This window comes from Pteropus vampyrus, unplaced genomic scaffold (genome assembly GCF_000151845.1).
Source record: "Pteropus vampyrus isolate Shadow unplaced genomic scaffold, Pvam_2.0 Scaffold502, whole genome shotgun sequence".
NCBI classification, from domain to species: domain Eukaryota; kingdom Metazoa; phylum Chordata; class Mammalia; order Chiroptera; family Pteropodidae; genus Pteropus; species Pteropus vampyrus.
The window spans coordinates 35,024-166,616 of NW_011889283.1; the positions used below are offsets into that span (position 1 = coordinate 35,024).

Here is a 131,593-nt window from a genome sequence, read left to right on the forward strand (position 1 = left end):
ACATAGTCTCAAAGTATCTCTCATGAGATACTTATTAATTACAGTGAGAAACATAATAATTTGCAGTGAAAAACCTGGAAGATATCTCTTTAACCAAGTGGTCAAAGTTAATGTCACCGGTAATGAAATATACAGATGCCTCCTGATATGATGTGCTGAGAAGGACACATTTCTTATGTGGTATCCTTACCAAAATGCATAACCTGATTTAATTATGAGGAATCTCAGACAAACTGAAATTGAGGGAAGGCCTATAACTTAACTGACCAGTGCTCTTCAAATGTATTAAGAATATGAAAGATGAAGAAAAAGCGAGACTCTGTCTCAGTTTTAAAAAGACTAAGGAGACATGACAAATAAATGCAATGTATAATTCTGCATTGAATCCTGAACCATAAACAGAGAATTATTGGGACAGTTAATGAAAATCAATCATACCTATAATTAGTAAATGGAATAATAGCAACCTTAATTCCTGGTTTTATCATTGTGTTGTGGTTATGTAATATGTTAACAGTTGGAGAAGTTAAATAAAGAGTGTGTAGGAATTTTTATACTGTTTTTATAATTTTTTTGTAAATCTTACATTAAATGAAAATTTTAAAAATTAAACAAGGATTATTGATCAACTACCACATATAAGGCAGTTTACCAGAATATAAATTCCCAAGACATGTAACTTCTAAATTAGAAGTCTTTCAACATAATATCAAATAATTAACAGAGCATTGTTCTACTAGCTAGAAACTCTATAACTGTTTCCTTGTATATTTCACATGTCTGTATCTTAAATTATTTATTTGCTCATTCATTCATTTTCTTTAAATTACGGTACTGTGGGTTAAGCCTCAAACTGGGAATACGATGAATGAAATTGACATAATTCTTACTTTCAATGAACTAAAAATCACATGGAGATATAATTAAACCGTCAATTACAATATAGTGTAATAAGTGCTGTGATGCATTAAGCTATTGCAGGCAGCATAATATAATAGCACAAACTCTAGAATTATATTATCTAAATTCAAATCCAGGCTCTACTACTAGTTGTGTGACTTTGGGAATGTTACTTAGCCTCTCTGTACCTCCACTGTCTCATTTATACCATGAAATGATAATAATAGTATCTACATCCTATGGTTGTTGTAAAGATTAAATGAGTTAAGTTTATAAAGCATTTAGAATAGTGTCTGGCATACAGAAAGCATTATAAAATAAAGGGGAACATGTGGATGAGGGAGCATCTAACACAAATGTCTGGAGAAGAAGGCTATTTAAGAAAAAATGTCTCAGAGCAAGTGACATGTAAGCTGCAACCCAGAATGATCAGCCTTTGCAAAGGCCCAGAAATGAGGTAGGGTAAAGCAATTAGTGAAACTGAAAGAAAATGTAAATATCTGTAGTGATGAGTAGTTGGTAGTGAGAAATGAAGTTAGGGAGATAGATAAGCAGAGACCAGATCATGTAGGGCCTTTTCATCTAGATTAAAAAATTTGAACTTTATCTATGAGACTATAGGAAGACATGGCAAGATTGAGGCAAGAGGTGATGTGACCAATTTGCCTTTTAGAAAGATCTCCAAGGCAACAGAATAGAGATTCACAGAGGACCACATTGGAGCCAGGATAATCCGTTAGGAAGCTTTTGTGGTGACCCAAGTAGGAGATAGTGTCAGGCTGAAGGGAAAAGCGAACAGATTTTAAAGACATTTAGAAAGTGGAATCGATTAGCTTTTCCTAAGATATGAGCACTATGAGAGGAGAATTTTTAAAACATCTTTGTTGAGATATAATTCACATACTTACAATTCGCCCATTTAAAGTGCACAATTCAATAACTTTTAGTATATTCACAGAGCTGTGAATCTATCACCACGATCAATTTTAATTAATTTTTTCTTTTAGCACTGGGTGGATTTTTATTTTAATATCAGCCCAGATGGGCTGAGGCAGTGATAGGATGCCCAGCCCAGACCCCCAGGGCCCCACACCAGCCAGGGGCAGCTATGCCAAAGCAGAAGAGTGAGTGAGAAGGGGATCTCCTCTTTTATACTTAGTATGATTATTTCAAGGTCCATCCATATTGTCGCAAATAGCAGTATTTCATCTCTTCTTATGGCTGAGTAATATTCCATTGCATACATGTACTGCACAGCTTCTTTAGCCAATCATCTATCGTAGGACACTTCAGTTGCTTCCATGTCCTGGCCACCATGAATAATGCTTCTATAAATATTAGAGTGCAAATATCTTTTTGGATATGAGTTTTCAAGTCTTTGGGGTAAATACCCAGAAGAGGGATTGCTGGATCATATGGTAGATCAATTCTTAGTTTTTTGAGGAATCTCCATACTGTTTTCCATAGTAGCTGTACCAATTTATATTAAATAACAGTGATGATAATGGAAAGTCTTGCCTTGTTCCTGATCTTAGAGGGAAGGTTTTTAGTTTTTCACCATTAAGTATAATGTTGGCTGAGGGCTTGTCATATATGGCCTTTGTTATAGTAAGTTATTTTCCTTCTATACTGATTTTGTTAAGTGTTTTGATCATAAGTAGATGCTATATCTTGTCAAAAGCTTTTTCTGCATCTATTGGTATGATCACATGATTCTTATTTTTTAATTTGTTTATGTGGTGTATCACATTAATTGATTTGCGTATGTTGAACCATCCCTGTGCCTCTGGAATGAAGCCCACTGATCGTGGTGTATAATCTTTTTAATATGTTGCTGTATTCGGTTTGCTAATATCTGATTTAGGATTTTTGCATCTGTGTTCATGAGAGATATTGGTCTGTAGTTTTCTTTTTTGTGTGTTATCTTTACCAAGTTTTGCTAGCAGAGTAATATTGCCCTCATAAAATGAGTTGGGAAGTATTGCCTCCTCTTCGATTTGTTGGAAGAGTTTGAGGAGAATAAGTTTTCAATCTTCTTTGAATGTTTGGTAGAATTCACTGGTGAAGCCATCTGGTCCTGGACTTTTACTTTTTGGTAGGTTTTTGATGATTGTTTCAATTTCCATACTGCTGATCAGTCTATTTAGATTTTCCAGTTCTTCTTGATTCAGTCTAGGAAGGTTGTATCTTTCTAAGTACTGGTCTATTTCTTCTAGGTTATTAAATTTGGCGTTATATACTTTTTCACAGTATTCTTGTATGATCCTTTATTTCTGTGGTACCTGTAGTAATTTCCTCTCTTTCATCCCTGATTTTGTTTATTTGTATCCTTTCTCTTTTTTCTCTAGCCAGGGGTTCATCAATTTTATTAACCTCAAAGAAACAGCTCTTTGTTGCATTTGTTTTTCCTATTATTTATTTGTTTGTTTGTTTGCTTTCGATTTCATTTATTTCTGCTCTAATTTTGATGATTTCTTTCCTTCCGCTGACTTTAGGCCTTATTTGTTCTTCCTTTTCTAGTTTTTTAAGATGAAACGTTAGGTTAATTATTTGGGCTCATTCTTGTTTTTGGAGGTAGGCTTGTAATGATATGAACTTTCCTCTTATTACGGCTTTTGCCGTGTCCCAAAAATTTTGATATGTTGTACTATCACCATCATTAGTTTCTATGTATCTCTTGATCTCTCTTTTTATTTCTTCTCTGATCCAGTTATTCTTCAGTAGCATGTTGTTTAATCTCCATGTATTTTAGTTCTTCTTGCTTTCTTTTTACAGTTGATCTCTAGTTTGAAAGAATTATGATCAGAGAATATGGTTGGTATAATTTCAACACTCATATTTATTGAGGCTGTCTCTGTGTCCCAGTATGTGGTCAATCCTTGAGAATGTTTCTTGCACACTAGAGAAGAATGTATAAGCAGCTGTTTTGGGATAAAAGGCCCTGTATATGTCAATTATGTGTCTAACATATCATTAAAGAATGTTATTTCCTTATTGATTTTCTGTTTGGATGATCTGTCCATATCTGACAGTGGGGTATTTAGGTCCCCTACTATGTTTTGGTCTGTTTCTCCCTTTAGTTCTGTTAGTAATTGCTTTATATATTTTGGAGCTCCCTGATTGGGAGTATAGATATTAATAAGTTATGTCTTCTTGGTGCATGATCCCCTTTCTCATTATAAAATGTTCCTCAGTATCTTTCTTTACTTTTTTTATTTTGAAGTCTATTTCATCCAATATTAGTACCACTACTCCTGCTTTTCTCTAAATGCCATTTGCTTGAAATATCATTTTCTACACTTTCCCTTTGAGTCTATATTTGTCTTTGGAACTGAAGTGTGTCTCCTAGAAGCAGCATATGGTTGGGTTTTGTTTTTTGATCCAATCTGTGCCTTTTTATTGGTGAGTTCAGTCCATTTACATTGGTGAGTTCAGTCCATTTACATTGAAGGTGATTATTGAAATATGAGGTCTTTTTATAGCCATTTTATCTTTTGCTTTCTGGTAGCTCAGTGTTTCCATTGCTTCCTTTTACTTGTGTTTCTGTTTTCTTTATTTTGGTTGGCTTTTGTGGGTTTTTTCTCTGCTCCTTCTTGTTTTATGTTATGTATTTTAGTTCTGAATCTTTGGTGTGTGGTTACCATTACAAATATCTAAAGGGTAGTTATATACATATAGTCATCCCTTTTCTTCTGCATGTGCCTTATCTCCATTCCCTTTGCAAATTTGCTTTGAATCCTCCCCTTTTCAGTCATTGTTGTCTCAATTTGTCCTTATGTATGCTGAACATTCATTACCATCTTGCTATAGCAATTCTCTTATTATTATTATTTAAGCTTATAATGCTCTGTTCTTAGTAAAGGTTTCATTCCTCTGCTTCTATTTGCCCGATAGTCACTTTACTCCTAATTATGTTTTATTTTTTGTCATTTTGTTTTAGATGAGCTGACCCCTTTCAGTATTTCCTGTAGTGCAGGTCTTGTAATGAAGAATTCCCTGAATTTTTGTATGTCTGGAAAGGTCTTGATTCATATCTAAAGGAGAGCTTCGCTGGATACATTATTCTTGGCTCATAGTTCCTTTCATTTAATAGTTTGAATATTTGATTCCACTCCTTTCTGGCTTGTAAGGTTTGTGATAAGAAGTCTGACAATAATCTAATGGGTTTTCCTTTATAGGTTACTGTCTTCTTTGTCGTTGTAAAAATGAGCTGTTGTTTTTCTGCCACCCCGCTTCTCTGCTTTCTGCTCTAATGACTGGGCCCTGCTGCCGACCTCTTGGAGCTCACAGAACTCCCAGGCAGGGCTGTTCAAGGAATTCACCAGAGCTCCCCCTCTTCCTACAGGGAGCTCTGGCTATGAGAGGCAGCTTCTTTGTTTCTTCCAGTCCACCGCCCGACACCCGGGGTTCTGACCTGTGGTAGCTCCTATGCGCAGATCCCAGACTCAGACGTGCTGGTGTGCAGTTTGGGTGTTTTTTGTTCAGTTTTAGATGTTCAGCTTATTGTTGTTTCAAGGGGAAAGATCTGGGGACATCTCTCACTCCACCATATTTCTGATGTCACTCCCACAATCAGTTTTAGAACATCTTTGTTACCCCAAAACAAAACCCCATAATCATTAGCAGTCACTACACATTTCTCCCCAAACCTCTTCCCAAACCCCCTCCCACCAACCCTAGTCAACCACCAGTCTACTTTCTGTCACTAAGGATTTGCCTGTTCTGGACATTTCATATAAATAGAATTATATAATATGTGGACTTTTGTGACTGGCTTTTATCACTTAGCACAATATGTTCAAAGTTCATCTATGTTTTAGTATATATCAATACTCCATTCCTTTTTATGGCTGTATAATATTTCCTGTATAAATATGCCACATTTTATTTATCTATTCATCAATTGATGGACATTTGGGTTGTTGACACTTTTTGGCTATTATAAATAATGCTGCTATGAACACATGTACTTTCTGTGTAGACATGTTTTTATTTCTCTCAGGTATATAAGTAGCAGTGGAATTCCTGAGTCATATTTTTAACCGAGTCTATGTTTAACCTTTTGAGGAACTGCCAGACTGTTTTCCAAAGAGGCTGCACCACTTTACATTCACGGCAGCAGTGTATGAGGGTCTCAATTTTTCAATATCCTAATTAGTTTGAAATGTTACCTTGTGGTTTGAAATTGCATTTTTCTGATAGCTAATGATCATCTTTGAGCATCTTTCCAGGCGCTTCTTGGCCATTTGCATATCTTCTTTGAGGAACGATCTATTCAAGTATTTTCCCATATTTAAATTGGATAATTTTCTTTTTGAGTTGTAAGAGTTCTTTATTCTTGACATAAATTCTATCATATATGTGACTTACGAAATTGGTTTCCATTCTTTTGGTTTTCTTTCACTTTCTTGATCATACCTTTGACATGCAAAAGTTTTTAATTTTGATGTCCTAGTTATCTATATTTTCTCTTGCTACTTTTGTTTTTGGTGTTATAGCTAAGAAACCATTGACCAAATTCAAGGTAACAAAGATTTATACCTGTGTTTTCTTCTAACAGTTTTATAGTTTTAGTAATTACATTTAGGTCTTTGGTCAATTTTGAGTTATTTTTTGTAGATGATGTGAGGTAGGAGTCTAAATTAATTATTTTGTATGTGGGTATCCAGTTGTCCACCTTGATGGGATTTTGATAAGAACTGTGTTGAAATCACTCCCTAGAAGAGTAGGAAATGAGATCTAGGAAAGAACTCAGAACGACACTATTAGTTAAGGAACAGCAGAGAAATGCTCTTCTGCCAAAGAGTTTGGGAAGTGGGAAGATAGAAAAGAGAGAATCTAGGAGAATGTGGTGTCAGAGTCTCCAAGAGAAGAAAAGTTGCGTAGAGGAGGGAGAGTTAAGAATGTCAAAATTCTCAAAGAATTCAAGCAATATAAGAACTGAGAGTATTCTTGAATTTAGTGACCAGGAGGTCATTGGTAATAGAGGTGTTAGTGGATAAGTGGGGGTTCACATCAGAGTCAAGAGAGAAGGCGATGAGGAAGCAAAAATGGCAAAAGTAGACAAGTCTCTAAAGCAGTTTGACTATGATGGGTATTATGAAAACCTGAAGTAGAGCAACTAATATTTATCATGCATCAACTATGTGCCAAGAGATTTCAAAAGTATTCTATCATTTATTCTCTTTAGCTACCCTATTATGTCAAGACTTCTTGTGTCTAGAGTGCTTCCCTGTTTTATAACAGAGTGGAAATTATACCTCATTGCTAGTGATCCACTATCTTTTTTCAAAGTCTTACAAAATATTTTTTTCATAATTTATTCTAGAACTTTACCATGATCAATTCCAAGATTGGTCTATACTTTCCAGAATTTACCTTTCCTTTTTCATATTTATCTGTTTTTTGTTTTTCGGCTCTGTATTTTGACATAGTTTTTAAACCAGAATGGATATTGTTTCTATGATTAAGTGGATTCAAGTGTATGGTTTCAGAAATACACAAGGCCTAGAATAAATACCCCCATGTCCTTCTTTCTTTGTTTCCCACCCTCTGTAAATTCTCACCCCTCATCCCACATCAGCTCAAAGAACACAAACACCATTTCACACAACTCTTGTAGAGGTTCCCCAACTTCTTCTTCCTGACATTCAGCACAGCTTGACATAAAACCCAAACCAAAAGAAACTGGGCAAATTTTGTTACTTCGTTTTATCCATTACCCACATTCCTATTTCCTTGAGGTCCACTGCCTGGTGTTTAAATGGGGCCAATTCTGATTATTTTTAGGCACATGGGGCCAGGGCTGATTTTCTGAACTTGTTTTCAGCACAATAGGCCATTCTCATTTCAAACAAAAAACCTCATCATGCTTTCTTCACCTGCTCAAAGATGCAGCCCCACCATCTCCATCTCCCTAAAAGCTTTCTGCAGCCCACTAAAAATATCTAATGTTGACAGATGCAAGCTATCAATACAGAAACTCAAGATCCCAGGGTGAGAAGTGGCTAGAGGCGAAGTCTTGATAAACAGCTCAAATTGGCTCTTACTCCACAGGTGACGCCTAGTTTATCTGGGTAATTGTAAAGGGCATTTTACAGCAAATCAATTAAATGAAAATCTTTTAAACCCTTTTTAAGTGGGGGATATGGGGGAGGGTGGAAAGGGCCAACCTTTGTAAGCTAACAGGTGATTTTAATTGGAACCAGCAGTGTTATACCATGTTTTTGACCCATTCGGTAAAGACAGAAAAAGAAATCAATAAATTTCCATCAGCATTTGCCCTCCTGGAGTCTTACAAGTAGAATGGAGACACGAATCCCACTTAATGGCTTCATCAAGCACCTCACTGATTCTCTAACAGAATTAAATAGGTTGCAGGTCTCTCACCATTTTCCTCAAAATGTCTCAGGGTGCTGCTGGGTGCTGCTAGGTGACACATCAGGTACCACCTCCTCTTTATAAGCACAGGCCCCTCTGCTCTCCCTCAGGTCCAATCATGACAGAACCTCCTGAAGCAGTCCTATGTTAGAGATGTGAATCCATATCCATATCTTTTATTAAAAATAAACACGAGAGCTCCAAGTTCACTCCTGGAAATAGACCCATAAAGACTTCACAGGGTTTAACAGTTAGGAACTTGACTTCAGTCACATATTAGCTGTGTGACCTTAGGTAAATTATTTAACCTCTCTAATCTGCAATTTTCTTATCTTTATAAGGGGGCATACATACCTCATAGGGTTGGTGTGAGATTAAAGATTGTTATATGTCAATATACTTAAAAGTTCTTGCAAATATTTGAACAGGCAGAAAAAATTTAAATGGCCACTCAACTCATGAGAAGATGTACTAACTCACTCATAGTAAGAGCAATGCAAAATAAAACTAGACTAAGATGCTACTTTTCACCCATCAGATTGGCGGAAATCCCAAAATTCATGAGAATATTCTATGGATGAAGTGGTGGAGAAATAGGCAGTCATCGTTGTTGGGGACTCAGAAAGGCAATGCCCTATTAGAAGAGGATTTGTAAATATATAGAAAAATATATGCATTTACCCTTTGATGAAGAAACCTCACTACTAAGAATCCATTCCAAAAATACAAAAGCAAGCATTCAGAATGACCTATACACAAAGTTAATCTTTGCAGCATTATTTGTAATTGCAAATGATTGGAAACAATTCAAATATCCATCAATAACTACTTGCATAAGTATGATACCTGCATGTAACGGAGTACTCTGAAATTGTAAAAGTAATGAGATAAAACTATATGTACTGATGTAGAGTGATCCTCAGGATATATATTAAGTGGAAAAGCAAGAAGTGGAACATATGTATATATAGAATGCCACCTTTTTGGTAAAAAAAAAAAAAGTGGAAACAAGTTCAAATATAGATAGGTATTTGCTTATATTTGCAAAAGCAAACACTGGAAAAAATAGATCAAAAGCTAATAAAAGTGGGGGAGGATTGGCAGGATCACAGTTGGAGCAGGATTTCTTTAAACACACTTTGTATAAATTTGACTTTGGAAACATGTTTTATATATTCAAAAATATTATATAAAAACATAATTCCTAAAAATTAAAAATGAGCCAAGTTAACTATAAATTAATTTGACAAATAAACACCTATAGAAAACAATTGTTACAAGTGACCTTATACCACAGTAACAGAATATTCTAAAGACAAATAAAGCTGCAGAGAACCTTTAAACTTCATATGGTAGTCTGATTATTAGTAATAACATTAGTTTGATTATTTAAAAACTATTTTAATTATTGTAGAATAATGTCAATAAGTAATTATACTAATGTTGTCAGGAACCAAGATTTTCAATGTACGAAAAAAAGGTGCAAAAATAAATTTTTAAAAACTAGTAAAGATTTTGACGAATAGAGATTATGCAATAAATCCTAATTTCTTCCTTTTTCTTTTTCTTTTTCTTTTTTGTGCCAGGTGCAGGTGAGAGATTCTCCACCGGGGGGACCAAATGGTCCACAATACAGAGTTTCTTCTCTTTGCTTGGGGTTTCTTGTACTGAATATTCATTACAAGCAACAGAAATAGACTCTGGCTGCCTTGAGAGGGGAAAATGACTTGTTAGGAGAATAATCACAAGACCAAAATAAATGCTGACCTTTCATAGTTTGGGGCTAGCCTTTTGAGCAGGGAGCAGCCCGGGGGAGCTGTTTTATTTATCTAGTGCAGCATAACAAACCACCACAAAACTTGGTGGCTTAAAACAACAAAGTGTTATTTTTCACAATTTTAAGGGTCAACTAGAAATTCTTCTGTTGGTTTCTCCTGGACTCACTAATGTGACAACTTTCAGGTGGTAAATAGACTGTGGGCTAGACTCAGAAAAAAGGCCACAGATTCTGTACCTCCCTCTCTACTGGTCTTTTATCCTCAAAGAGGCCAGACACAGCTTCTTCACATGGTGATGAGAAATGTTCCAGGAAGGTAAGAGTGGAACTACAAGGCCTGTCATGGCAGCTATACATCACTTCTGCTACATTCTGTTGTTCAAGGACATTACCAGGCTATCCCAGATGCCAGCATTGAGAAAACAGACTCTACCTCTTAATGGGAAAGGCCACAAATAATTTGTGTCTATTTTGTATTTGTCAGTCCATCCTTTGGCCATAATTATTTGCAGCTCTTTCCATCAAGAAATGGAGTCCATGTCTCTACCCCTTGACATTGGACTGGCCTGACAACATGTTCTGACTGGTAGAATGCCAGGAAAGACCTGGGCTGCAGAGTCCAAGCAAGGTCTTGCCCTTTCCCTCTTGGCACACTGTCTTTGCCATGTGAAGACGCCTGGCCTAGACTCCGTGAGAAGGCAAGATCACATGAAAAGAAAGCCATTGCAGGATCCCTGCAGAGCTCAGTTTCTGGTCAGTCTGCCTCCTGAATGCAGCTATATGAGTGGGCCCAGATGAAGAACTGTCCAACCAACTCACAGAACAATGAGAAATAATAAATTGTTGCATTCAGCCACTATATTTTGGGGTTGTTTGTCACACATCAATAGATAATTGCTACAGGGGCTCTCCACTGTAGGAGTTGTGCAAAGTCATTAACATGACTGCTCCAAAGTTTAGTGTCCAGGTCTCCTGGCTCCCAGTTTGAGACAGGAGTCTACCTCTGAATCAACCAGCTATAGCAGGGTGGTGAGGGCCCAAGTCTCCTAACACAGACAGGGGACCTAGGAGTCACCCAAGTTGATATCTCCAATTACCTCCATGTTGTGTCCCAAGGAGTTTGCTATTTCTGCTTTTAACCCAAGCCCAGGTAGGATAATTCTCCTTCCTTGCTTCCCTTTAACATGGCTGAGAAATGCTAAAACTTAAAAAAAAATTGCCAAAACCTTAAGAGGGAGGAACCAAAGAGACCAAAATAAAGAAAAACAGGAAGTATAATGTAAATAACAAGGTTTCTGATATGTGCTATCTAGACAATGGTTTCAGAAATATGAATTCTACCAGTCCTTAACTCTTATATATTGAGTATAAGTTTGTCCCTGTTGCAGATCTGACAGCATATAAATATCTTGATCACTCAATACATACATATATTCAACATGGAATGCTCTGGGAATTTTCCATTTACAAATTCCACTTGGGAGACTTTTATTTGGGTAGGCAGTACTGCACAGTGTTTAATATTATGAATTAAAGAGTCAGACAGACTAGTCTCTTGATTTGTAAAATGGGAATAAAGCATTGTAGGTAACTCCTAAGATTATGATACGTACTAGATGAAAAAAGCATGTATAATATTTAGCATAGTTGGCAAATAGTAAATGCTCAATAAATGTTTGTTATTGATAATAAACTGAAAACAGCTCTGAGCACAGGGACATGGCTCCTTTATATTTGTAACCTCAGAATCTGTCACACTGCTTAGGGGTTCAATAAATGTTCCCCGAATGAGTCACTACATCTGGGAGTCAGGGAGCATGACATCAGTGATAAAGTCATTTGCCCAAGGTCACCATGCCAAAATGCCACTTTTTAAGCAGAGCTTATAAATCTCTACAGTATGGGTTTCCCTTTACGTCTCTTTTCCTAAATGTTTAGCTTGTACCCGAGTGAGCATAAGCCTTGGGGAGAAAGATTCAATCGAAGTTCCAAGTCTGACTCTATTCCAGCCAGAGCTGAGTGAGTGTCTGTCTCTTCTTTTCCCTGAGCCTGCGACAATCTCAACAAATAGGCTTTTAAATTAAGTAGTGATTTGGAATGTAAGTGAGTGTATTTAAGATGATAAGAGACAGTGAGATCCTAATGGCTGAAATATTTGTCATATCACAAGTAAACGGAATGTTTCAGGGAGTCACTAATATAACTAATTTTTCCCAAATCCTCTTCTGCTCTGTGTGAGAAGATGAGGTCACCACAGGTTGAGCCAGCCTGCAATGAGCAGCTGTCGGGGGACTGAAGAGAATACTGATGGATGGCTGAGGCGCCCGGACTGTTTTCCTCGGGAAACCAGAGCCCAATTGTTCAAATTAAGCTGTTGCTGCCCAACAACCACGGCTGCTGGCTGAAAATGAAAAGGTGGAGAAACGAATGCGCAGCCAGACAGCTTCCTCTCAGGGAGCAGAGACCTGGATGGTTTGGGCACGGCCCTGTGCTGGTGTGTCTGAACAGAAATTGGAAATAATCTAATGTCACATCCTCCTCCGTACTCTCACCCCCACCCCCATTCTTAAATCTTTTTTGCAGCAAATCCAAATTGTGTTAGTCAGACCTCTTCTTGACTGTTCCCAAAGCCTGGGATCTCACTACCCTCAAGGTAGCCCATTTCAATCAGCATGCCCAGCAGAACCCACAGAAGCATTCTGCACTGCAGCCCTATTGACATTCTGCCTATGTTAGCAGTGAACTGAAAGGCAGAGAGCCCCTGACAGTTGGGCGTGGTGCTTGGAGCATTTAGGCTTAAAGTTAAAACCTAAGTTCAAGTCTTGACCCACCACCAAATTTGTTGTCATATCTTCAGCTAGAAACGATACTTGCTGAGAATTTTCTGGTTTGTAAAAATGAGGATGACGTCTGCCCCATGGCCTTTCACGATGGGAAACATTGGTAGAGAGGGAGAAATGGTAATTTCACCTGAACCTCACATTAATGAAGGACATCAAGTTTAGATTTTGACATTATCTCAAACTATACATCAAGCCACAGAGAAATACTAACAAGATTGAAAGGTATGTTCATCATCCAATTTGCAATATATGTGTCATTTTTGGACCAAACCTGCAGTACGCTCTAAGAAATTTTTTAAATAAATTTGTCTGGAACAAGAATATGGCACTGCATTTTTTAAAGTATTCAGTCATTCAATGTAAAATTTTAAATATGACACAATTTTTATAATCTCGATTTGCAATATCTTAGTATTTTGAGAGCCTAAAAAATTGGAAGTGGTCCAGGCCTCTTTCTGAGAGCCTCTGTCCTGATTGCTTATAAGATTATTGTTGTGATCAAATAAGATTAAGAATGTAAAATTAATTTGTTATTTTTTTTAAAATGTTCTATATATGAGGAATTTAGAGTAGTCAAACTCTTACAAACAGGAAGTAGAATGGCAGTTGCCAGCAGCAAGGAGTTAGAGGAGTGGGAAATAGGGAGTTGTTTCATGGATGTAGAGTTTCAGTTTGCAATATAAAAAAGTTCTGGAGATTAGTTGTACAACAATGTAAACATACTTAATACTAAATGGTTTGTTATAATACTTTACCACTATTAAAATGTTTTTAATTTTTAAAATATTTTTAAGTTTTAATATAAACTTCAGGTGTTGCTGCTACACTGCTAACAGTAATTACATACATAATCTTTCTTTAAACATGGATTGAATATCTACTCTACACAGTGCCAGACACTGTGTAGGTGCTAGAGAACTTTTCCTTTGGTGGTGAATAAATATACCATAGAATTTGTTGCGGCAGATAACAGGAAATTTATTAGAATGTAAAAGAAATTAGCACCTCAGCTCACCAATATCGAAATCTGGTCTCCAGTGGCAATCTGCCCTACCATTGGCGTGGCAGTAAAGGAATGCTAGTTGTCCTAGACTAGACACAGCTGCTAGTTAACCACAACACATAAAATGATTAAAAGTAGGAACTCAAGCTGGAAATCTTTGTCCAAATCTCAGTTCTCTGATTTACTACCTGTGTGACCTTGGGCAAGTTACTTAACCTCTCTGTATCTCGGTTTCCTATTCTAGAAAAGGGGAGAATAATAATAGTACCTATGTCAGAGTGTTGTTATGAAATTTAAATGAGCTAATATTTATAGCGTTCAGAACAATGTCTAGCATATAGGGAATGCTATATAGAAGTGTTAAATAAAATAGCATATTTTTCAGTGAGCCAGTTAATTTTCTGAGTTTCAGTAAAATAATGAGGTATAAATTTCTAAAGATACTTTCAGGTCTACAAATTCTGTGATTCCATACTTTCAGCAATGAAGATTTTGCAACCTCCTAAATCATACACTTAGTTTTTAACCAGTCTAGTTGGTTATACTATAAGCTTTCTTGTCAGTAGTTATGTCAGGGTCCAGTTAGGAAACCATAAACCACACTAGGGGGTCTCAATGGAGAGAATTTCCTATAAGAAACTGGTTGAATAGGTATTGATAACTGGCAAAGCTAAAAGCGGAGACTGAAACAATAACTTCAGGACAATACTCCCTCTAAAGCTGGGGCACCAAGAGAATGGAAGGGAGCCATTGGAGCCTAACAGCTTAGAGGAGGAGCCTATAAGACTGGAGCTGACCCTCTGAGAAGGGGCTGCTGCTTGGTTGCTGCTGGTACCTCAGGAGCTTGGAGGAGCCTAATGAATCTGGGATTCAGATGTCTGAGGAGGCAGTTCTATACAGTAGTGACAACCTCTGAATGGGGCACAATGATATCATTCTGGGTACGCTGGAAAAAACCTGGAAACTAGAACCAATTGCCACCATCATGGTGAAGGGCCATTGCTGGGTGATGCTATCAGTAACGGCAAACTAGATGGAAGTCCCTTATCCTTCCTCCTGCTTTCTAGTCTCCCTTTGATTTCCCCTAACAGGGGGACCTAACAGGGATCCAGTTGGCAAGGAGAAATGTGGTTTTCAGAATTCCAGGACCAACATCAAAAAGCAGAGTTTAAAAGAATGGATTTGGAGCTAGAGACGATCACTCAATAACTGGCATAATATCCTTAAAACTGCTTCCTGCCACTTCAACCCAGCCATAGATGCCAGTTCTGACCTCCAGAGTAGAATATATTAACATTCTTCAACTATTCAAAAATAGCCATCCCGCCCTCCTCAGGCCTTCCTTTCCCAGCTAACAGAGTTTCCTGCTGATTCTCCACCATGAGCTCCTTAGGACAGGAAGTTTATGAGACTCATTTTGCCCCTCTGGAGTCAGCATAACACCATAAACACTCCAGATGCTTTCTCAGTGTCGATGTGAATCGACAGATTGCTCTAAACTTTAGAAAATTGGGCTTTGGATGGAGCCTAAATCAGCCTGTGCTAAAGCAAGTGGCCTATCCAATTCAGCAAGCCACCTCACCCATTCCAGACTTGTTTCCTTGGCAAGATGATAGCTCAGGAAGCTCCTCACCCCAGGCCAGAAACTCTCAATCCTCCACTCAAGGGAGTGGGTTGACAGGAAATGCAGAAGGAATTGATGGGATGGTTCACCTACCCTTTGCCCCTTTCCCTCTCACTTGGCCTAGCTGCCCTTTCCTCTTCAAATCTTGTCAATATTCTAGAGAGTTAGTCAGTAGAGATCTTTATAAGAGCAGTGTGCTTTCAGAAGGGATTAAATCTTGGCAAGTTAGAAGAGTCTTGCCTGGTAGTGCTCTTAATAGAGTCATATGGTGTGATGGGTAATCAGGCTTGGAAATCAGACTGCCTGTGTTCATATCTCTACCATGTCACTTTCTATGTGACCTAGGGCAAGTAACTTGGGCCTCACTTACTCAACTGAAAATTAGAGTTAATAACAGCACTAAACTCAGAGGGTGGTTACTATTCACGGTAAATAATAAGTGCTCAGTACATGTTAGCTATTTATGAGTGTTAGGTACTTGACACTGTACTAAATGTCATTTCAACCTTTACACATCTTTGACTGTAAATATCATCCCCCTTTTGTAGGTAAAGAAACTGAAAGTCAAGAAGCCACATATCAAAAGCGGGCAGTGCCAGGGTTTTTGAACCCAGAGCTAACTCCAGAATCAGGGCTTAGGCTCAGAGGTGTTAGTGTCCCCATTTTTGATTGTTACCATAATTGGAGGCATGACTGGTCTTTAGTGAGTGGGAGGGAGGGATGCTTCATATGTTTTAATACACAGGTCAGTCCTGCACATCGAAGAAATTTCCATAGCCCAGTTATTTCTGAGTATCTTCCAGATATCCATGTAGCTAACTATGAATATCTTTCTTTAGTTATATTGTACAAAAATAACATGAAGTATTTTTTACATGGTTTTAAAATACACTGCATTTTCCTAGAATGAAAATACCATGTAAAATAAGAGATGAATGTACCTTGTTTCATTTGGGAGATTACAAAGATTTACTCATCAGTTCAGGAAAGCGTGTCGTGACAGCAGTGCCATTGATGTCTGAGCCACCAAAGCACTACATCAGTCTGTGTAACTTGCTTTCACAATGATTCTGAAGAAGGGGTGAGCATCTTGCAGGTTCTTTGTGTCTTCCAGTTTAACTAAACTTGAGCATTTGAAACACATATTGTTTTATGGCATATCATTTTTCTTTCATTCTCCTTCAGATTTATAATTAGAACATTATATGTAATAATTCGGTTATCTATGAATTTTATTCCAGGGTAGTAAATAGAATGTTATACACTATTTATTATAAAAAAGAGATTCAAACTCTAATAGGGTTGAGAACCCCACTGCACTATAGTGTACATTTTCCAAAGCCTGGTAGGGTTTAACTAATCATTTTCCCACCCAAATTCACACCCTGGTATTAGGGATCATGCAAGATTGTCTCTTTGTTCATCTTTAGGCCTCAGCTCTGTTCCAATACAAACCTATGTCCCTTTATTCAACAAATATGCATTGGATGCCTACCACCCCTCGCCAGAAAAAAGAAAAGAGCAAGTGGCAACTACCTCTAAGATAGGTATGATTATTCTTTTATTTATTTGTTTGTTTTTATAAATGAGAACACCGAGTCTCTAAGAAGTAAGTAACAACCTTGGTACAAGTTCTTAGAAGAGAACTATATTTTAAAGGAAAGCATTTTCAGAGGAAAAGCTTGTTGAGGTTTGCACAGCTGGAGCAATATGGTACCACCCCAGAGCTCTGACTCTGTTCCATGATTCCCAGGGAGGCAAGGCCTAGGGGAGGGGTGAGATATGAAAAAGAAGACACAGTCCCAACCTCAGAGGGTCGCGCTGTCAAGTGGGGGTGACCTCCAAGCACACAGACATCTCCAAAATGGTGACGTGCTATCCTAAAGGTGCAAAGTGTGTAGTGAGCACTGAATGGGGGAGTCACCAACTTTGCCTAGGAGAGTTCTGGAGAGAAAAGACTTCAGCTGGCTTTTGAAAAGTGAATAAGAGGAGAGGAAGAAGGAAGCCATTCTAAATCCACAAGCCCCATCCTGAGGATTTTATTCTCTTTTGGTTCTACCTATCTCCATTCTTCCCAGGCTATCTTGAATAGCCACATCTTGCAACACTTCTTACTACTTCAGTTTTGCTCATTTCCTTCAAATGATGAGGCCATGCTCCTATGTTTATTTGTACTAGTCCTCTTCCTCCATCTTGATCTCTCTCGGCAGTTTTGTCATGGATAGGTTGCCATGCTCAACAAAGTTATTCTTAATGTAAGCATGATACCAAAACCCAAACTATGAGCATTTACGAAAAATCCAAAGTTAATATCCTACTTAATGGTAAAATATTAAATGTTTTCTTAAGTTCAGAAACAAGGCAAGAATGTCCACTCTCATCATTCTAGCCAACATTTTAATAGGGGTCCTAGCCAAAACAATAAGGAAGGAAAAATAAGTAAAAGGTACATAGACTGGAAAAAAAGAAATAAATCATCTTTACTAGTAGATCACATTATTGTTTATGGAAAAAACCTTAAGGAACTCCACATTACTGGAATTAATAAGTAAATTTAGCAAAATCACATAATGCATGGTCAATATTTAAGTATAACTGTATTCCTACAAAGTAGAAGCAATCAATTGAAAAAAAATTTTAAAATAGTTCCATTTACAATAGCATAAAAATGTAATTAGGAACCAATTTAACAAAAGACATTTCTCTTTTTTAAACTACAAAACCTTGCTGACTGAAATTTTAAAAGACCTAAATAAATGGAGAGATATATAGCCTGTTCATGGACTGTGACTCAATATCAAGATGTCAACTTTACCCAACCTAACCTATAGAGTGATTAAAATCCCAATTATAATTCACACAGGCTTTTTTTAGAAATTGAGTTAATTTCTTAAATTTACATGGAAAAGCAAAATATCTAGAAGAGTCAAAACAAACTTTAAAAAGAAAAACAAAGTTGAAGGACTCATACTACCTGGTTTTAAGATTCATTTTAAAGCTAAATTAACCAAACTTAATGATAAGAACTTAACCAAATCTAACCGTTCTAGTTATTTACTATTGTGTAACAAATCACCCTAAAGCAGTAAATTTAAACAATAACAATCATTTATTTTGCTAATGAACCTGGGGTTTGACTGGACTCAGTTGCCCATTTCTCAGTTGACCATTTCTCTTCCTGAATGAAGATGCAGTCAGATGATGGCTGGAGTCATCTTCAAGGCTTCTTCACTCATATGGCTGGTGCCTAGTAGGACCACTCAAAGGCTGGGATTCCTCAAGCATATTTCTCTTTCTACATGGTCTTTCCACATACATGCCTCAGAGAAACCATACTTCCTACAAGGCAAATGAAGACTCGTACAGTGAATATCTAGAGAAACAGATGAAGCAGCATGGATTTAATAATCTAGATGTGGAAGTTATCTAGTGTTACTCTCTCCACACTCTATCCATTATAAGTCAGTCTCTGAAGATGGCTTATATTCAAGGGGAGAGGAATGAGACTCCATACCTTGATGGCAACTGTGTCAAAAAAAGAAAATTATGAACATGTTTTAAAACCACCAAACAAACCAAACAATAAAATAAAAAATCACTTTTGGCCTATAGGAAAGTATGGTACAAACAAGAAAGCATCTAATAAAATGATGAAAAATGTCACCTGGAACTCTTGAGTTTTCCTAAGTCTCTCAATGAGATTTATCACAATGGCAGGTGGGTAGAAGATAAGAAACTAGGGTTCAGAGGGACTTTTGCCCACCTCATACATAGCCTTACCCAACTAGATGAGGTCCCCAAAATCTCACGTGCCTTTGCTCTTTCACTTCCAGGCCTTTGAAACACACTGTTCCCATTGATTATTGTGCCCTTTCTCTTTCCTGTGACTATCTCCCCACTCATTCTTCAGGTTCAGTTAGTCATGTGCCCCTCCAGAAAACTCTCCTTGATCCCCAAGCCAGATCGGGGCCCTTCCACAGGTTGTCATAACTCCTGCTACTTTGTTCCATCTCAGCGCTCATTAGTGTCTTGTTGCTACCTATTCACTTATAGATCCCTCTACCACTTACTAGAGTTGAGGCTTCCAGAGGGAACAAGGCTGTATTTTATATTCCTTCATTTCTACAGCACTCTAATAAGATTGTTGAGTGACTTAAGTGAGGGTGTGGAATATTCCTAAGACACAACAGGACTCAAAGCCACACAAGAAAGTAGCTGCAAGATCTCTCTTTGTCCCAATGTATTGTGCATCACCTCCCTGCACAGGCAAACCAGAACTGGGCAGAGCAGATCTGACCAAGTGATTAGCTAGTCCCTTAGTGTGAATAGCCAACAGTACAATCTGCTCAACCGTGGCCTCCCCTACAGCCTCCCCAAATTAGCCAACTCCCCTTCACAGCTCCTCTCTGAGAGTAGATCGACCTGCTTCCCACTAAAACTACAGACGCGATAATGGGAGGGGAAAAAAGGGTCGAGGGTTGGACAATTGGTGGCAACGAGATGAACACAGGTTAACGACACAGACCTTGCCCTGGCCCCCCAGCCTGGGCTATGGAAGGTTCATAGTTGATACCCATTAAAGGGCTTAATGAAATAATTATAATTCACACCCCAGAGCATCAAAGAATCAATACTGGGAAACTCTAGGACACTCTGAGGGTGGCATCCCACTGGCTTCACAGTTCAGTGCAGCAGGCAGAGCTGGTGGAAGTAATGCAGTTGACACAGAAGTTGCATTAAAAGAGGGCAGTAATAGATTAAAAGCTACTGGGATCCTGGTGACTGGCCATCATCCTTTATTCCTTACCTCGCCCAATTCTGCCCCCTCCATGCACTATTAGCCCAAATCGATGGGCTGTCAATTGACATCACCAGCTCCAGCATTAATGCGAGCTCACAAAGGAAGCCTGGCCCTATATCATCACTTCTCTCGCTTCCAAATTACCACATAATGCAGGCCGCGGGCAGCTTGTGACAAGTTAACACTATACACGATTTGTTGGGATTGGACTAAACATTTCACGGCTAAAGATTTCATCAAAGACTTGATGACAGAAATAAACTGCTACCCATGGGGAAATCACTGGAAGTAATAGAATTAGACATTGCTTTGGGAATCTGGAGGGACGATGGGCTAGAAAAGGGACAGAGGGGAACACTGCCCACAGCTGGTGGCCTGAAGTGGGACCTGCTTCAGGGAAGGAGACTGTAATTAAAAGGCCTTTTTGTTGGCCCCACAAAAGAACAGGTATTCGGATTTTGTCTGGTGGTGACTGTTGACAATATTGTATTATATTCTTGAAAGTTGCTAAGACACTAAATTGTAAATGTTCTCACCACAGAAAGCAAACGGTAATTTTGTGAGGGGATGGAGGTGTTAACTAACCCTACTGGGGTAATCATTTCACAATACGTAAGTATATAAAATCAAAACTAAACGTATACAATGTTATACGTCAGTTATATGTCAATAAAGCTGGGAAGAATGACACAGACATGATTACTCAGGTCCTTGAGAGTAAGAATCTTATATCTCATCTCATATTTCTATTGTTCATCCTCATCCATCTTCCCAATTACCACAGCAGGACTCACACTCATGTTCCTTCTCTCTCTCTCTCTCTCTCTCTCTCTCTCTCTCTCTCTCTCTCTCTCTCTCTCTCTCTCTCTCTCTCACTTTTTTCTCTCCCTCCCCCCATCTTCGGGAAGCCAGCTTCACAGCCTCTTTTCTTTCTTAAAAAAATTATAAAACTGTTTTATTGAGATATAACTCACATACCACACAATTCATCTATTTAAAGTATACAACACAATATTTTCAGTGCATTCACAGAATTGTGCAACTATTACTAGAATCAACTTAGAACAATTTCATCATCCTCCCCCAAAAAACCTCAGATTCATTTGCAATAACTCTGCATTTCTCCCAATCCTCTTTTCCCCGGCCTTAGACAACCACCAATCTACTTTCTGTCTCAAAAGTTGTCTATTCTGCACTTTTCATATAATCATATAATTTGAAGTCCTTTGTGATTGCCGTTTTCAAGGATCATCCATGGTGCAGCATGTATCAGTACTTCATTCTTTTTTGTAGCTGAATATTCCACTATATGGAAATATCACATTTTACTTATCTCTTCATCAGTTGAAGGACGTCTGGGCTGTTGACACCTTTTGGCTACTGTGAATAATACTGCTATGAACATTTGTGTACAAGTGTTTGTATGTGGATGTATGTTTTCATTTCTCTTGGGTACATAACTAGGAGTGGAATGCCTAGGTCATATGTACTTCTATGTTTAACTATTTGAGGAACTGCCAAAGTGTTTTACAAAATGGCTCTACCATTTTATGTTTACACAACAGTGTATGAGGGTTCCAGTTTCTCCACATCCTCACCAACTTGTTCTTTTCTCTTTTTGATTATAGTCATCCTAGTGAGTGTGCAGTTCTATCTCATTTTGATTTGAGTTGCATTTCAGCAATGGCTAATGAAGTTGAGCCTCTTTTCATGTGCTTATTAGCTATTCGTATATCTTCGTTGGAGAAATATCTATTCAGATCTTTTGTCCATTTTAAGAATTGATTGGTCTTTTTATGCATCAAATTCTTTTTATGTATTCTGGATACGAATCTTTTATTAGATATATGACTTGCAAACACTTTCTCCAATTCTGTGGGTTGTTCTTCACTTTCTTGATGGTGTCCTTTGAAGCACAAAAGTTTTTAATTTTTATGAAATCCAATACATCTATTTTTCTTTGGTTGCTTGTACTTTTTGTATCATATCTAAGAAATTCTTGTTTAATCCAAGGTCAGAAAATTTTTCAACCTTTCTTTTAGGGCTCTGGGGCTGGCTGCATCTTTCTGAATGTTTTGAACTGTGGCCTAGCTTCTTAGGACAGGCCCCATTCCTCCAGGCAGGCACTGCCTGATGTCTTCTTATATTGCAAAGGCTAGCTGCATGGCTTCTGCTCACTCCACATGCTGCCCAAGTCTCAGGGGTAATCTAAAGACATTAGGTGGTCCTTCAGGCCAAAGATTTTGACGGTTCTGATATTCTCAACATTCATTTAGCTAATGCTGCTCCAGGCTTCACTTTCTCCTCACCTCAGGCAACTCTAATGTTGGCTTTTCAAGCCTGCAAAGAGTAACTCTAACAGATTTCTAGAGAGCCTGAATTCAGCCAGCCAACCATTCTTTCACCACTCCAAAAGGCATGATCATAACCCATTATAAAACCCAAAGGGAACACATTCTATCATTAACTTCTTGGGTGCCTGCTCCCAACGTAACAAATAAATGCACTTTTAATCATTCGACTAAAATCATATGCTTATAATGTGCCAAGCACTTGGAATATAGGAGTGACTATATTCTTGGGTTTGAGTTTGGTGGGGAATGCAAGCTTTTCACACAAGTGATGAGAGTCTCAGGAGTGGACGTTCAGGGGTAATGAGGGAAATAATATAAGGGCTTAAACTAGCTAAGGTAGATCAGGAAAGGCTATTTTGCTTTCCAATGAGCTTTATCTTTTTTCTCTCATTTCAAAGCTCTGTCTATATTCCCTCCACCCACCCACAATGGATATGGGCAGGGCACTCGCTCAACTTACTCAGCTGAGAATGCTTTGTGTGGAACGTGAATGTGAATATTTGAGGCTGACTTCTTTTCTCAATGTTTGCTATTCCTCCAGGTAGGCAACTTGTGAAACAAAAAGCACAAACCTTAGTGAAAACGGTCCGGCAACTTTCCCCAGAGGCCCTGGAGGTTGTTTTATAAATACATTCTGCCATCTAGTGGACAAAGATGTACTTATAGCCATATACAGACCAAATAAATGAAAATTTCCCAACCTTTCCTATTTCTGCCCCATCAACCCACTCTTTTCTACCTGAAAAAAAAAGACCCAAAAAGGTATTTTTTCTATGAAAGCACAGGTCCTGAAATGTTATAGGTACTTGATAAATATTGTCTGAGGAAAGGATTGCTTGAAAGCATTGTAATTTTCTTTAAATCACATTTTATGTACATAAACATTACAGTTATATTGTTGGGTGTAATTGTATTATGTGGCTTTAAAGACAAAGTTATTCCCTTAGTGGTTTAAAAGTGTAACAATTACTGTTGAGTAAAAAAAGCTATGCTACTAAATACACATTTTAAGTTCTGCTGAAACTAGTATGTAACTCTTAAAGCTGGACATGGAGATTGAAGGACAGTGAATTTCTTGCTCCGTCTTCCAAAACCAGTGCTTCCCTATGCAAATTTCAGAACCAGCCATCTAGGTGAAGACATTCCCTCTTACAACCACAACCCCCTTACAATAATTCACACCGAAGTAAAATTGTTCTTCCACCCTACATAGATTTATGCTTGCACAGCTAGACCATCCAGCCAATTTTCCCTTCTAAGGTTGTTAAGAGAACAAACAAAGGAATTCATTTGAAAGTCATTTGAATGGAAAGCAGTGGATATTAAGTGTTCCTACTGCCACCTTCTCTGCATCTTCCTCTAAGCTTTCTCTAATAAACAACTTGTAGTACTTTCCAGGGTTTTCCCACAATTATGCTATTTTATGTATTCTTGTGTCTCTTTATAATTGTCCTCAATTCGTCTTGTAGACATTTATTAGACTGCAACATATCTTTACCAGTTTTGTACCTACTCTCCCAACCAGGGCTTAACCCACAGCAGAAGCCTAATTAAAAACAAAACAAAAAGACAAAAATTGATTTGAACCACTGAGATCCTCGAATCGCGATTGCTTAGACTTCTACTTGCAAAAAGTAAATCTGCAAGTATGAATACCCAAATTACTGAAGAAAAAAATGAGACAGTGAATTCAAATAGGGAATTAGATGAATATTGAACAAAATTAAGTACATAAGATTACAAAATTACCTTGATTTAAACATTTCCGAAAGCAGGAATCCCGAACATAAAAATATAGGTTTTGGAGTAAAAGCTCTGTATTGAGATGAGCTGGTGCTTCATAATTCAACTGCACTGCCATGCAGGGGCAGAAATACAGGTTTTGGAGTAAAGTTTACCAGAATTTGAATGCCTAGATCACCTCCCCCACTATGTAACCGAGGTTACTCATTCTCTTGGAACCTGTCATCTGTAAACATTCTTCGGATTTGAGAAAATATAGGGAACTCCCACCCTCCTCTCAAGCCCTTTTTTTTTGAGAATTTCTATGTTTATTTGAACCAAACTGGTAATTGTGGTGAAGGAAGACCTCAAATGCTTTTCCAATTATTTTCTATTACACAAGACCAGCGATGTAGTTTCTCTCATATATATAAAGGAAACACTGCCATTTTCCTCTCCCATTTGTTTCATTGAGGAAATTTAAGACATGACTTAGATTTGCAGTAATAGCTACCTAGGTTCTGTGCTAATTGTTTTATATTCATCATCACATTTGATCTCCACAATATTCTTACCAAGATCCCATGATTTCAAGTAAAGAAAAATGTATTATCACACTCGTTTTGAATTAGTGGTGTCAACAAATGGTTTGTTCCAGTTCATAAAGAATGTTGTAACTAAAATGACTGGAGACCCAGGTCCTATCATTAGTCACCAAAAAATAAACGTGAAAACAAAAAAAAATAAAACATGCAAACTACACACTCAGGTCTTGGCCTTCCCCAAGAATTCTGCATTGCTCTTTCAAGTTTCATTTGTAACCCTTATAGAAAATACAGAAAGACAAAACCAAATATGAACCATGTATATACACCATGCAAATACTTGCAGACTCCAAACACTACAATATTGACATAGTTAACATAGTCAATGTAATTAAACTTTTAGAGGAAAGTCAACTGCAGCTATTTTACGAATGAGTCTCTTGGCTATGCTCACTAAAGTGAACTAAACTTAATACTGGTTACTGTTCTTAAGTCTAGTTACAGCCTATGTAAAGCTTCTTGGGTTACCAAAGCACCACTAAGATCGAGGATGGAGGGCTCAGTCAGAGATTGGTGTACTGTGCTGTGAGCCTAATTGTGGCCTAAGACATCTCACCATGCCTGAGTTCACTGATGTTCTAAATTGACCGCCAGGTGGCAGGCTTGCACACCATTGAAACTTGAGCCACCACCCGGCTTCTGGCTTGAGAAAACGGGAGGCCCAACAGGGAACCCAAGGGATGTCACAGGATTTAGAATCCAAGATGAAATACCTTTGGCATGTAACACAGCACCATTTCCTAAGACATTATTCTGAACTCATTCTTCTTATAACTCAGTGACCAAAAGACCTGTTACAGACAATACAGGCCTTTGCTCCTAAGCAGGCTAACAAAAATATCCAAAATTGGCTTTTAACTTATAGCCTGTTAATTTGAAGCTAAGATTGAGTTAAATCCATTCAAGTTGTATTAGATGCTCAAGGCCTTTCAGCGAGCAATACTCCTCATCCTGTCAACTTTAGACACCTCTGCATGCTACCACTTATCCAGGCCTTGGCTCAAACTGAAGAAACATTTTAAGAACCCACAAACATGGCTTTCGACGGGACAGCACCCCTTGCACTCCACAGATTAACATTGTACTCATCCATGTTCCAAGTGGGTATTCCTTTTTCTAACTAGCTGTCCTCTATATTTCTGAATTTTCCCAGAGTATTCAAACATTTCAAATTCCCCCTTCCAATTTTTCTAACACTTCCTTCCCATCAAGAGCTTACCAAACACTGAAAAGCATTAATTCCTGGTTATTCACAATTCAAACTTAGTTTCAGAGATAGTACTATGTAATCATGAGCCCAGCTTTATGACAATAAGCCCAAACTACAAATTGTTCCCTACTTTCAAAACCTTCAGCATCTGCTTGTTTAGTAATCTGTATTTGAATACCCAAAACTGTTGTGTAATTTGTAATACTTAGGGTGGAGAGAAATTTAACCCGAGAAACCAAATGCTGCCACTATAAATGTTGAGTCAGACAATTGTATGGTGCCAATTTTAAATAGTTTTATTTAAGACATTGCATTTTCCACTTTACAATAGTTCTTATAAAGTGCATTATTTTCATTCCCTGTGCACATATTCCATATTCAAGTATCAAGAATGCCCAGTTATTTACTATATAGCAGCTGAACTTTAAAACTGCCATGAAATTTGCTACAAATTTGGGTCCTTCCGTATTGTGTGGAACAATGCTAAATCTACGCTCAAGGTTGGCTTAATCAACCTCTTCGATGGTAGGGCCAGAAGAGGCGCCACCAGAAGGAGGTGCTCCACCACCAGGGAAGCCCCCAGGCATTCCTCCAGGCATGCCTCCTGCACTCTGGTACAGCTTGGTAATGATGGGGTTGCATACTTTTTCCAGCTCTTTCTGCTGATGTTCAAATTCTTCCTTCTCTGCAGTCTGAGGAAGAGAACAAAAAAACATTACCAAAAGTTCAAGGAAGCAATCTAGGACACTACACACAAACCTGCCACATTAACAAAGTCTACACATGAGAAATCCTGGGTCACTCAGACATCCAAGGAAGGAAAACTAGTTGCCAACACATCTGGAATTCTGGTGGAAACCGCGAATGTTTGGACCATTCATCACTGTGACCACATGAATTTATAAAACCCATCTAAGTTTTTGCTAAAAGCCTTATTATCTAATCTATCCCACCTTCAATTTATCAAAAATTACAAACCTGGTTCTTATCAAGCCAGTTGATGATTTCATTGCACTTGTCAAGAATCTTCTGTTTGTCCTCATCGTTGATCTTGCCTTGAAGTTTTTCATCTTCAACAGTTGCTTTCATGTTGAATGCATAAGATTCAAGTGAATTCTTCGAAGACACCTTATCCCGCTGCTTCTCATCTTCGGCCTTGTATTTCTCAGCTTCTTGGACCATGCGCTCAATGTCTTCCTTGCTGAGACGACCTGTGAAGTTAGTTCATTTTTTTAGGCGTGGCCTAAAGACTGGTTACCTGTTAATGTCTACAACCTATAATCCTAACTGCATTAGCGATTAAGAATAATCTCTTGGCTAAATGACCTAGGGGAGGAGGGACAATATAAATATTTGGAACATACAACCCGGACTCATGGCATGTCTCCTAAGACTAGATGGCAGTACCACACTCAAAACTGTACTCAAACTTACCCTTGTCATTAGTGATGGTAATTTTGTTCTCTTTTCCAGTGCTCTTATCCACAGCAGAGACATTAAGGATACCATTAGCATCGATATCAAAAGTGACTTCAATCTGAGGAACACCACGAGGGGCAGGGGGTATGCCTGTGAGCTCAAACTTGCCAAGTAGGTTGTTATCCTTGGTCATGGCCCGCTCACCTTCGTAAACCTTGGTAGAAAACAGAAATTACTAAGAAATTACTAGACAATTACAAAGGTTTCTATGCTAGTTCTAAGATTTGTATGATTTCAATGAAAGAAGACTGATCGCTCAGACATCCAAGGAAGGAACTGGCCAACACAGGACTTCTGGTGGAAACTACGAATGGTTTTAGAATCCATCATCATAGCGCACTAAGTCTTCCCTAGTTTAAGACCTCAGGTAAATCAGGTTAAGAGAGTACAGAAACATACCTGAATGAGTACACCAGGCTGGTTATCAGAGTAGGTAGTGAAGGTCTGTGTCTGCTTGGTAGGAATGGTAGTATTGCGCTTAATGAGGACAGTCATGACTCCGCCAGCAGTTTCAATACCAAGGGAAAGAGGAGTGACATCCAACAGCAGCAAATCTTGAACATTTTCAGATTTGTCTCCGGATAGGATGGCTGCCTGGACAGCTGAATTAAAAAATTGCTGTTTTTAATAAAAGTACAGTATAACTCACTTTTTAATTAGCAAATCTCAAATCGCTCAGACATCCAAGGAAGTTAGGCCATCATTAGCTAAGCTTTCGGTGGAAACTACGAATGCTTAAGAATCACTCATCACAGCGAGTCAGATAGCTTGGGCCTCCCAAGAGGCTGCCATAGTTAGAACTGCTCAACTAGAATAATTACCTGCACCATAAGCGACAGCCTCATCAGGGTTGATACTCTTATTCAACTCTTTTCCATTGAAGAAGTCCTGTAGAAGTTTCTGAATCTTAGGGATACGGGTAGAACCACCCACCAGAACAATATCGTGGATTTGGGACTTGTCGAGCTTCGCATCCCGAAGGGCTTTTTCTACAGGGTCCAGGGTGCCACGGAAAAGGTCAGCATTCAATTCTTCAAATCGGGCACGGGTGATAGAGGTATAGAAGTCGATTCCTTCATAGAGTGAATCAATCTCAATACTGGCCTGGGTACTGGAAGAAAGGGTACGCTTAGCACGTTCGCAAGCAGTGCGGAGACGACGGACAGCCCTTTTGTTCTCACTGATGTCCTTCTTATGCTTGCGCTTAAACTCTGCAATAAAATGGTTGACCATTCGGTTGTCAAAGTCTTCTCCACCTAAGTGGGTGTCTCCAGCTGTAGATTTCACTTCGAAAATTCCATCTTCAATTGTGAGAATCGACACATCAAAAGTGCCACCTCCCAAGTCAAAGATCAGCACATTTCTTTCAGCTCCAACCTGTCATTATAATACAGATTTATTATTCTTATAATCTAAATTTGTAACTCAACTCAACCTTAAACTAACTCAGATATACTTCAAATATGGTACATACCTTTTTGTCTAAACCATAAGCAATAGCAGCAGCAGTTGGCTCATTGATAATTCTAAGTACATTGAGACCAGCAATAGTTCCAGCATCTTTGGTAGCCTGCCGCTGAGAGTCATTGAAGTAAGCAGGTACTGTGACCACAGCATTTGTAACAGTCTACAAATACAAAACAAGAGTCAAACTATAGTAGTCAGCTCATTAAACACCCATAATCCCAGGAACATTCTAGTTTAAAAAGGGGGCCAGTTTCTAAGAACTACTTCCATATACTCTTAGTCAAAATCAAAATCCCCAAGTCATACACTCATCAGGGAACCAGACACTTAAACCTGATAGTGTTGCAATCTCTAGCTATGACCTTTCTTTAACAATGCACTACTCACCTTCCCAAGGTAGGCTTCTGCGATTTCCTTCATCTTTGTCAAAACCATAGATGACACTTCCTCTGGATAGAAACTTTTTGTCTCTCCCTTGTATTCTACTTGGACTTTGGGCCTGCCAGCATCGTTCACCACCATGAAGGGCCAATGCTTCATATCAGATTGGACAACAGCATCATCAAATCTTCGTCCAATCAGGCGTTTGGCATCTGTTAACAGTCATTAACGTAAACCAAATATTGAATTTCCCTTATAATACAACTTGCCAGAAACTCTAGCTCTCCATCAATAAAACACTTTTACCAACCTAAGATCACACAAAATGAATTCAACTTCTGTATGACCAGCAAAATTCCCCCATGTTTTCCTGATATCCTAAGCTACCTGAAATTTTTGGCCTAAACTGTTACCAAAACATTGTCACATATCTAGTTCACTCAACCTTATTAAATTACTTTCACAATTTTCTAGCTGCCTCAACACTTATGCTTGAAACAGTTTCTCAAATTACATGCTTCCTAGCCTAATATAATTCATGCCATAATTCTATTTCAAGTTAGCTTACCAAAAACCGTGTTGGTGGGGTTCATTGCAACTTGATTCTTTGCAGCATCACCGATCAATCGCTCCGTATCAGTAAAAGCCACATAACTTGGAGTAGTTCGGTTTCCCTGATCGTTGGCAATTATTTCCACTTTTCCGTGCTGGAAGACACCCACACAAGAGTAGGTGGTGCCAAGATCAATGCCAACTGCAGGTCCCTTAGACATGGTTGCTGAAAGAAAAAACAGCCCAGTTTTAAAACTCTAATAAGCAGTTAGAAACAATTTCTTTAGAAAAACGTTAAGTCAGGCTATCGGGTAGGACCACTCTTTACTGCAAAGAAAACTTAGCAAGCCCCTCCAACACTGCCCTCACAGGCGATAATTATGTGGGGAAGATCAGAGCAAACAACGCTGCTAATCGAGGTTGCTGTCAACTGCAGCAAACCTGTACCGGGTCTGAAGGAAGCACCTGTCTGGAAGGTCAGCGACCACGTGGTCTCAAGCTCCGCGAGGCAGCGAGAAACCTCACATGGCTCCCCCTTCCCACAAGACAGTCAGTGCTTAAAAAGCCAGCAAGGCCTGTGTTCCAAGTGAGCTCGGAAGCGCCCCTCCCCCACCTTGAGGACATGCCAACGATGGCTTCCTCTTTTAACGATCTAGGAGGAATAAAGAGCCACAGGACGGGCGGCTCTAAGGCGCTGGTCCCACTTCCTGCGTCCGGAAGGCGGATGCGGCCCCCTTCCCCAACGCGCCTGTCTCCCCGGCGGCACCCCGGCACGCACGCCACCGCCCCGCTTCTCGGCCCAACTGCAGCCCAGCGCGCTGCCTCAAGCCTGAAAACTCCCCAGCTAGGAAGAGGGCTCACCGCACTCAGCTTACTGGAGCCGCTCGGAACCTCCGGGCCGCCGCAAGCCCGCTCGGGCCGGGCGCAAACCGCACGTTTCTCCAACAAACTACCGACCGCCTGAAAGAATGGAGGCCTTACCTTCTGTGTAAGCCCGACTTGCCAATAACGTAGACAGCTGCCCCCGCGTTCAATGAGACCGGTTTCCAGCCGCCACCCTGTCTCTTATACCCTGCCTCAGAACCTTCCAGAAGGGGCCCGCCCTGCTGGCTGCCCATCACAGTTATCTCGCCCAATAGGCGCGCCGCTACCTCAACAAGCCCCAATGACTAACTCTACTCTGCCCCTCAGGCCTCGCCCCTCCCCGCCCCATCCCACCCCGCCTCGCGATGACGCACTCACCGCAGCGTTCTGGAACTTTCATTCTCGCCCCCGCCCTCCGAACGGCCCCGGGGAAAGGGCGGGTGGGGCTGAGAGAGCCCGCGCGCGGGAGTCCTCAGTCACCCCTGGCGGGGTAGAGCGGGGGGAAGAAGAGAGCCGGAGAGAGGGAGGAGGAGGGGGGCGGGGAGGTGCATCCAATTCTGCGCATGCGCCCTCGAGAGCGCAGGCAAGGGGAACGGAAGGAGAGGGAGGAAGGGGGGGAGGGCGAACTCGGAACCAACCAATGACGGCGGCCCCAGCCGAGATCTGGATCGAGGCGGAATACGGGAAGGGAGAGCGCAAGGCCTGAAGGGAGGGTGCAGGACTCGGCAGACTCGGAGAGAAGACGGAAGTAGAGCGAGGACAAAATGGCCGCGAAGGTTGTTGTGCTCCTCCCCCACCCAGGGTCTCATGCTGCGCCCCCCAGCCCTCATCTCCGCTTTGCAGACGGTCCTCCAGACCCTTCCGGGTTCCACGTGTCCACGTTTCGTAGCTGGCGTGCCGTTGGGCTAGGGCTGGCCCCCGGGGTCCAGGGCGAAGGTTCCGACCTCTGGGCGCTGTTAGGGTGTCCGTGGGCATCCATATCCAGTTAGAACTCCCGGCCGCTGCGGGGTCCTGCCTGCGCCTTTGCGCGCGGTGGGGCAGGTTAGCCAGGCAGACCCCCAGAGCCCTTATTTCACTATGGCAGCTGGACGCCGACAGCCCTTATCGCAGATTTCGAGGGACCCAACTTCTCAGACCTCGCAGGGCCGGATCCCATGTCCGGCCGGACTCAGCGAAATAAATAGCCAAAGCCCCTTTTCGGAGCCCGAACTCCTCCGCCACTCCCCACCTCCCGCGGAGATTCGCCAAAGCTCTGCACTTCTCAGTTTCTTGGAAAAGGAAGGGTAGCGAGCTTTTCCAGTGTAGATGAAGCTAGGTTCCTGTAGCCCCGTGTCCGTGGGGTTAGTCTTTGAGCTTCTTATTTTCTGTAACGTGAGGTAATTAATGTCTTTCATGCTTTGACTTATAAAAAACTATGCAAGAGACCGGGCAGAGACACCTTGAAAACATTACAAAACGAGTGCACAAAACAGTAGTACCTAGAATTTTAATTTGTGGTGTATAGTGGCAGGTGTTTTGGGGCCTTGTCATTCTAAGAACCTTTCTCAGTACCTTGAATGCTTTTCTATGTGTTCTTTCAAACAAGCAGGGCACTTTTCCTTGTCAAAGCAAGTAAAGCCTAGAGGCAGATTCAAACATAAGAATTTTCTTTCTATATTTGCCTTTTGGCTTGATTCCTAGGAGGCATATACTTAACTTCCTCTACCTCCCCAAATATTAAATTTATGAAATGCTTATAAAGTGCTTTCCTTTGTTACCTCATCAGAACAGTTCTCTGATTTATCTATTATTCATCCCTGTGTTGGGAAAACAATGAGGTTCAGGGACGTTATTTGTTCCTGGCTGAGCTACGGGCCAACCTAGCTAGCTCCCTTGATCCCAGATACTTTGGTCTTTTTTATTAGTTACACTATAATGTAATTTCTTTTTTAGAAACACATAACTCCAGCTCCAGAAAGAGGAAGATGTGTACTGTGGCAGGCTCCTTTCAACTTTCTTTGTTACCTACAATTTCCCTTTTCCCACTCAATTTATCTAGTACAATCTCTGAACTGCACCCTACACTTTGCAGCTCTTGTAACCTATTAAGTACCTACAACATTTTAACTATTGAACCAGTCGAAAATAGAACTGGGACCCAAATCAACTGGTTTGGGGTATCTCACATAATAGTGATTAAAGAAAGCAGAACAGATAACCTGTTTCTGGTCCCTCTCAAAATGCATTGTAGGACTTGGACTATGTTCTTATTAAATAGAATGATTCTGAATTTATGTTCAGGATATGATGAATGTCCTGTACCACCTCTTAAAATGCACAAGATTTCAAACACATTCAGTATCTAAAATTAAAGGTTGGACTGCAGTAGAGGAGTCTGAGGCCTTGGGTTTCTGACTGGGGGAAAGGGTCATGATTAACATTCTGAGTGCCTGTCACATGCTAAGCACTGTTATAAGTGCTGTGCACATGTTACCTCATTTAAGTCTGTGAAGTTTTTTTTTTTCCAGTTTTATTTGAATCTCTTAGTATTTACCTTTGAGAAATTTTTAATCTTCTAGTGTGTACTTTTCTGTTGGTACTCCACCTTGGCATAAAATACTTGCTTAGTAAATATTATTTTTTATTTTGATAAAATCCTTGGGAGCAGGTCCTCTGTCATGAACTCTATCATCATTTGGTAGCTCCAGTACTATTTAACATCTTGCCCTGTGGGAAAAAAGTACTTGGTATATTTGTTACTGAAATCAATAAATGATAGATCATATTCAGTCTTGAGTTCTTCTGTTCAACTGACAGAAAGCTAATAAATTTCCAGTGTAGGTTATATGACCTGCAGCCTCTCCTACGGTATCACCTTTACATTTATTTTTTAATTGCTGATACAGATGCATCTGTAATATTTGGTTTTTGTAATCAAACAGTCCCAATTACAAGGCAACTTAGAAGGTAAGATTGAAATATAACCAGCTTAACACCAGAAATGAAGCAAAATTATATATGTCTTTTTGCAATAGCAATTCTGAAGTTGTTTTTATACAGAGTAACAACAAAGGCATCAACTTCATTATTTTACCATTTTAAGTTTGGTTTATATATTTATTGAAATGGTTATTCTCTAAACATCCACATCATTCTATCAGTATCTCCCTACAACATGTTTTCTTCTACCATTTTATTTTATCCTTTGTTTCATGTTCAAGGTTCAAACTTTCTTAACTTGCAACACCAATGAATGTGGTTTGAAACCAATAGTGGCTCAAACTTTTATCTGAGCCTGTTATATCTGAACCCAAAAGCCTGACTAAAAGAGAAGTGCACTATCATTGCTAAGATTTCAGTACCTATCTCTCAGAATCTTCAATTCATAGAATTTTCCAGATTTTAGGTGGTCTGCTTTGTGACTCTTGTAGAATTACAATGCGAATAGATTTCCAAAATAATCTGGATATTCAACTGATATTTTAGTCTTTAATAACTACATGCTTAAATAACCTAAACCTCCTGTTCATGCAAAGAGAACTTGTTCCTGCTTTCAAAGTCATGAGCAGAAAATCTTAGGTTCAAAGGTAAAAAAAATTGTCAGAACAGAATTGCTAGTGATGGTACAGGTGCAGCGTCCATAGTTTCCTTGTTTGGCTCAAGTACTCTGGGAATGAATTCTCAGAATTACATAGCAGAAGTGATATGTTTCCTAGATACCACTACCAGAAGAATAAAAAAGTAGAGTAAGTAAAGGATTTTATATCTTACAATTACCAGTGTTAGTATAAGAAACATTCCAAAATGCTAACCCTTTTAAACCCACATCAGACATTCTTTACACTACTTCTTCAGTGTGTCTTATTTCCCAACTTTTTTTTTAGAGTAAGACAAAACTCAGATGAAAACTTTCACTCAAGGATAAACCCTTATTTCTGAAAGGACTTTAGAAGGAAATGCATTTACATAATGTGAGGACACTTGTGAGAATTAAATGTAGAAATGAAAAACCAAAGATATGGGGCGTAATCCCAGATCAGCCTTTTTCCTTTAAGAATCCGATTCCCATTTTAGAAACAGTGCTTTTATCACCATATTCAGCATTACTTTTTCTTTCCTATAGCCTGCTGCCCTTTTAATAAATCTTTTGCTCTACCAATGGTGATCTGTAGACATTTGTACTAGGGTCCTTGAAGGGCTATTTCAGGTTTAGAATTCTTGCCATAGGATGAATTTGATTAGCAGAATAGTAAGACTATTAAAAAGGCAAGATATTGAAGTCTGTTTTTTTCCCTCAGACATATTTTTCCATGAATCAGCTCTTCTGAAAGCTATCCTGGTGAATTGTTCTGCAAATTTTTTCCAAGATGCTGACAAAATGTTAACAGGCACTAACCTAGACTTCTCCTGCCACTCACTAGTTATTCTCACTATATCGTCCTTAAATGTTAATTCCATTTCCTTCCAGCCCTTAGCTAGACTTCATTAGAGACTAAGCTGGTGAAATACTGAACTCTCTCTCTCTCAACTTCTCAAACAGGAAGGATTTTGACATACTTGCAGTGCCATTAGGAAATATTGACAATCCTTGATCTTTCTGATAATTTAAGGCCTAGAACCATCAAAAGTCCCAGGTTCACATCCTTCTCCTAAAATGAAAGAAATGAAGAAAACTCCAAGTTTGGTGCAGTTCTAAACTTCCTTATACTGCTCTGTGACATATAAGAAAATTGATCTAATTTCCCTTTTCATTCTAATCAGTCTTGGAATTCTGGTTTTGTATGTTCTCAAAAAGACTATAATGGTACATCAGGTGATCTGTAAGCATCTTCAAAAAATTTCTATTTCACTATAAGGCGTCTAAGGACGTTGTTAAATGACTTGCAGTGAACGTTTTCTTGCTTCAGAGATATCCAGCAGGGAAGTCCTTAGAGATGTCTGATTTGAGAGGAAATCCACAATTGTTCCAGTACATATTTCTAATATTCGTCAGTGACCCTCTGAACATCATTAAGATGGAAAGTTTTTCATAGTCCCTTGTCACACATTTTGGACTCCTTTTTTAGTTCTCTTGTGGTTCAATACAAGTAGAGAGAAATCAGTGGTGGATAGAATGTGAGAAACTCAGTTATTCTCCATCTGCCACTGTTTCAACTCTTGAAATTAATATTCAAACCTTATGGTAAATGAAGTCAGAACAGAAGATGTGTTTCCTTTTTTAGAGTTTCTCAGAAGTGGTAAGCCCAGTACATGGTGCAAAAAGGTGTAATATAAGGCTGTGGGTTCTGCTTGACTGAATAATCACAATCCAATAGGTTTGCAGAAATTCATAGAAAATTTATAAACAACATCTCATTTCTTCTTGACAATGGCGACTCGAAGTATTGATACAAAACATCTCAGGCGAGAAGTTTTAACATATGTTCACTTTCCCTTTCCCAACCTTTCTCACCACAGGTCCTAGTCAATAAATACACAAATTTGGATCCCTGTTCTTTCCCACTCTTGTCTAAAGGCACAATGAGATGCCTTTTGGAGATGGTCAGCTTACATCTTTTTTCTTGTTTGGTGTCATATAAGGAGAGTGCTCATTAGAATCTGTTCCATGCAATGCCCATTGCTATGTAAGTGACCTCTCATCTGGTTCGAGGGGGTTGTGTGGCTGGTGACTGAGCTTCAATGACTAGAAAAGTCCTAAGATCTTGGCTCCTAGGAAAGCATGGGAATAAAGTCCATTTTAATTTAGACAGTTTGGAAAGGTCTGCTCTGGCTGGGGATCATGCTGGGTGTGGTTTCTGCTTTGGTCTGGGTCACATGGACTTTCTTTGGTTCAGAACCTCTCATCTCTGGCCCCACTAGGCTGTATGCATGGGTGGTCAGCCCTGGCTGGGGTGCTGCTTCAGTCGACAGTGTCCGCTGGCTGCGTGAGGCACTATTTGCTGTGGAGCGAGTGGAGGAAGAACCAGAGCGTGAGCTCTGAGAGCCTGAGGAGGAGGAACTGGGTTTCACAAGGCGGGCTTTCGGGGCTTCAGCATCTTCTCTGAAGAGAAAAAACAGCAAAGATAGAATTTAATACTGGCAAGACTATGATAATTTCCACTATGGTTGCTTTCTTCTGAGGTTTCCTAATAAAATTTTCAAGCTATAAACTTCAAGTAATACTATTGGAAGGCAGCCATTCAGGGAAATAGGGTTTTGCCCATTTTCAGAGACATCGGTTGGCCAAGGCAGATATATGCTTTGTTAGCCCAGAGGTCAACCCTTTACTCTGAGAGACTACACACTCACTTTTGAAGTGGTCTAAACTGCTCTCCCCTTGATTTGTAAACCCTCATGGCCCATAGGCTATGCCTGTTTTTTATTGTATGTCCTTTATAAGCGGAAGCAAATCAGAAGTTGACCTTTTACATCTCCGTTGAAGATAGTTTCGCAATAAAGTTAAGGTAAGCCAGACCTTCTGTCCCTAGTTTGGAACCCCTTACCTACCAGAATAATCCTTTTAACAGATTCCCGGTTAAGAGGAAATGGAACATTTATGTTGGCTGGTCACTATGGAGCTGGCCTTAGAAAGGAAGCCTAGTGGAAGAGGAGATTTTTGGAGGAAAGTTTACCGAATTTCATTAGGTCTCTCTTCTTCCTCGTATCTCTCTTTGTCTTTCCTTCGGATTAGCAGCCACACCAAGAGGAAAATCAGCAAGGCTCCAGCCACCATGCCTGTCACTGCCCCTGCAACCATGCCGATGCTTTGTACATCTATTTTCTCAGAAACAAAAGCAGAAATAAAACCAATGTAGGAAATATGTGAACTTTAAAAACTTAAGCCCTGGACAGGATGAATATTTCCAGATCCTTGTATTTATCTTCCTAAGTTCCCTCTCTTGGTGTATGACTATACCTCTTGATATTGAAGGGTAATAGAATATGCCACCCCAAAATATGCCTCTTTGACATTAAGATTATTTTAAGCTGGTTATTTTTGAGAAACTGCAGACATAGGAAAAGCACTAAAAACAAAGTAGAAGTTGCCTTTTTGCAAGAGAAATTTACATTTATAAAGGAAACCTCCATTTGGTCCCCTCCAGGATATAATAAATTTCTTTAGGGGGCTGGTAAATTCACACATATTTGTAAATATTGAGCTTGCTACAACTGTTGAATGGTCCTTGCAACTACTGAATTTATTTTAGTGATAGCCACATCCTTCTAGAAATAAAGATTTTTAATTTGACCTTATTTTTTCTTGTGATTAGAAATGTCTTACACTGAACCACAATGCAAAAAGAAAACAAACACACCCTTTGGATACTTACACTGCACAGTGACTCGTACCACACAGCTTTCCTTTCCAGCCTCATTGCCAGCTGTGCACTGGTAGAGTCCAGAGTAGGACATGGTAAGATTCTGCAGCAGAACACGTCCAGGGTTGTTGTAGTCTACACAAACAGAAAGAATGACTGTAATCCTCTTAGTGACAGGATCTATATTTATTGTTTATTGCATCATTGACCTAAGAGTCTCTGATACAGTTTGGTAAGGATGAAATGATAGACTAGATCCTATTTTGGATTGTGGAAAGAAAGGTGAGTATTCTTTTATAGTGCATCCTCAAAAGTTATAAAAGGTCATGAACATTTAAGGGACACTAACCAAGATAATGAGATATAATGGATTTATATAGTACATTTCTTCCTAATTTCTTCAACCACTTTTACATGCCATTTGAGGAAAGAAAAGACAGATTTTCTGTCGCAGTTTATGGATGAAAAATAGAAGTTCAGAGAGGTTAGGCAGTGTATTCAAGGTAATGTGGCGAATTGCTGTCAACAGGATAGAATACTGTCCTGTTCTCTCAGACTGGTAGAAAGATGACTTACCAATCCTGGATTTGGGAGGCAGATACTCATCCTCTCCCTCCTTCTCCCGGATTCGCTGCCAATAATAAACGATGGGCTTCGTGCCAGAGGATGACTCACACTGCAAAGTCAGGTCACTTCCTTCTGTCAATTCTCCTTCTAACTCACACTTGGGCTTTGATGGTCTCACTGGCAAGAAAAAAAAAGTATTGATTCATAGATCCCCAAATAGTAGATTCAGTGGAAGAACTATATCCTGTTGAGTTTCTCCAGCCATCCCTTAAGGTCAGCTTTTGAGTGAGGATTCAGTAGATTGTTACCTAGTTACCTAGCCTTGTGTTACCTCACCCCCAGAAATACACCACCATCTCTTGCACGCACATATACCCAGTTCCAGCTGCTTCCAGTGGTGCTGTTGTAATTTTCAGAGGTTGCCTCAGAAACTACATTATCACTTCTCAAAGAAGAGAAATATTTAACTGGAAATTTAAGGAAAGTTGAGTATGGTTTTACTGATGAAACAGAAGTTTATTAATTTGGAACACATTAAGTAGAACTTTGTAGCTCCTGCTGTCAAAAAAACAAAAACAAAAACAGTAGCTCCTGCTGAATCATAGCTGAGAGATTTAAGTTAAATATAAGGATATCACTAAAATAGTAGAATATAATATTTTTAATGGGCTACCATGGAAAATTGTAATTATTTTTCTTTCATTATGGCTAAAATAACATACACACTTCTTCCCAAGGAACTGGAGTAGGTGACCTCTGAATGTATAATCCAAAGTACAGGAAATTTTGTACCACCAAGATGCATTTGGCTATCCTTCACAGAGGTTTTATTAATTAGATGTAGTCACTTACCTTGGCACTCTTATCTTACCTAAGACTTTTAAGATGACATGGCTCCATACATAGCGCCCTGAATTCTTCACCTTGCAGGTGTACCGGCCCTCATCACTGGGCTTCAGAGGCTCAATCTGCAGGGAAGCATCTCCTGCCAGGAAATTGGAAGCAAAGGCCACTCGGCCCTTCTGTTCTTCAGTCAAGTTATTGTAGACATGACGGCTGGAGTAAGTGATTACCTGTGGGATAGACCAATGCAGGTTCAAGCAGTATGACTCTCAGCCTTTTTCTCCTGCTGATGTCAGTTTGAGGAATGGGAGGGAATACTCCCAATGGAATGAAGCAGTCAAGCCTGAGGCCTGATTCTAAAGATCCAAGAGACCTCTGTTCTCAATAAAGTTAAAAATGCAATGTTTAAATCGTGCTGCTTCTTCTAAGAATAAAATAACGCCTCATATTTGTGTAGCATTTTAATTATAAAGTAGTAATTATTAAGTCCTCAGAACCATTCCATTCTATAGGTAAAGACTTTTAAATTTGAGTTACATGTTCAAGGTCTCACAGCTAAGTCAAGCTAAGAAGGAAATACACAATAAATACACATAACGATATTAAAAGTTGACTCAGAATTGAGAGAATAGAGGACCAGGATAGGGAGGAAGACCTTTACCCTGTGTACCTTTTCTAACTTTTACATATTCTACCACTTGTATGTGATTTATTCAAATTACACTGTAGTCCCTGTGCTAGGTGCTTTTACATCTAGTTTATTTCTCACGCAATGTTTCCTGAGTGGTCTTTGTCCCCATTTCACAAACAGGTAGCAGAACCTGGATTTGAAAATACCCATTTAAGCCATTTAGTTCATACTTCTGGTATATTACAGTTACCTCTCTCTCCCTTTTCCTACCTGCATTCATTTTGCTACTCATTAACTGCTTATTCAGAAAGTTTGGAAATAAAGAAGAAAAAGGAAAACAAAAAATCTATTTGTTTTGTTCTTACAAAAGTTTAGAGCCCAGTTGAAGAGATTAGAGAAGTTAAGGAGTAGAAGTTAATGGTTAAAGTTCAGGTCTGATATACTGAGGACTTCATTGTTTGGCTTTCCTTTTTGACTTCCCTGTGGATTGGTAAAAGTCAGTTAGGTGGGAAAAAATTATGTCCTTTCTTTCCATAAAATACACAAGAGCTTCATGTCTTTGTTTTCCCAGGTAGAGAAACCAAAGTTTAGATTTCCCAACAGAAAATAGTAATCTTGATTTTTATTGCATTTTCAGCTGTCTGCATCATGACCTCTAGTTCTTGAACCTTTCCCTGGTTCTTTTGGTCCATCACCTCACTCCTGTTAGTCACAAAAAACAAGCTGATCTAAGACTTCAAGCTATATAACTTCAGTTTTGCCTTCTTTGCTGCTTAGCAATCATATTCTTAAATTCACTTGATTTAAACATCAGCAAACATTTATAGAATAAATGCTTCCCATCAGGTCAGGAGGAGGCTATTCAAATGAGTAAAACTCGCTTCTTGTCTTAAAGCAATTTATAATAGTAATATAGGAAGAAGGCAAGAGAATTAAAAATGTTAATCGAGCCACAATCAGAGACTGCGATATACTGATCAGCCCTGCAGCCAGGCCTGATCAGGACACCTTCAGAACAAAGGAAGATTTCTGCTATATTACTAACAACCCATTCTCCACACCTATGAAGGAGAAACAGGACCAAAGAGACATTCCCTATGGCTAAAACCATGGAGAACCTGTGGATTAAAGGCTAGGAACCGCCAGCAGGCCTTTCATTCTACATACTCTTCCCCTTCCTCACTGTATGTCCATATAAAAGGAAATGGGTTAACAAAGTCTTTTAAACAACAATTCACAGGAACTAAAGAAAGATATATAAGCTGAATTCCCTGAACACTCAGCCTCCTACTCACTGTCTTTCCAAATCTCTCTTGTTCCTTTCACTCTCTGCCTCCGAGAGAGGAGACTACACTCTGTGGAGTGTTATCCCTTTTCTAATAAACTTTCCTTTTGACTCCAACTTTGACATGTGTGTTGAATTCTTTCTACACTCTCTACCAAAGGACCCTCTTCTCTCCGTGCCAGGCTTTGTCTTCCCCCAACTCAGGGAAATTTGCCCTGTCCTGCATCAATAGGATCAACAAGGAGAGAAGTACGAACATTGAAAAAAGAAAACATTAACTTGAAATAGTATCAAAGGCAGTGTCCCAGAAAAGTTGGTGGCATTTAAGTTAGGCTTTGAAAGATGAATAGACTTAAGTAAGAGATAAGAGAGGCTGGAAGAAGAGAGCTGGAGGGAGGATTCCAGCTACATAGTACAGCACTAAAAAAAAGCATGCAAGCATGTGGGAGTCTGCCCAGCACATTTCTGGCTGCAGCTGTTCCAAATTGTTTCACTTCTACTTAACCCCATCCTCAATCACGTGATGCTCTGAAACCCATTAAATGCTTTCAGAAAAGATGTGGAAACCATCCAATAAAATGTCCATCAATTCTTTCTTCAGTATATAAAACTCTTCAGTATCATCTATTTTGCCCTTACAGCCTGTCTGAGAAAAGAGTTTTCTCCTTTCTCTGCAATGTTCTGTTTCTTCAGGAAACATGTATTGAGCTTGCAGTCCAGGTACTGTGCTGGGAGTTAGAAAACAAACAGAAATAAGACAGAGTTTCTGAGGACCCCACATTCTTGTGGGGGGAAAAAAATAGGGGAGAAGCAAGTAAAAGGAAATTAAGGTAAACACTGTAACTGCTCATATACTTAAAACATTTTCAATATACAATTTTGCCCCCTCATTTCAATCAACACCACTACTGTGATAACTCTCATATCCTTAATCTCTATTCCCAACATATTTTTGAGCTCCTGTTTCATATTTCCAGCTGCCTGGCTGTTGTATATTTCTGTCCTCTCTGCTCTACCCCACACAATAACATAAGTTAATGTCAAGTTAATATTAATGTAAAACTCACATTAGCTCTTTCCCAGCTCAAAAACATTTTATGGCCCCTACCACCTCTGAATGATGACCAGATCTGGTCTAGGGTCCTCAAAATTATCTCTTCTTATTTAGTCCACCTCACATACTGGGTGCAATCAAATTATAAACCTGAGGGTCCTTATGACTTTGGTTAAATTTAGCTTTAACTCCTCGCTCTACCTAGCTCTAGAAATCCTATTTCTCTCTCTATATATGTACCCTTCAGAGACCTAGCCTTTCTCCCAATAATCAGCAAACCCTGAGGCAGCAGAATATAATAGTTGGGACCTAATGGTCACAAGGTTCAGACCTCTGGCAGGCTAAAGATAACATCTTGCCCTAAGTTATGCTTCAGCTCCTGAACCCTAAGGTACAACTGACTGCCCTGGCTACTTTCCCATAAAACCAGGCAGAGAGTCACAGGGGACAGACCTCAAAACTGTCCTCAAGACCTGAAGGAACGGTTTATTACCCTTACCTCACCTCTGACCAATTAGTTCTCAGCAGCAACCCTGAACCCCCTAATCTACAGTGTCTTGTGATTTTGCTCTATATAGCCTCTAACCTACAGATCATTGAGTCATTGAGGAGTTAGGGTTTTGAGCATTAGCTTCCTCTCCTGGGTGGCGCCATTCATAATAGAATAGCCAATCTTTCTCCACTGCAATTCTCCATGTTTAGTGTTTGGCTCTGCTAGCACCAGGTGGATGAACTCTTCCTGTTCAATAATAATCACATTATCTTTCTTTAATATGACTTGTACTTTCTTGGTACTCACATGCCTTTGCTCACTGTGTTTTTTCACTTAGAAAATCTCTTTTCTCCATCTCTCTACATAAAGAAACCCTATCCATACTTTTAAATCCAAAATCAATGTTAACTCCTCATGAAATCTTCCCTGATATGACACTCAGACTATGAATGGTCTCTTTTCTTTGCTTTCATCCATAGCATTTCTTTATACCATTTTAATGTGAGGAGAAATTGCGAAAGACTTTGGACAAATAGGTTGCTGGATCCCCATTCTATAATGTTGGGTGTTGCCCAGGAGCTCCCGTAAGGCCTTCTGATTTTATGTCTGCTGCCTTCGATTGTCTTTGGCTAGGCTATTTTGCAACCCTGAAGTCCTTTCTTTAATAAACATTTACTGAAAACATACTCTGTGCTTGGCATTGTGCTAGAGATGATAACAATACAAAGAAATGAGTTTTATAACTGTTGTTAGAGACCAGGACATGCCACCCCCAAATATGTCACTTTGCATATACATAAGAATTAATTCCATCTAAAGGCATCTGGGCTCCTGAAATCCCTTATCTGCCTAAAAGCAGAGTCTCCCAAAAGAATTTAAGTGCCATAAATCCCTTCCCCCAGAGCAACTCTAATCATGTCTTCCAGGAGACCAGATATCATGCACCACAACCAGACAGACATCATCACAAACTAGTATATCTCCCATCTCTTCTCCTAAAGGCCCTTTTATCTTTCTACAAGTGCCCTTTCTGCCCCTCCCTTTCTCCTGCTAAGTTAGATATATTGAGCCTAAGTCCTAACCTCCTCTTTGAGTTACTCAGCTCTGGGTACTTTCATATGTTACATTCTTGATTCACAGGTTAATAAACTTCTCTTGTTTTCTGTCTTTTGTCAATCTAATTTACAGTGCCCTAGCCTGAGAACCTGAGAGTAGAAGGAAAAATGTTTTTTCCTCCTCTATGGTTTTAAAGGACAACTTTAAAAAAGAAAAGTTAAAATCATGACATAGAAAATAAACATGTATCAAAGACTATATTTAACTCATTATTAATGATGGAACTAGAGACATGTTATAATAGGTTGAAATAAGAATGAGACTAAAAGAGATTTCTATTCTTTGGACAAAATTCGTTTGCATCTCTATGGGCAAGAATGATTTGCTTCCCTATGGATAGGAAACATGGCAACACCATCAGCATTCTACAAGTGAATTTTAATTTCTGTGGAAATTCATACATGAGCAAAATTAGACCCTAATTTATGTCTAGAAAACCTGGACTCTAAGCATAAAGATAATGTTCAGGAAGCAGCTCCCTGTGGTGTATGTGGGGGTGGGGGCAAGTTCTCAGGTCCTTGTACGGAGGGCCTGAGAGTCGAGAGAGATCCCCTATTGATATAATAAGGAGGGGAATTAGATCTCTCGAAGGCTGCTTCTCCTGTCCCCACTCTTCTACTGCCTCCTCCCTGAGCATGTCGTCTCCAGGTTCAATTTACTGGGTCTCTATGTTAAATACCTGAAGCTCTACTGGGAAGAGTACTGTGCAAGTGGTTCCTTCTGACTGAGTTGAGGGCTGGAGGGGAAATGGAGGCTGGTGGTAGCTTCACTAGGACAGCATCATCAGGCTGCTCCCAGAGGCTAAAGTGAACTGGCTAAAGTGAACTCTTCAAAGGTGTCTTTCATCAGATTAGTAAGCACAGCCACTTGGAGAATATTTAGGAGAGGGAAGAAAGGATATTAGAAAGAGGAGTTGTCATCCAGAGGTAAGGCTGGAAATGCGAGCAAAGGCTGGACTTAAATGTTAAGCTGAAGAGATCTAAGATGATGGTAATTTATTGAACAAATTCTGAGCCTCTACAATGTGCTAGCACCTGGTATAGGTACTTTGGAGTTAGCAATGTGCACATCATGTAAAAATTCCAGCCGTCTAGCAGAAAATATTCTAATGGTAGGAAATAGACATAGAAAAACATATGGTACATTGGACAGCATAAAATGCTATGAAGATGACAGCAGGGAAAGGGGATTGAGGGACAGATTGCAATATAAATAAGGTAGTCAAGGTAGACCTCACCAGAGGATGACATTAGAGCAAACACTTGAAGGAGGTATGGAACTAGCCTGGGAGCTATCTAGGAGAAAGAGAGTTCGAGGCAAAGGAAAGAACCAATGCAAAGTCCCTAAGGTGGAAGGGTGCCTGGCATGTGTGAGGAAGAGCAGAGGCCAGGTAGCTGGAGTGAGCCAGGAGAATAGTAGACGAGGTCAGATAGTGGGGCCAGATCATGTAGGGGTTCGTGGTCCACTGTAAAGAAGATGGCTTTTACTTGGAGGTAAATGGTGGGGCTATTTTAGGATTTTGAGCAGAAGAATATCATGAGAATAAGCCAAAGGAGGCCAGTTTCCAAAGGAGTGGAAATAGGGAAACCAGTCAAGAATCTGTTGTAGTGAAGGCAAGAGGTTCACTGCCTCCAGGGTGACAGCAGTGGGAGTGATTAGATTCTGAATGCATTTTGAAGTTAGAGTCTATTTACTGGATTTTGCGATAGATTGACCACCTCATTTAAATGTACATTATGGTTATGAGAAAAAAAGTGGAATCAAGGACTTCTCCCAGGTTTTTGGCATGAACCAGAAAGGAGAGAATTGCCATTAATGAAGAGGTGGGAAACTGGGCAGAGCAGGTTTGGGATCAGAGTATTCAGGGTGAGGAGGAGGATCAGGAGTTTAGTTTTGGACTTAGCACATTTGAGACCCAAAGGAGGCATTGAGTAAGGAGTTGTGTAAACACACACACACACACACACACACACACACACACACACACACACACACATATATCTGCTATTCAGGTGTGAGGCCTACACTGGAAATATGCATTTGGAAATTATGAGCATGTGGATGGCATTTAAAGCCATGAGACTAAATAAGATGGCTGAGGGCATGAAAATAGAGGCCAAGAAGAGAGAAGGGAAAATAAGGCTATCCAAATAGAGGATACCTAAACATAAAGACAAAGACTGTGGATGAAAACAAAGGGGTTCTGTGGAAAGTAACCTCACAGGGTGATCTGATCATAAATTCCTAACTAGGTTGGCCATTTTGGGTAGTCACACCCCAGGAATACCACTTCTTAGTCAAAGGTTTACCTTTACCTTAGGCAAGCCCTGCCCATTGTTTCTGTGCATCTAGGTTAAGACACCTTTGATATAACCACCCCAAGAAAGTACATAATCTTGTTAATTATCCTGTAATCCAATCCCCACCTTGCTTTCTCCCACCTCCATACAATCTTCCTTGTGTTCCCTCCTTAATTTCAAAAAGGAACTGCAAACTTATTCTCTTAAGCATTTATCTCAGTCTGCTGAGATCTTACTGCCAGGTGTATCCTCTTTGGGCTGAAGCAGATTTTTATAAAAATTCTTATTAAATTTTTATAAAACTTTGACCTCAAAGGCAAGAGAAGTAAAAGCAAAAATAAATGAATGGGACTACATCAAACTAAAAAGCTTCTGCACAGCAAAAGTAACCGTCAACAAGGTAAAGAGACAACCATCCGAATGGGAAAATATATTTGTAAGCAATGCCTTCGATAAGGGCCTAATATCCAAAATATACAAAGAACTCATAAGACTCAATAACAACAAGAAAACAAACAATCCAATCAAAAAATGGGAAGAGAGTCTACGGCCATGCCACCCTGAACATACCTGATCCCATCTGATTAAACAGAGTCAGGCCTAGTTAGTACTTGGATGGGAGACCACCTAAGAATACTAGGTGCTACAGGCATTAAAAAAAAAATGGGAAGAGGACTTAAACAGACAATCCTCCCTAGAGGACATACAAATGGCCAACAAATATTTGAGAAGATGCTCAACATTGCTAGCTATTAAGGAAATACAAATCAAAACCACAATGAGATACCATCTCACACCTGCTAGGATAGCTATAATCAACAGGACAAGTAATAAAAATGTTGGAGAGGATGCAGAGAAAAAGGAACCCTCATACACTGCTGGCGGGACTGCAAATTGGTATAGCCACTATCGAAAACAATATGGAAGTTCCTCAAAAAACTAAGAATTGGCCTACCATATGATCCAGCAGTCCCTTTACTGGACTGCTGGATCATATGGTAAAACTCTATTTACCCTAAAGACTTGAAAACTCATATCCAAAAAGATATTTTTCACACCAATGTTCATAGCAGCATTATTCACAGTGGCCAGGACATGGAAGAAACCAAAGTGTCCTATGATAGGTGATTGGATAAAGAAGCTGTGGTACATATACAATGGAAGGAATATTACTCAGCCATAAGAAGAGATGAAATACTGCCATTTGCAACAACATGGATGGACCTCAAGATAATCATGCTAAGTGAAATAAGCCAGACAGAAAAAGTTGAAAATCACATGATATCACTTATATGTGGGATATAAACCTAAAAGCAACAAATGAACAGGACAAACAAACAGAGACTCATGGACATGGACAATAGACTAGTGGTAGAGGGTAGGGAGAGGGGGAATATAGACAGGGTAAAAGGGGTCAAATATGTGGTGACAGAAAGAAATCTAACTATGGGAGGTGAACACACAGTGTAAACATATATATGTGGGAGGTGAACACACAGTGTAAACATATATATGCCTTACTGTTAAAATGTACAGCTGAAACTTATCGCATTTCATTAACCAATGTCACCAAAAAAATTTTAATTAATTTAAAAAAATTCTCCACAGGTTTGGACATTGCTATGTTGAAAGAACTTAGAGTGAAATATCACCAACCTCAGAGTCAAATAAGTGACTATCATCTTGGATCTCTTTAGATTAACATTGAAATCTTAGCCTTTGTTCTCATTCCCAGCCTTACTTCTGAATGACAATTATTTTTTCATTTCTTTTCTTTTCTTTTTATTTTTTAATTAGTTTTGGATATAAAGCACAATGTTTAGGCATTTATATAATTGATGATGTGATCACTCTGATTACTCTAGTACCCATCTGGCACTATATATAGCCATTACAATATTATTGACACTATATTCCACATCCTTGTGACTGTTTTGTAACTAATTTATATCTCTTCATCTCTTCACCTTTTTCAACGTGCTCCCCAATGCCCCTCCCCTCTGGCAATCACCAGTTTGTTTTCTGTACCTGTGAGTCTGTTTTTGTTTTGTTTTGTTTTTTTCTTTCGTTCCTTAGATTCTGCATATAAGCAAAATTACATTGGTATTTGTCTTTCTTTGACTTATTTCACTCAGCATAATACCCTCTAGGTCCATCCATGTTGCAAATGATAAGATTTCATTTGTTTTTATGGCTGAGTAATATTCCATTGTATATATATACTATAATTTCTTTATCCAATCATCTATTGATGGGCACTTAGGTTCCTTCCATATCTTGGCTATTGTAGATAGAGCCGCAGTAAACATAGAGGTGCATAAATCTTTACGAATTAGTGTTTTGGTTTTCTTTGGATAAATACTCAGAGGTGCAATTGCTGGGTCAAAAGGTAAGTCTATTTTAAACTTTTTGAGGAACTTCTAAATTGTATTCCATAGCAGCTATACCAATTTGCAATCCCACCAACAGCGTGCAAGGGTTCCCTTTTCTCCACATCCTCTCCAACACTTGTTTTTTGATTTGATAATAGTCATTCTGACATGTATGAGATACATTTCATTGTGGTTTTAATTTGCATTTCTTTAGTGATTAGTGACCTTGAGCATTTTTTCATATGGGATGACAACTCCTCCCTCTTCCTCCTACTCTCTCCTAGAGCCTCAACGATTTGAAACATGGAACTACATGCTAAGAGAGGAGGCAGGAGAAGAGTGGGGACAGGGGAAGCAGCCTTCAAGAGATCTAATTCGCCTCCTTATTATATAATAGGGGATCTCTTCCTACCCAGGCCTGAAGACTCGCCCCCACTCCCACATACACAGGGAGCTACGTCCTGAACATTATCTTCATGCTGAGAAATATTCTGGAAAGAACAAGAAATGCATGATTTCAGTCAAATGTCCAGTGTTTACTTCCAGACAGACATTTTGTCTTGAATTTCTGCATTTTTTTTTTTTTTAATAGAAGCTACAAGTTATAAGGGAGGCGACAGAGGGAAGGAAGGGGATTTAGCTGTAAGAATCTTAGGTTCAGATCCAAAATCTATTTTGGGCAAGGGCCTTCACCTTTTAAAGCTTAAAATGTTTAATGTCTAAGTTTTCTGGAGATTAATTAAGGCCTAATTTTTCTCTTATATTAAAAGAAAATTAGGATAATAATTCTTATTCTACCGACTTCACAGGCTTATAGTAAGAATTTTAAGAGATGAAATCTATGAAAGGCCATTGTTCCTTCACTCAGTAACCATTTAGTGACCAAGCACAGTGCTTGGCTCTGGGCCCAGGAATGTGAATCAGACATAGAAATGAAAATCCATCAACACAAGTGATACATTTAGTCCAGAATTTTTATTTTTACTTTAAAAACATATACTTGGTATTTATTTTATGCTAAGCACTACCCTAAATACTTTACAAATATTAACTCCTTGCATCAAAAAAAGGCACAGGATACATTAAAAAGCTGAAGACAAGATTAAAGAGATTCAGGATGTGAGCGTCTCCAATAAATGGCTTAAAGGCCATTCCTTTGTTTATTTTTTTTTTTTAATTTTTTTTTTTTTCAGGCGAGACAACCTTTGGTTGACTTCACAGATTGCAAGGACCTTGTCAGCTTACAATCTCTTATTTTTTAAGCCTACAACACCTGGTCTTCCTAGGTGGTTTCCCATCCAAGTACTAACCAGGCCCAACTCTGCTTAGCTTCCGAGATCAGACGGGATCGGGCTTGTTCAGGCATGGCGGTAGACCCATTCCTTTGTTTAATAAGTATTGGTAGAATGTCTTTGATGAGGGCGGTACCTGTATGTCAGTCTGAAACTGGGGCCCTACAGTTGAATCCTGCTGGGACAGTTCTTTTGGGCCTTTCTGTATTCACTAATTAGTGGCTGCATTTCCCAGTGAGACTAGGCATCCCAGGGAGAAGTTCTGAGGGCCAGGGAGAGGTTCCTATCCTATTCTGATCCCTTAATGTGCAACCAACCTCATGTGCCAGGTCGTGGCCAGGACCATTTGAGCCTTTTCTTCGTCCTACCTCGCTGCTTTTTTGTTTTTCCCCCAATCAGATGAAAGGAACCAAAATTTTGCTACCCTGAAGCTGCTTTTTGGGATATTGATTTTCAGCTGTTTATTAAGAAACAAGATTGAGAAAGAGCCTTTGAGCCTCCCCGACTTCCCTGCCCAAGAGGTTCAGACAGAGAAACCTGTTTCAGGAAGGGAGCTTGGGCTTGATTGCCTTAAAAAATTTCACCCTGGAGTTAGACCCTAAGCTTGTTAGCTAGATACCTACTATGTCTCAATGTTTCTGAGTTCCCTAGCAATTTCCCTGCCATTTGTGTTCTACTCTTCCTCAACTACCTGTAAATCGCCAATTCTGATTTGATAATAGTCAAATCTAAAACCCTAGACCTGCTCTTTCTCCTTTTTCCAGTCTTATAAATCCAATGTTGCCTTAATATCTCGAATTTTTATGCTTATGTGAATTTCTCCATGTGCATATGTTAAAATTTTGATTTTCTCCTGTTAATCTGTCTGTTAATTTGATTATTAGCACAGTTAGAAGAACTTAGAAGGTGGGAGAAAACATATTGATTTTTTTTAGCCCCCACACAGATAAAACTTAAAAATTCTGACTCAGAAAACTGCACATATTATTTTGCAATTATTTCCATAGAGTTTCTAGTATTCAACTTAAAGACCTGTGTTTACACTCAGACCAGGAAGAACTACGATCACAACCCTTCTCCCAATATGATACTTGTTTGTTTAAAATGTTTGCAGGGCATCGTTGGCCCCAAGTCCTGGTACACTCAGTAGGACGGATAGGTTTCTTGCGGGGTGGAAGGAGGGGCCATAGAAATGACAAACCGGTGGGACAGTGGGTAGAGGATGAAATACATTAGCAATAGGAAAAAAAGTGTAAGCCTTAGAGTTCATCTCCTAAGACCAAAAGTGAAGGGCTGACATTTGAAGATAGAACAAGTAAGCCTGGAACACCTAGCTTACTTATTATCTTCTTTCTTTCTGACTTTTTCATATCTATGTACCTGTAGGTGGTTAATCACCTACAAGGAAGTCAGTTTGTGCCTCCAAGGAAGAATGAAACGATTCTAAACATAGAGATCAGTAAAAACATGGGTAATTTTTAGGAACTTTGGTGTTTCGTGGGCCTTGGAAGGTTGGTGACCCTTTTTGGTCTAGGTGATTTCTTTCCTGTTCATTTAATATTTGGTCTAACATCAAGAACTACCTTTGTCTTTAAAAGTACATTGGACTTTAGAGAGCCTTGGTAGGTGTGGATCAGAGTGGCCTTAGGCTGATTTAGACTGCTAGAAGTAAGTACACTATGGTAGGAGCTTTCACACTTTTTGAACAGACTCACATTTTTCTTTATGACCCAGCACACACATAGCATACACATATGTAACTGAAACATAAGCTTCATGAAGCAGTGTATATGTCATACCCTCTGATATTTTCTAGTCTATGTTAAAACAAAAAGTCTGGTTGCTTAGGATCCACTATGGGTCTTAATTTTGAAAAAAATACTGCACCAGTGCAAAGTAATTGAGAGAAATACTGGGAAGTCTAGTAGTCTACATTCAAATGGGAGCTCTTCCACTTACAACTATGTGCCTTGGGTTAGTTAATTAACTTTCCTAAACCCTAAGGTGCTCAACTAGAAGACAGGGATAAACTACTTCATAGGATATTTTGGTAATGAGATCGTAAGCACTCACGATCACTTCTATTACTCTGATCCTGCATTCAAGAAAGTCCCTAAGGGTTCCAAAAGTGTTCAGCTTAGTACCCCAGAAATATTAATCATTCCATATGTTTGTATATCAAAGCTCCCCTGGCTAAAAGCCTCCATCTATTTTCCGTTACCTATGCACATTGTGGACTAAAACTTGGCCCTCTGCAGGTGGCAGCTAAAGCCAGTGCAGCCTGAACCATACCTCATTTTTGGCCCCTGCCCTCACATCTTTGAATAGCCTAACCCACAAACACAATGTCCCTTGATTCTGAACAATGTCCTCTGATGTGTCTTTGTCTTGGATCATTAAGTCTTTTCTTTCTGAAATGTTTTCCCCTCCTTTATTTTTGCTTAAATAACACCTACACAGGCTTCATGATCAAGCTCAAGAATTGCCTGCTGTATATGGGCTTTCCTGGTGACTGATTATCTCCCCTTTCTCCAAAATCCTGTCCTTATATTTAATGAAAAAAATAGAGATAACTACACGTATTCTCCAACTTTGAAAAGCAGAGATCATACAACTCCAAAATAATCTTTATATAATTAAAGAACCCTTGTTCAATATGAGAATTTCTTTACACTTCTAACACAAATTGGGACTCAGTTACAGCTTTGCATTTTGGCTCAGTTTTTTTTTTTTTTTTTTAGACATACTGTGAATCTCAGATACTTGTGTATTTTTTTGTTTTATTTCGTTTTTAGTTCTAGGAAATGTAGTGCTGAGACTCAGCCATCAATCAGGGTGTGATGGGAGAAAATGAACATAAATTTGATTATTTTGCAAATAAACAAAAAATTAAATATATGAATTGCAGCTGTTGTGGGGCTGTTTGTCATGTGGCATGTCTGGTGGACCAGATGCATTGTTAGCCAGAAGAGGTATGACAATTTGTTAGGACTCGTATGGAACAGATGGATCATCTCAATTTTCTGGCAGTTGCTCTGCCATCCCATGCCCTGTGTAGCAATGGTGAAACTACCTTGAATGAGATGGATGTCGTCCCTTCTCTCTGATTTAGATCATGAATTTTCTTGTTCAAAGCCAGAGAGAAAGGTGAAAGGGTGAAAGTGTGGCCAAGAAGCTTGGCATGGGGATTGGAACACCTCTGTCCTAATTTATCCATCTGAAAAATAGAGGGGAAAGTTTTCTGTTGTGTGTTCCTGATCAACCTTGGGGTACGTGGTCACTCTTACTTTGGAAATTCTACTCTGTTTCCATCCCTATAATCAGAAGGAAAGCGCTAGAGTTCTAGTGGTCATACTATCTAGGCTGAAATTCAAATATTCCTGAGACTGCTTACCCACCCCCAAATGTTCCCTGCATATCTGAGCATCCTAGACAAAAGGAAGGAAAACAGATTGAAATGCAAAGCTAAACTTGAGATCTAGGTCACTGGTTAGCCTACTTTAAGCACCACATCCATTACAACCCTTTCTGTATTTTATTTTTCAGTCACTCTCATTCCCAACACCCTGGCAATTAAAAAACTTTGGCAAATTCACTTACTAAATTTTTACTAACCCTTTCCTGATATCCCAACCACCCATGACTGTAGTTTTAAGCCCTTATTGTATAGCCTGAAATTGTTTAACTGCTGTTGCTTCTACTCAAGTCCCCCTTAAATCAATGTGCCACACGGTACCAGAGTGATTGCTCTAAAATGCAAATATATCCCTCTTACTCTTAACATCCATCAAGAACTCCATGACACTGTGGAAAACAAATTCTAAGCTCCCTAGTATGGCATACGAGATCTTTTATGTCTTAGCCTCGCAACCTCTGCAGGCTCATATTTTGACTTCACCTATCCTAGATGCTTATGATTTCCCAGAATTTTTTAGTTTTTGTGTCTATGCTCTGTGATTTCCTCTGGGCAACATCTTCTGCCAACACTCAGATCAGCTGTGCCTTCTCACAAGAAGCACTCTTTGACTTCTCCCCTTCTCCACCTACTCTCAGCCAATGGCTTCTCCTTTGTATTCATCTAGGACACTTTGCTTAACTCTATCACAATAGATATTTATCTCTTCAACCAGCTCCTTCATGGTAGAGTATGTGTATAGGAACCCATATTTTAAAAATTTAACTAAATTTTTTAATTGATTTTTTTATTGAGGAAACATTGGTTCATACTAAATTTATTTTTAATCTTTTAGTACTTCTAATAGTGCCAAGCTTTTCCACCATCAGGGTCTTTGCATAATTAGTTATGTCTGAGATAAATTTCTCCTCATATTCTCCTTATTTTCTACATAGAACAAGTTATAATTTCAAATTATTTATGAAGGTAATATAGCTAGTATTTAACAGCCTAGGTACTGATGTCAGAGTGCCTAATTTCAAAATGCAGAATGGGTGACCTTAAGCAATTTTCTCACTTTGTGTATCTATATGCACATGACTCAGTTTCTTATTTGTAAAGTCGGTAATAATCCCGGTTATGAGGATTAAGTTGAATGAGATAATATGTGCTAAACAGACTTGTGCCTGGCATGTAGCTAATATTTATTGCTTTCTACTTTAAAAAAATGTTGTTTAAATTATTCAATGTCATTTCACTGTAAGCTCCAAGAAACTAAGGACTCTGATATTTTCTTTACTATTGTATCCCAGTGCCTAGCATGGCATACTAGAAAGCGCAAAATAAATTTGTGTAATTTGAATGACTGAATAAATAACAATCCTTACTTTAGAATATTAACTGAAGATAAGGAAGGAACTGTGGTGCTTATCAGAGTGATATCAGAAGCCATATCAGTGGCTTTCTTTAATCAACAATTAACTTCCTAACCCTTATATTCACTTGGCTCCATAACCAAGCAACTCTTTTTTCCTTTTGTTTAAATGGAAACATTTGGGTGAAAGTTAGATGCAGTCATTCTTGGGTTTTTATTAGAGGAAATTGTGCTCTTATTTACTTCATTCAGAACTGAGTATCATGTCTAAGATTAAGAAGTTGTTGGAATAAACATGCTCAGGTTAAGGTGACCTTGCTCTACAGAGAACAGAGAGAGTCTTAGGGTGATGCACGAAATGACAAGCATTATCAAAATAACAAGGCAATGTAGGCAGATTTTAAGCAGGTTAAACTCCAACAGTGATCCTTATGATCACTGCTTATAATTTCCCAGAATTTTTAAAATTTATTCTTAGTGAAAACCTTAGCTTCTGCCTATAAAAACCATCTTATGAAATTAGTGGTATAGACAGAGGAGAGGAAAGGACAACTTTTCACTTTTTAGTAGGGAAAGAAGTAAAGTTCTAAAGTCAGCTTCCCTAAATTACAAATTCTTTTAAAATCACAAATCCTTCAACACAGAGTTTTAGAAATAAGTCAGTGGGTAAAAGGAGTGAGAATAGTTATGCTAGAAAACCTAGATCGAGGAAAGAAAGGTACAGTGGCTAAATACAGCCAAGGCAGAAAGGATAACAGTAGGTTACTTAGTTCTCATTCTCTAATAAAAGCCCTCCAAGCAGACTATCAGGAGCAGAGCACTACAAGTTCTGTTCACACTGCCAAAAGCTTGTAAAAACCAATGGACCATCATGATGGGCCTATGTAACCTGAGCACAGAAGGACCAGGGCCAGGTCCTTTATTTTCCAACTCTAGAACCAGTATCAATTGTCTAGCTTGCCAATTAAATGTATTAAACATTTTCTTGTCCTGCATTTGTTCCTCTGTATCATATGTCATTTGTCATTGACATGATCTTAGCACTTAGAACTCATGACTTTGTGCAAAGCTCAAGCATAGGCAGGTGGTAATGGTTTCAGAGGAGGAAGAGAAGCAGGCTTCCCTGTACAGGTATAGTTCTGGCACACTAGACTAGAGAATCAAGTTGCTGCATCTTAGTCCCCTTCTTAGGAAAGACACTAGAAGTGCAGATTCCTTCCTTGGGCAAATGACAGATGGCTTTCTAGTAGTTCTTGCTTGTCCAAAGAACATAAATTCTCTATTCCTTACAACTCCAATATCCTTCTTGTTTATAGTTTTGTATCTAATGTCTTTCAACTATAAGCCTGATTAAAAAAGCAATTGTAGCCCTTCCTGACCCGATGAGAAAAGCTGGAGGACTAAGGAAAGGTAAAAGAAGGAGGCCGAGGGGAAAAGGAGGAGGGGCCTCTACTCCAGTAGATATATACTTACCACTTTTTGGTTCCCTTCATTGTCAGTGAGCAGCCATTCGATATCCAGGGTGTCTTTTTCTGGAAGTCCCAGTTGATGATGACAGGGCAAAGTGACTTTTTCCTCTGCCACTCTCTTGATCTCAGTGTGAGTCCCCAAGGTTCCAACATAGCAGGAAACTGGAAGAGGAAAACTTCTAATGAGTAATGCAGAAACTGGATAGCAATGTGTGGGAAGCAAATACTGCAATTAATCATTATTGGATGCTCTTGTGGGCAAGGAGCAAGTCAAGGTGTTGGAAGAATCCAAGACCAGAAGTGCTGAAGTCCCAGGGTCTCACACTGGCTCCTCCATTAACTAAATTCATCATATCTTCCTTAAGTCTGCCAAAATACACTTCTATTAATGCCTGTCTTTCCTACCTTATTGGGTTTTTATGAATGATGAAATCGCTCAGGTCAAGAACAACTGCGTTTTTTTATCTTTCTCTCCTCTATTAGCAAAGGCTTCTGATAGGACAGAAACCAAAAGAGAAGTTAGCATTGTCCCCAGAAAAGGCTGATACCAGTTTACTCCTTAGAGCCTTCTTAGAAACAGATTACCCTTACAGACCTCTGCGTAAGTGTAGAAATGCCTTAGGGAACAAGTGGGCTCTTGGGGGCAGTTCCTGCTTCCCTTAGGGACACACATTCTCTTATAACCCCAACTTCTATCTTCTATTCTCTAAAATTTCATATCATAGGGCTTCAAAATATGAAGCAACTCTTTCTATCCAAAGCGAAATTCTTAGTTACCACATTTGGATCCTGTCCCTCTATTGATCCGATACCCCTTTAGTCAACAGGAATCCAGTTCTATTTTTGGTTTTCTTTACCTTCAACTTTCATCTTTTTCCAGGAATGGTACCCTGTCAGCAACTTTGGACTCCAAGCTCATCTTCTCTCCTTCCTATTAATCTCTCTCTTAGTACCTGGTTAAGGCTCTGACATTGTTGACTATTAAATCTATAGGACTGATGACTGAAGAATTGATATGATGAAACCCCACCTGGATTCTAGGTATGATGCGCCTGGCATTCCAAATGTGCTTTAGCTCTGGATCTTCTTTTATCTCCTTACATAGTAATAAAGGAGATCCGTGTGAAAAATGATCTCTTTCAAGCCATTCACAATGGAACAGAATCATACAACCTCCAAGGTAAAACAGATTCAAGTGCTTGTGTAAAGTCCTCTCTTCTGGAGGGGACTCGTTGCCACCTCAGAAGCATTTTAAGCACTAAAGACCAAGGATCGTGACTAGCCGAAACATATAAGCTACCTCTCTTATTCCCGTTCATTTCCCAAAGTTGATTAACAGCAAATCTGTGGGAAGGAAAAGGGCCTCTATTCTTGCCTGCAGGGAAAAGTAACTAGAGAGAAAGGAGCAGGGGAAACTGGTTTGTTCTCTCTACTGGGGAGCTGATTGGCTGAAACTGCAGGGTTACAGCCCTCGGAGGCATCTACCTTAAGAGCAGCAGCACGTGGATTGTCAAGCTCCATAGAAATAGGCTGAGCATAAGAAGGAGCTCCAGAACCAACAGGATAGGCCCCTTGTATGATCTTACTGATATTCTCAACGAAGTTTCTGTTATTTCTGTTTAGGATTTGACACTGCAATGGGAGTAGCCATGATTTAGTGAGCAATTCCTATGGTTTGGCTCTAGACCGAGCACTCAAACCTATAAAGAAAGGATTACTATTCAAATTTCTTGAGGAAACATAAAGAGAAGATTAGCAACTTGCCCAATACCACACAGCAAGGAAGTGACAGAGCAGGGGCTCCACCCAGGTCTGCCTCACTGAAGAGCTCACTCTGACAGTCATGCTTTGTGCTCACGCCCTGTGTTTTATGTGGCTTCCTGGATTTCTGGTTCTCCTACTAGCCAGTAAGCACCTTAAAAGTTAGCGCCATTCACCACTGCATTTCCATAGCACCCAGCTCTGGGTCTTGCTCTATAAATATTTACTGGATTGATTTGAATCTAAGTCATGCATTCATTTTACCAACGAGTAAACTGAGGCCCAGGGATAAAGGAATCAGCCCAATATCCTATAGTTTATTTAGTGGCAGAAATAACCCATATAAAACCCATCCTCCTTCAGTCCCCATAAAGCAGCTATAGAGCAGGAAGGAAATTAGCCAGTTTGCACTGTACTAAGCTAAGTTTGCAAGAAGTTCTTGCTTCTATCCCTGATCACTTCACACTAGACAACGCTGCTCAAATGAAATCAGTGTCCCACACCCCTGGCAAAGCTAGAAAGCCCAGCACCAATTTGATGCATACACTAGGCACTTACTATACGTTGAATAAATAAGTGCAAAAATCAGCTATGAAAGTTGCCAACTTAAACCACTAGAGGGAATCAAAGGCTCAGGTTTAGTTGATGTCCCAAAAGCAAAGGAACATAGTGGTGGGTGGTGTGCTTTGCCAGAGTGCCAAGTTCTATTTATATCATACCCAGAATTAAATACAGCAGTGCAGGGAGGGGACCACTCAGTGAATACAAATGACTTTACCAAGGCAGGGAGCCTCAAGATCAGTGAATGCACCTCTACTCTTTCCTGAACCTCAGCTCCCCAGACTCAAAGAGACCACTGAGAACCCTGCAGATTTGTCAGGTCCTTCTACACTTTTTTTTTTTTTTAACCCACATCCCAGCTCTGTAGCCTAAGTGGATGGGGGCCTGAGCTCCCCAGGCTTGGCAATGGTTATATTGCCCCTTCCTGCTCACCCACCAGGTGGCTGACCCATGCTCAGCAAGGGTCAGCCACCTGGTGGGTGAGCAGGAAGGGGCAATCTAAACACCCAGGGGGCAGCCTTGGGTTTCCTGGGCATTGTAGTATTCATCTTTATTAGGAAAGACCTTAAAGATCATCAAGATTTCACTTATGAGGAAACTACAGCCTGGGGAATTGAAATATCAAGTCACAAAGTTAGTTAGTGGCAGATGCAAGGGAAGAACCAAGTGGCAGAGGCTGGGTGTTTGGGACACTTGCAGCCTTTGACAGTGGGGAGAGCTGCTGGAAGGTGGCAGTGGGGAGGACCGCCTCCATTTCTGTGTGCACATGCACAATGCAATCATGGAAGCTGTGGGCTCTCCCAAAGTGGAGGCTTCTGCATGCAACTCAGGCATTTAACAAAGGACTGTTGGGAGCTTGGAAGAATTACCCTCTCTGAGCCTCAGTGTTCTCATCTGCAAAGTGGGAATTAAATGAGCTGAGGTAAAGCACCTGGCAATGGCACATAGGCATCTCCCGCCAAAATGTTCTCAACTAGAAGGGCTTTTTCTCAGATGACTGCTGCCTACAGTCAGTTAAGATTAGTTTAAACTTTTATTTTCTAAAGAGCATTTACATTTATTAAAGTTTCTCTTGAACCTTCAAGACCTCCTTCAAAGATATAGGACAGAAGTAACATTTTTTTTCAATGTGAATACTTTGATATAACTGAGGGAAAAATAAACAACATATTTTGAAGATGAATCCATTGATAATAGTACATTTTTAAAAAGTGATTTCAACAATTCCATTCACATTAAAACACTCATACTGAAGTCTTTTAAAAAGTATGTACAAAGAACTAGCATTGTATCTGTGGTCAGATAAATGTCTTGGATGACTCAAGAAAATTCATTTCGTCCAACTTAACAAAGCCTATAGCCTTCCCATCCTGACAGAAACACTGTTTACATTACATATTGAGGCCGTGTTTCCAGATCAGATTCTATAGGTTTGTGGAGATGTGGCAGGGTAAGAATGCTGACTGAATTTTCTCAGATGGCTCCCCATAGAACCCCTGGTGACTCATCTTGCAAAAGAAACAAAGCAAAAGAAACTAAGATGCCGCATTTAAAATATCCATTTCTCTATTTCCCTAACAGAGAATTCTTCTACTTCTCAAATACTTGCTGAATTCCTACAGGGCACACAGTTAAGTGCTCAGGTCTCACAGTTAAGTCTGGATGCTTACTTTCGCCAAAGAATGGATCCTCCAGTGCTGCCCTCAACAACACAGGTATCCAGCATTCCTTAGGGCCCTATCTAAGAGAGGCCACAGTGCTTGTTGCACAGGTGGAGAATAGGTGGGTTGTTTTTTAGAACTGAGATGTTTACCAAATTGTATAGATATACAGTTTATAAGCAACAAAGTAGAGAGACATAGTAGTTTCTGATCGATATCAGGTGCAGGAGCTGTGTCATTCACATTATTTAATGTATAACAGGGCACCTGCTAATGGGCGATTGAGGTGTGATTTCAATCTCCTTCCACTTGGTGATTTCACTTTTCTCAATGGACTTGTTCATTTACCTGAATGAAAAGAGAATTTTTTTGTGTTTTGCTTTACCTAGAATATTTCAGAAAGCCGCAGGAAAATCAAAATTAATGAATGTCAGTCAGAAAAATACAGAAGACTTTAAATTTTAAAATTGACTTCTTTCATTTTATAGATCAAGAAATTGAGGCTTAGAGAGTAGTGACTCACCCAAAGGCCTTCTAATTTCTAGACTAGTATACATATAATTCTGTAGGGGTGTGTGTGCGTGTGTGTGTAGTAAGTAGCTTCCAGATTGGAACACTGTATGCTGTGCTATTCAAGATGCAGCATGATGCAATAGAAAGAGTATGAGCTTTGTAGTAAGATAGATGTGGATTTAATTAGTGGTGAAAAGACCATTGAGTTCTCTGTCTGACTACGCTGAGTTTTTATGCTCATTTTCCTTCTCTGTAAAATGAGCATAAAAACATCCACTGTGAAAGATTGTTGTAAGGATTATATATGATGGATGTAAAGTGTCTGGAGTTGGTACATGGTATATAGTACATACTCAAAAAATGGTAATTATGAGGAAGACTAGGCAAAATGGTACAGATGATACCATTCTGTTCATACCCTCTTATGACCACATCAAAGTTGTGATCAAAGTTGTGATGGAAACACGGAGCAAACAGCAAGCAGAGTCACCTGGGATCTAGATGAACAGAAGCCCTACAACTAGGGAGAGAAACAAAAAATCACCCTGCAGTGGTAGAAGGTACAAGGGGAGAGGACGTGAGGTTGCCCAGTCCTGATGGGCTGAGTGGGAAGGAGTCTGCAGCAGCGACAGACCGCAGCTGCAGACACTTCTTAAAGGGGCCGTGTCTATGAGCAGACTTTCGTGAGCACCAGTGCCAGGTCAACTGCTCAGGGGGCTCTGGGGACTTACAGGGAACACTGAGTTGTCAGAGCGAGGGCCGGAGGCAAGGCTTTCTCCTGGGCAGAAGTTCCGGCAGTATCCATTGTTCCTCTGTTGAGCCCTCCCGCTGCTCCCAATGTACAGACCCAGCGCTGTCATAGCTGAGACGGCATCGAACTAGATGACATTAGTCACTTCTCCCAGAGAATTCCCTGAAACTTCGAATCCCTCAACTTGTGGCCCTACCCAAGCCACATCCAGTTGTGTCCTCTGTGAGTCTTATGCCACTTGCCGAGCAGCGCCAAGGCTCACACTGGTGGCAGCTGACCTCGGTTTCTGGCGTGGCTTCTTGAGGCAACTATAAGCACAGCATCTGTGGATTGCTTGCTACATCTTAACAGGCTGGGGCTAAACTTGGGCTATAGCTGAACTCCTCTCAAGACTGTGCCACTGGACACCTACTACACAAAGCCATGCTAATAAGACTGGAAGACTTAGGAGCTTTGCTTAGTACATAGAAACAGACACAGAAATGCAGCCAAAATGGGAAGACAAAGAAGCAGAAACCATATGAAAGGACAGAACAGAGATCCAGAAAAAATGGAGTCAAGCAATCTAACAGATGTAGAGTTCAAAACACTGGTCCTAAAGATGCTCAATGAAATTAAGGAAGTATAGATGAACTCAATGAAAACTTTAACGAAGAGATTTAAAAAAACATAAAAATGGAAATGGAAATTATAAAAAGGAACCAGTCAGAAATGAAGAACACTTTATCTGAGATGAAGAGTATATTAGAGGGAATCAACAGAGTGGATGTAGAAGAGGATCAAACCACTGATACAGAGTATGGGAAGCCAAGGACACCCAATTAGAATAGTAAGAAAAAGTAACCAAGAATATAATAATAATTTAAGGAGCCTCTGGGAAAAAATTAAGGGTAACAACATCCGTGTCATAGGATAGGGATATCTGAAGACAGAGAACAAGAAGTTGAATATATATTTGAAGAAATAATGATGGAAAACATTCCTAACCTGGAAAGGAAATAGAAATAAAACCCCAGGAAGCTAAGAGAGTCTCCCAAAAAATGAACCCAAAGAGGTCCCCACCAAGACACATCATAATTAAAATGCCAAAGGTTAAATACAAGGAGAGAATCTTAAAAGCAGCAAGAGAAAAGCAGTTAGTTACCTGCAAGGGAGATCCCATAAGACTGGCAGCCGATTTCTCAAAAGAAACTTTGCAGTACAGAAGGGCTTGGCACAAAATATTCAAAGTGATGAAAATCCAGGATCTACAGCCAAAGATATTTTATCCAGCAAAGCTTCATTTAGAGGCAAAGATAAAGAGCTTCCCAGACAAAAATAAGCTAAAGAAATTCGTCAACACTAAGCCAATGTTACAGGAAATATTAGAGGGACTTCTTTAAGAAGAAAAGACATGAATAAAGAATGGTAACAACTACATTCCTATCAACAATTACCTAAAATGGAAAAGAATTAAGTGCTCCAACCAATAGGTAGGGAAGCTGAATGGATATGAAAGCAAGACCCCTACGTATGCTGCCTAAAAGAGACTCACTTCAGATTAAAAGACACACACAGACTAAAAGGAGTAAATGGAAAAAGATATTGCCTTGATGGACCTAGAGGATATTGCGCTGAATGAAATAAGTCAGATAAAGACAAATACCACATGATTTCAAATACCTGTGGAATCTTATGAACAAAATAAATAACAACAACAACAATGGAAATAAACTTATAGATGTAGAGAATATTTTGAGGGTTACTAGCTGGGAAGAGAGTTGAGGGGATGGTGAAAAGGGGCAAAGGGATTAAAAAGTACAAATGGATAGATACAAAATAGTCATGGAGATATAAAGTGCAGCATAAGGAAAATAGTTAAAAGTGTTGTAAAAAATATGTAAGGAGGAAGAGGGTTACTTGATTTAGTGGAGTGACCACTTTGTGAGTTACACAGATAACTAATCACTATACTGTACGACTGAAACTAATATATTATTGTATGCCAACTAAAATTGAAAAACAAAATTCATTGAATTGTGCAATGTAAATATGAGCAACCAATTGTCTATTAGACTTCGATAAAGCTGGGGGGAAAATAAAATACTCTGTCTTTATTAAAAACAAAAAAAGGAAATTATTATTACTAATAATTGTACATACTGTGGTTTGAAAGACAAGAAAAACCAGAAAAACATGCTGTGGAGGTAAAGCAGAATTGTGAGAAGTTTGGAAGTCATTTTACTTGATAAGAGTTAGGATTTGGCCATATTTGCTTAATCTCTCTCTCTATATATATTTGCTACACCAGGTGAATGTAAGTTTCAGATAGCATGATACTACCTCTAAATGTTTCAGCAACCATTCCTAAAAATAAGAGTGTTCTCCAGAGCCACAACATTATCATACAGAAGAAAATTAATATTGTATGGAAGATTATTTCTGACATGAGTGTTAAGGAAGACTCTGAGAGTAAGTGGGACTGAGCTAGTTCTAGAAAGATAGGCTTTTCCTGCACAAATGTGATGGAAGGAAAAAAGCATTCTTGGTGAAGGGAGCAGCTTGAGCAAATGGCAGCAACTGTCCTTGCCTGTCAGGCTTCCTCACTGCCAACTAGGGAAGTTTCTCTTCTAAATCTTTTGCCTTACCAAACCCATACCCAGCCCAATCTCAGAATCTCTCCAGCCAGCTCCCATTTAGAAAAAGAAAACCACATTCATTATGAGCTGCTAAATGACTGATATATTTTAATGTCTTCTCAAAATATAGGAACATATATTGGATAATTAGAGAAAGCCTAAAGCTAAAGAAATGAAGCTTGAAGGTTATCAGTAGAATTTCGGACATCTGGGAATCAGCATGGCACCTTGTTTTTTTTTCCCCCTAGGAGGTGAGTATTTGTTCCTGGAACCCCTAAAGTTAGTGGTGTAGGTGCTAGGACCAAAGGACCAAGGCTCAATATCTGAGCCTCCCCCGCTTCTGGGTCTGTGGTTTGATTTTAGAGGAGTGGGGAAGGGAGAAGACGAGGGAGAGGAAGGAAAGGGGGAAAGGAAGAGAAAAATAAAGTGGGGGAGGAAGTTGAGCAAAGGAGGAGAGTGGGAGCAAAGCTAGAGGTAGGAGGAGAGGAAAAGGGAAACGAGAGAGCCCTGTATTGATAGAAGAGAGTCGAAGTTTTCAGACTAACACAAGCTGATTAAAAATGATCAACTCCCCACCCTTCCCCTAGGTGAAACTGTCTCAGAATATAATTTGTGTGTATTTACCTATGTTAAAAAATTATATTGAATTTTTTAACTGTCGGGTATAGTGCTAGGAAAACAAAGATGATAACAGTCTCTCCTCCTCCCTCAAACCATTTGAAAGCTAATGATTAACAATACTTTACATTTATTTAGCTCAGCCGATTCAAATATATTATCCCATTGGGAGTCCCATGAGCTCACAGAAGGCTAATGCTATCACATCTGTTTTAGAGAAAACTGAGGACTACACAGCTAAGGCCACAAAGCTGAAGGGGACATGACCTCACCTCCAATTTTTATTCTAGTCTCTTTCCCACAACAAAAGTGATCACTTTTGCCTTGAAGTTACTGGTTGGAAAAATAGATTATGTCGATTAAATGTGGACAGCACAAAGCTAAGTATCAGAGCTGATCTGATTGGACACACTGAAGATATATAAGTATCTCACTAGCTGGAATCCTGACCCAAAAGCAAGATAAAATTTATAGAGACAAATGTTCAAAGTTATAGTTATACCTAAGCATAGAGTAGGCAATACCTGGAGGACTTGGGGGACTACAAGATTTACAGTGACTGATAGTGTGATATGACTGCTAAAGAAGCTGACAGAATCTGGGCTGCGTTACAAGAAGTTTGATGTCCCAAATATGGGCAGTAACAACTTTGTTGTACTCTATACTAGTCAAGCGAGCACATCTAGAACATCTGTATTCAGTTCCAGATGTTGCACACTGAGAGAGACATTGACATAAAGTTGGCATCCAGAGGGTTTTGACTAGGAGATAATGGGATTTAAAAAGACATGTTATATGAGGAGTAGTTGACATAATTATAGGTGAAAAGTTAGGAAGATTGAAAACTAAGGGGCAATATGGTAGTTACCTTCCAACATTTAAAAGGCTGTAAAAACAAGTAATAGGCTTATTGGGTATTGTGCCAGAGGGCTAAATTAAGTCCAGATGGCATAACGGCTTCAACCATAAAATGATAGACTGGGAGATCTCCAATAGCTTTTTCCAGTTCTGAAATGATACGATTTTCTTACAAAAGACTCTATTTGGGCTTAATATATTGATAGACTTTCTAACAGTCCTGTCTGATAGGAGAATGAGCTATGTCATTTAGTAAATTTTTCATTATTGGAGTCATCCAAGTGGGAGTATGTCAAGGGCTGTAAAGGAGATTCTTATATGTGGATGCTGAACTTAGTATTTAATGACCCTTTCTAATTATAATATTTTATGAAATGTTTATTGAGTACTTAGGATATTCAAGGCACTGTCCTAGTTGAGTGGGATGCAAAGTATAAGACACAAATATATACTGCTATCTGTCAATGTATTTGTCACCATCAAGCAGCTTTTAAAAATCTACACAAATAGTCTAGCTTTGTTCTATTGTCAACATTACTTGTAAACACTGTTGAAGGCCTCTTTGAAAGAATTAAAAGGAACTGGCCCATGTTAACTACAGCATTTCTTTCCTATCTGTGGATGTTTTAATCCACAAGGGGGCAGAATTTACTTAGAAAGGATTAGGCATGCTTGACCTTTACATTATTAGTAAAAAGGATTGTAGTTGACAAAGAATAATAGATTACCTTGGATGTAAGCTTGAGAAGCACTTTTTTTTTTTTTTTTTTTTTTTGCCATTTGTGGTTACATGCTAAATTTCAAACCCTCTGCATTTAATTTTCAGGAACCATGGAGAAAATGGAAATCTTAGGAAATATGGTCAGGCATTTGAAAAGAACTTTATCAAAGAAATAGAAACATATTATTTTAATAAGTTCATGTCACTGTTTTAACTTTTTCCAATTGAATTAGATGTTTACTTTGTATAATACCAAAAAAAATCCCTTATTTTAATTGCAGAATGTATTATGAGACAAATCAATTACTCAGGTGCTATGAAACATTGTCTGTAGAGAGTCAGTTAGAAAAGACAAACAAGGAAGGAACAAAAATCTGTCCCAGAAGGCTTAGAAGGACTAAGAAATCAGCAAAAGAACTCTCGAGGTCCTTTCAATCTTGAAATTCAGTCTTTGTTCTAAGCCAGTAACTTTCTGAATTACAAAATCCCAAATGCTCTGGTTACATGTAGTCTAGAACCTCAAGCTTGGGAAGGTCTGCAGAAAGTCAATGTCTTGCCTTCAGGGCAGTTTCATAATTAAAACTAGTCTGCTGAAATGTATGAAAATTTCATATTCTCTTATTATCACTGAGAATCTGAAATCATGGCAAAACTGTTCTAATATCTTGACAGGTCTGTTAGTATAATTTTTTTATTATTGTATACCATATATCCTATCTTATATATCTTCATATATATATCTTCAGGGACACTGATTTCTGTAGCATTTCCTTAAACAAACATTTTACCTCAATGCTTCAGGTTCTAGGTGCTACAAACAGGAACAGTGACAAAATATTTGGGACCCAGAGGAAAGTAACTAGGTGTGCATTTTTGTTCAATGAATATAAGTGGCACTCCTCTTACCATGTTAGGTGCTGCTAGGGATACAAATATGAATGACATTGTCTTTTATCTATGAAGAGACCATAGTAATAGAGAAACAAAACAACACCCAACAAGCCAGTTAAAGGCAGTGTGTAATCAATATCAATGTGAGGTCAGAAAGTGCTACAGGAATTGGGAGGAGGAAGATCACCATGGTGACCAGGGATGGCTTCATAGAAAAAAGAATATTCAACCTGGGCCTTGAAGATTAGGTTGGAATTTTTGTAGCTATAAATGAGATGACGGCATTCCAAAGATTGGGAATGGCAGCCTGACTGCTTAGGAAACCAGTCGCTGAGCTGACCTCAGCACTTGGCAGGTTAGAACATCACCATGGACCTGCAGTCCTGACAAGTTCTCATGGACTGGTCAGTAATATGACATAATCAACATGTCAGCTGGGTCACTGTCCTACAGACTTGGGGATGACTATTTGGGAGTACTATTTTATCCTGGTATCATCACTAACAATTGTCAGTGGAAAGATACTGACACTGGGATCACTCTGTCACTCGGAAATACACCACTTATCTCTCAGAATTCTGTCCTCAGTAATATACTAGTACATGTTCCATGCATGTATCCATGTTCACACACTCAGGAAAACACACGCAGCTGTCCAGAGACCCTTATGTTCATGACCATGTCAGTGCACAGATGAGACAAGAATGTGTACCTTTGATTCTGAGACTCTCTGAGAACTAGATCCCTCACTAACCTATTTCATTGACATGTCTATTTATAGTCTCTATTCATTCCAAATGCTAAGTCCTTTCTAAATCTAAATCTTTTATTAGCTTCTGCAGAGAGATTTGAACGGGGTGGGGGGGATTAAAAATAGACACAGACTTACTACAGAGAGGACAGTAGTCCATTTTTAAGAATTCATGACAATGGAGAGTTGAGATTATGCTGATAATTAAAATCCACTGATAAAATAAAGCCTCATTTTAGCCTATAACTTTATACTTCCCCCTCCATCTTCCTATCAAAACTAATAACAAAGAGTTTGAATTTCATCTCTTTCTCCCCTCAGTCACCCTCTCTAGGGACAGACAGAAGTGCCATGAAACAAACAAAATGATAGATAGTACAAATTTATGATTCAATATATTTTAAAACCCCCATACAGAAGCATTTATTGATAATAGCTAACAATTTTTACTATGTGCAAAACATTGCACTACTTGACTTATATTCACTTATATTTTTAATCTCAACAATCATGTGAGGTAAGCATTGTTATTATCCTTATTCTACAACAAAGACACTGAGATGGAGAGATTAATTTACCCAAGATCACAGTTAGTAAGGAGTAGAGCCATGATTCTAATCTAGCCATTTTAACTTTTACCACCCATACTCTTAATAGTATATTATATTGCCTCCTGTATATATTTTTAACAAAGATTTTATTGATCTAGAGTTACGCTAGTGTTCTTGTAAGTTCCCTCAGAGCTTTTCATCATCTTCTTTTTTACTCTTGGTCATGAACAGAAATGCTGTTAAAAGTCCAGATAGTGGTTACGCTTAGAGGAAGGGGTAGTGAGTAGAAGCAACATGGGAGGTTTTTAAGGGGCTGCCTATGTTCTATTTCTAGATTAGCATGCTTATTGCTTGAGTATGTTAATTCATGAAATTCATGAAGCTATATACTTATGATTATGCATTTTCTATGTGTATACTGTACTTTTTATTAATTATCTATTGCTGCATAACAAATTGTCCTAAACCTTAGCATCTCAAAACAACAAACATGTCGTATATCATAGTTTCTGTGGGTCAGGAATTGGTCACAGCTTCACTGGGTAGCTCTGGCTGAGGGTCTGTCATGAGGTTCAATAAAACTATTGGCTGGAGTTGTCTTCTCTGAAGACTTGACTGAGGTGGGGAGAGTCCATTTCTAAGTTTACACACATGTGATTGTTGGCAGGTCCCTCATCACATGGGCTTCTCCATGGGGCTGCCTCACCACATGGCAGCTCGTTTTCTCCAGGTAAGTCATCCAAGAGGGAGCACAAGAAAGTGTCCAAGATTGAAACTCAGAGAAAACATCCCATCGTTGTTGCCACATTCTATTCGTGATAAGCAATTAAACAATTCCAGCCCACACTCAAGGAGAGGGGAATACTAGGAGGCAGGAATCATTGGAGACGATCTTAGGAGGCTCCTTACCACACACTTTAATAAAGGTTTTGAAAGTTATACATTAACTTCTCTGCCTCACCGCTCAAAATGATAATCACTGTCTTATAGAATTAAAAATGCTTTAACCAATTCTCTAATTTTTTGTAACTACAACATCCTTTAAGAGTAGATTATGTCATGAATTCTTTCTGTTGTCTAGAAATGTAATAAAAAGCTTAATACTACTACTTTTATGTTTGTACAGCACTTTTCAGATTTCACAATTCTTTCCCATATGTATTTTGAGTTTTGTTATGCAGAATAAGTGGAAATTGTAGTTTAGTGTTAGTTTATCTGAACATTACAAAAATGCTTTATAATATTGATAACATTGAACATTTGAGTGATTACTATATACCAATTACTGTATGTTAAAGGATATATATTATATGTATATATATATATATATACATAAAAATTTACATAATAATGTAACCCTGTGATGCCTCATTTTATAGAGCAAAACCTAAGACTCAGAGAGGCTAAGAAATTTGCTAAGGTCTCAGGGCTAACAATTAGCAGAGCCAAAATTTCAAGTCAAACAGTCTGACTTAAGACCTCCTATGCTGTAAAATGATGTAAACTATAATCTTCATATCACTCTGGTAACACATTTTCCTGGAATATGTCACGGGGAAACTTTTATAGAAGCTGTGCCATCCTGATATCAAGGATGGGGGAAAGGTATTATCTGCAAAGATTATGCATGTACATATCGGGTAGAATGTAAAAGAGTAATTCCTTGCATGGCATTTGTATCTAATATTAAAGAATAAGACAGTCTTTCTTCAAAAGGTTGATAATATTGACCTATTATCATTTGGGTAAAGTGCTAATAGGTTCGTGAAAATATGACCATATTCATTATGCCATGCATTTAATAAGACTCTTTTAAAGGGGCTTTAAATAACTAGTATATTAGAGAAGTTCTTAAGGACTGCAATAGTGTTAACATGCTTCTTACACCAAGTGTGTGAGCAGAACTATAATCAGGCTTAGCTCATGCTTCATAAGAAACATCTCAGAGCTTCTCTTCTCCCAGAAACAGATAAAGGCAATTAAAAATCTGGACCTTGATCTGTATGCTCCTTAATGATGGTATGCAGATAACTAGCTCAACCAGTAAGGTGGGAAGGATTGCAATTTTTCTTCCTACACCCAGAGTATATCCTTGCAGAAAATGTCAGGTCACAGCAAGGGAGGCTGTGTAATGCCAAGTAATTTCCCCTAACCTTACTTTCTTCCAGTCATTCACCCACGCCCAAATGACTCAAGTGGCTGCTCCACACTCCTTTATTCATCTTTTACTCATGTAATTATTCAAATTACCTAACGATGAGTCTTTGGCTTCCCAGAGAACTCTCTTCCCTATTATCTTTGCATTTTCACCCATGCAGCAAACAGATTCTGGCCAATTTCCCTTTCTCTCAGCATATAGACCCCGAGTACTTCATGCTTGTGGGAGAGGAGTAGTGAAGAAAAAGAAATCACCCAAATGCTTTATTATTTAAGATGGGTAATTCTCAATTCTAGTTAATTATTAGCATCACTTCAAAAGCTTTAAAAAACATTTTTGAATAATATAATATAATCATATGGTAAACATTCAAACAGAACAAAATGGTATACAGTGAAAAGTCAGTCTCTCCCCCATGTCTGGCTTCAGTTTCCCTCCTGCAGGTAATTCTGTCACTAGTTCGTGTGCATTTTATGTCTCACATTTGATTCACGGTTTGATGGCGTATAGAATGTTAGGTTAGATATAATTTTCACTAAAATTTCAGAAGGCATTGTTCCATTGACTTCTAGTTTCCAAAGTTACTATTGAGAATTCTGATGCCACTTTTAATTTCAGTCTTTTGTAAGTGACCTCTTGTTGCTCTTTGAACGTTTTTAGGGTCTTACCTTCATTCCTAGAGTTGTAAAGATTTACTCTCGTGGGTTTTTAGTGTAGGTCTTTTTTTCTCCGTCCATTTATTCTTAGGTCATTTACTCTGAGAACTCATTTCATTTAAATGTTAGAAAGTGTTATTATGCTATTTAAAAATAATTCCATATTATTTTCCTCCTTTTCGTTCATATATGTGTCAGATGTTATACCTCCTGGACTGATCCTCTAATTTTCTTATCCCTTTTGCATGTCATTTGATTGAGTTGTTTCAAAGTTTTTTCAAAGGATCTCTTGAGAGGCGCTATAGATTAGTCGTTAAAATCCAAGATTCAAATACATGTAATGTAGTACACACACTTTTTTCTAGTTATGCGACACTTAGCAGTTCCTTATCCTCTCTGTGCCTCAGTTCTCTCATCTGTGAAATGGGGAAAATGCTATGCCTAACTCATGGGCATTAAGTGAGAATTAAAACATGTTATGAAGATGAAGTTAGTTTTGATACATGGCTGGTACAGAGTAAATGTTCAGTAAATACTGCAGTTATCATTATCGTTATTCTCTTCCTTTTGCATAAATTCTACAATTTTGTCCCTTATATCTCTGAGGATATTAATCATATGGTTTCTTACATAGTCTCTATTGCTATTTGTCTTTCTCTTACTTTTCTCAATGTCTCATGTTGGATAGAGAGATACTAAAAAGCTGTGTGGAAGCTTTGTGAGAGAATAAGGTTTCTGTACAGGGGAATTCTCTGCAGGCTTTTTCACAATGATGTTCTCAAATGTCAGTGTCTTTGAAGCTGTTCTGTGTCTGCAGAGAAGAATTTTTAAATCACCTGTCTGTCAGTGGGAGGTGTGTAGACTACTAATGATCTCTGAACTGGGTAGGTAAGGAGTCAGGGGTGTCTTATTCAGGGCTTGGTGGGTAAGGGGTCAGGGGCGTCCTATTCAGGAGGCAAATCAAACAGCTTCAGAGAAAAAGCCTGTAGACTCTGACTTTTGGGAATCTTTATGTTTACAGTTTGGCTCCCTGCTCTTTGCAGTGCCTGAGTCTCTTGAGTCTGGTTCTCTCAAATCCCTCCTCCTCTGGAATGGGGGTGGAGTTAGGGCGTCTCTGTGGAGAATGCACAAGGAGTAACTTAGATATCTGTTACTTTTTTTTGAACAGATTTTCTGCCTTTTTTAAACAGATTTTCTCGTGATCCCCTGTGCCTCAGCTCAACTTTTTGTTGTACCTGTGTAGCTTCCAGTGTATGAGCTTTTTCATGAACTGGTTTGCCCTCCATTGGCAGTGGAGTTTCAGCCATGTGGTTTTTAAGTCAGTGTTTCTCCTCCAACTGCTTCTCTTCATCCAAACACTTGTCGACATTTATCTTTCACTTTTATTTCCTCCCCATTCTCTTAACCTTTTGGATATATATCCGTTTATTCCTTTACTTTCATCTTAATGGGATTTGGCAAGGAAACAGAAAAACACCTGTGTCCAATCCGCCACATTACCTAAAATACCAATAAATGACTGAGGGTGTGTGTGGGAAGGGCAGGTATTGCCTTCACACTGAGGACATTTCCTCTGCTCCACTTTTGAGAACAACTAAAAACTTGATAATATCCATGGCTTTTTATCCTCCTACTTCCCCTGTTCAACAGATAGTCATCTCTGCAGGTGGTGCCTCTCAACTGTGATACTGCTGTCTCACTTTTTGCCTGACAAGACAGTCCCACAGGAACAGAACTGCTTGTCCTTGTCATGAGGAATGTTCATGTTGGAGACAGGGTGGTCAAAGTCCTGCAGGTTAGCCTTTCTGCTACAATACCCTTTGCTCAGCAGAATAGAAAAGGAGAAAGGAAGTTTCTGGTTCCTAGTGGTTTCTCTCTTCTCCACAGGACTTTGTACAAGAAAAGGGTACCAGAAAAATGTGAATGCAAGTCTCATTTTGAATGAGAAAATTGTCAGTCATGTTGCTAATTTTGACCTATGAAACCCACAGAGAAAAAGTGTGTGGGAATTTTTTTAATGCCTGCCTGCCTGTTTGCCTTCCCTTTCACCAGGCATGTTGTAGTTAAACTATTTTGGCTCAGGCTGGGGAAAAATGAATCAAGATTTTCATTAAAGAAGTACAGAAATCTTACTGATGAAGTCATCACGCCCAATGCAAATTAAGCCCCTTTTTGCCCAGCAGAGCTCTTTCCTCCACCCTCCTCTCTTTTGCTGTGTTTGCAGCTTAGAAACCCTACCAGAAACTGAGGCCTTCCTAGGAAAAATATTTGTTTAAATCTTTCATTTTCTCTGTGGTCTTTAAAGGCTACTGTGGTTTTTAGTCCTGGAATCAGCTTTTCTGGGTAGATAACATGGGCCTCCTGCTGTGACCTTTCTTGGGACGTGAACTCTACAGAACTCTAGCAGACATCTGAAGATTCTTGTTTTTGAGAAATTGGTGGCAAGCCCTTTGAGGAGTTGCATGGGGCCTGAGGCAGATTTCCTTGACTGCTAGCTTCTGTATCAACCAGTAAACCCACAACTGGACCATCTATGAAGTTCCGGTATTGTATAAGGATTCTGTGGAACACATGAAAGTAGGATTAACACAAGAGTCCTGTTTCCTGTCCTCATGAGGCATTCAGCATCATTCAGCATAGTCCTAAGTTATATGAAATAATCACAGAATACTATAAGACAGCAAAAGTTGGCACAACCTCTGAAACCACAGGAGCTCAGAGGAATTGGCAACCAAGGATGATGAAAATCAGTGAAAGAAATAAGACTTCCAATCTGAAGAATCATAGCATTTCAGTAGATAGGACAGGTGACAGGTGGAGGGGGGCTTTGCCAAGACAGAGAGGCAGGAATGAGTGCTGGATGTTTAAATGGGAGTGAAATGATGACTCGTGGTTGGATTGCAAGTGAAAGAGAAGAGGAACAGAGAGAAAGGAGTGAGTGAGTCATTTGAGGTGAGATTCTGGAGACAGAAGGTTCTAGAGAAATTGCTTAGAAAACAGTTCTAATTTTTTTGGTTATTGTTTTTAATTTAATAATAGTCTCTGTTTTTATCTACAATTTCCTCTGCTTACTGGTTTACTATTCTTTAAAATTAATTCAGAGATAGGTGGAGACTTATTTTTGCTCCCCACCTACCCAACCTATGATATCAAAGGTAAGTGAATTTAGATAAGGATATATTTCATTTAGCACAAAGGCCTATCTGGCAGCAGAGGCCTAAAGTGCCAAATTCCCACTCCTCTGGGTTGTACTTCTTATATAACCTAACAGCCATCTGCCCATATCACTTTTTAGAATATCTGGTCCTATCAGGGTATTCACTGTCCATCATTCATTCATTTAATAAATACTTATTGAGGACCTGCTAAATGTCAGACACTGTTTGAGGTGCTGGGGATACAGTAGTGAACAAAATAAATATTCTTCTTATTTTACACTCCTCAAAAAGATATGCTCATCTCCCTGGGGGTCATGGGTACTGTGACAAGGCCATAGAGAGTTATAGAATAAAAATGTAATCATTATTTTCTTGGCGTGTCATTTTACTAAATGGTAAGGAATTGAAAACAATACCTTGCATTAAAAAAAAAATACACGGAGTAGAATACAAAATTTATACACATTGTTAAGCTAAAGCAAGACTTTAAAGAAATGCCCTTGTGATAGGTTGTTCAGGGCTGCCCCCAAGTCCCCAGAGATATATTCTGCTCTTAAAAGCACTTGTCCTGCTTAACAACCTCTAGTGGCCTCACCACAGCTTGCAGAGTCAAGTGGAAACTCCTTCCTAAGCATTCAAGGTTCTTCAGGATGTGGTCTTAGGCCACTTTCCCCACCACTCTCCCACCTTGCTTCCTTCCCTCCTTCTACAGCAGGAGAGACCATTTCCTAAACACACCAATTACTCAGCATATTGAGCACCCACTAGGTTGTATGCTGGGGTGCAGGTTTGTATATGATAAAGACGCAGTCTGGTTCACAACCCACGAGGAGTTCCTCATGCTTTTTATTGCCTCACCTTCCCTGCCTGGAAAGTCCTTCTCCCTCTTTCAAGGAGCCAGCCCAAATATGTTGCTTTGCCAAACAGCATGGATTTCTTTTATCTCTTTTTCCCATGGTGGGAATGGACATTTCTACAGTTTTCACATTTTGTTGTGCCTATATATTTCCTCATCTTTTCTTCCACTAAACATTAAGCTCCCCCAGGCTGGGACATTTTTGTATCCCTCTTTGTTGTTACACAATACTTGTCACCAAATAGGCCTTCAACAAATGGAAGCTGAGCTAATTAATTTTTCAGAAAGACATACAAATTGGGAAGCTCATCCAAAAGCATTAATTTTTTGTAATCTATGTATTCATTAATTAAATATTTACCAGCTTTCTACTTTGACCTAGGTTTATGAGGATAATAGTAAGGAAAACAGAACTAGCCTCTTCCCTCATGAAGCTTGTAATTATATGAAGAAGACCCAGTAATAAAAAAAAATAAGTATTAAATTATGTTAAATGTGATACGTTAAATATAATTCGATAGTTAAATAAAATCTATACATGTGATAAATGTTATTAAGGAAAGGTACAGCAAGCTATGAACATATAATTTCATCTTTAAATATATTTTGATTTCTTAATATCTCGCACAATTAAATTGTTTAGATTAGAGTAGAATTCCTCTTTCTTTTTAAACTTTTTCTTAACTTGCTCAAGTCCTTTTTGAACTGTATTTTTGGACTGTTCCACCTCTTGGATAATGACTTTCTTTCCATTTTGGTAAATAAGTCTTTGTGGGTAGGGAAGGGGAATTGAAAGGGACAGTCTTTTTCACATTTAAAAACCAGAGCTAACCCTTCCTGCAGAGGAGAAATGATAACATTTCTATACAAACTCTTTCAGAAAACAGAGGAGAGAACACTTGCCAACTATATTACTCTGATCCCGAAAACCAAGTAAAGATCTCTCTCTCTCTCTCTCTCACACACACACGCACATACACACACACACACACACACACACACACACACACCACAGACCAATATCCCTCATGAATGTAGGTGCAATTATCCTGTAACAAAATCAAAATCAAGCAATAAGTACAAAGAAAAATGCATATGACCAAGTGGGTTTTATCCTCAGAATGTAAGGTCAGTTGAACATTAAAAAAATCAATCATTGTAATTATCCGTATTTATAGAAAAGGAGAAAAGTAATATCATTTTAGTAGATGAAAAAAAATTTTAACAAATTTAACACTAATTTATGATTTTTAAAAATTCTCAGCAAAACTGGAAGAGAACATTATAAAAAATAAAAAAAAATTTAAAAATAGAACTACAAGTTAGATAGTGAGAAATAATTGAATTTTAATCATCAATGACCTTTTTTCAAATTGAGTCATAAAATGTAGAGATGGGAGAAACCCTGTGGAACTTCTCTGCTAATAGCACTTGCTAAGAGCTCTATGAATATTATCTTATTTAATCTTTAAAACCGCTCTATGAAATAGGTATAATTTTTGTTCCCATCTTACAGATGATGAAACTGTAAGAAGTCAAATAAACTTCCTAAGGAAATACAAGTAGTTAATGGCCTAGCCAATATTTGAACTATAGGTTTCTCGTTCAGAGTTTGTAGTCTTAACCATTGTTCAGTACTACTTCTCATTTAGCCACTTTACCTTATAAATTAGGCAACTGAGTGTTAGGTCACATTGATGCAAGTTGATGGCAAGGTTGGGACTAGAACGCAGGCCTTATGACTCCCAGGGCCCTGTTTGTCCGCTCCCCTTTCCCCTCCAGAAAGTATGTTGCTTTCACATCTAATCCACCCACCTCTTCCTTTTCAACAAAACACACATTTTTCCTCCTTGGAAGCTCCAGGCCTGAAATACTAAAGAAATAAATATAATTTAGAGAGCTAAGGATTGAATTATTGTTTCCTGCTGTGTTTAGCATTCAAAACCACTAAGCCACATAGAGAATGCTGCCCACTCAGAAAAGAGCATGTTAACATAGGATTGAGTGGAATCCTCCCTTCATAGGAATGCAGATGGTGAGAAAATAAAAGTATTAAAGGGAAAAGGAAGTAAAGAAAGTTAGGGGTAGGAGTAAAGAACACTACATAGTATTCATTTCTCAGAAATTTGAAACTCTGGGGCCTGAGCAGGAGACTCCAAGGGATGTAAGTGCCCCAGGGGGCCTGGACAAAGGGCAGTTCCCACCCTTGCACTCACAGGCACCAGGGCATCTTAGAACAACCTGAAAGGTACTGGGGCATGGCCCCATGGGCAGCAAAGCTCTGGATCTTTGCTCTGCCCTGGAAAGTCTTGGCAATGTTAAAAAGAACAATTCTTCACAATCTGAGCAATATGAATTGAAAAGAAAAATGGTATGGGCTGGATGGTGTCTACACAGATCAGGGCGGAGAAGAACACTCTCAGTAGAACTTCTTTCATGCAAGTTGAAATCCCCTAAGCCATGCTCTGACCCAGACAAAAAGGAGCCCACTTTCCCTGGCAGATGGTCTCTTCTCACTGTGACCAGCCTGTACCATGTAGGAAAATGTAAAACAAGCATTTTAAAAATGATTGGAAAAAAAAAAAGTTAAGGAGTCAGAAAATAGTTCATAAATCTAAAACTTGGTTGAAAGTTGCTTCTTAATATTATCGTGGTATGCACACGCATATATTTATGCACAGCAGAAAAAGTGTGCCAAAACCTGCATAATCTATGTTTTTCTTCCCAAAATGGATTTGAAATATGACATACTGCATAGTCATCTCTCAGTAACTGAGGGGGATTGGTTTCAGGACCCCCACTCAGATACCAAAATCTGAGGATGCTTAAGTCCCTCATATAAAATGGCATACTAGTCATTTGCATATAACATATACACATCCTTCCATTTACTTTAAATCATCTCTAGATTGCTTCTAATACTTTATACAATGTAAATGCTATGTAAATAGTTGTGATACGGTATTGTTTAGGGAATAATGACAAGAAAAAAAGTTTGTACTTGTTCAGTACAGATCCAACCATCTTAGGCCTAACTATATAGTACACATCAACAACACTCTAATAATTTTTTCCTAATGTTTTCCATCCTCACGTATTTGAATCTAAGGATGTGGAACCCGCAGATACAGAGGGCCAACTATACATCAATGCAAAATAAAATGTAGATGGTCATTTTCCCTTCCCCCAAAACAGTTTGACCATTTAGTTTTAGTTCTTTGTTCTCCTCTCTTAATATAAAGAGTATAGAAATTTCACTTGCCCCATCTGTTCATTAAGAAATATTTCCTGGTAGCCACAGAGGTTTGAACATAAATATGGAAAAGAATATTTTGAGTTTGGAGGGAATTCTTAACTCCTCTTAGTTTAATTTCATATATTTAAGATTAGGAGCAAAATAAAACAAACAAGTGGAAAATTACAACAAAATCAGCCCAAAATTTACCTCCTCCAAACTCTTAGAATAATAGGCTTAAAAACAGTGTGGAGAATAGTCACCTGAGGGGGCTTGAGTCAGATTGGCGTTCTGATTTTGCCATTTACTATATGGCCTTAAGTAAGAGCCTTAACTTTTCTGAACCTAGTTTTATTATCTGTAAAATGCATAATAACAGTCTCCATTTCACAGAGCTATTATAAGGATTAAACACAGGAATTTTTGTTTTAAAGCACATAGCACATAGTATGAAATATATCTTAGCTGTTATTATAAGGAGTACAAAAGTAGAAAGAAAGTAAAAATCCTAGGGGAAAGGGGGACAGACATATTAGAAACCTCTAAGGAAGGAGCAGAACTGACCCCAACTGCTGAGGAAGGGCCTCTGCTAGCACAAATAATACCTTTTTGGAGCACACTGCAGATAGATATGATTTACATCTTCCTCCAGGGCTGATTCCGTCCCACGCCAGGGCACACAGCTGATGAATGGGCAGTAGCCCTTTTTAAGGGACTCGGCAAAGGAATGATTACTTTGGGGAAATGTCAAAGACAAATACTGTATGATTCGACTTGTATGTGCAATAGAGAAAGCTGTTGGAGGGTCGACATGGAGAAAGCTATATTTTCTAAATAACAGTTAACCCAACATTTCCTATTTCTCTGTGCTTTGAGGTTAATATTGCCCACTAAGGAATTCCAGAGTTATTGGGATGACCTGGAGATATGTTCAGGGAAAGATGAGTAATTTCTAGTGACTTCAGTATAGAATTGACAGGACTTATGACTGGAAATGAGCTGGATAAGTCGGATAGGGCCAGAGAGAAGTGTGCACGACATACTGTTATCCTTGGTGTATAGACAATGGAGAGCCAAAGGACCTTTTAAGCAGGGGTGTTTCGTGCTTAAATTTATATCCTAGCATGAGAAGTCTGTTAGCAGTGTGACAAATGGACCACAAGGGGAGGGCTTGGTTTTGTGGAGGCCAGCTGTGATAAATCCAGGAGTAGCAGTAAACAAGTTAACTGTTTTTAATCCTGTGCAGTTTTCCTTTTTCCTTATTCACGTTGAGAACAACAAAATACCCGAGAAAGCTGTCACAAACATCTTTGCAGGGTTTGTGCTGATGCTCTCAAAAGTAAAGTATTTCTGTGAAAAATGGTAATTCAGTAGAATCTAGAAATGATATGTATGTGTGGCCAAAGCTAAGGACTGACAGTTTATGTCCCAAGAAAAAAGAATAGTGAAAAAAATCCTGAATGAGGTGCCTGTCGTAGATATTTCTCAGGAGTGCAAGCTGGGTATTGGATTGATTGAAGTGGATGAGTGCCCCGAGGTTTTTATTTTCAGGGTAACATTTCATGGCTGGAACCTGGATTATTATTTTTAAGCAATGCTGTCTGAAATGTAGGCCCAAATTATAACTTTAATAACTTACTTTACATGGAAACATATGGGCTGGCTAACAGCCTTTGTTTTCGGATGTGAAAAACTGCCAGCACAGACTGACAGGTTTGTCCTCACTGCAAACTGGATACTAAACCTCCTACCTCCCAAGCCCAGTTCCTTGAGTCCCAGAGAACTTCCAGGCAACCCTTCTTTTCTGGAAAACCAAAATAACCTTCCACATTGAAATGCTGGATTTTCCCTTGCAGACCCTTTTTTAAAAATTCACAAAGGGATATCAAATTTAGAGGAAACCCTTTCAGGAGAGGAAGGCGAAGAGGGAGTGAAAGAGGAGAAAAGGCTAGTGGAGCCAGTAGGGTCCTAGAGAGAAGAGAGCCATCTCCTAAGAATAAAGTTTCACCAGAGGCTGCGCGGGGGGACATGTGCTCATTGTTTGCTTTGGCCAGGGCTGGCCAAGAGGTCTCGGGGTTACTTCTCCCCAGAGATCCTGAGCTGCTGGGCAGCCCCGGCTCCCCCAGCGAGCTGCCTGCAGCCTGCAGCCTGTCGCCTGGGGCTGTCCTGCGATTTCCGAAATTTGATCCAAAGGGGAGCCTTCTACCGGCTCCCGAGGGCGGCCACCCCCGCTGGGCCAGCTTCTCGCAAACAAAGAATTCAGTTGGGCGCCGGAGCTGCTGGGCTTCTGCGCCTGGCGGAAGGCGCCAGTGTCAATGATTGAAACCACATGTGCTGGAGGTTTCGAAAGCCGCGACCCAGACACCAGGGCACAGGCTGTGGCCTCACGTTTTAGTCTCCTCATTTCTAAAGTCAGATCCTCTAGGGGCCTCAGACCACCAGAAAGAGCAGTAGTTGTTTTTTATTGTTTTGTTTTGTTTTTAATGAAAGGGCATCCTCTCCGCCTCCCTCCAAATAACGGAAAGTGACTAGAAATCCCCATGGCCGGGGGCCTGTGGCTCCAGAGCCCTCTCCTGAATTTCTCCACGGATGGGAGATTCCTCAGTTCTCTCAGAGAAGACTGCAAGAAGGGGTGGATTTGGGGGCGTGGGGAGGAGTGAGGATGGGGGGAGGGGCAGCGAAGTATATTTATCCTACTAGTATAAAATACACACTAACCCTTTTAAAATTTAAAACTTTATAAAGTCATAACACTAATACATAAATATATTCTCATCATAAATAATATTAACACTACAAGGTCTACCTTGACCCATTCTCCTCAATCCGCCTCACTTCTCTCAAGTAATTCCTGTTATTGTTTATGAATATTCTTATAGACTCATTTTTTATATGTACATGTATGTGTACATATAGAAATAGAAAACTTTGTTTTACATTGAACAAAACCAGGATTTCATTGTATGTATTGTTTGCAATTTATTTTCAGTAGGTTTTGAAATTTTTTCCATTCAAAAATGTAGAGCTCTACCTTTAACTCCCAAATAGGCTTTATAATTATAAAAAGATGGAAGAGTAAGGATAGCGGTATTAAAGCTGTAAAAGAATAATGTTCTGTAACACATGAAAATTATATGAAATTTAAATTTAATGTCCATAAATAAATTTTATTGGAACACAAATACACTCATTTCTGTATTGTCTATAGCTGCTTTTCACATCATAAGAGCAGAGTATCTGGGACAGAAATTGCATGGCATACAACACCTAAAATATTTACTTTCTGTCCTTTACAGAAAAACTTTGCAAACCTCTGGGCTACAAAACAGTTTTTAGCTCAGTAGAAACCATCTTGGATGAAAAATATTCAAAAAGCTATTGGACTATTAGATATCAAAAATAAAACAGAAGAAAGATGACTAGCCTGTGAGTTAGGGGGCTTAAGCTTTAGAGCAATTCTGCTATTCAACAGCCTGTGTGGTTTGAGCAATCAGTTCTGTCTCATTGGGCTCAGCTTCCACATCTGTAATACAAAGGCATTGAACTAGATCTCTAAGCATCCTCTCAGTGGTAACATTTTAAGATTCTAACTTTAGAATCTTTGCATTTATCGTTGCTAGCAATCCATATGTCAGAAGATGAGTTGCCATTAGTTGGTGGAGTGAACCCTCTAGATTAGAGTGTGGGGTGGTAGCCTGGTGTCTCTATTGTTCCTCCATCTGCTTCCCTTCTACATCTTTCTCCATCTCCACCTCCTCACCCAACAATCTTTAGGCTTCTTCTCTCCTAACTCTAGACATTTTTCGACATTTTGGGCCAGATAATTCTTTGTTGCATTTTGAAGTCAGGGACTGTGTTTTATAACTCCTTTGATTTTGCACGACTGCACATAATGTCTTCAATCATACCTACTCATTCAAATTTCCTCCTCTCCACTGTGGCCCTTTTAGGCTACTGTCCCTGGAAGAGCCAAAAAGAGAATTAAGTTGATCTAGTCAAAGTTCTTCAAGTTTGACTTTGATTCTGGGTGTCAGGGGTGGGACAGGGGAGGCAATGAGAGATCCAACTGTCTAGGTACTCCCCTTAGGGATACTAGAATGATCTTAAAATTTGTTGAAATATGAGTCTAAGATTAGAGAGTGACCCTTTAGGCAAGTTTCCATGGCACCTGGCAGAGTAAATGGCTTTGGATCTCAGCGTCCCACAGTCAGACTCCTAATGGAAGAAGGAAATTGGGGATTAGGGGTTCCTGGTGTAAAATCACATAGAAAAAGTTGTGGATGAGGCTCTTACTGGATAGAATTTCTTAAAATAGGCAGTTTACTCTTGGACATGAGCCCACAATTTCTTGTCTCTAGGCTAAAGTCCCATAACTCATATCTAGTGTCTCTGATAGATCCAGGGAGGGACATATCAAGAATGCAGCAGAGGTTCCTAACAACCTATTCCCTGGGCCAAGCCTCTCGTCTGTGCGGGGGCATGGCACAGTTCTGGGTGGTCTTATTTCTAGCTCCGCATCTCAAATTTTGTAGCAAGCTGCCTAAGGACAGGACCCATGCATGTCTCACAGTCCCTATGTGGTAGAAGGAACACTGGCCATGGAATCAGAACACATGAACCTTAGTTCCCTACAAGTTGAGTGACTATCACCAATCATTCTTTCTGACCCTCACTGCCCACCTTTGTTGAACAGGGTAATACCACTGAGATGGACAGGCCCTACGGTGGCCCCCATGATGCCCACCTCCTAGTATCCATGTTTTCATGTAATCACCAGCACATGAGTACAGGTGAGACCTGTTACTTGCTTCTAATCAATAGAATATGGCCAATGTGATGGGCTGGCACTCCCATGATTACATTAAATTATATAAAACTCCCTCCAGCACACTGGAGTAAGTAGCACTCCTGCTGGCTTTGAAGAAGCCAGCTGCCACTTGTGAACCACCTATGGAGAAGGCCACGAGACAAGAAACTGGGGGTGGCCTCTGATCAACAGCCAGTGTAAAACAAACTCTCAGTTCTACAACCACAAGAAGCTGAATGCTGCCAACAGCCATGTGGCATCCTTCCCCAGTTGAGTGTCCAGATGCAGCCTGTACAATTCTAAGCAGAGGATCCAGCTAAGCCGTGTCTAGATTCCTGATCCACAGAAATTACAAGAAAAGAAACGTCTTGTTTGAAGCTGTTAGGTTTTCGGTAATTTGTTACAATAGCAACAGATAATGAATATACTGATCCCTTTGGGGTGTGTGTGAAGGGCTTGTAATCTGCAATGAACTGTATATACATAAGGTATTATTGGATCCAATATCTAGCACAGTGTCAAGTATACCGTACTCTCAATAACTGTGTGTGGATGATGAAGTTCTTGGTAAAACGAGGTAAAATGGGCATCAAGGTGAGAATCATGACAGAAAAGAATACAAAAAGAAGTAAAACAAAGCAATAGACTGAGGATTTTTGTTGTTTTGTTTTTGTTTTGTGCAGGGAAGTCTTTCACATTGCAGACTTAATAGGCTAATTGCACATGGACTCAGGTTACCAGCTGGTGGACCTCCTTCTATCCCATCTCTCTGACTGTAAGGTCTGTCCCCATTCCACTACCTGACTGTGACAGGGCCCTGATCATCCATGCCATCCTAGCCCCTGAGACTTACCAGGCTCTAGAGCTGTGCTAGCCACTAAGCCACAGGTGGCACTTGTGCATTTCAAATGTGGCTAACTGGAATTGAGATGTGCCTTAAGTATAAAACTCATACCAACTTTTGAAAACTTGGTGCAATAAAAAGATAATACAATATGTTGTTAACTTTTTATATTGCTCATAAGCTGAAATAATAATATTCTGTATATTTAGAGTTAAATAAAATGTATTATTAAAATTAATTTCATCCATTTCTTTCTGCTTTTTTTTTGACATAACTACTAGAAAATCTTAGATTACATGTGGCCTTGCATTCTATTTCTATGTTGCCTATTGGCCAGCATTGCTCTAGAGTAACATTTAAGGGTTAACTTTGTGCTCTGATTTATTATCTTAACAACTGAGGGTGACTGGCTAGTTGAGGGCTGCTGCCCAAAGTAAGGGCTCTGCTAGGTCAGGGACACGGGAAATTGAAATGAGAGGACATCCGTCCACTTCTCCGAGAAGGCTCAGCTCTGCTGTGGTGTTAAGGAGCTGAGGAGCTGTACTCCTCACCATATAATGCAGAGTGACAGCACTTCCTAGCCTTGGTGAGCTTGATGAGCACACTAAGAAACAGCACCTGTATTACCCGTCACTTTGCATGTCCCTTCCTGCTCTTCAGCTCACACCTACAGGGATCCCTGGAGAAGATTCATGACATCAGGAACTTGGTTCTGCGCCAAGCACAGGTAGCTCCTAGTGGTGGTAATTTTTCTTACTCGTTAAGGCTGGTTAGGGTCTTAGCATCAATCACATGAGGCTTTCAGGCATACCCCGCCAGCATGATCTCCTCTCAGTTCTAAGAGTGATGCTTATCATCTTGTCAGATAGGCATCATACAAGCTTAAGGATTTTTTTTTTCCAGTTAAAATCCAGATGTTCCTGGGAGGAGTAATTAATTCAACTGTTAGCTTTCATTTGTTGAAGGGTAGTATCATGAAGTGGTTAAAAGCGAGGATGCTGGTGTCTGCCTGAGCTTGAAATTAAGCCCCACTACTTAATAGCTGTGGGGATTTGAACATTACGACTTAATTTCTCTGTGCCACCCTCTCCTCATCTATAAATGCAGATAAGAAGATTAGGTACCTGTTGTTGTTGTTGTTGTTGTTGTTGTTGTTGTTGTTGTTGTTGTAAGAACATTTAAGAGATCTATCCTTTTAACAAACTTTTTTTGGGGGGTAGGATCAAACCATTTTATGGGAGCCTTTGGGGGAGGGTCAAAGGGCTAGAAGGACAACGAGATCCTACATCTTTGGCACGGCAGAGATCTCGCCAGCTTCAAAGTTTCCAAAACTCCTCTCGACAAATTTTAAAGTGCACATACAGTACACTATTGTTAATTACAGGGACCGTGTTGTACAGTAGCACTCTAGAACTTGCTTAACTGAAACTAAACCTGCTGATTAGCAGCTTCCATTTCCCATTCCCCTAGTCCCTGGCAACCATCTTTGATTCTATGAATGTGTCAATTTTAGAGACTGCATATAAGTGGAACCATGCAGTATTTGTCCTTCCATGACTGTTTATTTCACTTAGCATCATCTCCTCCAGGTTCATCCATGTTGTCTCATATTGCAGACTTTCCTTCCTTTTTTAAGGATGAATAATATTCTATAAAAAAAGAAGAGTATATACCTAACAGTGTGGTTGTAAGGATTAAATAGGATTATTCACACAAAATGTTTAGTGCTTGGCACATGTATGCACTCAATAAATATTGGTTTTTATTATTTCTTTATTCTTTACATATTAAAGGCCCACTGTTTGAGGAAAACAGAGATGAATCAGGCACAACCCTGTTCTGAGGTCACAATCCTGGTGGAGAGTTAGACGAGTAGAAGTAGGCCCATTTCTCTGTTCCGTGACTTGTCCTCATTCTTAAAACTCTGCCCCTAGCTCATGTGACACCCCCTTCTCCAGGGTTTCTTCCTTCCTGTCATTAGTCCTTCTTCCTAATGGGTATGTCCTGTGAATATTGGCACTGCCCAAGCTATCCTTCCCTCCTCTCTCCCCCGCCTCCCAACCCCCCTCTTCTTGTCACTTCCAGGGCTTCAGTGCACCTAAATGCTGATAACTTAACTCTCAGACCTAACTCTATGACCCAGCCCTCTTCCCCTAAGACCTGCAGATCCAGCTAAAGTAGCTCTACTTGGATATCTCACAGGCACCTCATTTCAGAGGGTCCTAAACTCAGCACTATGCCCCCCATAGTCCTTATTTGATTGAATGGTGTCATCCACTACTTCCTGAATGAGAACCAGGGAGTCATGCTTGAACCCCTCTCCTTCTCTGCTTTACATTCATTCCACCCCGGGTTCTCCTGAACACCTTTGACTCTGACCCTTCTCCGTCCTTGCTGCTCTCTGTAGTGTAGACCCACAGGATTTTTACTGAGTTACCTCCAAAAAGGACTTCTTGCTTTCAGTTTTATACATTCATATTCATTCATTACTTGCCTTCTAAAAAGCTATCATCTTTTTTTCTCCATATTCAACTTCTTTTCAGTATGGTAAAAAGACCCTTGGAGATCTGACTTTGCTTGGCTCACCAATCTCATCCATTGTAACTGTCCCATTCCCATGCTGTGGTCTAGATTCCTATTCCACACATGAACTATTATTGCACCTCTGTCTTTGCACTCATGACTTCCTCCACCTGGAACACCCTTCCCCATCCTTTTACCCTACATGTGGCCCCTGGTCTACCTTCCACTAGCTCCTTGAGACTTAGGGGTCAAATTCTTCAGCACAACTCTCTTTATTGGCCTTCCTCTGTGTTCCCCTGGCATTGTCTGCATACCTCCAACCTAGCACTCTGTATTATGATGCCTCCCCAACGAGGTTGTCAGTTCCCCGGAAGGTCAGAGCTACATCCTTTTTCACTGCCTCTTCAGAAATTTATGCAGTGCTGCTATACAGAAGGTACTCAAGAAATGGTTGTTAAAGAAATGAATGGAGATAACATAACTTGCCTTGTAGGGAAGCTGTATATGGTAGTGGTTAGGTACATTGAGTCTCGAACCAGACTATATAAATTCAAACATTGGTTCAGCCTCTCATCTAGAGGCAAGTTGCTTCATTTTTCCATACTTCAGTATCACCCTCTATAAAATGGGGATACCAATAGTACACAACCTCATGAGATCATGGTGGGAGTTAAATAAGCCAATATTCGTAGGACAAAAAGAATAGTACCTGGCAAGTTTTAAGTGCTACCCAAGTATAACTGTTACATCTAGGATTGCAGAGCTTTTAAGTAGCTTTTAAAGTTGGCATGTGACCCAGGTCTGTCTGACCTCAAAGCTTATGCCATTTCCACTATGCTATGCTGTTGCAAATTGCATGAATTCTGCACAAGGGCATTGGGATGCAACCTGAATAGAAAAGGAAAGGGCATCAATGGTCTGAAGTCATGGCAGCTTAAAGCTTAGCATGCAAGGATGTATCTCCTTGTGGCAAGAGAATGGGAAGAAAATTTGGCTCTATAATAGGAACATCCTGAATTTACATGTTCATAAAATGTTTGTTCCTGTTCTACTTTCTATCAGTCATGTAATAGCTACAAATTGTTTCTTGACCTAACTTAGAAGGTGAGAAGGGTATTGATGTCTAGCATTGTTTCCTTGGGCAGCGGAGACTGTCACCCCCAGACTTCAAGACTTCTAAGGATGAACAGATCCTGCACTGGAGAACTCTAAGACTGAATGTCAAACTTCATAAACTTCTGCCTTCATCCTCTAAAAGTCCCATCTGTATCTCCCTGACATTTACAGTGCGAAGAGAGCTAATTGGATGCATGGCTCAGGTTACGGTCAATACCAAAAAATGTAAAAATTATCAAGACCTCTACTTCACTAACTTACCACCTCTATTGCGTTCCATTGAAATAACCTAGAGGCTGAGGTCTAGGACATCAGCCTGATGTCTTGGCTTTGCCTTGAAATATCAGTCCCTTGTTAGAAGAGCAGATTAAGGACTGATCCTCACAGAGCATTCACTCACTGATTTTCAAGGCAAGGGTGATATTCTATTTTCTGTACAATCAAAGAATGTGCTCAAGTAAGGGGAGATGGGCTAAGATGTGGTAAGGGGTTGGCCAGGTATCAGGGGCCCTAAATTTTCAAGAAACAGGTGTCTAAATGATCACCAGAGGATATGGCTGTAAAATATGTGCCACATGTGGCTCTGAAAAGCCCAGTGAGCCATAATAAGAAAGTGTTGTTTATCTTCTTGAAATCTTAGCACTTTTGCTATATGCATGAGAACAGAATTTGCTCAGTGTAGAAAGGGCATAGGATAAATTCAACACCAATCAGGAAGACATTGCTCTTCCCATAGAAAGAATAAATTCCTGGAAGGGAGGGACTGTTTGTTACCCATCTTTGTAGTCTTCACAGAACCTACTTTCTGAAATAAAATGATATAGGAGCCCCCAATTACAGTTATATCCCAGGGAAATAAAAGAACACTGGAAACACTTGACTAGTGATTCCAGCTCACCTCTACTTCTTAATAGATGTGGTGAGAGCGTCTTTCCATCTTATCTCACCATCTTTCTTCTACAAGTAGACTTGTTCATTCAACAGGTGTTTTGGAAGCCCTGCCGTGTGGGGATGGTAGCAGGAGGACAGAAGACCATCCAGGAGCTTACGAGAAAGGACCCTAGAGCACTAACAGGGTGAGGCCACAGACAGGAAACCAGTAATTTCTGCCTAGAAATCTACTCTATGACATGATGTCTATTCTATGACATCATGTGTGCCATTTCTCCAGCAATTCTGTACAATAAAGTCCAAATGTGAAAAAAGGCCTATGGTGACCTGGTGGTCAGAACCACTTACTTTAAGATTCTTGGTCATATAAAGATCTCTTTTAGGTTGGGTTTACCTGACTGCATATGAAACTGTCCAGGGGACACCTGTGACATTACTTTTACTTGTCCTCAAGGTCCTTCATCTCTGCTTGTTATGCTCTTCCCCTCCCTTGGTGCTGATGTCCAACTGACTCACTCGCATTCATTCATTCAAAAATGTTGAGCTTTTAGCTACCAAAGAATTTTACTAGGTATTGGGTACACAAAGATGAATAAAATACTGCCGCTTTCCCAGAGGAAATCCTAGTCTAGTGGGAGAGACAGACATATAAATAAATAATTATAGTGTAATATATTAAGTGATTGTAAGAGACATGGGAACATAGCTGCATTTATGTTCTCCCTATTCCCAGTTACCAAAGTCAGGGAAGAATCTGATAAATTAGTTCATGCTGAGATACAGAAATCTGTTGATGATCAAATGTGCTACTCTTCCCAGGGGTATTTTTGCTTATTTCATAGCACCTTTAGTTTTAGCATGTTTATTAATCAAAACTAACACAGATACATCTGTTTAAATTTTTCCAGTTCTAGTACCACTCCCCTAATTCAGGCTTTCATCACTTCACTCCTGTTCTAATTTCTAATAGCTCCCTGCCCCCTCCTCTCCACTCTCCAAAGCATTCTTCACAGCCTGTCAGATTAATTTGCCTATAACACAGTTCTGATTATAGACCTAACATCTGCTGGTCAAGCAATTTAAACTCTCTCCACCTCAATCTCCTCATTTATAGAATGGTTATAATGATGCCCTGCTGATTTTGTTAAATATTTGTGCAAAGAAAATGAGATAATATTTATGAAAACTTGTAATAATTGTAAGGGGCAACACCCACACATTATTATTATTGTTATGGCTTCATTACCCAGTTGAAAAGCCTTCAGTGGGAGAAAGTATATGTACAGCGCAGCTCGCCACACTCTAGCTTCAGCTTGCTTTCTCATGCTCTTCTCTTCTCTCCCACAAAATGAATGCTCCAGTCTTACAAGATTGGTCTAGTCAACATCCTCTGAGCATGTCTTCTTAGGACCCATGTGAACCATTTTCTAAGTTATTCTTTCCACCTGGAGTGCCCTGCTCCCTCACTCTACCTCATCTAAATCTTACATTCTTTTCTAGCTAGCTCAACTCCCACCTTCCTAGTAAAGCTTTCTTCAAACCGCTCTGGTTAGTGGCCATTTCTCCATCTCCTGAGTTCTTTTCCATAGTTCCATACACCTGCAGACAGCACAGTGGCCTTATTTCTAGATTTATATAACTTTTCATATGGGTGTGATTGTTTCTCCTCTAAATGAAATACACCTTGTTATGGGCTTAACTGTGTCCTCCCCAAAATCCATATGTTGAAGACCTAACCCCAGTACCTCAGAATGTTGACTGTATTTGGATATACATCTTTAAAGAGGTAATTAGGTTAAAATGGGGCTGTTAGGGTAGAGTCCTAATCCAATATGACTGATGTACCTATAAGAAGAGGAAATTAGTACACAGTCACACATATAGGGAAGACCATATGACGACAAAAGGGAAAAGAGGGTCATCTTAAAGCCAAGGAGAGAGACCTCAGAAGACACTAACCCTGCTGGCAAGCTCTCAGAATTGTGAGAAAACAAATTTCTGCTGTTTAAGTCATCCAGTCTGTGGTCCTTCATTTTGGTGGCTCGAGCAGACTAATACTCCCTCTGAAGGGCAGCCACTTTTGATCTTCTCCAAAGCTCAAATTAGGAAAATATTTACCAATTACCTTGTCATTTCTTCCCTTTGCCTCCATATTTCTCCCTGTACCTTTTCATGTTATATATCATATATATCCCAACGAGACTGTAAATTACTAAAGTGCAGGACTATGTCTTCTATTGTACATACTCAGTAGGGCCCAGTATAGGACTTCTAATGTAGAGGTTGTGTAAGAAATGCCTGAAGAGGAAGCATCTTGAAAAGTGTTTCAAGCTGTTGGGCTGATATAGATTGCCCTCAAAGGAATTTCATTGAGGATATTTGTTCTTTTTTCTAAAGGTTTTTTTTTCCTTCGTTTTTTTTTCCCTGTAAACGAAATCTCTTGCCATGAAATGCATCTGGCTGAGAGAATATGGAGCAATGACATTAAGTGTAATTGACATTAAAGCATCTCCCTGGACCACTGTTGATGGAGCTCCCAAGGTTTCAGGGCTTGTGTTGCAGCAAGCACTGACATTCGAGCTTGCCTATCGTCTGGAACACTGAACTCTATTCCTCTCCCCAGGCACAGAACAGCCTCCAGAGTTTGAGCAAATAAGAGCTTCAGCTATTTTCTCTCTAGTGGGGAAGAAGGCACAACTGAAAATTTTTATCTGATCTTTTTCTCTGAACTTTCTTTTCTCTCCTGACAGCTTCTCTCCTTTGAATTGTATTGCCATGACCACATCTATCTTCAGAGATTTACCTTTCCCATATAAAATTTTGGCCCAAGTATGGGAAGTACAAAATCCTCTTTTCTCATGCCCATTAGTTAAGCAGAGTCAGGCTCGAACATTCAAAAGTAACTTTACCGTGAACTACAACAGAAGAGGGAAACAACACGTATACAGAGCATAATAACACTTAGGAAGTATTTGTTTTTAAACAACTGGCTCACTTAACTTGCTCATAGGTACTATTCTTTCCACCTCTAGGCTGAAGAAATTCCTCTTTAATTCTTAGGCTTTTCTTAGATTCTTTTCTGTTCCCTTTCAGAGAAGGCACTGGGATTAGACATCTGTCATATAGTCACCTTCTGTCCAAAAAGTGGGTTGATGGCCCACCCCAGGATGAATTCAGAGCCCTCTTACTTCTCACTCTCATTCTCTATGGCAAGACAGAGCGTATGCTGAACTGTGCCCTCTCACGCATTCCTCCACTTAGGTAGTCTCAAAGCTGATGTCCTTGTCCTCTATCTTGACTATGACTTCCATTTGTCCATGAGACGCTAGTTTCTCTTCATGACTGGAGATGGGCCAGCAAACCTGAAGACACAAAACTAGCCCCCTAGGCTAATGCTCCCCCTAAAGAGCTCTAGAATGTACAGGCATATTGGCTAGTGGGAAATAATAAGAGACCTAAGGTCTTTTCCAGTCTAACACTATAAAATTCCAGGATAAAATATCCACCATATCAAGGCCCCAGCTGTGTGGATAGCACAAATGAGCAAGTCCTCCAACCCAGTGGTCCCTGTCCTTTTTGGCACCAGGGACTGGTACACCTATGAGAACCTAATGCCTGATGATCTAGGTGGAATGGAGGCAGTGATGCTAGAGCTGAGGAGTGGCTGCAAATACAGATGAAGCTTAACTCACTCACCTGCTGCTCACCTCCTGCTGTGCGGCCGGGTTCCTAACAGGCTACAAACCGGTACTGGTCCACGACCCAGGGTTTGGGGACCCCTGCTCCAATTCACAAATGTGGGCCTATAAGTACCACAGGGCATTGCCTATGTGGCCTTCATTTTCTTTCCAGTACTCTGTCTTTTATTTTGCTAATAAATCATTTTGGTTAATATTTCTACTGATTGCTAAGGCTTATGGCCAAATTAATGTTTAACAGTTGTAGGAGCAGAAACACTAAGAAATACAGTCACTCCCAGGAGAATGGAAGAATCATAGAGGTTAAATACCCGGGACTCGTTTATCAGTTAGTTCTGCATTCCAAAATAAACTTTGGAGGAACTCGTAGAGGTGGTCATCACAGTGGGGCAATATTCTGAGTGGCTGTAGGACATCAGGCTTAACTTTAAATGAGCCCCACTCAGGAGAATCCTAGAATGTCAGAGCTAGAATATCTTAGAAATTACCCAGGATGACCTCTTAATTTCATGAATAAAGAAGGAATAAAGTCCCAGAGGTTGAGTCACTTGTCCAAGGGTAAGTGATATGCATGTAAATGATGGAACGGAGAGTAGAACTCTGGGCTCTGGATTTGAAGAGCACTGTTCTATTGCTCTCCAGGGCTCTGAAACCACTGCCTTCTTCTGAGGGAGAGCTTGGCCCTAACTCAGCACTGCACCACTGCCCTCCCTGCAGCTATTTCTTTATTAAATATATTTTTTCTTGTTCTTTTCTACATGGTCCCTCCTGCACAAAACCCCCAGGTTTGGTCTTGCAGGCTTTCTCATATAGATCACTCAAGCCACCTAAAAAGTAGTACCATATGCTCCTTTGCTCAAACTCTGATACCCAGCAAGCCTTTGTCAGGGTAGGAAAATGGTGGAAGGGAAAGTACCCTGGATGGCAGGATTAGGTGACTGAGGCTCTAATACTGGCCACCTAAGATCCACCCTGGGATCTTAAGTAAGTCATATATTGCCTCTCAAAGTGCCCTTCCAATTATAGCCTGCCTCTGATCTCATCAATCAGAGAAATCAATCCTATTTAATGAGTTAGCGTGCCTAGATAATAATCATGGAGAAATCTTGATAAAATGCCTCTCTCCTGGAGAAGACTAAGGCACTGTGGAAGGTGGAGTACCAGTCTCCACTGCTAGAAATCAAGCTCGGGGGCTTCAGGGACGGTGCAGCCATGGTCTGCTGGCTTTGGTGGAACTATTCACCTAGCTAGGCCTATTTCCCTCTTGAAAAAGGCACTGCTTGTTATTTTCTCATACATGTTTTGCTGTTGGGTATATTCTTTTAGTTTTGCAAAGTCACAAAGCCAGTAGACTACCTGAATATTTACAGTCCCTAAAATCAAGGGTGGTTCAACTGTGACCTTGTATTGTGCTGTGTTAATCACAGGGGCTTTGAAACTAGACAAACCTGGGTTAAAAATGTGCCCTATTACTTCCTGTTTGTTAGTCTTGGGCAAGTCACTTCACCTCTGAGTCCCAAGTTATTCTCATCTACAAAGTATGCTGCTAGAAGTACATGGTTCACAGGGTGGGTATAAAGATTAAATAAGAACATCACATAAGGGACTTCATGATACAGCCCAGAAAAAATGCTCGGTGAATATTAGCTATGACTATTGCTCTTCTATGTATGAATCATTAGGACTATTTATGCACCAAGAGTTGGGCTAGGCACTGGGGATTCGAATATAAAAGACAGTCATTCCTTTACGAAGTTCATAAAGTAGTTGCTATGTAGGCCTGGTTCTAAGACATTTGGAAAATGTGGGGAAGACCAGTGATTTGTCAAAACATTAAAAAAATAAACATGCTGAAATATAGATGTATGTATATTATTATTATTTTTTAAAAAAAAAAAAGACTAAAACGTGTCTGGAAAGCCCAGCAAAATCCCAGTCTCTCCTGGGAACTATTTAACAGCCACTTTCAGTAAAAGATAAATTTCAGGCTGTGAACCTCCAGAACATGCTCATACCAGGTCACCTGCAGGCCACTGTGAAGACAGAGCTGTGCGGCTCCATCACGGGGCGAGCCCGGGCATGAGAGAAAGGAGGAGGGAAAAACAGAGACCCAGTGGGTGAGAAGGATAAATAGTGTCCCCTCACGGCTCATTTGGGCCTCATGCTGCAGGCTATGAATGATACCCAGCAAGCAGGTGTGGGAATCATCCGAGTGTGTATAACATCTGTATCTGTAGCCTGCTGCACAGAGTCAACAAATGCTAAAACTTGTTGTGCTGTGTTGGTTTTCATTTATATTAGCTTTTTCTATGGCTTCAATCTTGAGATAACTATCTTACGCTTGACAAAATAGGGAATAAATTACAAGGCAGAGAAGCAAGTGCTATTACGGTGGAGAGATGCCGAGCTGTGCTGGCACATAGGAGGGGCAGCTCCCTGGGCCTGGGCTTGAGTCTTCCAGAATGAGTAAGTGTTTTCCATAATCCTCTGCAAATACACTCAGTTGATCAGTAATAGTTGCTTTTAAAAATTCTTTTTAATTTTCAGCCCAAAAGGGAAAAAATGAGAGATTCATCTATTTTTTTACATCTACCATGTTTGTTTGTTATAAGGATCTCCTGACTAATGATAACGATGATGATTTTATTTTTACAACAAGCGATTAAATGCTCTGAGAACCACAGAATGGACCCTAGTGATCAGAATTTATTTCAGTAATCTGGCTATATATCATGAACTTAATTTTTTCCTAAGAGGGTAAATAAGTACTGACATTTTAGGAAGGACAGTCCTTCGGAGCATGTTTTGCCGAGTAGCTTCTCTACAGGTTTTAATGATTTCCTAGATGCTGATTCACATGAACACTGTTTATTTTAAGGAAAAACTAGAGAGCACAGCCGATAAGCAACACAAGAACTCTGGGAGCAGGGCCCGAATTGTGCTGAATTATTTGGGTAAGAGACCGGTCTTCGATTTCCTGCTTTCCTCAGATAATATAAAATGAATGGCTTGGGCCTCCTCCCCTGTAAACATCTCAGGCACTGAATGCTTCAAAGGAGTTAACCAGAAACTTGCCCTCCTATTCATTGATTGAAATGGGCGACTTCAGGTTTCCTTGGCTTTTCTCTGACAGCAGCACTGAAAAGGAGCAGGACAGGCCATTACTTGCCTAAAAGTATGTACTAAGTGCAAACTCGGGTGCCCAGCCCCAGGCTCTGCTGATGGAATTTGCAAGAGAAGTAGTCTCTAACTGCAAGTTACTTATAATCTATTTAAGGAGGTAGAACTAAGATAGATGAAGCAAATCATTTAATCCATTAAGTATTTATCAAGCCCCTTCCAGGTGCTAAATCAGTCACACTCACCCTGCCTGTGAGAAGCACTGTGGTTTCTTTTCTTTAGATAGAGAATGGCTGGGCCTCGCCCCTAGAGCATGACCCTCTAAGAGCAACATCAGACCAGTGACAACATCATCTGGGAACTTGTTACACATACAAATTCTTGGTCCCATCCCACAGTCTCTGGAGATGGGCCAGCACTCTGTGTTTTAACAAGCTTTCCAGGTGCTTATGGTGTTTATGATGCTCATATTTGAGAACCAACTGATTCAATAGGCCTCGTGTAGGATGTGGAGATTTAGGCTTCTGAATACTGCCAAAGTTGCAGAGAGATATTGATATGTGGTTGAGGCTGAGAACCACTGTGCCATAACATGAGAGATAGAGGGATGCAGCGGCAGGGCCCGGGACATGAAGGAGCTCACAGGCTATTAGACGGTATTAAACAGAGTGCTACTGAATGCCACAGAGCAGCTCTCTCTGGGGGTAAGTAAGTCCCTGGAAGAAGGAGCTAGAGCTCATCCTGCATCTTAAAGTGGAACAGAATTCCAAAGAACTGCAGGAGCATTTTTTAGAGGGACAGATGAGAAAAAAGGCCAGAGGCAGGAAGGAGTGGGAAGAGCAGACAGCAACCTGCTCCTTACTTGGCCCTAAAGAAAGCATCCATTTATTCATTTAACAAATAGTCCTGAATGTCTACTTGATTTTTGATAATTTATAGAGCACCGATTTCTAAAAAGGATTTGAAGCGGCTTATAATGTTAAAAACCCATCTAACACAGGAACATAAATAATGCCAAGGAACTGGGAAACAGGTCTTTCAGGCACCTGGGATGAATTAATTGAGGGTTTGCTGGGAGCAAGGCCTTGAAAGAGGTGCTATGGGGTTTCTGAGAACGATTAAGGAGCTTAGAGTCCACAAGGGAAGATAAAAGTCCACATAAGTAACCATATTTGGGCAAAGAGCTATAGTAGTTTCAAGATCATTTCCAACTGTGGAAGTGGGTGCTCATCTCTTGAAGAAGGAAGAGGGTTTGGGTGCTAAGATTAGGGCCACAGGAAGGAACATCAGTGGAAGGAAGAGTACCCACAAAGTCTCCAAGGCAAAGAAGCAATGGAGATAAAGAGTAGGCTAAATCCATGGGAACCGTGAGATTTCTCATACTGAAAAAGCTAGAGCTAAATCTTAGAGGGTCTTAACTTTAGTTGGAGAAATTTATGTTCAGTTTGCTAATCAATGTTGAGTCACTGAAGGCATTACAGCAAGGGAATATGAGGGAAGTATATTTTTGCAAGATGAATTTAGCAGAAGCATGTGGGATGGAGTGGAAGGGGAGACAATCGGTAGGGAGACAACGTAGGAACTTAGGCGTAGACTCTGAAGAAGTGAAGATGGCCTGAGCTAGGGATGGCAGGAGCAAAAGGAAGGAAGGTAGTTAAAAGATAAGCTTTGGAATTATAATGGACAGCTCACTGCTCAAAGTGTGGTACTGGGACCATGAGCACCAGCATCGCCTAGGACTTGTTAGAAATGCAGGACCTCAAGACCCATCCCAGGCACCTACTGAATCAGAATCTGCACTTGAACAAGAGTCCAAGTGATATGTATACATAGTAAAGTCAGAGAAGCACTGGTTACTGGGACCTGACAACTTATTTAAGTTAGGGCATAGGGGAAGGAGATTGTAAGATAAAGTCCAGTGTTTTAAGGATTGTATCATAAGGGGTTGGAGGTAGAGTCAGAATAAGTGTGCACTGAGGCTGAGAGGACCAGACTGATGACCAGCTTATGAGGTCAAGGGCCCATAGCTACAGGGGCCCATCTTAACAGGAATATGTTAAGAGCCAGAGTGTCTGCTTAATTTTTATATCTTTACTCCAAATCATTGTACAGTGGAGCCACTTAAGTCACATTGTGTAAAGATTTCATCTGTAAAATCGAGAAATGACAATTTCAAAAGTTTAATAGGAAAAATCCTAATTAATTCACTAAATGTTTGCCAACAGCAATAATGACTATAGTGATGATAACGACAACATATACTACCATTTATTGAGTCCTCTCTCTTTTCCAGATAAAGTACTAAGTAATTTACTCCAAGCAAATCAATGGTAATATGCTTACCAGAAATTGTCCTTATTTGTTACAGATTTTTATTCCCTTTGTATCATATAATTTATCTACTTATTATCCATTTCCTCTGAAAGACCCTTCTTAGCTTTCAATTACTTACCATGGGGCCTTATAATGAACTCACTGTTTTTTGTTTGTTTATTTGTTTTTTAATGGATGAAAAACATCAAAGTTATCTGTATGGTGTTTTAAACCTTGTGATATTTTGGCACATAATACATCACACTTGCTTATGTATCTGCCTCGTATAGTAGGAGACAAGTTTACTCATTCTCTTGTTCCCGGTATTGAGCCCAGTGAAAGGCATATAGTGAGTGGTCAATAAGTTTGGATGAATGAATAAATTTGTAGTTTGCACTAAAAGGTTTCGAAAATGTGATAACAAACTGCTAAAGTTAGTATGAGGGATCTCTTAGAATTGAAACTAACCAAAGAATTTTGTAACATAATCAAGTATGTTCTCATTTGGCAAAGGAAGAAAGGATGTCATAACAGAAGGGTCAAGATCTCTACAAAGTTCTAGAAAAATTAACCAGAAAAATGAGATTTTGACAATGTCATTCCATACTATACAGGGAACATGCTGTTATTCTAACAAAAACAGACACCTCTTCAACCTGGAGACAGCTTCTCTAGTTATACCAGTCTGATGGAAGGATCCTCATATCTGCTGTAGCAACTTCTGGTCTGTAATCTAGCCTCCTGAAGACATGGAACCCCCACTCCCACCCCAACCAAGGAGGAATGTTCTGAACAAGTTAACTAACCTTGGTATAGCTGCTAAAAACAGCCTGTCAGAGTAGGAAGAAATCCAAATCCTAGCTCTACCATATGCTAAGTCTGAAACTTTGAGGATTTACTCAGCCTCTATGAGCCTTAGTTTCTTTGTAAAATAAGAAAACTAACCCCTCAATGTTATGAACATTAAGAAATAAAATAGTGTGTACAAAGCTCCTAATGCAGTATCTGGAACCTAGCACAATAATATCAATGTTTCTTGTTCATCCCCTGCCTTTGTCCATCCTTCCGCAACCACCTCCAGATACCCCTATCATGGTTAACAGACATTACTATTTTTCTGCATTCCTGCAAGTGCATGCAGGTCCATGGCGACCACCTCAAAAAATAGTTTTTCTGTGGCCTCAGCAGCCAGTAAGCCTTCTCCTTTTGATTATTATTATTATTTGCAGTTTCCTGACTCGCTAGCAATTCACCCAGCTGGCATTGAAGAGAGTGTTCTTTTTACCTAACCCTGAATCTGCAAGCCTACTTCCGAACCCTCCTCTTAATCCTTCATCATCCTAGGCACTAAATTAGCACACAATCTACCTGGGAACCATGTAATCTAGTATCCTGTCTCAAAGCAGGTATCATGGAAAGCATGGTGACACAAAGAGGCAAAACTTGTCATAGACTGTGGAGACTCTCAAGCCATCTTTCCCTTTCCTGAGCTCTGTTAAAGGATTGCTACTTCCAAAATACATAAAAGGGTCTTGAATTACATTTCATGGGAAAATAAAAGAAAAATTCAAAGGCATGGGGACTGAATTACCTACCAAAAAACCACATGGACTTGTCCTATATCAAAACTACACTAAAAATTCATTATTTGTGGCCATGATCTCTCCATTTCTTTCACCCGCCCACCTCCTTTCTGCACTGGTTTGCTCTTACACCTCAGGCCTGAAGGGGGAGCAGTTGAGTCCACGTTTTGGGAAATCTGTAGCGTTTGGAGGCGGGGAGGTTTCTAGTTGTTAGTTACCCTGGCTTGCCCATGGCCAGGTGCTTCTCCTCCAGCTTCATCACTTTGGCCCAACCCCAGGGCTACAAGGCTTCAGAGGGATTGACTATAAATGGTCATCAGGGGGAAGCGGCCCGAATGCCAAGAGCTACAAGCCTGACAGAGCTTGTGTATCAGCCTGACAGCTTCAATAGCTCAGAGTCTACATGGAATCCCAAACAGCCCTTGTTTCTTCCTCTTCAACCACAGGCTGCCTGCCTGCCTCCTTGGCCTTGTTTAAACAAGATGAGAGCAGGCTGTGTTTGGACTTTAAGGCTGGTGACCTTTCCCCAGTGCGGGAGAGCAGGTCGGCAAGTCATTGTTCAAACTGAACATGAAACATTCTCTTGCCTTTAGGTCTTCCTGATGTCCAGAAACTGGGGACTGTAGGAGTTTTGTCATCTCAGAGATCTCTTGCCAAAGGTGAGACTTGCCCATGACGAGCGCCGATTGGGTCTGAGTGTAGCAATAATTACAAAGAGCATGACCGTGTGCCAGGCATGGCACTAGGTACTTTGGGGTAATGCACATATAGTGCTCAGCACACTTGGCACATAGTAAGGACTCAGTAAGTGATAGCTGTTATTATCAGTAATCTTAAAGATCATCCTATGAAGAGGTATTATCATTTTTCTTTTTTTCTCTTTAGTTTTTTGGCAGCTGAGGAAATAGAAGTTCAATAACTTATTTAAGGTTTCACTGCCATCAAGTCAGAATGATGGAGTGTTAGCTGGGACAGTTTGATTACAGAATTTGTGCTGTATCCTCCATTCTGTGTCACCTCTTACCATAGTCACAAAGAGATTACACAGATTACAGCCCCATCTCTGAATAAGTCACCTCCTCACTCTGGGCTTGCAGTATGAGTTGAAATTAATGACCTCTAAGGATCCCTTCTGACATAACCTGCTGTGACTTTAAGTTGACAGCCCCAGAGAAATGGCGAACTCCTCCCTAGTTGAGAAATCTGCCTCCTTCCTTGTGCAAGACAGGGCTGTTGCAGATGGGGGAGAATTAGCATGTTCCAGGAGCAGCAAATGAAGAGCCTGGCCTCTTACCAGGCTCAGGGAAGAAAGACGGGCAGACGATCTGGAGTGGAAGATGCATCAGAAAGAAGAATGCCTGTTTTTAAACTGACTGAGGGACGCCAGGCTGCAGAGATTAGGAAAGGAGGTGGGACTGAAGAAACCTTTTCCAAAGAATCTGAGCTGAAAATGCTGTAAGAGGTTGGAAATCTGCCACCATAATTTCCTCTTTCTACTTCATACACTGCCCTCCTCTAGTCCACTAAGTGACACGTGTGCTTTTTTCACAGAGTGAGCTGCAGAGGGAGGGCCATGTACGTGGCCAGGGCAGTGTTGTGGCAACATGCCCCCAAGCTGGGGCAAGGGCACTCCAGCTTCATCCAGACAGCGCCAAGGGAGAGCCGCCCACTCAAGGCTCTCCCCATATACATCAGGATTCAATTGGCTTCATTTTATGGCTTTTCCCTGAAAGCCCTTCTTTCCTTCCAGACTTGGAAGCAACTGCAGTCGTTCATCTTGTTACTTTGGAATGAGATGGGGCTGTTTTTGGGAGTCTGAGAACCTCAGAAGCTGCTTTTCTCCTGCCATTTCAATTGTTATGCAATGCCCCAGGGAGATGGGGAGGGCAGCCCATTATCCCTGCCCAATAATCAGTACCCTTCCCAACTCCATCTCTTTTCTGTCAAACTTCACCTCTTCCAAGAAGCCCTCTGAGATTGGATCCAGCAGCACTTCTTGCCCCACCGCCTCTCCCTGGAACTTATAAAGTTCGTATACTGTTAATAATGTTTTCATTTACATTTCTCTGAGGTTAGCACTGTATCTCAGGTTTCTACTTTATGGTTTTCCTTCTCTATTTTGTATAGTCCATTAGATTTGGAGTCTTTTAAGAACAAACAGCCCCAAGTGTCCTCAGCTCCCTCAGCCCCGAGTTTTGCAGCATTCGGTCTGGGCTTCATATGGGGCTACGCTGAATCCATGCAGTGCGTAAACTTTGCCTTCGAGTCTCTAGGGTCAGGGCTATGAGAGGAGCAGTGGGGGATCCCTAGTCTTCAGAGACCCTGGATATGATGGACCACTGTAAGGAGGAGAGGGAAGAACAGAGGACCCAAAGGACCAAATGTCTATTTTTGCATCCTGAATATGAGCTGTCAGGCCCATGCTGAGCTCAGAAGGCCCAGGAGGAGATGCAAGGATGGAGAGGTTTTGCTTTGGCTGTGAGGACCTCCGGAACTCCCAGGGGTGTTCACAGCCCTCATATATATTTATGTGAACTTAAGATGCTAATGAGTGTTGTGGAGCCAAGAGGCCTGCTGGCTTTGGGAGCAATTGGCCCTACTCTTAACACAGTCTTCTTTGTCTACTGCGCTTTAGGTTCAAATTGTGGATCTGGATTTGGTAGTGCAGCTGACATGGAAATTTGCCCAGGGCCTATAGCAGAACCACGGTGGGCTCTGGGAGAAAGTGAAGCTTCCCGCACTGTTTCCTCGAACCATTCACTGAAGCCTGGGTCTGGCTGAGGTCACCTTGTCCACTTCTCAGTCTCCAAAAGGACAATGTCCAACACATCTTGCACAGGCAGGTTTTTACCCTATTCTGAGGGCATCCCCCTACCCCAATCATTCATGTACTCCAGTGATGGCAACCTGTGGAAGTTCCTCCATTTGGCTGACTTAAATCTGTTTTGCTGCACATGAAGCCTGCTTTTTCTTGCTGTTTTTACAAATGAAGGTCAGTTCACAGCCATCTTATAAATGCTATCTAGTTGGCATTAGAACTCCAAGCTCAGTCACCAGTTTTTTTTTTATATTCATCACTGTATGGTCTTACATGGGGAAGGACTGGGGTGGGAGGTGGGCAAAAGACATTAAAATATATTTATTATAACAAATTATGGTATTCACTAAAATGGAGCTATGGGCAAAGTCTTTGGGACCAGAGCCAATAGCAACCAGCTCTGTTGGAACTAAGGGGTATGATTTCACAGAGGGGCTCACCTCTGAGCTTGGACTTAAAGGCCAAGTAAGCCTTTCCCAGGTGGAAAAGAAAGGGAAAAGGTGTTCTGAGCAGAGGGAAGACCATGCATGAATACCAGAAGATCTGATAGAGTCTGGTCTATGTAAGGAACAGCAAATTATATAAAGGAGTTAAAACCTTACCTTCTAGTCTAAAGGCAACAGGTAGCCACACAGCCTGTATTAAGCCAAGGGTATTATACTTGCTCAGCTTACAGTTATCGAAATAACCCTCGAGACAATATAGGCTGGGCTGGGAAGCGGGTGGGGCAGGAGGAGGAAGGGCAGTTGAGAGGCTATCCTACCTATTCAAGCAAAAGAGAAAGCCATTTAAGTGGCACTTGGACATTTAAGCAATCTTTAAAGTAACATTTAAAAACTAAAAGTTATACATACTTATATAAAACTTGGAAAATAGAGACAAAAATATTGAAAGAAGTAACAGTCACCTGTAAAATTTCCTTCTAGTCTTTTTTGTATACACACACATACACACAGACACACACAGTAGAGATTTTACTATACACATAGTTCTGCAGCATTTGTATTACTTTTTTATGTCGTGGGCATTTGTCCAAGTCATGAAAGTCCTTTACTATCTGTTTTATACAGCATTATATTGAGTCGTATGGATTCCTGAATCATTATTTACTTATTTTAGGACATTTAGTTTATATCAGTGTTTTCACTACAGTAAACACTTGTGTCCATGAACTTTTGTACATTCTATTTGATTCTCTTTTTAGCATAGGTTCCTAACAATGGAATTACTGGTCCCAGGTTATGAATGTTCTTAAAATTCCTGAAGTGGACTTTTAAAATGTTCTTTAAAAAACTTTGTGCTGTTTGCACTCCACTAATAATGTAGGAGCATTCCTGGAGGGACATTCTGAAAGGGCTACAGTCCTCCTTGCCATCTTGATGATACTTTGCCATGGTTCAGGGCACGTACAGACCCGGAGTTTCACTCTCCTATTTTTCATTTGATCAAAGTCCACACCCTCTTTTCCCAGAGTTCTCCAGAATAATGATCAGTAAGAACAGATGTGGTTTACTTGAATGTCTTAGAAAGAAGCCATTTCTGGGACAGGATAGTAAGGCTAGGATCATCCTGGAGTGAGCCAAATGTCATCATGTTGGGAAGGTCAGTGCTGGCATTAGTCAGAGCAGGAGTAATTGTCCATGACTCAGGACTACTTTTCTTATGGCTGGAGCCACCACATAGCTGGAAGACTCCCTAGTTCTGTCCTACGATTCCTAAAGTATTTTCATACTAGTCAGACCATAGACTTGCTTATAACTGTAAAGCATGGTATCACATACATGTATTCATGGACATATGTATTCATACACATCTGTTTGTACATGCCAGATGGAAGTCTGTGCCTAATAACCACAAGGGAATGACTGCACAGCGCCTGGCTCATTATAAACAATTTAATGCTTATGATCTCATCTTGGTGTGGTTAGAGAAAAGAGCACAGGCTTTACAATAAAATATATACTAGGTTGTGGCTTGGGCTAAGTTTCTGAATCTCTAAGAGCATTACGTTCCTCCTCTATAAAATGGAAGTTAGTATCCTCATTTTGCAGATAAAGGAACTGAGGACTAAGTGGCTTACCTAAAGTTACATAGCTGATAAAAAATGGAGCTATCCAAGGCTCCCCACTCCCCCACCAGATTTTTAAAATTATAGCCCTATGGGTCTAAGCTTGTATGAACTTCAAGCTTTCCACCTGATGTAGAGGCCAGGACTTGTCCTTCCAAGTAAGCTATTCTTATACTTAATCGAATGTTCTTTCTTTTACAATATGCTTCTTTGCATTTCCTTAAATCTAGTTCTTTGAGAATAGGAAGTAGTTTAAAAATTTTTTGTTGCCTATTATGTATAATAGGAAGTTCCAACTGTGTCTTTACTATCTATTTAGGGAATCAAGATGGTTAAGAGGAAGGAATGACAAAAACAAAGATCAACTAGACTTAAATCACATTCTTTCCTGAATTTGGCTCCTTTTCCATCTGGATACTAAAGCACTATCTCCTCAAATGTCATATTTCACAGCTAGGCCTGACATTGGATCTCCTTGAGCTGATTTGTTAAGCACTGAAAAAATAAATAACAGAACCTCCCTCTTGCTTCCTCTTTTTGAAGATGTGTCTGGTCTCCAGGGAGACTTTGCAATGGATGATCTTTCTGGCCTGTCCATCTCCCGAAGAAGGCTCTTCTGTCTAGAGGCGGCATCCTAAGGCCCTTTATAATCTCTTTCTATTTCAGGTCCCCATGAATTTCCTTTAATGTAGAAAATAGAAAAGTCTTAGGATATTTCTTAAATATGATTGTTTAAGACTTATTTAATTCATACCCTGTTACTCAACCCATAATTTTTTTCCTTTGGCTTTAGCCTTCTGGTTTGTGTTCATTGCGAAACATGATAGTGCAATGTTAAGCTTTTGAAAGTACAAGTAAGGAATGAGGGGAAAAGGCTATAGCTTGTAAAAATGGTAGTTTTTCCTTCATCTTTCATGACCCCAAAATGTAGCTGGAAGCATTTTCACTTTGGCTGAATTATGATTTACTTGCATTTGTCAATAAAGGCTGCGAGCTTGTGATTTTCAGTTTTTGCACATGGAAACAGAACTCAGTGGATTCTAAATAGCAAAGAAAAGTTTAGAGGAAAGTGTCTATCATCAGGATACTTCATAAAGAGCTTACTCTGAAGGACCATGTCCTGGTCTCTTCGTCAGATGGAAAGTTTAAGGTTCATAGAAATTTTGCCTCTATTGATAGTGTTTACTATACTGAGAGTCAGCTCATTTGTTCAACCTTCACCCTTCTCAAACTTTTCCAGCTCCTTTCTCCTGACACAGAAAATTAAATGTAGATTTGTTGAAAACTTTTACAAGTCCAACTGTTCCACCTTACACCCAGCAGAAATCCTCTTCTGGAAGATGACTATCCATCCTCTGTTTGAACAAACAACAGGAAGCTCAGTACTGGCAAAGAGCCCTTGCACTCTAAGACAGCTCTGACCACTGGGAAGGACTTTCTACTTTGAGCTGGAGTCACATTTCCTGGAAACTGCCACCAACTAAGGTGACAAAGATTAGTAACTGCCATAATCACCATGAAGTATAGGACCTTCCAATTCATAAAGGGATATTTTAAAAACATTCATCTGTGACAGGTACCATACTAGACATTTTCACATATACACCACGTCATATAATGCCCACAACCACACCCTGAATTATATAGTATCAGTCCCCATTTTGCAAATACAGAAACTGAGGCTCAGAGGGAAGGGTTTAAGTGACTTGTCCCAAGATAGATGGCCAATGAGTTTCAGAGACAATGTTTTCTTTCTACTACACCAGAGTCACACATCCTCCTTTTACCCAAAAGCCCTGTAAATAGTTAAAGAAAGTCCTCTCATGTTTATCTTCCATCCTGCTCTTTTCTTTTACAAAGTAAACACTTCTATTTCCTTGACACTTTCTCTCCAGTTACCATAATAATTGTGCAAACTATCATAAATTGAAGTCCTGTTATGTGCCAGGCACCCAATATGTCAACTGAATTTGTCTCCATAAGAACCCTAAGATATCTCCATTTTATAGATGAGCAAAATGCTGAGGCTCAGAGGAGTAATTTGTCCAATGTCATTTAGTTAGTAAGTGACAGAAATCAAGGATTTGAGCCTGAGTCTCTTAGACTGAAAATCAAGAAAATGCTGGGGTAAAGGGGTAGAATGAGGATAGTGGGCATCTGAGTGAGAAATAATGCAAAATTAGATGTTCTCCATTTTAACTATCTTTTTTTGTGTTGGCAGGCTTGGCCTCCCCAACAGAATAACTTAGCACTACACAGTGCCTTCAGGGACTAGGGTTTTAAGTAATCAAAAGTATTGTTATTGAGGAATTTATTTGACACTGATTCTGAATACTTAAAAAAAAACCACCTCTTTACTGAGATACAATTAACATAACAATAAAGCATACATATTTAAGGTACCCAGTTTGTTAAGTTTTGGCATATGTAAATACACCCATAAAACTGTTGCACAATCAAGACGTTTTAAATATAAGTCACAAATCCAAAAGGATGGTATCTCTAGTAATGGATTTTTTGAGGTTCTGATCTTCATGGAGGGGACAGTAGAAGAGTCCAGGATGAAAGGATGGAAACCCACCTCTGATCCCTGGAAAGCTTTGGGGAAGGTTTAGACTCAAGGCTCAGCTGTAGTTCAGATTTGTAGGACCCTCATTTGGGCTAGGAGCCAGGACACTGGGCAAGAGTCCCAAGTCCGCCATTAACTAGCTATACAATCTAAGGAAAGCCACCTAACATCTCTGAACCTCAGTTTCTCTCCCTCCATCTTTCTTTTCCTTTCCAAGAGGTATTTTCTATGGACCAGCAGCACTGGCTGTGAACTTGGAAACAGAATCTCAGGCCCCACTCCAGACCCATTAAATTCAGATCTTGCATTTTAACAAAATCCCCAGGTGATTCATAAGCATCTTAAAGTCTGAGAGGCACTGACTTAGATGAGATGAATGATATATTATCTTATGGCACCAGCTTTAAAATCAGACTGCCTAGGTTGAAATCCTGATTCCATGGCTTACTAGCTGTGTAACCTTCGGTAAGGATTTAACCTCTGCGACATTCCGTGTCCTCCTCTGTAAAATGAGATCCTAATACCACTTACTTGGGAGAGTTATTATGAGGATTAAATGAAATAATGAATACAAGGAGCTTTGCACATAATAAGAGCTCATTAAATAACTTTTTCATGTAAAAAACATCTCTGTTGGTACACGTGCCATACAGAAAAGAGCACACGTGTTTATCATATCTTTATTGTGCATCCCTCTCTGTGTCAGGCACTGTTCTAAGCATGGAGGATACAGAAATCAGTGATACAAACTCCAGACTCTGGTAACAGCAAACAGTAGACAAGTGCATGAACAGAGGTTTAAAAAGAATATTTCAGATTGTGATAAATGTTAAGAAGAAAATAAAACAAGGTAATGTGAGAGTGACCAGGCAGAAACTCTAGGGAGGGTGGGTGGAGTTCAGGAAGGTTTCACAGAGGCAATACTTGTACTGAAACCTGGAAGGCAAGGAGCCAGGCTTGCAAAGGTCAGGGGAAAGAATATTCCAGGGTGAGGGAGAAACAAGTGCAGAGATCCTGAGACAGGAGCGGCTTTGGTTTCTTTAGGAGTTAGACAGAATGGGTCTGTTCTAAGTGCAAGGAGAAGTACTTGGGGCAGAGCCAGAGCAGTGGAAGGGAGCCTCGGGGAGCACAGGTGAGAGGATCAGCTCATAGCCTACAGTGAGGCAGCCTCCCACAAAGGAATACTTCGGAGCCCTTCATCTGCAGAGCAGGAAGGACTTAGAAATTCTGTGTTCCAATATCTCCTTGTGCAGGGTGAAAACTAAAGCCCAGTAAGTGAGTTGCCCAAAGTCACTCTCAACACCACCTGGGGTAGGTCCCTAAATTGGCCTGTAAACTATGAATGTGTATTATTTCCAGAACAACTATTTCACAAACCCACCCCCACATGTCCTTCCTCCCTCCCTTTCCTCCACTCCAGGCTCATTGGCTCCATGCTCCTGCCTCCTCACCCACTCCCTGACACAATGTCCTCAAGTGATTGTGTATTCACCTCACATTACACATATTTTTGCTCCACTGTTAGCTAAAAAAAAGATCTTATACCTTAATGACTATCTTTTTCCAAAACTCCCATTTCACTTCCTGTCTGTACCAAACATTTTGGCATTTAATTACATTCTGTCTGACATCTTTCACCATTTGCTTTCCCTCCTTCAGTCTGGTCCCCCAACCAGACTGTGATGAGTGGGGTCTTGGGGGACATACAGTTCCAATCCCACCCACAGTACCAACCACACAGGAATTGCTCTGTAACAGAAATCTATATCTTCTTCTAAAATCTACCTTCACCGAACCCTTTGAGACCCCAGGGAAAACAACTCATACAGAAGAAGAAGTTATAAAACCAACCTAGGTCAGAGACATCTCTCCCTACTATAAGAAAAGTGACAGTTTGATTTCTTGGTGTCCATGTGGGATTAATATCACAGCAGAAATCAGCTTTGTCTGAAACAGCTCTAACTGAACGGATGAACACACTCATCTCCAGGCCTGCCTGTCACTCCCTGCCTTGGGCTGCCCTTATTGCAGAGTTCCTACTGGGCATGTGACTTGGAATAGAGAGAAAGTTGACAAATGTGGGTTATGCTGCTTTTAGTTTGAGGCTGCTCTGCAATATCAGAAATACAAATGTCTTTTCCTACCTTGCCTGGTGCCTATCATTTTAACATCAGACAGTCAGGTTTTAGAGAAAAAAGATTAAGAAAAGGTGACATACCGCCATCATTTAAAGAACTTGAGCAGCTGCTTAGTCTCAGGTTTACTTTGAGATAAGCCAAGGTTTAGAGAAGATGTTGAAGCATAAGAGGAGTTGACCGAGCACCTTCTCACCTGTAGCAAAGATCCCATTCCTTCTGTTTATGCCCAAGCAAGGTGTTCGCATTGGGGAAAAATAGGCCAGTTAACCACTGACAACTTGTTTGCAAATCTGGGTTAGGTTTCTGTGACAAGGAGCCAGGCTTCAAACAGGAAAACATGGAGATTTGGAATACCACTTTTTGTAGCCTCACTGTCCCTTCAGGAAATAAGCATTGAGAGTCTTCTAGTTGTTCGCCAAGCATGGCTCTACGATATGCTTTGCCCTCTGTGCTTCTATTTCATGTGTCCGAGTCCCCCAGGCCCCAGGAGCACACGCTCTGGTTAATTAACTGTCCACTACTGACAGCTCCAGACTCTCCCCAGTAAAAAGGAGAAAAAATCCAGGAAACTTCAGAGCCTTTATAAGAACATCCTTGTTTCAAAGATAAACAGAAAATCTTAACTATTATTTTATTCATGCCCATACAGCATCAAAACATCTTCCAGCCTTTCACCACACTGGGTCAAGTTGTGACCTTTCTTCCTCAGCCTATAAATCTAAGTTTTTCATGGCAATGCACATCACCTGGGGTTATAGACAAGCTTTACCCAGGTCAAATAATTCAGGTGTGAGTCCTCCATTTTCTCAACTCCTCTGAAAGATGCATTAAGGCTTGTTCTAGAGTTTCTCAGATGATTTCATATTCTCTGGGGATCCTGCACAGATCTTATAGTTTCTTTTCAGTGGGTCTGGGGTGGGACCTAAGATTGTGCATTTCTAACAAGCTCCCTGGTGATACCACTGCTGCTAGTCTGAGAATCACACTTTGCATAGCTAGCTGCTATACTACTAGGGTGAGCATTTGAATGTTTTTCTCTGGACTATTCTGATTTTAGTGCTGAAATCCCAGTATTCTGCATCCTGAGAAACCCCTCAGTCCTAGGCAAATCAGGATGATTGGTTACTGCACATATTAAATCTTCAGCTTTCCCAGAAGCTCATTCCATGCCTACTCAATGAGCTGATGCAGCAACGGGACAAGAGAAGACAGAAGCCAGTGGAGCGCCCTGCTGAGTGCTATGGGACGTTGCTGCCACTCATGGGGGGGCAGGAGTCGGATGAGTGATGATTTGGGAGTCTGAAGACCTGACTTCCTGTTTTGATTCTGCTATGAATTAGCTATATAACACTGGGAAATTTTCCTAACCCTCTGATTCTTTGCTCTCAAATGAAGGCTGACAATATCTGCGTCCCAAACTGTCATGAAGATTAAATAAGCTACCATATGTATAAGTGCTAATCCTGGAAATAATATTTTTCTAAAAATCCCACCATCACTTTCTATAATCATTGACTGACTTGTGCTGCTTCTGCTCGCCCTGCCTCGGGGATCACCTGGTAGAGTCACTGATGAGCAAGTTGAATCCACCAATTCAGAAGACAAAGAGAAAAGAGAGGAAGATGACCTTTAACTCCATGTGCCAGGAAAGGGACCCCTGCATTGGCTAAGCACCTGTACACAAACCTTGTCATCTGCCCCCAGAGGACCTACAAAGGGGCAGGTAAGGAGTTAGCTGACGTGGTTGGCCTTGTTCAGAATGATGCTGGAAGGAGAAGCCACATGCCCCCCAAATTCTTACATGGAAAAGAGATCGAAGTCTAAAAGGGTTGAACTGCTGTAGGATTCCCATGACCAGATCTAAAGCGGATGTTTGCAGAATGTCAGGCAACCGCACACTCAAGGAACTACTCACTACACAATTCTAACCATCCTCTTACACTGACTGCATGTCAGTCCTGTTCAGGAAACAACTAAGTGTGGTTGGCCTTCCAGGCGGTAGGTTTTTGAGGCATGCTGGACAGGCCCTCTCAGGCCCTCTGCAATATTCTCACCATCTTCTGTTCCATGTCTAAAATGACCAGTTCTTCTTTTGGGTCTTTTTGGTAATAAAGAATCCCCATTAAATATATTCTAGAAAGAGATAACAGGTACTCGGTACTCTAGTAAAGAGGTAATCCCTTCACTTTATAAGCTTACATTTTACATTCACTAACTTGTTCATTCATAACTCTCTTCATGTGTTCATTCATTCATCTATTTTCCAAATATCTCACATGTACCACTAGGCCTGGAATCATAGACAATACAATACTGTCCTCTGCTCACAATCACGCAGGACAGACAGAGCACCTGACTATAATATATTGTGACATAAACTATTCCAAAGATATAAAGAAGGTACAGACTGGCAAGTAGTGCCCTCCACCTGGGAGCTTCAGGGAAGCCTTCACAGACACCTGAGAGTGGAGTCCATAGTCATGGAGGGATGCTAGTCAGGGAGAAGTGGTGAAGAAGCACCCAGGCAAAAGGAAATGAAGCCAACAGTGTGGAGTTGTTAAAAAGCAAGCTGTGAAGCCTGAGGGCAGACCAGGGGTCAGAGCACCACAATTAGCTTAGGATCATTGAGAGCAAACCTTTGAGGGGGGGGGGGGGGGGGGGGGCGGGGGGAGAGGCGGTTCTTTGCAGAAGTTGCAAGGTGTGAATTTGGAGAAGTGGGAGAGGGGAACAGAAAGGAAAAGAGCCAACATGTGAAAGATGAGCTTTACAGAATTCATACTCTCTTCTTTCTCTCTTTGTATGTCTCTGTCTTTCTCTGTCTCTGTGTTTTCTCTCTTTCTGTCTCTGTCCCCCACCTCTCTCTATTTGTGTTTCTATGTGTGTCTCTCTCTGTTTCTCTCTCTGTCTCCCCTCTATCTCTCTTTCATTTAAAGCCATATCTGAGAGCAGGCCATATTGGGTCCAGAAAGAGAAAGAGCAGTGGGAAGTTTGGGCTAAGGTGGCAGGCATGTGAGGGACTGTCACCTGGATTCCTCAGGGCTTGGGAAGCTGCAGGACTCCGGGAACAGAGAGTGAGAGGAAGTGGAGCAGAGAAGGTGGCTGTGGAGAGGTGGCCCCATTTCCAGCCTCTCTTTCTTTGAGGGTGGAAAGGTGGGAAGGCAGGAGGCTGGTGCACTTCACTATTCACTGGTGCAGGTTGGGGGACTGAACGCCACCAGAGGAAAGTAGAGGAAGACCAGGACCTGCTGGAAACCCAGACTTTATTTGCCTGGCCCAAGAATTCTTCCAAGTGGGGATTTTAGGTCTCAGAAATCTGGGACACGCAGCTTAGCCCTCTTTAATAGAGAGGGAAATCGCACTCTTTGCTGTTCAGGTCAGTGGAAAAAAACAGACATTTTTCTTCTCACCTTGAGGTTTTCCTTTCCTCCCAAATTTAAAAAGGAAATATAATTCAGCACATCTTGAATGTGGGTGTTGGGCTCACTGGGGTCTAATTTTGGTCAGGACAAATGACTGCCAGAAAAGTGGAGAATGTAGGAACTTGCACTTCCTTATTAGGCTGAACCTTCAGACACTAGGTGGATCTCAGTCCCTGAGTGACCTCCGACTATGTGTCACTATATGTATGTTATCTGTGTGTCTGTCTCTTCATTCTCACCTTCCCCAGATCAGAGCTGAAGCAGAACACAAACTCAGATCTAATCTTCCATTTTGCGATAGTCAATCTGCACAGCCTAGGACAGAACATCCTACCTCTCAAGTCTCACTTTTCTGACTTTTAAAATATGGATAATCAAACTTGCCTCATGGGTTGTTGTGAGGATACAAGAAACTACACAGATGAAAGCACAGTGCCTAGTACATAGCAGATGCTCAGTAAAGCATTACTTGACAATAAAAGTAGAAATGAATTACCCAGGACTTGCCTAGGCTGGGGCAGCCCAATATGGCACAGTGTTTTGGGAGCAGGTGGTAGAGAAGGCAGAGCCTAGGAAAGAAGGCCTGCATGCTGTGATATGGGTCTGGCAACCCGCACACAGCATGCTGAACGGCATAAGGAAGGGTACCTCTTGCCCAGGGGTAAATAACACAAAAAGTTCCTCTTCCAGAGCACTTGCAGACAGTCGGGGCACAGATAGGCGCTATGCAATTCTTGGGGTCCTAGAAAAGGGCGATGTTTCCTGAAGGACATCTGGGAGCTTGTTTGCAAGGTAGAGGAGCAGCAGTGGCCAAAGCCCTGAAGGCTGGTCCTGCTGACCTGATATCAGCTGACTGCAAACAGACCCTCCAAATATTCGTGCACAAGCCTCTCCCAGCAAGAAAGGTGAAGTAACTTGTCCAAGACTACACAATTATAAAGTGGCTGAAGTCTTCAAAGCCAGGGTCTGAGGACCCCTGGCCAGGCTCTTATAGAGGTCGCTACATTGCTGATCCACGTGGAAGCCTTATGTGCCTTCTCTTGCTCTTCCCTTGAAGAGTGATTGGAAATAATTGAGACTGTCACTGGAAGTAATGAGAAGTGACAGAGGCTGGGTCAGAAGATGTATTGCTCCCAGTCTGAATAATCTCTACAAACCCAAGCCTAAATTTAAACAATGAAGTCACAAAACAATTTCCCTCTCTGGGAGTTGATCCCTGCCTCCCCGCAACAAGGAAAAAAGTAAGACTCTGTTAGGGGCTGAGTCTCTGTTCGATACAGTGGATTTCTTCTAGAACAGAAAATTCCTTCTTGGCTTCATCCTATTCTCTCTCCATGTGGACAAATACCATTAAAACCTTGGGTGAATAGACCATTCTTAATTATGATATCCAAATTCACTGATCTATCTTTCTCTTCCCCTGCCCCGCCCCCCCCCTCCCGCTTTTAACATTTCATGAAGGATGAGGAGATAGAAGTAGTTGTGTAGCTGGCAGGTTGTGATGAAGAATGAGACCACAGGCAAGGGCGTCAGGAGATTCAATCCCTCCAGAAAACACCTGGCTGAATGCCAAGGACACATACCACATAAATATCTCTTCTGATGATGGTGGGGGTGATCCACCAACCCACCTCACTAATGTGCAAGTGCCATGAGGGATGGAGAAATATCAAGACACAGTCCCAAAGACCTGCAGAACAAAAATGCCCTATCTCTGCAAGACACCATCTACGTCAAAACCTTGGTACTTTCCCCTATTACAGCACTTTTGTACATCTGTAATTCCTTTTTTATGAATATGTTGTGTCCACTGGGCAGAGTTCTTAGATGGTAGAAACTGTGCCTGTTGTGTTACTGGAGTCTCAGAGCTTAGCACAGGGCCCGCACTATATAGACTGCACCTCCCTTCTGCAATTGTTTTGTGAGTTAGAGTGCATGAATGAAGTAGAAAATGTTATAGTACACAGGTGAGTGCTAAAGATGATCTTAAAGGGAGATCAAGGAGCTGTTGTTGCCATCCTGAAATAGAATGAGCTCAGAGAAGCTGCTCTGTAAACACCAGGAGGTCAGTGATTTTCAGCTTAGCTTTTCCATCCTCTTCTGTTGCTATTTCTATGCCTTCCTCTTTCTCCTCTTGCTCCTGCTTCTTTTCTTTCTTTCCTCTATCACCTTTAGTGACCTAACTCTCCTGATCCCCATTACCGCCTGGCTTCAGAAGAACCTCGCATATTCCACACCAACAAGGAAACCATTCTGAAGATGGTTGCCCATTTTCTCTTCTCAGCGTGAGCACAAAAGAAACGGCTTTCTCCCCTGCCTTCTACTGAAACAAAGCAGCCTTGTCTTATCACCACCAGACTTTGGCTAAGGCTGCACACACAGTGGTCCAACTGACTGTCACTAACAAAATAAAGGTTGTGTGATTTCAGCATTTTTTCCCATTTTGGTCTATATGGTGCCAAAGAAAATAAACTTTTATTTTTCCAGAATCCAGACAGTGAGAAAGCTCAGATAACCAGAATTTTTGTTTTTTTTTTATTTTTTGCTACAGTCTGCATAATTTTAGGGAGAGGGATAAAGAAGTCAAACCACTAAAAACAGAGTTTTAACTAGAAAAGGCAACATAGACAAACCCAATCACACATGTTCATCCCCACGAGAACGCTGCATTTTTAAGGGGAGCTCATGTGTCTGACCTCAAAGCAAGGCAAGGTCTCCACAACAATAACCTTTAGAACTACAAGAATCTTCCGATTAATTGGAAGGAACTAGTAATCCTATATGATATATGTAGTCATTCTGGGTTATAAACAATAGTCATTATCCCAAACAAATAATTTCTTAACCATTTGAATGAAGTGGGAAGCGGTTAGAAATGTTCTGAGTTTTCTACTGTGGGATTTATGGTTTGGGACCTGTAAACGAAGCCTTTGCTTCAGCCTGCCACTTTCTTCTTGGTAGCACAGAAGCCTCGATTTCAGGATAACTATGTGCCTCCTGGTAAATGGAAAGCGAAAGGTCTTAGAATCCCAAGTGCTGGGTTGGTGTCCTGTTTACTAACTGTTTACTAACAGGGTCATTTTGAGAAGCTCATTTTATTTCTCTAAGCCTCAGTTTATTTATCTAAAAAAAATGACATGATAATGACATTTACTCTCAAAGAATGACCTGAGGATGAGATAAGGTTAAGTTAATATACTTTGTAAACTGCTAAACCTTGTACAAATGCTAGAAATACATTCTGTCGTAATAATCCTACCCATGTAATCTTCATGTGCTACAAGTGAGCTAATAATATACAATTCATATTTCAAGACCCAATCACAAGTTCAAATCCATACAAGGAACCCATAAAGCTGCACACTTAATGGGTGTGCTTTATGATATGTAAATTGTGCCTCAATTTTAAAAGTTGAAAAAAATGCTTAGAGCTTGCAAGTAGTTTCACACAATGGACCTTCTACACAGAAGTCTATCCTTGGTGTCCACACTTGGGGACATTTTGTAGGTTATCCCTGCTTGAGATGAGGTCCTTTTGGTATTTCAGTTACTAAACTTCCTGGGCAGGGATCTCTGGCCATCCACCCTGATCTTGAACGATGCTCCCTGGCTGACAGTGCCACAGTGCAGTTCCAGACTGGAGTCACTACTGCTCTCTTCACATTAGGAAGTCATCCCTTCTTGATTTATAATCATGTATTACCAATTGCCATGAGTGAACAAGTGCCTGAAAAAAATCAGATAAGTATGGTGACACCCATGTGTTTCTGATCACAACCACATCTAGCCCAATGGTAAATTCTCAGAATTAAAAAAAAAAAAAAAAAAGTTAGAGAATGTTAGTGGTATAGGAAACTTAGAGAAACATTAGTCTAATAATCTCACTTTACAAAGAAAGAAACAGGCTCAAAGTGGTATTACTTGCCCAGAATAACCCAGCAAAATTACAAAGGAGCTAGAGCTATTGATTTTTCATTCTATTCCTTGTAGGCACACACCCATATCTTTGGGACTTTGGGTATAATCTCTTTTTCCTGAATACACCAGATATTATACAAGGCACTTGCAGAAGTTTCCAGGATTTCCAGTTATGATGGCTAAATTGAAATGTTACCACATCTGCCCTATTTTTCAGGCAATTTCTCAACATAAAAACCAATGCCAATTATTCAGCATTTAGCTAATTTAACTGAAGCATCTGAAGAGCAACTGTGATCTTGGAGCTTAATTAACTACATGAGTTGAAAAGGAGGAGAGACGTTTTCTATTTCAAGAATGTGTGACAGGATGGATCATGGAATTAGGGTTCTAGTCTTGGCCCTCCTACTAAGCTAGCTGTTTAACTTTAGCCAAATTTCTCTGAAGTACTGATTTAGCTACTCTCTTAGCTTTTCCTCAGTTCTGAAAATTTTTGACTCTACCTTTTAAAAATGTCTGTCTAGGTCATCATCATTAGATACATTCATGAAATACACTCAAGTGTATGCTGCTCAGCTGAGCACAAGATAAAAATAGAATGAGACAAGATATATGCCTACTGGGAATCTATCGTTATTATGACCATCATCATTAACGTGGGAAGATGAGGGAAGGACATAGAATCCTACTGAGACCTGTCATTAAACTACAGACCAATGGACTATGCATTTAAGTCTTCCTCAAACTCATTTTCTGGGATACAAAGCTTCTTCCCCATTCTGGCAAAAGTTTTGATGAAAAAGTCTATTGCTAATATTGTTAATCTGGTACTAACATACTCGATAAAACAAAATAAGTTTGTATAACAAATATAATATCTGGTCCCTGCCCTAGTCATGTTGTACGTATAATTAAAAAAAAAAACACTATTGGTCTTATTTGCATGAACGGACAAGGAAGCACAAAACAGGCTCAGTTAAAATTGGGCTCTTTATAATTGTGTTGTCCACAAAGAGTAATAGTCCTCCAAATCTTTCACCTCTCTTGAACTTAAATGTTCCAAATATTTCAAAAATCCAATTATTTAATAAATAGTTCACAAGATTTTAGTTTACGTAGTGGTTCATGATGAATGAGACACTGTCCCTTTCTGCATGGAGCTTACACTCTAACTGGAGTACTAGATAAGCATTACATCACTAGACTACAAAGTAGCATAATAGAAAGGTTATTGAGATTCAAAGGAAGGGAAGTATATTCTGTTGGTGAAATCATGGACAGACATATCAAGAAGGTAGTATTTGAGGTGAGACTTGGAGTGTAAATAAGATTTTTATCTGTAGGGTTGGAGGGAATTTTTGGTAGCAGGATTATCATAAACAAAAACAGAACAGAAAGAAGTATAGGTTACGTTTAGGGCACAGGAAATAATTTAGGCTACCTGAAAAGTAGAAGAAAGTAGTAGAAGAAAGGAATGATATTGTATAAAATCTTCAATATGAGAATGAAGTGTTTGTACATAATATTATAAGTAATGGATTCTAGTAAAGGTTTATGGAAGAGAGGTATGAGATCACAAAATTAAAGAAATTTTTAATTCAAGATCCCTCTACCCCTATTTTAAAGACAAGAGAGTCAGAACGAGAAACCAGAGAGCTTGTCAGAGTCCTAATCTGAATTCTTTGCATCATACCAGCTGTTTTACAAGGTTACTCTGGTGGAGAAGAGAGAGTTCAGGCAGGAGTTCAATGTGGCAGCTATTACAGAAGTCCAGGAGAGAAATTCAGGTGGAATAACAAAGACCTGAACCTCGGGGGCCAGGGGGGGGGGCGGTGGTTGTAGTAGAGGAGGGGCTGGGGCTAGGGGAGTCCATGAAGTCTCCTTTCTCTGTCCTCCATGGGGCTCAGAGCATTGTTCATTCACCTCAGAGAGGCAAGGCATTGATTTCATTCACTGGCAGGTCCAGAAAGCATGGAGTCAAGTGGTCCATCCTCATTCAGACTATGAACTCTTAGACCTCCCAACTTCCCTTCAATATTGTGCATTCTCTAGAAAAACAAGGCCAGAAACCATGCCAGCAGTGACCAGAGGCAGCCCTAGAACTGTTCTTTCAAGGGACCAGTGGATGATTTTAGGATTCGGGCAACTCTGAAGGTTTTCTTTCTGGCTTTCCTAAAGAGCACCCAGGCATACCATGGCCTAAAGCCACTTTGCAAGTAAGGAACATGCCTATCTCTGGTTCACTAGCCTCATCTCAGGTCTCCTTCCTTTCTTTGTCCCTTGTCCTGACCTTCACTCATCTCCTCTGTGACTTCTTACTTGAACAGTTTCATCAACTTAGAGCTGGGATGTCATGCGTCTGAGTATGTCTGACAAAGGCATAGATGTGGCAAAACTTAACAGTAGGTGTGAATACTGAGTCTCCAGTTGCACAGAATTCTAAGTCGGCAGTCCACTTTTTCTCTTCTATATGATCTTTAGTTTATAACAGTTTATAAAGACAGAACCAAGAAAGAAATCATGAAGGTAGCTTCTATAATAAAGACAGAGTATCAATCCAACAGATTATTTTCTCACCAGAGGAATGATTATACATAGTAGGCACCAAATAAAGAAGGGGAGTGAATCAGTGACATCTTTTGATCCATGTCTTTTTCAGTTCTTCTTTCTCTCAACATACCATATGGGCCAAAGTCACCTTTCATTTTCTACTATAAACTGTGCCCTAATGGTGCTGGTATAGAGTAGGTGCTCAAAAACTCTTAGCTTTGTTTCCCTTTCCCAGGCCCTTTTTACAGGGCTGGAGCACATCGACATCTCATGTTCTATGAAGAGGACCTAACTGGGCTTCTACACAGAGAATATCCTTACGATTCCATCCACAGTGATAGAAGGCAGTTTAGTGAGCAATCTCTGGAGGCAACTTATATTTGAATCTCATCTCTGCTAATCACGAGTTTTATTTACCTCTTTACACCTTGATTTCTTCATCTGTAAGACAGGGATAATAATAGTGGGTAGCCAATAGGTTTGGCATGAAGAATAAGTGAGTTAACAAGATAGTACGTATAAAGTGCTCAGCATGATAAGAAATGTTTTTAATAAGGCAGTTTTGATGTTTGAGTCTACTGAACATTTGGTGATTGGTAGCTTAGGGGTAGAGGCCAGCAAAAATAACAAAGATGCCATCTAGATATGCCAGCTGTGCACCCAAGTAGTATTGCAATACTTGGTCAGTATCTTAAAGAGCTCAGAAAACAGTGGCTCTTCACCTGCTCTACCTGAGCAATAGTTCCAGATAGTCCACCTCCTTTAGTCCTCTGACCTGGGTGATTGTCAGCCTGAGGCTGGCCTAGATGGCATACACCTAGTCAGTTTGTAAGGTTTCAAAAAAATAAAAAGAAAAAAAGAAAGAAAGAAAAAAGTAAAAGAAAAGAAAAAAGAAGAGAAAGAAAGAGAGCTCTTTAGAAACCTATTTCAGAGTAACCTTTTAGTGGCTTTTCCCCTTTGTTTGAGGGTTTTGCTAGACATCAGGCCCTGTCAAACTTCTGGTGTTTTAGGTTGTTCAGGATGTCAGACCTAGAAGTGATTTATTAACTATTTAGTGTTCTTGTTTTGGAGCTAACGAAACTGAAGCCCTGGGTAGTAAGTTGTCTATGGTCACTCAGTTCAAAACCAGGACTAGTTCTCCAGTGGCTTGGTGTCCAGGGCAGCACTCACTCTACCACAACAGGCTGGTTCTTTGGTTTTCTGAACTCTGGCTAACTTTTGGTCCTGTCTCCAGGTGGACTCTGTGCTTTGCTAGTGCATATCTTGCCTTCCCTTCAGCTTTCCTGCCTGCCTTCCCTGTCCCTGGCACGTCAGGTATTCACAGTTTCCCTCCTGTCAGCTCTTGCCCACACACATCTTTGCTGTGTACTGAACTACCAGGTCCTGCAAACCTCCATACTTCCAGCCCAAGGAAATCTGTGCTTTAGGGTCTCTAAGGCCTCCAGAGTCCCAACTGGGTGACACCCAGAAGGTACACACAGGAGGGCTCTTCTTTTTGCCCCAGAACCTGTTTCTCTCTGTTCTTTTCCACTCCATTCTGTCCCCTGTCTTCTTTGCATTCTCTTTGTTCAAGCTCCCTGTCTTGCTCTTCTGCTTCATATTTCATTTTCCTCTTTCCTCTCTCCTTCCAAATCCTTGCCCTTTCCCCTCTTCCTCCTTCCCTGCCGTCATTTTCGGGTTTGCACTTTCCTGGTTCTCTTTGTGTTCTGCCCTGTTCTTCTCTTCCTTTCCTTTACCCGTCTTTCTCCTACTTTCCTTCCGCTGACCCTTCAACACATCTGTTTCCAATCTGGGTCCTGGAGGCGCCTGTTTGAAACAAAAAGCTCCCCCACCCTCAGGAACCTGGCACAAAAATTCCTGAAGAAACCTTCCCTCCCCCAATTCTCCAGTTTCCCCCAGATACTCCTGAAACTAAACACCAACCCCCAAAAGGACCCTCCACATCAAACGGTTCACGGCCAAACTGGACCAGGAACCACCCCCAGTCCCAAGCCTGCTCCAGGGCCCAGATGTGTGAGCCGTTTTCCATGGCCGACTGGGCGGTCCTCCGCAGCCAGATGTGCTCCTCTGTATGCGAGAGGCAGGGACAGAGGCGTCCGGCTCACTCCAGGGACTGCGGGAATATCCGACGAAAGCCAGCATCCTGGCTCAGACGCAGGAGTGTGTTTGCCCGGCAGTCCTGTCTCCCGCCCGCCCCGAGGCACTCACCTAGCCAGAGGAGGAGGAGGAGGGTCATCCCGATGCCCGGGGCGAGCACCTCCCGGCTTAGCCGCTGCCTGGGATGGCGGGGCGCAGCTGACGGACCTCGGGCGAACTGGGCGCGGCGCCTCGGGGTGCGCGCTGGGTGTCTGCGGCCATGTGCCGCCGCGGAAGCGGCCCCGCGCTCCCGGGCGCAGAGGGGCTTCCAGCGCGCGCCCCACCAGCTAGCGCTTGGACAGGAGCTGGGACCAGGGTTAGGAAGGAAAAGGAGAGGCGGAAAGACGCTACCGCTTCGTGAAACACTTTTCCCTGTTTGGAAAGAAAAGGAGTGAAGAAAGGGGCGGGGGGGGGGCGGATAGAGTGAGCTGGAACCACATGGTTGCCTCCTCCCGGCAACCCCTCCCTCTCTCCTCGTTCGCCCCCGCCCTCCCAGCGTTGGAGGGCGCCGCAGGGGAGTCAGCTGGGCAGGGCCCCACCTCTGGGCCTGAGGGGACTCCGGGTGAACCCAGGCGGTGTGGCTGCGCGGGGTGCTCGGTGTAGGACAGATTTTCTGTATTGGAGAGTCTGTAACACTTAGGCCAAGAGTCGAAGGATGAGGCCTTGTCAGTCTGCTCTGTTCTCACTTTGACCTTCTCTCCCTGTCTCTCGCATCTTTTTCTCTCTCACACACACACTCACTGATTCCTTTTCTCACAAATCTGTCTTCTCTCTCTCTCAATCTCTCTCTCTCTCTCTCTCTCTCTCTCTCTCTCCCTCCCTCCCTCCCTCCCTCCCCTCTCCACCGCCCCCGTGCCCCCCTCTCTCCATTTTTCTCCTATTTACATTCTTCTGGCCTTTCCTCTCTCACCTTCTCCCTCCCTGCTTTCCTCCCTCCTTTTCTCTTCTCCTTGGCCTCCCTGTTTAGTTTTGTCAGCATGATACAGACTGACCATACAGACAATTGAGCCTGGAAGTGACAAGATAGTCAAGCACCCATGTGATTGTTCTGACTCGCTGCCGGTGTTGGTACCACAGCCACCTTCCACGGGCTTTCCCTTGGCCTTTTGCATTGGCTCTTTCTCAGTCTGTGGTCTGTATCTAAGGTAGCTCACTCTAAGGTCTGGGCAGAGGTGATCTGGCCATCCCTCCAGGGAACAGGGGCCGGAACTCAGTAAAAGGGTCTGTTACAGGAAGCACTGGAGCAAACCACATTGCACCATCCCCTGACCCTATTTCAGAGAGAAAAGAAGGCAGAGGGCATGGCCTTTCCTCCGTGTGAGGGCAGATGCTCCCAGGCACCAGTGACCCCACCTAAGAGGCAGGGAGGGGGTGGCAGTTGGGAAGGTAGTGTCTGGATGGCCCGGGTCCTGTCGACTTTTGAGGACTCTGCAGCTCCCCAGCAGTGCAATTGGACTAGAAAAGAATAGGAAAATGACAGCAGTGCTCAGTTCTCAACTGCCTATAGCTCATGCTGTGCAACTGTGTCCTGTTGCTCTGGACCTTCAGTTTCTGGTCCTCAGCCTCTGGATGTCCCTGGGGCAGTGGATTCTCCTTTAGCCCCTGAAGACTTGAGGAACAGCTCACCTTTGACCACACCAGTGCCTATATTGGGAGCTGGGGCCAGAGCTCGGAGAAGTCAGGTTGCTGTAAGAATTAACCCCTACAGGCCTGGCAGGCTGCTGGATCACACACTTGCCATGATTTTTCCAGTCCTCCAGTCTTCTCTCCAGAGTTCTTAGATCCCAGAAGCTATACAGTACTAATTAGCTAGTACTTTCAGGCTATAGTGAAAACCAAGCCATTTCATAGATGAGGAAAGCAGAGGCCTGGAGAGGTTATGGGATTCTCATGAGTTCACTCAGAAGGGTTGGCAAAAGCAGGGGCTGTTGGGATCAGCTGGAGAGTTGCTTTAGTAGAATTCCAGTATTTATTCACTGCCTTCCCCCGCTTCCCACCTTCTTCAATGACTATTATGCGCCTATGCTGTGCCAGATGCTTTTTAGGTGTTGAGAACACAAAATGGGTAGAACTTGGCTACTGACAGTTTTTAAACATTTGGAGCTAGTATATCATAGCATCAACTATGGACCAGAAATTAGATTAATTATTTAATATTTATTTTTTAAACTTGATTCTTATGACAATGCTAAAACATAGGCATTTTTTACTCCATTTTAACCTAAAGAGGTTAACTATCTTGCCCCAGGTCACACAATATTAAAACCCCCCCATGACAATATTAATATTCTAAAATATTGTTATTTTTATATCATAAAATATTTAAAAGTTCTCTGACTCTGAGTACTTTGACTTTTTATTTTCTATTTCTTGTCTAATAGAAGGAATTTTAGCAATATAAATTGGCAGCTTTTGCCCACTATTGGATTGGCCAAGAGTAGAGAGCTTTAGTATCTTTTTCGTACCCATCAGGCTCCTTGCCTCCAGGCTTTAGTATAGACAGTAGACATTTTCTCAATATTTTGTAAAGTGATGTGCATATGCAGCTTCAAGACAAGTCCCTTATCCTCCCCACTCTATGGGGATCTAAAGAACGCCACCCTAAACCTCTTCTCTAGAAGAATTCTAGAGCCAAATTAGGGTGTGCTTAAAACACTGGATGAAAAACCTGAAGCAGAGGAACTGGTTAGAACCTGTTGCATTAAGTGGGGAGATGAGATGAGAGTAGTGAAACAAACAAAGAAGATATTTGGAAGAAAGATTTGACAGATTAAATACCCAATGGTCATTGTGGGTAGGAGAGGGAGTGGAAGACAAAAGAGGCACCAAAGATAAGTATAAATAATCTGATATATTGTTATATATTCTAAGACCTCCTAGTATATGCCAGAGATTATAAGCATCATCGGTAAGCCTCATAATACCATATTATAATGAGGAAACTATGATCAAGAGAGTAAATAAATTGTTTATCATTACAGGGTTAGTCAATGACTGAGGCAAGATTTAAGGTCAGAAGATTGAAAGCGCAGTCTTTTGATGGTACTACTAACAAACTGAGCATCAAGTAAGTTAACTTGTCAGGAAGGGAAAGATAAATTTAATTTGAAACATGGTAACCTTGAGAGGATGATAAACTATTATCCATCTATCAATTCATTCATCCATCCATAATCCATCTGCCAATTTTTTTCAATCTATAATTCAGTGAATCTTTGTTAAGTACTATGTGCCAAGCCCTGGGAAATCAATGGTGAACAAAGTAAAAGTTGTCCTTGCCCTCCAGGTGTTTATTGTGAGTTAGGGAAGATGGACAACAAACAAGTAATCACAATGTGGGGTGAGAGATACACCAAAAAGGAAAGTGTAGAGTGCTATGGAGCTGATAGCAGGACCCTGTCCCTAGTGCAGGAGATGTCAAGGAAGACCTGAGAGGAGGGGGATAGTCCTGTGAACTCAGTGGGAGGAGAGCACAGTGAGAAAGAGGGAGATCTGTGATATTGTCTCTTCTCATGGGGCACCCAAGAACCATGAACTATGTCTTTCAATCCCTTTGAACTCCAGTATCCAGCTATGCCCAGTTGTCTCAGATGAAGACACATGCTCATGAAGGAGTTTAGGAGAAGGCAGTTTTGGAATAATGGAAAGAGCTCTGGGCTAAGAGGCAGATAGTTTGAGTTCTTAGTGGCTTTGAATAGGTCACTTCAGTGAACCTCCCTTTACTCTTTCCCTAACACTGTTATGAAGGAGAAATGAGATTGTGATGAAAGCGCTTACTACTGTTTAACACAGAGGAGACTCAATAAATATTTGTTCTGAACAAAAGTTGAGTTCATAGGATTCCTTTCCCTGCAGTAAGAAAGAGCCAACTTCTGTCTCATTTCCATTTTCTATTAAAACAAGGTTATCTTTATATATTCTTTCCTGTCCCTCAAGGATACTTCTGGATTTGGCTATTCAGTGTGCTAGGTCTTTTTATGGCTGGACAGTAAGAGGCGCCAGATGGCTTTCAGGGTCTTGACTAGACAATTTTTGCTGCGATTGTGTCTGAGGAACCCTGTGTGCTAATGGAGGTTAAGGAATAAGGAGTTATCACCAAGATAGAGAAAGCAGCTGTTTTCTTCCAGAAGGCCTGGTAGCAGGGGAGAAGCAAGAACATCTGGACCTTGCTCGGTCCCACACCATGAGAGGATAGCCCCTAGCTTTGATCTGCGTGGCCAGCTGCGGAGGCAAGGATTTTGTGGGGGTAGTATGTTCTGTAGGACATTTGCTGGAGAAGAAATTATTTCTGCTTCTATCTGTTTGCTAGGATCCAAGATGCATAGGCCTGTCCTTCAACCTCAGTGGAGTTTTAAGGGGACCAGTGGGGGAGCAAAGAGCCAAGATGAAAAATAGAGAAGGTTCATATAGCTGCTGAGCCTAAGGATTTACAGGTGGAGTCTTCATTCTACATGCCACCTTCTCCTCTGAGGTCAGTTAACCCTGAGGTTCCTCAGCTTCTCCCTTCATCTTACTTTCAATTCCTGCGAAAGTAACCCTCTCAGAGTTCAGGCTTTAGAGGAAGACAGGGCGATTCTAAAACAAATAAACAAACAAACAAATACATAAATAACGAATTTATTTCTCATGGTTATGGAGAGAGGCTGAAGGTCCAATATCAGGATTCCAGCATGGCTAGGTTCTTGAGAAGGCCATCTTCTGGGTCACAGACTGCTGAGTTCTTGTTGGATCTTCGCATAACCAAAGGGCAAGACAGGCTGATTTTGAATTCTTGTGACCCTCCTTACTGTGACAAAATTGGACAGTTTCTTAATCTCTCTCAGCCTACATTATTTCATCAACAAGAATTCTCTTACAGTTGTTGAGATTACATGAGACTATGTGAAGTGAAATTATATAAAGAAAGCATCCAGCACAGGGCACATTGGCACTCAGCAAAAGTTGGCTCCCTTCTCTGTTCTTCCTTAATTAATACAACAATATATGTCATGACTCCAGGATACATGTAAAAGGATCTGCAGAAGCTTCCTTCGCCTCCCAAAGAAGGAAAGGTAGTATCTCCTTTATTTAAGTGTGAATGGAAGTCTAGTGACTTCTTTCAAAGCACAGCAAAAAGAGTAGTAAAAGTATTTCTGTGCTTTCTCCCTTCCTCCTATCATTTTCTATCTCAGAGTTGAGATCAAAATCAGAAAAAGGTTTTTCTTGGTTAAAAATACTCAGAAGTGCCCAAAACACAAGCTGTCATATGAAAGTCATATGAGAGAGGATTAAGATGAACTGAATTTCAAATTATTAGACTAAAAGCAGTACCGTCCTTATTTTACCAAAAAGACACAAGCTCAGAGAGAAACAGCAACTTGTCTAGGGTCACACAGCTAGTTGGTGGCATGGAAGTTATAAGAACCCTAGTTCAATTCCTAGTTCAGTGCTCTTGTCACTGTCTCATGGGGGCTTGCTGTGATCCCATAGGTGACCAAACCCATGCCTGGCTTCATTCTGCAGCCAGAGAACTAGGTGATTTTTCTGAGAATCCAGCTGCATATTTCCTTCCGTGACATGTAAGCACATGACAGAGAACACAGACTCCCAAACCAGAAGATAGAAATCGTTTGTACCTTCCCAGCTGGGCATTAGATACTTGCTGTCCCCAGCTAGCATGAGCTCTCATGTACTTATCATTCATTCAACCCTAAAAGATGAGTTCTAGCATATAAGCCTGCATTAGTTCCACCCCTGTGCAGCTGCTGTCTCCACTATTAAGCTCAGAGAGATCCTTAGAGTTCTTTTTCATCTAACTTCCTCATTTGCAGACTGAGATCCAGCCAGGGGATGTGCTATGTCAGGGTCACACTCAAGTTAGAGGCAGAGCCAAGCTTGAGACCAGTTGCCTAGCAACTAACCCATTCTCTTTCCATCAGTGTGGAAAATTATCACACGGAGTGGCTCTATCTTCTCCTAAAAGGTCTGAAATGAGAGCAGGTGTGATAAGTCCCAGGGAAGAGCTGGGATTTTTTTCTAGAAGCCATGGAATAAAAGAGAGGACAATATGTCCAAAGCCTGAATATGCCACTGGTGTCTTGCGAGGAACTCATATTTTTGTGGGCTGAGATGCTGGGAGCTGTCAGCAGCTGCTTGCAGCTGCTCAGTGACAAGACTGATGTCTGCACTGGCCAAGCTGAGAAAATGGGAGAGGAGGAGAAACACACTTCAAGTTCTCAACCACCACACACTCACAAATGACACAAACTCACTGTCTTTCATCTCTCCAGACTGTACTGTTCCTGGGAGTTGGGTGAGATATAGGACAATTGTGGTCTGAAACCATTGTCAGAGAAGCAGTGGAGAGTAGTAGAGGAGGCATTACATCAAGAGACCGGGACTGATCCCTTCTTGAAACTGTCACTTACTGAGTTACTTGAACAAATTATTTAACTTCTGTGAGTCTCAGTTTACTATCTGAAGAAAATAGGGATGCTAGTGCTTTATAAACTCTTTATTTTGTATGAATGTGAGGTAAGTATTATTAGGAGTGTAAATTGTAGGAATTGGCATGAACTAATTGAGATGGTCATTCTTCTCTGTTTCCCCTGTTTCTCAGTTGGAGCAGCCAGTCAATCCAGGAGTTTTTAGTGTGTACCTATAATAGACATAATGAAGCCCACAGAACAAAACCTGGCACAGGACTCAGGGTGGGGCCTCTCTCCTTTGACTTCAAGGAAGATGTGCTGAGCACAAAGACAGTTCTGGCAGACCCCATTCAATCGCTCACCAGCCCCATTCCCAACACACCTCCACCATAGAGGCTAAAAAATGTAAACACTTTCCCAACCTCCCTAGCCCCAGGGAAGGCCATGTGACAGAGTTCTAGCCAATGAGTCAGGTGCAAGAGAACTTTGCTAGGGAGCTTTTAGTAAATACTTGTTTTATACTCTGTGCCAACCAGAACTAGATTTTGCCTCCATGGGGCTCCAGTTTTAAAGGGATCCCCTTAAAGGGATACTCTTAAATGACCATAACCGAAGATAAAACATTAGCCTTTGGCCTAAAAAAGGCATAGGTGAAGTGCTGTTGAATTTAAAAAGAGGGAGCTCTTTCTTCCTATGTATTGATCAGAGACTGCTTCATGTAGGAGGTGGCATTTGAGGTGAATAGGGCTTGAACACCAAACTTGGGAGATTCAGGATTATTCCCAGTCCCAATCTCACCAGCTCCAGATTTCTCCACTATTCTGAACCACTTTATAGAGAAGCTAACAGTCTTGTCAGGTGATGTAATTATAACACTGGACGGAATCATATGTAATTACTCTTTGTGCTCACAGAGCACTTTCTTCAAGGTCCTTTAAAGGTACAATCTAACTTTTTCCCCCTGAGGTGGGCAGTGATAGATAGAGAATAAAGAAGGAAGCTCACCAACATGAAATGATATCCCCAGATTCTTGAGTTGTTTGGGAAGAGAGCCTGTCACTCCCCTCAGCCATGTTATCCTTCTTGGAACTCACTGCCTTCATCTTCACCCATGTAGATGCACACCCTCACCTGTGTGTGCACACACACATGCTATAGTTATGAGAGGAGATGCCTTTATCCAATATGCATCATATAATGAACTCCTGCTCATAGTAAAGGTGTATAAAATTTCTATCAAGAGGATCTGTACTTCATGTTCATTATTCCTAAGAGCAAGTCATGGATTTGCTCAAGTTATTCAAGTGCTTTCCCTGGTGACCAGTGGAATGCTTTTTTGAGGTTCCCGACTGGGCTTAGAGCTGGCATGTCAAATGGAAGCTAACCTGGTTTCACTAGGACTATTCTTTAAACCTTCTGAAAAAAATGACCTGGACAACCATGTATTTAAAAAGTATCCATCTACACACTTATTAGGGTGGTTAACATCAAAAAAAAACAAAAAATAAAAACAAAAACAAAAACAAAACACAGAAAATAAGTGTTGGTGAGGATGTGCACAGATTAAGACCTTGTGCACTGTTGGTGGTAATGTAAGATGGTACAGCTGCTATGGAAAATGATATGACTACTCAAAAAATTACACATAGAATTATCATATGACCCAGCAATTCTGCCTTTGGCTATATACTCAAAAGAATTGAAGGTGGAAACTCAAAAAGAGACATTTGTACACCCATATCCATAGCAGCATCATTTACAATAGCCAAAAGATGGAAACAACCCAAACAACCATGAACAGATGAATAGGTAAACAAAATGTGGTCTATACATCCAGTAGAATATTATTTGGCCTTAAAAAGGAAAGAAATTCTGACACATGCTACAAGGATGAACCTTGAAGACATGCTAACTGACTTAAGTCAGTCATGAAAGGACAAATATTGTATGATTACACTTATATGAAGTATATAGTGGTCAAATTCATAGAGACAGAAAGTAGAATGGTGATTTCCAGGGAGCTGGGGGCAGGGAGCAATGAAGAGTCGGTGTTTAATGGGTACAGAATTTTAGTTTTACAAGATGAAAGGAGTTCTAGAGATAGATGGTGGTGATAACTGCATAACAATGAATGTATTTAATGCCGCTAAACTGTTCACTTAAAAATGGTTAAATTGATAAATTTTATGTGTATTTTACCACTATAAAAAAAAAATCCTTCATCTACAACATCACTTGCTTAAAAAAATTTACTCCTAAACTATCCAAATCAGATGTGACCTAGTTTATTTTTTGGAGATCATCATGGTATAACTCAAAGAGCTAAACCTTGAATCAGAAAGTACAAATTCAAATATCAATTCTGCTGCTTGTTAGCTGTTTGCTCTTGTTCTTATTGAATCTTACTTTCCTTACTTGTCTTGTTGGATATAATGATATCGACTTTGACTACTTCACTGGGCAGCTGTAAAAGTTCAATAAGATAATTTATGTGAATGTGCTTAGCAAACTACAGAACACTAAGCAACTATAAAAGATTTCCTGAGTGAATGACAAGGTTCTCTCTGGACCCTATTGTAATATTTTCCAACTTTTCTTGCTAAGAAGTTCCTTCTATCACACCTAAATTCCTTCTAATGAAGCTTCAATCAGCTTGAAAATAGCCTTTCTATCAGGACATTTCCATATCCCTGGTTTAGAGATACTTTTATCTGGCTGGTGTCAAAGGAACAGCAAGGACCATAAGCATAACCATTTGAAACTACTAACTTTTTGGGCCAAGGGCAGAATTCTTCTCTAGGTCCAGTCTGATTTACAAATTCCAGGCTGTCATAGCAACCCCAGCAGAAAAGGAGGACTGTTTAATGTAATTTTTGACTGCAGCCTGGTCTGGAAATGTGCTCAGGTTGACCCCAGTAGACAATGTTCACTGGTAACCACTTTGTGCCTCTCCCTCTGGGCCCAGGGAGCTTCCAAGACTGGTGTCACCATCTGCTGCTCTTCGCCCAATGGCTCTGCCAGATTCCAAGTGGGGAGGGCGTTTCACGAAGAGGCCTACTGCAGTGGACACAACCTTCTGCGCTTAGTGTGAGGATGTATGAAGATGGCTTGGGGAGGGGATGGCTGATGGCACTTCCATGGTACTTTAAGTATTCCCATTAAGTTCATAGTTGAGCTCTGTTGACGTAGTCAGACATTTGCAACCAGGGTGATTTATCTCTACTCTAGGGCTGGTGTTGGAGATCTAATGATGCAGATCTAAAAAATATAATCAGCTTTACAATATAAAAAGAAAACCATGAAAATGAAATTATTATGTACCTCATTAAATCTACAAAGATGTTATAATGCTATTTTCTTTAATTGTTACATTTATTATCGCAAGATTTTTACCTATTTGAAAATAATTCACAAGCTAATTTTTCATTATTGCCACAATTCCTGATTATGTGAAAAGATTGCAAGAAATCATTGTTAAGCCAAATTTCAAAAGTAAAATTATAAAAGATATTGCAATATTTTATAGTAAAAAAAGTTAGCGATTGGTTTATTTTAATATGCATAATTTGATGTGGTGTAGGGCTTTCAAAGGCCTAGGAAGCCTTCAAAGTGTTCCTGCTTACAAGTCTTTCTCTCTCTCTCTCTCTCTCTCTTTATTTTTGTTTCTTCTTTCTCCTTCCTTTCCTCCCTCCCTTTCTTCCCATCTTCCTCTCTTCCTTTTTCTGTTCCTTCCTTCCTTCCTTCCTCCTTCCCTCTCTCACCCTCTCTCTTCTCCTTTCTCCCTCCTTCTTTCCCTCTTTCAAGCCCTCCTGCTATATGGTGTCTAGCCTAATATTGTTCAACTCTCCATCTGCTACCCTTTCCTTCCTTCCTTCCTTCCTTCCTTCCTTCCTTCCTTCCTTCCTTCCTTCCTTCCTTCCTTCCTTC

The 131,593-nt window shown here is 40.4% G+C and overlaps 2 protein-coding genes, 1 non-coding gene and 1 pseudogene across 3 annotated transcripts; all 4 read right to left on the reverse strand.

Moving 5' to 3' along the window:
- Positions 1 to 26,492: 26,492 nt before the first annotated feature.
- HSPA8 (heat shock protein family A (Hsp70) member 8) lies at positions 26,493 to 31,228 on the reverse strand. Its single transcript, XM_011382998.2, has 9 exons — positions 31,080 to 31,228; positions 30,115 to 30,324; positions 29,553 to 29,758; positions 29,173 to 29,325; positions 28,520 to 29,075; positions 28,098 to 28,300; positions 27,654 to 27,852; positions 27,198 to 27,430; positions 26,493 to 26,911 (listed from the first exon to the last, which is right to left on the reverse strand). The coding sequence occupies exons 2-9, from the start codon at positions 30,317 to 30,319 to the stop codon at positions 26,726 to 26,728; spliced, it is 1,941 nt and encodes a 646-aa protein (XP_011381300.1). The 5' UTR covers positions 30,320 to 30,324; positions 31,080 to 31,228; the 3' UTR covers positions 26,493 to 26,725.
- Positions 28,370 to 28,456, reverse strand: LOC111732879. The gene has a single exon (XR_002777749.1). It is a non-coding gene; the product is annotated as a small nucleolar RNA SNORD14 (small nucleolar RNA).
- Positions 31,229 to 35,059: 3,831 nt separating the features above from the next.
- CLMP (CXADR like membrane protein) lies at positions 35,060 to 121,654 on the reverse strand. The gene is made up of 7 exons (XM_011382999.2): positions 121,332 to 121,654; positions 56,435 to 56,592; positions 39,678 to 39,879; positions 38,816 to 38,983; positions 38,252 to 38,374; positions 37,553 to 37,694; positions 35,060 to 36,981 (listed from the first exon to the last, which is right to left on the reverse strand). Exons 1-7 carry the CDS (start codon positions 121,357 to 121,359, stop codon positions 36,684 to 36,686), a joined length of 1,119 nt encoding a protein of 372 aa, XP_011381301.1. The 5' UTR covers positions 121,360 to 121,654; the 3' UTR covers positions 35,060 to 36,683.
- LOC111732881 lies at positions 50,162 to 50,276 on the reverse strand (annotated as a pseudogene).
- Positions 121,655 to 131,593: the final 9,939 nt, after the last annotated feature.

What these genes read in the sequence shown, in the direction of transcription:
- CLMP (XM_011382999.2), bottom strand. Translation starts at nt 121,359, where the DNA reads ATGACCCTCCTCCTCCTCCTCTGGCTAG. An exon ending in ATGAAGGGAACCAAAAAGTG is followed by an intron (nt 39,880 to 56,434) that starts GTAAGTATATAT and finishes TCTATCCCACAG; the next exon opens with GTAATCACTTACTCCAGCCG. An exon ending in GCCTCCCAAATCCAGGATTG is followed by an intron (nt 38,375 to 38,815) that starts GTAAGTCATCTT and finishes CTGTTTGTGTAG; the next exon opens with ACTACAACAACCCTGGACGT.
- HSPA8 (XM_011382998.2), bottom strand. Translation starts at nt 30,319, where the DNA reads ATGTCTAAGGGACCTGCAGTTGGCATTGATCTTGGCACCACCTACTCT. An exon ending in CAGAAGCCTACCTTGGGAAG is followed by an intron (nt 29,326 to 29,552) that starts GTGAGTAGTGCA and finishes TTGTATTTGTAG; the next exon opens with ACTGTTACAAATGCTGTGGT. An exon ending in ACTGGCTTGATAAGAACCAG is followed by an intron (nt 26,912 to 27,197) that starts GTTTGTAATTTT and finishes TCTCTTCCTCAG; the next exon opens with ACTGCAGAGAAGGAAGAATT.